At 47.5% G+C, this 136676-nt stretch overlaps 1 protein-coding gene across 1 annotated transcript; it reads right to left on the reverse strand.

The window, feature by feature from the left end:
* Positions 1-308: 308 nt before the first annotated feature.
* LOC136003220 (collagen alpha-1(VII) chain-like) lies at positions 309-110825 on the reverse strand. Its single transcript, XM_065658617.1, has 82 exons — positions 110756-110825; positions 106740-106920; positions 106123-106282; positions 105607-105700; positions 104359-104532; positions 102668-102828; positions 101213-101342; positions 99683-99799; positions 98972-99127; positions 98375-98491; positions 95091-95237; positions 94755-94874; positions 93961-94119; positions 90622-90741; positions 86627-86773; positions 86281-86484; positions 85807-85946; positions 84397-84520; positions 82876-83019; positions 82375-82547; positions 81789-81920; positions 80522-80596; positions 79902-79982; positions 79786-79812; positions 77708-77752; positions 76922-76990; positions 76721-76807; positions 76028-76054; positions 75809-75862; positions 74399-74470; positions 73948-73983; positions 72984-73019; positions 72669-72704; positions 71846-71878; positions 70528-70599; positions 69647-69706; positions 68783-68818; positions 67563-67643; positions 66879-66923; positions 66523-66594; positions 65944-65979; positions 65784-65819; positions 64361-64402; positions 64032-64085; positions 62650-62688; positions 62472-62507; positions 60791-60898; positions 59738-59854; positions 58187-58315; positions 57742-57858; positions 51050-51292; positions 49717-49752; positions 49551-49595; positions 48512-48556; positions 47829-47864; positions 47436-47471; positions 46813-46872; positions 46127-46252; positions 45266-45337; positions 45058-45093; positions 44691-44750; positions 41713-41757; positions 40351-40386; positions 39219-39254; positions 36460-36516; positions 36220-36291; positions 34124-34195; positions 33131-33166; positions 25697-25777; positions 24457-24510; positions 23756-23809; positions 22938-23000; positions 22438-22500; positions 20661-20777; positions 17586-17663; positions 16326-16379; positions 14934-14982; positions 13606-13644; positions 10996-11163; positions 8113-8184; positions 7024-7194; positions 309-553 (listed from the first exon to the last, which is right to left on the reverse strand). The coding sequence occupies exons 1-82, from the start codon at positions 110823-110825 to the stop codon at positions 309-311; spliced, it is 7185 nt and encodes a 2394-aa protein (XP_065514689.1).
* Between the last annotated feature and the right edge of the window lie 25851 nt (positions 110826-136676).

The raw sequence follows: 136676 nt of genomic DNA on the forward strand, positions 1-136676 counted from the left end.
GGTCCAGCCCTGCATTAACTCAGGGACATTTTCCTCCCAGGCGTCTCCAGAGCTTAAATTACTCCTGCTCTAAAAATATCGCGTAATTAATTAACCTAGCTGAGCGCAATTCAGGCTGATGACATGGCGATGAACTTTTTTGTTGCTTTTGGCTCGGGCAGGAGCAAAGACAGGAGATTTTGTCAGCTCCTTCCCAAACAGCCTGTCCGCTCCAATCTGCGCAGCCAGAGGACGCTGGATGATGCTCAGGGCTCAGCCGTCAGCGCTGGCAGCCGTTTCAGGGACTGTATCATTATCAAATTACTAAATTACGCCAGCCCAGCCTCTTCATCTCTCGCCATCCATTTTCTTTTGTCAGGGTTGCTAAGGAACTGCCCGCGGGCATCGGATGCCACGATGAGGCAAGTTTCTCCTCTCTGTGCCTCCTTGCAAGACTTTGCTGGCTGGATGCACAAGAAAGCTCCTCCTGCGAAGGAGCCGAGCATGTTCAAGCTATAGGTGCACGTATATCCATAGACACAGACCCAAGGGCTCAGCTCTGGAGCCGCGTGATCTGTGCAAAACGAGTGATGGGGTCACTCATGCTCCAAAATCACCTTCCACTTTGCAAAATCCACGAGGATTTGTGAAGCTGGTTTTATGTGCATTAAAGCCCCAGTTTTTCACATGCTCGTAGTGATGCTTTTTGCTTTTTAAGGCCATTCTCCAATGTGTGTTCAGGAATTTTCTGGCTTTGTCCTGTTTGGAGCAGCCCCAGGTCCCTGCGCCTGGAAAGCAGTCGGCTCACCAGCAAATCGTTCAGCTCTAAAAGTTTCCCCCCTCCTCCCGCAACCAAATAATTTCAAGAAACTCAATTAGTGTGACATGACATTTCCAAGGAAACACCGAGGATGCATTCCGGTAATATTTTGGCCCTGCCAAAGCGGTTCAGATGGCAAATCAATAGTAAACATTTAAGGCTAGACGTATTTAAAAAAATCAAGTTATCAATTTCCCATTACGCTTTCGCTCCCAGAGCACTGATGGGAAATTCAAGCTGCATTTAATACACCTAGCGGAGGACTGAAGAGCTTGATCTCATACACTTGCCCGCAATTTTGGTTTTCACTTCTCAACTCTTCCAGCTGCTTTGCAAATCTCAATTAAGTCACCTGGCTCCCTGGTGAGCTGCTGCCTTGGCCTGTGCCATGAGCATCATTTATGGTGAAGGATCTTGAGCCAAATCACACCCCTCCACACACCCCAAGAGACTCTGTCTCTCTTCTTTGGCTACACCTTGACCACGAAACCAGGTGGCCAAATTTGTCCCCCAGACTTGGCTTTGGAATACGCGTACTCGTCACCAAGCTCGGAGCCAAAAGCTGCCAAGAAATTCTGCACGCTGGGAGGTGAAGCCCTATTTTAAGTGATGGCACTGGTCTTAAAAGGAAAAAACAAAGGTATTGTCCCATTTGTTTGGTGTCTGGGAATAACAAGAGAAAAAGAGAAATCCATCATACCCTCAGGCAGGTCTCAGGTCCTCCAGCTCCATTTGCTCACCTACTGCTCCCTCACTGTGCTACTGATTCACAGCTATAAAAATGATCTTCATGTGATTACTGTTGCTTAATGTCTCCTCAGATTTGATGTCAACTCAACATTCCTGCCAAAGGGTTCACCAGCCCACAGTGATGTGCCTTCCTCTTCTCTAATGTCCTGGTGCACTTGATAGCTGGAGTAGATCAATGAAATGTGGGGCAGGACTCTCTTGGGGAGAAACCACAAGATGAAAGAAGGCTTTCTCCTCTTGATTTTGGTAAATAAATGCCACTTTGAGTTATTCATGAGCTGGCTGGTGGCAATGGTTGCTAAGAGGGGATGCTCTTGCATCCTGCATTGGAGAAAGGCTCCCGGGATCATCGCCATTGTCCTGGTGAAAACCCAACATTGCAGCACGCAGGGAGGGCAGAGACAGATGTCCAAGAGGAGATGTTCTGGGAGGGTTTGAGGAACTGAAGGAGGCAGGGGGAACATGCACTCTGTACAAATAGCAGGTCTGTAGGATGGAGATATGCCCCGTGCATCACCATATCACCAGAGATGGTGTAGCCATGGGTGGTTAAGGCGGTAATGAGCAGTCTGGCATTTCCTATGATGGTGAAACCAAAGCCTTTCTTCTTAAATCCTCCTCCTTGGGAAAACCTCCCTACTTTTCTGGACCAAAGCCCTGGGCAGGACCGGCCAAATGCTGGACCCTGGGTAACACACAGTCTTGGGCATCCCAAGAGGCACCAAGGACGAGGAGGCTGGTTTGTGGGGACATCCAGAACTGGGTCAGAATGGAGCTGGTCCAAAGTTACTGCAGCCCATAAATATAAATATTATTACTGAGCTTTTTCTGTATTAATTAAATAGTGAGAACTATGACACTGTTGAGGTGTTAATTGGGCTATCGGTAATTTCTTAGCACTGTGTTTACAGTGTGTCCCCTTTTGGCCATGCAGATATTTTTGTTCCAGTCCAGCTGTGGGCTGGTTTGCATCAGGAAGGATCATTTGGGGGCACAGAGGTTCACAAGCAGAGATGTCCCAAATCAAAACAATGTGAGTGAACCTTTCTGCAAGTGCATTCGCAGCCCCTCATATGACTAAATTCCTTTTCTCCTCCTCTTTTAAGGCTCTGAAATGCTGTTTGCTCTGCACAACTGTGGGAGTTCGACGACTTGTGCCCCTTGGCAAGGTCCCACCTAAATAAAGATTTTCATATGAGGGTGACAAATGAACTTGTGGGCTGTGCATTCCGTTGAGTTTCTGTTTCCTTGTGCACAGTGATTATTTTGTCAATGCAATTCTCCAGCCTTCCTCGCGAAGTGCCCACCATCGCTGTGATGCCAAGGAAATGTTAAAATACGGGGTGTTTCCCAGAAAAACACCTGTTTCTTGATGCTATGACCTCACCTGGAAATGCATAAATGCTCTCTTTTGGGTGATGCTGCACCCTCTGTTTTGCTCAGCCAGGGACATTTTGTTTCTTTTCCGAGGGAATATTTTTCTTGCCATGATACAACACCTGAATGTTTTTCTTGCCGAAGTACATTTTGATACACAACATCATTTCAGGAAGAGATGCTGGAAATGTTAGTCTGAAAATGGCATTTGCCTCATTGCCAACATTTACCAATTTTTTTATTTTATTTTATTTTTTTTTTTTTTTGGCAAAACAGTTTTTAGCTGTTGGGGGAATAAAAACAAAAAACCACCTCTGCTGGTCCTTCCTTGAAGCCTGGGACATAATGGGTAAGAGGAGTCCTTCTTCTACTTGTGCTACCAGTAGCAATGAAGCAACCCTGAAACCAGGGAGACATGAGCTCAACCTTACCAAATTGTGCAGAAAACATTAATTAACACCCACTGATTTCTTAACTAGCTCCACAGCAACTCTGCTCCACCATAAATGCCCATTTAGCCATTATGTTCCTATGAGGGGTGTTCAGAGAAAAGGCAATTCGCAGTGCAGTCCTTGAAGGCACAATGCAATGTGCATTCTTTAATGAAAATATTTTTTGTCTATATGGGGCAGAAGAGTGACTGTTTATAGAAGTTTTGGGCTTGTTTATTGGGGACCTGCAATGGTGAGAGGAATCATGGCTTGCACCCATGGGTGCTCACAGCAGGGCTCCCCAGGCTAAGGACTGAGAACCCAAAATTCTAGCACCAAAATTTTGGGGAGAGCTCTACCAAGCTGGTAATATGGGCAACAGTGACACGGCCAACTGAAAGGTGTCATTTTTAGACACCACGTTTTCTACCTGGTTGCAACCCAAAAACAATGTTCCTCACTCATGAGGAAGGTAGAGTACTTTGCTTTTGCTGTTTCTTTGGGAAATTGTAAATATTTCAAAAGCCAGGAGAGACTTTCGTGCCATCAGAGTTGTTGTGACCCTTCCCAGGGGCTGGCAGGCTGTCCCATGATGTGTGCTCGGAAGAGATGCTGTCAGATAGGATCCCTATCAGCTGGGTCCATGTGGCCACCAAAACCCAGAGGTTTAACCTCCCACTTGTTGGATTTCCACACCTCTCCAGGCACCAGCTCCAAACACCTCAAGGACCTGGGAGTGGCATTTTGCAGGGAGAAGCCTGGTTTTGAACTCTATTTTCTTCTTACCGTACAATTGGGAATGGCTCTTCTTCACCTGTCCGGCGAACCGTCAAGTGAAGAAGGTGAGACTTGCTAAAGGCCATGGGGAGTTCAGGGTCAAGCTGAGGGGCTGGAGCACAAGTGTGATGGGAGCGGCTGAGGGAGCTGGGGGTTCAGCTGGAGAACAGGAGCTGAGGGGAGACCTTCTGATCTCTGACCTGCCTGAAAGGAGCTTGGAGCCAGGGGGGGTCGGGCTCTGCTCCCCAGGAACAAGCGCCAGGAGCAGAGGAAACGGCCTCAAGTTGCGCCAGGGGAGGTTGAGGTTGGATCTGGGGACCAATTTCTTCCCCAAAGGGCTGTGGGGCATTGGAACAGGCTGCCCAGGGCAGTGCTGGAGTCACCATCCCTGGAGGGGTTGGACAGACGTGGAGATGAGGTTCTCCGGGACATGGTTTAGTGACACTGTTTGGTTAATGGTTGGACTCAGTGATCTTGAGGGTCTTTTCCAACCAAAATAATTCTATGATTCTATTCTATGAAAGGCCATGGGATGAGGCTCAACCTGCCCACCCAGTCTGACAGAGGGAAATAGAAATTCTCACCTTTCTCTCTGTCCTTCTCAAAGAGTTTCTGCTTCCCGGTGAATTATGAACTACAATCACGCATGTCAGCATTAACACACTTTTATTTTACAAAAATAAACTCAGAGGTATGTGTCGCCTGGTTTTGCACAGTAGTCCTACAGGTCAGGTGGTGCAGTTGTGAGTCTCTGGACATCTCTGCTTTCCTGAGCAATCGGATATTTTCCTGTCCTCATACCACTTTATTTCCTGTCCATAACTACCGTTTTACAACATCTTTTTTCAAACATCCCTTGCCTCTTCATTTTAAATGGTTCGTCTTGCTTGTCCAGTCTCTGAGGTGTCCTGGAGACACTTCACACAGCTCCATTTCTCTTTGATTTAAACAAGGCAATTGCAGCTGATCACGTCCCTCTGACTGGTTTTCGATAGCAAGGAAAGAGAAAAAAAGGGGATGTTGGAGTTTAGCTGCAGCTTTGGCTTCTTCTTGGACCTCACATGCTCACAGTGGCTTGGGAGGTCCCTCACATCATGATGTTGTCTATGCCAGGTCATGCCACAACATGTCAGACGTCCGTAAAGCAAGTGTTGTGATCCAGGCCAGCTCCTGGCACCATTTAGGGCTGGCCAGGAGAAATGAGAATGTAGAGAACACACGGACCTAGCTTGGTTTTGGATGACTCCCCGCAAAGGGAGTGCAGACACAGCGCTGGAGGTATCTACAGCTGCTTTGTGAAGTCTATGCTACCTCTTAATGCTTATGCCCTGGGTAAAGTGTTGGCTGGGAAGAGGTTCACTTATTACCTGGTGCTGCTGGGACTTGATTTCAAGCACTGAGAGTGGCTTCCCCTCACGCAGTACCTTGCAAAGAAGGAGGCCACCAAACGTGGGCACTTACCAGGCTAAATTGGCCAGTTGGTCTACCTTGACTGCCTTTATGGTCAACAAAGATGGGCTCCCCGTGGAGCCCAAGGAGCAATGCTAACCCTTGCAGTGGAGGGGGACAGAAGAGGACACCCAGTTTGGACTGGCTACACTGGGGCAGCAAATCCCTCCTTCCTGTCCAGAAAGTGCCTCTTCCTCTCCTTCAGCTCCCCATGATGGTGTCGCCTGTCCTAAACTGGATTTAGAGCAATGAATATTCACACTACCTTCTTCCTTGCAGAATGGGAAGCCCATTGCATATTGGAAAGTTCATTGCATATCAGAAAGACCCAAGTGGATAATAACAGCCTGTGCAATGGTCTTGATTTTATGCATAATAGGTGCTCGTCTGAAAACCAGCCAACAAAATCTTGTTGAAGATGTCCCTACTCATTGCAGAGGGGTGGGACTAGAGGACCTTTGAAGGTCACTTCCAACCCAAACTATTCTATGATTCTATAACATGATTCTATGAAATACAGATCACCTGAAAACTCTGAAATGAACCTGAAATTATAGATCTCCACCTTTAATTTCTTTCTCTTTTTTTAACATGCCTTCAAAAACAGAGGCAATGAACTTCAACAGTGTTTTTTAGTGTATTGTGGAGAACAAATGCATTTCACCTGATGCCCAGAGGGGTTGTCTCCATGCAAAGGAAAGGCTGAGAGTGGAGCATCTTTCTGGGAAGGCTGGTTTCAGCCACAGCTCGTGCACTGCTTGGCATCAGTAGTGTTTGCATTACTGTCAGGAGCTCATATTCCCTGTGGTGAGCTACCACATGCCTGGAGATGATGAAGAGCCACCCAAACTGATCCCACGAACCCTAGATCTGGCAATGGGACCCCAGTTGGGCTTCCAGGAGTCTTTTTTTCCCATTGAACCCCTGGATGAGGTGTGACCCCAGTGCAGGGGTCACAAGCTCATCTGGATTGGGGCAGCTCCACCAGCTTTAGGCTCTGCCCAGAGTCCTTGGTGGCTGGAGGTGCCAGAGAGGTGCTTGGATGGAGCAGTCCAGGACTCAGAGGGCACCAGCCCCCAAGTTCCTTCAAACCTCAGCCCTCAGAAGGCACGAGGTGACTGAGCTCGAGATGTGCAAACTATCAGGACTATCAGGACTGTCCTTGTCTCCTACAGGACCACCCACATCCCATCAGTGGATGTGACCAAAGAGAAGAGATGTCCAGGAGCACCTAGGAGGGGCTGGGGAGGACCAAAGTGAGCTGGGAGTGTGAGGGGAACAAGACCTTGCAAACTAGAGGCACACCTTCAAGTCCTCTCTTGGTCCTGGTGGGGCACCATAAGTCAATGGAGGTGGGCAGATCATGGGTGGGTTTTCCTGCTTTGACCTCACTCCTGGTTGGAGGAAGAAGAGGGTTGGAGGGCTCAGGGGCTGCCTTACCTGCTGAGGTTTTGCACCGCCACTCACATCTCCACTTGGTTTCGAAGCGGTTGCTGTTCCCTCGGCACCCTCCAAAGACGAAGGGCCGGCAGGTGTTTGCTTCTGCATGGTAGTACCAGAGCAGGACATAGTTCTGGCAGGAACCCTCGTCCATCGGCTGCAAGCAGGAGGCTGCAGAGAAACATCCCCCACACCCACTTGTGTATTGGACCCAGGTGGGAAGAGGCCACACTCTGCCACCTCCATCCCACCCTGGGCAAATGTATGGGGCTGGTCCAGGGACCCCCACTGCCCCACAGTCAGCAGTTCACCCCAAAGCGATGGGGTTGGCAGAGCAAAGTGGACAGCAAGGAACAAGGTGGGGCATCTGGCAGTGGATTGCCACAGTGGGATGAGCACAAGGCTCCTGGTTGCTCCGTGGCACTGTCCACCCCTGTGAGGCCCGTCATGGTGGTCTTCGACCTCTGCAAGGGGGTGATTAACCCCTGGGTCATAGAATCACAGGATGGTTTGGGTTGGAAAGGACATTCAAAGCTCATCCAGCTCCCCCCCCGCCATGAGCAGGGACATCTGCACCAGCTCAGGTTGCTCAGAGCCCCGTCCAGCCTGGCCTGGGATGTCTCCAGGGATGGTTCATCCACCACCTCTCCGGCCAACCTGGGCCAGGCTCTCACAACCCTCACTGTAAAAAATTTCTTCCTTATGTTTGGCCTGAATCTCCCTCTTTTAGTTTGAAACCATCACCCTTGTACTGTCGTAACAGGACCTGCTAAAAAGTCTGTTCTGGGGGGACTTCGCAGGGGTGGTTACATTTGGGGTGTTGCCTGGTGGGGCTCTCACCACATTTTCCTGGTGGAGCAGGACCACACTGGATGGGGTGAAAACACCCTCCATTTTGTTCACCACCAGCTCAATGCCCTGGGTCAAAAGTAGCTGATTTAAGCCAAGTCCAAAACTGAGTTTTGAGCCAATGTGTGCTGGCACATGTAACCCTTTCGGTGCCACGTCCCCTTGATCTCGACGCCAAAAAAGCACTTCCCACCTGGGGAAGTGACTTCCCCAAATGTCACTTAATTCAGTGCATTTCACCTGGTAATTGACTGTGGGCTTCTCGGCGCTTGTGCTGAGAGGGACTCGTTATCTGCTGTGCCCGGGGAGCCGCTGGGGAAGCAAATGGAAATCAAACATAACGAGGCCATGCAAACAAATTAGCCACCATTTAAATATAGATCATTGGAGCCTTACATGGCTTCCCGCCGGCTAACAAGTTCTCTTAATAAATGTCACGGAGCAATTGGTGAGGGGAGGGAGAAACCGGCGGCAATAAAATTCTTAATGGTGTTAAACAACTCAGTCAGAAAGGTTGGGTGTTAGTCAGAGAAACTGGAAGTATTTGTGGTTGTTTGCAGGAGATAAATGTCAGGCCAGAGTTTTGTAAGTCTGCGAGCTTTGAAAAGCCAGGAGTGATTGTAATCTGGCAGTAATAACCCTCCGATTGCAGAATTCTGTTAACATTTAGAGTCTCTCCTCACTCATCGCTTAGCAGGGCGATTTATGAGCCCTCCTACCTCAGAGCCGGGCTTTAATGGGATTGTCGGCTGGCGACGGCTGCAGCTGCGATTCAATAACATGTGGTGGGCCCCATCGATCTCAAACTGCCCAGATCCCAAGTGCTGCCTTGATATAAAGCGAGTTTAAACCCAGATGGTTGATGTCTTCAATGTGTGATACAGACACCAGGAGAGTGCTTGGGGGTGGTGAGGGTGAAGATGATGATGGTTGGAATCGGGTTCTAGACTTAGCTGGATTTGGGGCATTTGTTTGGTTCTTAGCAGATTACACAGGTCAACATAAATGGATTTGACTTAAAACTCTTACCAAAACTCTGGGAAAGGGCCATGATGGGTAATAAAGGTCAACACATATAAACTGTAGGTCAACAGCTTGTATAGGCTACAACTTGTTTTGGGGTGTAAAAGTATGTGACATTGAGGTGTCTTGCTTAGTATGAAAGTGCAATGTGACTTTTTTTTTTTTTTAATTGTTTCTAGAGTAGAAGTACAGGTTGGCCACTCCACGCGCTGGTTGACCAATCAGTGAGCTGCCTGGCCAGCTTTTGTGCTGCTTGGCCACTCAGCTGCTGCATGGTCAGTCTGCAGAAAGCTTTGTGCCGTAGATGCTGGGGGACCAGAGTTTGTGCAGGACCGATGTATGGATGTTGCATTTTAGACGGCTCCATTCTGCTGGGATGAATCTGATCCTCTGAGCATCTCTTTCTCTGAGATGAAGCACTGATGCTGTCCTCCTGCCTGTGTTAATGGCAGCTCCATCCATGCTACCCAACCCTCCTCCTCCTGGTGACAAAATCTGAGCATATCTTAATTTCCAACTTCATGAATTGCAGGAAATGAGTCTAAACTCTCTCTCCTTTTGAGTCCTGCCCTGTCTTGCAGTGTGTTTGGACTTCGAGCACCAAATGCAGAAAGCTCTCCACAAGCAAGCCCATAATCCCCTATTCCCGTCAAGATTTAAAGCCCAGCTCTGATGAGGTCAGAGAGTCCATGCGTGGCTGTGGCACGGATTTGAAGTTGTGCTGGACCTAGAGGAGGGCAGCTCACATGAATCTTTCTGGATGAAGGTCATTTCCGGGTTGCTGCTAAAATGTAGGGTAGAGATGCCCAGAAAACCCTCAAGCCAGTCACGTCAAAGGCTGCTTGTTGCCTCCATCAGCATCCCAGGGGATGGGCAGGACCACAGGGTCTGGAAAAGCCACCCATGAGCCATTATCCCAAAGAGACAGAAGGACGATAGCCAACTGGCAACTCTTCTTTGCCAAGGAGACCATAATGCTCATCGGGTCTGCATGAAGCTGGACCAAGCATTCCCTCATCGTAATGTTCCCTACAGTGGTTCATGGTCAGAAGAAAGGGTGGATGATCTGAACTGCAGCTAAAACTGCCCCATCCTGTCCTTTCCCTGGAAAGATGGCCATTCTCAGCTAGGTGTTAATGGGTTTCCCTGTGTCCATCGGGCTCACCTCTTGGTTTTTCCACCAGGACACTGTGTCCCAATTCATCCCAAGGTGGTCCTGGAGCCTCCTGAGGAACCACACCATCTGTGCTTACAGAATGGGCCACAAACCTCCCTCCAGCCCATGGGCAAGTAGCAGGACATAGTTCACCTCCCTATGGCTGAGCAGCTTTCATCCCCAAAAATGATGGTTGCGCCTCGTCTGTCTGGTGCTGCTCAAGATCCTATTAGGAGCTTGATAATACCTAAAAGCATGGTCAGTCTTGGATCATGCTCTTGTCCTGTCCCGTTGCCCGGTGTAGAGGTAAAAGCACTGTGAGGAGATGCCACAAAGTCACTGGTGTTTGTCTACAGGCACATCTGTATTGCACGTGTCTTCAGGGCAGGACCTTAGCCATTCTTTCTCCCTCAATCTCTTGGGCAACACAAATGGACAGAAATAGAGCCGGTTGTTTTCCCATTAGCTGTAATCAGTAGTTTTACCCATTAAAGGTTTTATGAGGCCCTGGACAGAAATAGTCTGTAATAGCTTGAGTGTTTGGTCTCAGAGATGTAATTTCTGGCTGGTAGGAAGTTTTACTAGAAGTTGCAAAGAACATGGTGGGGAGAGGGGGACAAAATCAGCCTGAAAACGGCTGCTTACTTCCAGCCTTTCAAAATGCATTCTTTTGAAGGTGGTCATCACTGAGGTCACACATATTTGACTTTTCCCTCACCTACCACCCCTTCCAGGGCCATCAGCTCACCTCGTGTCCACAGACCAGCCCTTTTCAGCACAGGAGCATCACAGCGTGGGAGCCCTCATTGGAAATCCCATCACTGCCTTATTTCTTCCCAGTCTCATGGTAGAGAATTTAGCACTGGGTTCATGGAGTACTCCAGAAGATACTGGATGTCATGGTTGGGAAGATGGGAAGCACGCAGCCTCACAGCTGCACTTACCTGCAATAAATGAAGGTGGCTCCATGAAGGGCTTCACTGAAGCCATCGATGTGGTCACACTCTGAGTTTTGCTAAGCATTTCTTCCTGGCTTTCGCCATCTCTTCTGGTGTGTTCCAGAGGCGGAAAATACCCCTGGAGTTGCCTGTTGATTTCAGCTGCCTCCAGACCTGCAGATTTAATTGCTGGGTCAGTGAGGATGAAATCTGGTGCCACAGTTTGAAAGTCAACATGCTTCGATAAATGATTGTAGCTCAACAAAATTACTGCCACTGCAAAATAACAATGTGGGAGACAAGTCACAACACAATTCCTCATTGGCCAAAGCCTACAGACCACTGGGGTATGTGGTCAGGGTAGGAAATCTGTTTCCAAATCACATGTACCCTAGGGGCAAACAATTAAGGAGAGATTGTACTGTCTACTGTCTTCTCAAGAAAGGGAGCAGGGCATACACTAAACTTATTCAGAATAGAGCTGTTTTTGAGGAAGTGGTTCCCAAGAAGTGTGCTGGGCTTTCTTGGGACCTCCATGACTGCACGGGCATGTTCCCAGTGTCAACTGGGATGGAGTCGTATTCAAACCTACGTGGAAAATTAAATGCTGCTGGATCAGCATCTCCATGGGATAGGTCCCCTGAAGTGCTGAGCACTGCCAGACTTCTCAGGTAAGACTTGTTAAGTTACACACATCCAGCTGTGTGTCTGAATGCATGTGAGGCTGTGGCTCCACCATCCTTCACACTGGGGATATGTGATGCCCAGTGCCTTGAGGGACAACTGTGATCTGGACCAGGCTGGCAGGCACGTTAGCAGAGGAGATATTTTAGGAGTTCTGGTTTTATGGTGGATGTACAGAGTTTGCAGGTAGAGGACAATAGATCTAGTGGTACCTGGCTGTGCAAAGTGAACCCAGAAACCTGTTTGGAAGCAATATGGACCAGCAGACTGAAGTAAACCCAGATTAATGCTCTGTGATGTGTCCACTGTGGTTTTGATCTGGCTTTGCTTTCCTTTGCTAACTTACTCTTTTAATTAATGATTCTCTGAGAATGAGGGATGGAAAGGACCACATGCTCTTGACTGAAGGACTGACCAGCCAGATAACAAGCAGGGCCCTTGGGTAACATCTGAGTCATGAAGGCAAAACACTTCAGCGAGGGTTGTCCTTTGCAGGAGTATGGAGGCCTCTGTGTTCAAGAGCATCCACTGCAGGATTCATTTGCTCTAATTTATTTGCATTACAGACTTATTTACATTTGAGGTATGGGTCCACAGATAGACATCAGGGAGAGGTGATGTCTACCCTGACAGATTTGCTTTCTAAACACAGAGCAGAAGGGGAAACAGAGCCCAGAAAGGACTATCTCATGTCTAGCATAACTGGGAATATCCCACACCAGGAGAGTTCTCAGCTACCCCAGGCACCTACAATTATACTGGATTCTTATACCCAGGACAAGGTTGGGGCTTCTTCGTCCACCTCTCTGTTAAAGTCCTGGCTTTGTAAAACGCTCCGCTTTTGTACACTATAAAACAATGTGTTATGAAGGCTAAAATATAGATATACAAACACATATATAATGTAAAAGTTATAAAGGAAAATTTAAAGCAAATCCATTCCTGGAAAATATGAGTTCACTGCAATTTAAAATCAAATTGCTGTCCTGGAGTTACTCCTTTGTCTATTCCTGTTTAAAACATTAAAAACACACTGTAGTGTGGGACCCTTTCCAGGTCTAATGGTGACCTTTCCTAGTAGGAAACACTCAGGTTAGATGAGATGTCTCAGGGCAACCAAGGTATCAAAGCCGGGTTGACAGATACGACACAGACCTATGAGACACCTGTGCCCCTGGAGAGGATCCAGCAGGATATGTAGTCTGGTTTATATATGGGCAGCTAGATCAACACCCAGGGGTGAGGATCAGATCCAGAGTTGGAAGCTTTCCTCTAGGTGCCTTCATGTGAACTGAGTGTCTTCAGAACCTGCTATGGCCAGCTGAGATCCAGAACCTGGTTCAGTGGAAAAACTAAGCCCTGAATCACTTGCTCACATGTAGGCAAAGACATGGAGGAACCAAGTCCTCCCTGAAGCACAGATGATGAGCCCCTGACTGAAGGTGGGTGTCTCTTTTGGGGTTGGCAGATAGGGCCTCCAGATTCCACGGACCATGTGGATTAGATCTCCACGACGGGAGCTTAAATGATGAATAGACACCCTGCACTGGAGCTTATCATGTTGATGGTTTGGGATGGTGGAGCAACAAGATCTGTTTCATGAGCAGGGAGAGGTATTCCCATGGGTGCAGCTTTTAAAGCTGTGTGTTAGGAACAGCTTTGATCCTGAGTGTGGAAGCAGGAGACCTCTCGTTGTCTCTCTCAACCCTGGTTTCTCAGATTCCTCTCAAGAAATACCCACCACCAGAGCCAGGGTCTGAAAGCAGTCAGGGATCCAGCATAATTTTCTGCACTGAATCGCAGAAAAAAACCACTTATGCTTAACAACATCTTTTCACTTGCAGTTTTAAGGCTGTTTTGAGGCAAGGGGAACATCCTTTATTCTACTGCATGAATTCACATGCATTTCTACGTAGATATTAGAAGCCTTACCACTTTCCATAAGCATCCTTCCCCACTCACCTCCACAATCTGCAAACATAAGACCAACAGGGCATAGTTTGTTTACTACATCTTTTTCACTATATAAACAACATTTCTCAACAAAATCATTATTTTTACAGGCAGCACACATTTTCCTGGACTATTTTTCATCCTTTTTTCCCTCTCTTCAAAGCGTTCAAATGCCACCTTAAATCTCTAGGTAGAAAGGAGTATGACTACATAGAACCACAGAATAGCTTGGGTTGGAAGGGACATTCAAAGCTCCCCCAGTGCCCCCCCTGCCATGAGCAGGGACATCTGCACCAGCTCAGGTTGCTCAGAGCCCCGAACAGCCTGGCCTGGGATGTCTCCAGGGATGGTTCATCCACCACCTCTCTGGCCAACCTGGGCCAGTGTTAAACCACGGTCATAATAAAAAGTGCCTTCCTTATATCTAGACTAAATCTCCCTTCTTTTAGTTTAAAGCTGTTATCCCTTGTCCTATCACAACAGGCCCTGCTAAAAAGTCTGCCCCCATCTTTCTTTTAAGTACAGAAAGGCTGCAATAAGGTCTCCCCAGATGCTTCTCCAGGCTGAACAACCCCAACTCTTTTTCTGCCCTCATAGGAGGGTGATCCATCCCTCTGATCATTTAACTTAACGTCTGAAGCATCTTGGCAAGTGTTCATGAACGAAAACCCCCCTTGGCCACAGGAAGACCCCAAGGAGTGGGCGGGAGTGGGGCAGCTTTCTACCAGACCCAAAATAGCCAGACTTCTACAGGGAAAGAAGAGAAAGATCTCAAAAGTCTGGTACTGTTACGATGTTGGAATTATGTGAATAAAAACATGCCCAAATGCTGTGCTTTTTGTTACTGTTGTGGTGCTGGTTGTCAGTTATTCACTGCCGGAGAGGAGAGGTCTGTGTGTCAAGAAGTGCCACAAGGTAGACAGAAATTAAAATGTTGTTATTAGTCAAAACGCAGCTTCAAATTTTACCCTGTGACCCAGCGCCTTTCATCAGTCAGCAGGGAAATGGAGATGACCAGGGAGGAAATCTTCGCTGAAAAAAATCTCGGGGGAAGAAATCAGAAGAGAGAAGGTTTGAAGGGAAAAAATTAAGAGTTTGAGGAGGAGGTCAGGACTATGGCAGAGGTCTTGCACCCCAGAAGACCATACTCATCTCCGAGCATGGAGAAGCGACGCATCCCAGCTTGCTGCTAATGGGATGGTATTTGCTCTGCCAAGTCAGCACATGCTGGAACTCAAATTGCTCCAATTTAGTGGCTGGCAGGTGTCAGATCGGTGGCCTTGAGCGTGGCTTGCTGGATGACTTACCGCATCTGCCTCTCATTTCACTCCTGACCACCTCCTTCACCTCTTCCTCCTGTGTCACGGGGGGAAAACAGAGGTTAGCAGTGATTTTCTGCTCTACCATCATCTCCCTCCACTTTCTGCCCCATTCCAACTCTGCTTGTCCCACCAGAGGTGGCCTCTGGTGAAACCACCTCAGCTTGGGTATGGCCAAGACAGGGACGTACATTTGGTGTCACAGGGACCTTGGTTCAAGATTTGTGGCTCATTGGGGAAATCATTCCCTTAGCAAATTCAAGGCTATCCTGTAGCCAGCTCCTCTTGCCATGAGCAGTTGGGATTCCCAGCCCAACATGAGGACCATGGCACACTTCAACCCCCGGCTGGCTTTCCAATGAGTCTCCCCACTCTTTTGCTACTGTCCCAGGAGCCATGGTCTCTCATATGTTCCTCAGCCCTGAGAAGCTTCATCAAGCCACCTGCATCTGTGCAAAAGGGCTGCTCAAATCATACTGCAGGCTTGACCCATGGAGATGGGCTGTAGCATTAGATTTAGATGAGGTGTAGGTGCACATCATTCGGTTCTTCTCCTCTGCCTCTCTACCAGCTCAAGCTATTCCCCACAGAGCAAGACATCTGGTCTAACGAATTTTGAGCCTATCCTTCAGCCCTGGGCCACTGTTTCAGTGGAGCATCTTCCATGCGTGATGGTTGGTGTCCTACTGCACTTCACATGGTCACTACCTCTTATCCCTTGTAGAGGTGACAAATTTGGGGGTACGTACTATATAGGGAGCTGGGCTTACTTCAGCATGGGATACCCTTGCCTGTAACACCCGTGGTAAAACTAATCCTGCCTGGCCTATGTGCACTGGAAAGATGCAAGTAGGTCATCGTGTTAGTCAAGTGGCACAAAGCACACTTGTTCAACAGAATGGAGACCCTAATATTAGGGGAGCTGCAACATGGACCTTGTCCTGACTCCTGTGGGTCAACTATTTCTTCAAAATTTATAAGCCTGCATCAGCAGCTTTTGCAGTAACACCAGCTCCCTAATTGTTTTGAAAATGGGGCATATTTCTCTCCCATGCTCTTTCTTTTTATTTGGTCAGCCCTGTGGCATTGGCACTGATCCTATGTACCGAGAAGAAGTTTAAAGCATCACAGGGAGGATGGGAGAGGGGGAATGTACCCTGGGCTCTGGGTGGTTGTTTGGGTTTGGCATCGTACAGCCCAGCACTGCTCCCACCTCGGCTTGTGCACATCTGACGTCTCTGGGTAATGGCCAACACTCTCATTTCCCAGATATTCTCTGAATGAATCTGTTTCTCAGCATTTCCCTCCTCCCCTACACCACTTAGGGGTAGTTTGCCCTATTTTCTGTAATAGGATGTGATCTTGGGCTAAAGTACTCACAGAAAGACCAGGATTTCCCTTTTCTCCTTTCTGGCCAGCTGGACCATTTTCACCCTGTTAAAAACATTTAAGTTATTACAAAAGCTCAGCGGATTGTCCATTAAATGCTCCAAGGATAAGTGGACCTTAGAGAGGAAACGATACGCCGGGAAGGGGCAGATGGGGAAAAAGACTCACTTGTTTTCCCATAAATTTTAGAGATATCTGCAAGTAGCTCACTGAGCAGAAAGGAACGGTCTCATCCATGTGCAAGAAAGCAAGAACAAAAGTGTGTATCAGAGAGCTGGGTGCAGGGTCCCAGATTTTTTGGGAGCTCTGCTCTGTCCAAACAGTAAAGATGTTAGCACCTACAATTTAAGTCAGGTTTCTTTGCAGTTTGTAAGGGACCACAAAGGCTGAGGTGGAAGCATGAAGAGGATCTGGCCTCCAGAGAACCTCTGGGAACCAGAACGTGCAGAAGATTGCAACTGGGATTGCAATCTTAGCCCTGAAAAGATGAAACAGAGTTTTGCCAAAAGAGATTTCTGCCTCCTGGGAGACAATACCTTAGACATTTCTCTGCTCAGAACTAGTGAAAACTGGATTTGTTGAATAAAAATACTTAAAAATATTAAAGGAAAAAGAGCAGAGGAATAATGATCTAAATTAAAGCTGCAATGGTCATTTTTCTCAATCCGCGCTCACTTACAGGGTCTGGAGCACGAGGAGAAATTGAATTACCTTTCTCCAATACAAGGAGCTAATGTAATGCCACCTTCTGATGCAAAAAGCCCTTGTGTCAGTGTTGGCAGGACCTGCAGTGTGTAGGGATGGACCCAGAATGTAGGTTGCAGCTTGGGATCTTGAGATTAAGGTCTGGTTTGTGTTCTCTGAAGTGCATTAAAAGGCTGAGCATCGCCCCTCTGTACTGAAGCACTGCACTGAGTATTGTTTTACTCCCGATCTGCCATGGCAAACACAGTTGAGGACGTGCTGGTCCAAAATATGATGTTTTCCCAAAGAAGTCTTCTATAAAACAGCTGGCAGCCCACAGGGCTCACAGCAGTTGTCCCAGCTGGAGATACCTTTGGGTAGAAGGCGCATATCCGATGCCCAGCATTTAGGTGTAAAATGCTCTCTGTGCCTTTGTTGCACAACTTGGAGAGCTGAGAAATGTAACCTGCAAAGTCAGTTCACCCAGGCCCAAAGCAGAGCTCTGCACAGCTGCAGGGTGGTGAAGAACCTCACTGGGAGGTGAGATGGACTCATCCCCATACTGACCATTTCTCCTTTTCGCCCGTCCGTGCCCGGGGGTCCCCTGAGGCAGAGCTGAGGTCTCCCTCTTTTCCCTCTTGGACCCTAGAGAGGAAGGAGAGAGCTCAGTTAGAAATGACCAAGCATCTTGCAGAGGTATCCCACACCACCGGTTGGGATTTTCCCCTGAAGCTCAACCTGGGCATCAGCAGGCGAAGATACTCAAAGCCCTCTGGATCTCAGATATTCCCCAGACAGATCAGACATAGAGAACTATAGAATAGTAGAACAACTTGGGTTGGAAAGGACCTTTAAAGCTCCCCCAGTGCCCCCCCTGCCATGAGCAGGGACATCTGCACCAGCTCAGGTTGCTCAGAGCCCCGTCCAGCCTGGCCTGGGATGTCTCCAGGGATGGGGCATCCACCACCTCTCTGGCCAACCTGGGACGGGGTCTCACCACCCTCACTGTAAAAAATTTCTTCCTCATGTCTGGCCTGAATCTCCCCTCCTTTAGTTTAAAACCATCGCCCCTTGTCCTGTTGCAACAGGCCCTGCTCAAAAGTCTGTCCCCATCTTTCTTATTTGCCCCTTTTAAGTACAGAAAGGTGCAATAAGGTCTCACTGGAGCCTTCTCTTCTCCAAGTGGAACACCCACAACTCAGGGCCCTGGGTCTTGCCCCCTCTGACCTGGACAAGCAGGAGATGTTTCCTATGGTCCCTCCCTGCAGAAAGGATGGATGCTGCAGGGGCAGAGGCAGGTTTGTCTCTCTAACACTCTATCTGTCCCAGCACTAATTCAAGAAATGGAGTCTCAGCAGGAGGAGAAGGACTTGCAGATGGAGATTCTACCCTCCCACGTTAGAAACGAGGGTGGCCTCGCTGCTGCAGTTCAGACCCAGGGACTTTCTCTTTTAATTTAGGGAAAAGACTAGTAACAGTGTGGGTGTAGAAAGTGGAATCTCATGGTCTCTCTTTAATCAGTGTCCAAACGAAAGCCATTTGTTATCTCATACAGGGCTTTCTGAGCATGCAGCGCTTGTAACTGTTAATATAAAAACTTTCAGCCTTTTTAAACATACATGAGGGGATCTCATATGTTCAGCTCCTTCCTCCTTTCTGTGATTCTTTTGATAAATTTTTCATTGCAAGAATAATGTTGCTGCTGTTGTCTAAAGCTGTATCTAGTCAATTTTTTATTGTTCTGGAAGGGTCTTTCTACACCAGCATCCCCTTAGGACAAGGCTTGTGGGGAGTCCTTCCTATAATCACCCTGTCAGTGGTGAAGCACTGGGTGGGATGCAGCTGTAGCTTTAGGCTGCTGACCAATGCAAGAGGCCCAGAGCATCCTCTGTGCCCTTGCACCATGGACCAGCTTGCTCTAGGTCAAGGCTTTATTTGATGGAGTCTCAGGACACAATACAGATGTTCAGTCTGACCATCTATGCAATGTGGTCCTTGCTGTGCCACCTGTATTTTCCCTTACTTAATCACTTCTTCCCTAAGATTTAAACCCCAGTGTTGAGTTTTTTTGTTGTTTGGTTGTTGTTGCTGTTTTTTGGGTTTTTTTGTTTTTTTTTTTTTTGCGGCTCCAAAGAGCAGGGTACAAACTTTCCCAATATAAGATGCTCTTCCTTTGTAAGGAGGAAAACCAGGTTAAGAATCAATAAAGCCTACATAGACATCTTTATACCACCCAAGTTAGAAGTTCTGCAGGGGGATGTAGGACAGGGAGACCTTTGAGACTCAGGAGAGCTGCTCGAAAGAAGTCCAGCCTCATTCAGACTTTCACATAAAATTGGGTCTGAATTGTCTTCAACTTCTATCCTCAAAAGCCAAAGCAATTTTCACTGGTGTATTTTATCAGCACCGTCCTGAACTGCCAGATGCAGCTACACATCAGCTAAATTCTCCATGCTACTGAATGTGCTTCTCACTTGGTGAAGGATAATCACTGGTGACTGGAGTTTGGATTATTTGGTTGCAATAATTCAGCAGGGCATAACAGATTAAAGAAGAAAATCCTGCCAGAGTTCTCTACCTCTTTTCCTTGTTTTCAAAGCAGCAGCACAATCTAATTGCTATTTATCAGAAAACTTAAGTATTTTACAAACCATATGTGTGTGTGTGTGTGTACATGCAGTCTCTATATACATATATATGTATATACACACATGAGGATTAAATCCTTACACATACTTATATAGGGATACATCAGTCAAGGGTGAAACACGGCACACCGAATATCTGCCACACTCACATGGTGGCAGGAGTTAAAACAGGGTTATCCCTTAGACATCTTATGGATAATAGTTGGTCTTTCAGGTAGACACTGAACTCCACCTTTTTTTATATTCTCAGTTCTTTCATGTTAATTTATGTATTCTCTTGTCCAAGCTTGAAACTCAGCACGACTGAGAAGGGTATTTTCATTTCCAGTCCTCTTTCACTTGAAAAGTTCTTTGTTACTTAATAGATGCTGTCTAAGGGTGAGTGATTAGCGTTAATCTCTAGCATCGTCCCTCCGCATTGTGTTGGCAGCAGCGAGACACTCTTCATTACCATAGAATCTGGGGGCAGCATGTTCCTGCTTATAAACAGTATTAGCATGTCTCATTTCCAAGTCTTTTTGTTACATTTCAAAAGGTGCCCAGCATGTCTTGCATGCAAAGACACTTATTAAGTATGGCCCACAAATGGGGTCTGAAAGCCACCAGCTCCTTCTGAAGCCTTGGCATCCTGCTCCCCAGATAATTAACAACGGGAGGGTCTCGCTTGATGCCCTGCTAACTTGAAATTATCAGCCTTCCTTTCTTCACTGAGAGATCACATCTTACACTGCAGATAGGGAAAGAAGAGAGGAAAGGGGGGAAAAAAATGTCTCTCGTGCTAAATGCACCAAGAGATGAAGTAAATTGATCAAGACCCCACAGAAATACAGCAGACTTTATACTCACCTCCATGTGGGAGATCTCAGATGTCAGCTTGTAAGGGGTGCGGAGATGTGCGTGAGACATGGTGACATATGGGGACACATGTGGGGTGCTATGTCACATGAGGATCTCACCAGGATTCAGGGCATGCTACAGAACACTTACTGCTCACCTGTGGCCCTGGTTCACCCTGTGGCCCTTGAGGTCCCTCTGGTCCAGCGACTCCAGTCTTCCCAGGCCATCCCATTTGTCCTTTGAAGCCCGCCAAGCCAGGAACTCCCTTGGCCCCCTGAGAATCACCAACAGAGCAGTTCAAGCACAGGTGATTTTAGAGATGGGCCAGTCAAACATCACCCGAATGCTTTCATGGCATTGGCAACAAGGGTAGACCATTAGTGTTAGGTTAGCAGTTGGACTTGAAGATCTTCTCCAACCAAAATTATTCGATGATTCTGCGATTTGTGTTCTGCTCTTTCTGCTGTTGTGCTATTAACAGACCATCAGTAGGACAGCAGAGATCACTTTAGCTTTGCTCTCCACATTTATCTCTCCAGAAGGCACCTGAGTGCTTGGTGACATGGACACGTGTCTCTCTGGGATGATGCCCAATAATTTCCAATGCCCAACTCTCCCTGCATATCTAAGTAGAGTCCTTTAGAATCATAGAAAAGTTTGGCTTGGAAAGGACATTCGAAGTCCATCCAGTGCCCCCCCTGCCATGAGCAGGGACATCTTCACCCAGCTCAGGTTGCCCAGAGCCCCATCCAGCCTGGCTTGGGTTGTCTCCAGGGATGGGGCATTTACCACCTCTCTGGGCAACTTGGGCCAGTATTTCGTCTGTAACACTGGGAAAACAGACTCCTGAGGAGGAGAAAGGGCATTACCAAGAGCTGACCTATCAAATTCCTACTCATTTGCACTGCTCCTAGAGCTGCTGTGAACAGAAAAGGCTTCCATTAAACACAGCGGACAGAAAGACCTCCAGTCAGCCCAACATCCAACCTTTAGTGGTGGCTGAAGCCACAGGTTTGTGGGAGATGAGAAGAACAGAAGAGGAAGGGAGTGATATTCCTCCAAAAATAACCTCCCGAACTCCAACCACTTACAACTCAGTGACTTAGTGAGACAGAGATGTTGCTTGACAAGAGAAGAACCGTTAGTGTTTGAAACAGATGACCATGAGTGGATGAGGACCAGGAGAGTTGTTACCAGTAAAAGTAACAAATTCTTCAAGATCCCAAATCAGCTGGAGACCAGATGGTGGAGCTGAACATGAGAAGGGCCTGAGGGGCTAGAAAATGCCAAAAGACTTTCTGGAGGCTCTGGGATTATTGTGTGTGGTTTTTTGTTTGTTTGTTTTTTCCAAACCAGTTACTATTTTAACTGAAACTCTGTTTTTTCACTCCACTGGAAGGTACAAATTTTAGATTTGTTCTTTTAGCGAAGAAAACAGAAAATGAAGCAATTCAGAGAAGGAAGATCAGTGGGGAGTGATCAAGGTGGGGAATCCTGAAGGAGCTGAGAGCAGAGCCCAGGATCAGGTCACCTTGGAGACCTTTCCTGCTCCCATGGCCAACGTGCCCAGGAGGCAATGGCATTACCTACTTTTTCTGCCCCACAGCATCCCAGGCACCCTTCACCCTGGGCCTGGTGGTGTTGAATAAACTCTGACAATTAATCCCACTTCAACGATTTGGATGACTTTTCCTCATCCTAAGCAGGGACCTTCCTGAGGTTTCATACATTATCAGAGTGTGAATTTAAGGAGACCTCCGTCTCCTGCCCTTTCCAACTGCAGTCCCAGCCTTAGTGCTCCAGACAGTTGACATTTGCCCACTGGAAAGGGTACCTATGATGCAGAAAGCGTATAATTTTGTTAACTTGACCTGATGGATGCGAGATTTATTCTTTAATAAATGGCAGCTCGATGCAGTCTGGTGACTACTAACCTTTTCTCCTTTCTCCCCAGGAATCCCTGAGGCACCATGGTCCCCTGATGCTCCTTGTTCACCCTGGAAGGAGCCAAGATAAAATCATGGCCAACGCAGACTTGGCAAGGTTGCAATTTGCTGAACAAACCAACTCTTTTTCAGATTACGGAATCATTTACTGAGTGCGACACAGCAGGACCTCTCCATTTGCACACTGGTGGTACTAAAGGAGAATTAAAGAAGTTTCACTGAAAAGCCCCGTTACTTGACACGTGCAATAGTGCCTGTGGAGCACCAGGGCTGGGTGAACCTAGTTGAGTCTTGCAGTGGCGAGTGAAGACATCTCTACCCCAGGTTGTCCAAGCATCTTCACCCAGATCTATGTTGGAATATATTCAGAATAATCCTATTTGTGCCCCTTGAAAGAAAGAATCATGTTGCTGGGGTGGATTTGCAGCATCTGCAAAGCTTTTAGGAAACCTCATACTTGTAGGCAGGTGCATAATTTAGATATTCACCTTTGGTCCACATGGTCCATCTGATCCTGGGATTCCTGGTTTTCCAGGACTGCCAATTTCTCCCTGTGGATGAAAAAGCAGTGGATGGTCTGTAAGCCCCCAGAACCTCTAAAATATTGGGAAAACTGGCTCCGGAATGGCAAGGTAGGTACTACTTGAGGGGGGAACATGTTGCCACTCCTGGTAACAGAAAGCCTAAGTATAGGCAAAGTCCTGCTTCAGACCAATATAAATTTTAGACTGTCCCAACTCCAAGCCCCCGTACATGAAAGCAGGTGGGAAATTCACTGAACAGTACTTCATTTACCCAATAGACTAGGCTGTTGAAATAAAATATTAATAACAACAACAACAATAAGAACATATCCCATTGGCTCAGCTATTAGCAGCTCCTTTACTTCTTATCAAGCTTCTCAAATACCTTTCATAAAAAGAACATTAAGGGCCGTTATCCCTGTTTATAGAGGAAGGACCAATGGTGCTGACAATCAGAGTGATGTGCCCAGCAGTAATTGCAAATTGAGTTCAGGCAGTTGCTAAGCCACAGACCAGGAGGGGATTTGGGCAGGGTCTGTTGATTTTTTTTTTTTTTTTCACCCCAGATTATCAAAAAGTTCCCTGCAAGATTTAAAACCTCCTTGTCCATGGCTCCCTGCTCTCCATGGTCACATCCCCCTGTGCTGCAGCCCCATGCCATCGAGAGGGACTTCTGGCAGAGTTAGGGTGTCTTCTTCAAGTGGCTTCTATCCGGGGGATGAATGGGAAAACTGCTGGAAATGGGGCAGCCAGAACAGGATGGAAGGCTGGGCTGAGCTCACCTTGATGCCCTCAACTCCGGGAGCACCGATGTGTCCTGGGAGCCCTCGTAAGCCCTGAGGATAAAGCAGATGATGGGCACTGAAGACAAATCAAGGTGAGGGCAGGAGGGAAGAATGCTGGTGTGCACAGGGCTAGTACTGATGTGGGGCTACAACTTCTTCCCTTGCTCATGGCAAGGAGGTGTTGGAGGGGCCTGGTCTCTTCTCCCAAGTAGGAAGTGATAGGACGAGAGGAAATGGCCTCAAGTTGTGCCAGGGGACGTTTGGATTGGATATTGGGAACAACTTCTTCCTGGAAAGGGCTGTGGGGCATTGGAACAGGCTGCCCAGGGCAGTGCTGGAGTCACCATCCCTGGAGGGGTTGAACAGACGCGGAGATGAGGTTCTCAGGGACATGGTTTAATGACAGTGTTGTGTTAACAGTTGGACTCAATGATCTTGAGGGTCTCTTCCAACCAAAATGATTCTATGATTCTGTGATTTTTACCCATCAGGCCCACTATGGTGTGGAACTTGAGGTCTCATCTCTGTCCTTTATTTCACAGAATCATGGAGTGTTTCAGGTAGGAAAGGAACTCTGGAGGTCATCTTGTCTGACTTCCCTGCTCAAGCAGGGCCACCTAAAGCTGGTTGAACATGTCCAGACAGCTTTTGAATACCTCCGAGGACAGACATTTCACAGGATCTCACCCATTTCCTACCTTTGCTCCTTTCTGCCCAATGTCACCGATGGTCCCGGGATCACCTTTCCCTCCCTACATAAAAATATAGACAAACATATCACACACAGCCTGAACGGTTAAGAATGCAGCTCTGGCAATAGCATTACTGTGCATTTATACTGTGCTTTTAACCACCAGAGGCTCCTTGAAAATTTGCAGGTCATGGTCACCTTGCTGCCAGAAATGCGGCCAACTCTGGGCTGGGACAGGGAACGACCTTGCAGAGGATGGGTGACTGTGACAGGACTGATAGTGAAGTAGGAAAAAATGCTGTGATGAGTCACCACAGGGCCTGTAGCTTCCACTGAGCAATGTTTAGGAAATGATCCTGGAGGACCCGGGTGTTGGAGTGAATGTTACTAAGGTTTGGGAGATAATGGAGTGGCAACAACCATGAGGACCTGCACTGTGGAGATGTTAGATCATCTCTCTCAGCTCTTGTGTTGGTCACTGCCCCTGGAAATTCCGTCTGTCATTCAAAGTCCAAATCCTTCAGGCACTAATTGAATGATCTAGAAGATGTTCATTAATTTCAGTGAGGACTTCCTTTCCTGTTCCCTCTCAATATATATATTTTTTTCTTCTCTCGTGGGAAAATGAAAAAAAAAAAAACCACCAGAAGATTTCAGGTTGTTTGCAGAAGGTAAAGTGAGGACATTTTCCCACCGAGCATCACTCTGGAGATGAGTTTTCAGTAATAAGGGGCCAAAGTCCCATCCACATGCAGGAAATTATTTGAGGGCACAGGAAACATCTTGTCATGACATAGAACCAGCTCATCCCAGAAAAGCGAGGTCCATAAGGGCTTTAGCAAATTATTGCTTTGCTCCCTGCTCTCTCCATCAGGCAGGGCAGCTTTGAGGAGAACTAGACTTGGTACATGAAGGAACTTGAAATTTGAGCCTTGGTAAAAGATAAAGGAAAGCATGCTGAAAAACATGCGAAAACTTAGAAGTCTGTGACTAGAGACAGGGACAGATTCTCTGCTAGCACCCAGAAAGTGGCCCTACTAAAAATCAGGCCAGGATGTGCTTTAGAGACTTCTCCAGGAGGTTTAGGGAGCAATTTCGTCTCTCTTTTGGAAAGGCTCATCCTGAACAAGAATCTGACTCCAGTAATGAGGCACATAGGGTGTGGGAAAAGAAATAAAATCAGGGTCGAAAAAGGCACAGAGCCTCTTTCTAACTGCCAAATGAGCCACGTCTTCCCCATTACTCACTGGCTTCCCCTTCTGTCCCTGAAGACCTCTGTCGCCTTTGGCTCCTTTGTTTCCATTCTTCCCATTGAGTCCTGCCGCACCCTGCCAGAAAGAGGAGAAAAATTAATTTCTGTGTCAGCTCTTGGAGGGAGGTGGCTGAGGACGCTCACGAGGATGGAAACTCAATAGTAAGAGCCTGGGTTGTGTGTTCCCGCAGCCAGAGGTCAGATGCTACCCTACTACTAGCACTAAGACCTGAGGCTGGGATTTACTCTTTCTCCCCAAAAGTAAGACTTATCACGAAAATAAGCCCTAGCATGATTTTTCAGGATTTTTGAGGATACTCGAAATAGAAGCCCTACTCCAAAAATAAGACCTAGTTACAGTTAATAAAAAAGTCAATTTGAATAGTGTCCAGACAGCTATACATGTAAGAATAGGCATCTTTCAGAGCAAAAATTAATACAAGACCCTGTCTTATTTTCAGGGAAAAAGGGTAGCACCTGTTCCTCATGGGGTTGTAAGCCACTAGCAAATTCAGCCTGTGAGTTGATTTGTTTATAATTACACCTTGGGAAACAGAGGCACATGGCAGCTAAGTCCTGGGCCAAGAATATTGAGGTGGTGATGACTGTGGTTGAAAATAGGAGCAAGGGCATTCATTAGAGCAGGCAGCATCACACTCTGAGGGACTTTGAGGGCTGCACACAACCCTGGGAAGAGGGTCTGCAGCTTCAGATTCGCTCAGATGAGAAAAGCAGCACCAGGTGGTGAAATTTGTTTTAGGGAATGAGTAGATCCAGGCATGGAACTGGTCACAGCTGCAATGGGAGGAGATCTCTCCTCTGGGGAGTTGAAAGGCAAAAGAGAGACACTCATCCATCCCAGACTTGTGGGCAATAATGGACAGAGGTGCTCCTCCAAGCAGACACCTTTTTGACCCCCTGTGGAGGATCTTAGTTTGTGGACCCACTTTGCAACTCAGCTCCGTGCGGAACATCAGAGTCACCTCCAGCATCAGGGCCTCTTGCATGGGGTCTACTACTGTTTCAGTAGGAAACTACAAGATACTAGAAATATCCTTTTTTTTTCCTCACAAGGTTGCCGTTTCTGCTACAGTCTACTGATCCATTCTGGCCAACTACAACTGCAGTTTTCAGAACCTGTATGTGAGATGAAATTGGATATATCCCAACTTGAGACACTGATCGCACACGGCTCACCTCACTCAGAGGAGAGTGAATTGGCTGTTTAAGCAGATTGGAAGATGAACAAATGGCTTTCTCCACTTGGAATTCATTTGCAGTAGGTTGTCAAAAGGAAACACATTTATCAAAAATTAAAAAAATTGAAAAATCAGCCACCAGATTTGTATGCCAAGTAGAACCATCACCTCTCCAATTACTCCTCTCAGTGATGATCAGACACTTCAAACACAATCACAGTGACAAGCAAACATGCCAGAGACACACAGGTGGGATGATGCTGTCCCTGATGGTGGGTCAGACTGTGAGGACAGACCCGTCACCTTTTCACTCCCAGAAATAAAAATTCAGCTCCGCCCCTGGGAAAAATGTTGCTTCTTCAAACTCCTCTCCAAGCCTCAACATATTTTACATCTCAGAGTGAAAGGAGTATTTGAGAGCTGACCAGGTGCTCCTCCATGGCTCTGCCAGTCATGTCTGGATCACATAAAGTCCACGTTCCTCAAGCACTGCCTACACTATCAGGCACGAACATCTTGTCCTAGCTCTTTATTTACTAGTAACTATTGACATGATCAATACAAAGTTCCGCCTGAGGCAGTAAATGGACTATAAACCCCCCAGCTAACTAGATGTTCTCTGTTTGCTTGGACGGGTTGATTACAGGGAGGGTAATAAACCTTTTGGTTTGATGGTCAAATCTCACAAGCCCAGGATACCTTTAAGTGCCTGGTGCTTTTGAGGTAGCTTTGAGCTGGGTACGGGTGCATCTGGCCAGGGATTTACACACCTGTATCCAAGGGGATGGGCTAAAAAGCTTATTCTTGAGCGCTGCCTGAGCCTGAAGGAACCTGAGACTAGTCAGAAATTTCCCAATTATCTTTAATATTTCCATCAGTTGTCCCTAGTATCTCCTGTGTCAAGGAGAGACCTTTCCTTGTTTTCCTGTGCTTTCCCACCAGCCTGTGTCCAACTCTCATCTGTTCTGTCTGTCTTAGATCATGCTGCACCAGGGGAGGGTTAGATTGGATATTGGGAAAATTTCTTCATGGAAAGGATTGTCAGGCTTTGGAACAGGCTGCCCAGGGCAGTGGTGGAATCACCATCCCTGGAGGGGTTGAACAAATGCAGAGATGAGGTTCTTAGGGACACGGTTTAGTGCCAGTGTTGGGTTAATGGCTGGACTCAATGATCTTGAGGGTCTCTTCTAACCAAAGTTATTCTATGATTCTATGAGATGCTTCTTGCCTGCTCTTGACCTGAAAGGGGCCCAAATGGCTTCAGGAAGAGTTAAGCTCACAATATGTGAGTGGGTTGAAAGGTAGCTGGGTCTAAGCCATGCCTAGTCAGTCCAGCAAACATAAGCAAATTTTTGATCCAGGTCTTTTCTCACTATAGGTGGACTCCCACTCATCATGGGCTGAAGAGACTTTGTCATATGGACTAGAAGGTTTATAATAAGGCTTAGACATGACAGCAGGTCTGTCCCTGCTTGAGCTGTGGGGGAAGCAGGTCAGGGAGGTGATGCTTTTCAAGGTCATCTGCACCCAGAACAAGAAAAAGGTGGAAGAGGAGGAAAAAGAGAAAATCAAAAAGAAAAACAAAAAGAAAATACAAAAAAAAATCAAAAAGAAAAACAAAAACAAAAACAAATGAACAAAAAAACAAATCAAAAAGAAAAACAGAAAAAAAAAGGAGAGGAATAGAAAAGCATTTGAGCACTAGGCAAGGGAAAGAAGTTGAATGTAAATTTGTTCCTTCAGATTTACATTCTGTGTTCTGCCAGGCAAACAAAGGCTGGGCAATAAAAGCTAGTAAAATGGCAGTTTAAAGGCAATTACTGGTAGAGTCCTGGAAATGGCTCTTGCTATTTGGTTCTCTTATTAAATTGTTGCTGGAACAAGCTTCATTTAACTGCAAAGACACCAGGTATCATGAAGGCACAGCAACGCAAAGGCTTAGTCATAAGTCCCAAGCACTGGCTGTGACGTAAAGATGTCTTTGAGCAGCCAAGGATCGCTGCTTCCAGGCACAAATTCCCACGAAGCTTTGGGCTGGAGCCAGGGAGGAGCCAACCTTGTCTCCAGGCTCATCGTTTCCACTCAGATGAACGAGCTGGGGAATTAGCTGGGTCACCCTGATGAAAGTGTGAAAACCATCAGCAAAAACGTTGCCCACACGGCACACCTTAAAAGGATCCATCTGAAGACACACATCAAAGGGCTCACGCATTTCCAAACCACGATGTAAGCTGCAATTTCTGCTAAAAGGCTTCCCACCTCCTGGGTTTCAGTGCTCAATATCTGATGGGATGATGCATATGAAGTAGCTGGGAGCCTCAACCTAAGAGATTCACCTCTGTTTTTATGTGTTTCCTGCTGTGTCTTGTGTCCAGACTGTCCTGTCCATAATTATTTGCTCTAGTCCCGAACATCGTCCATAAAAAGGCATTTTTTGGTGTGGGAGCTGCCCCTGGTCCTCACAGCTGTAATGAGCATTTTTCCACAGGCACTACATCTCAGAGGTGGGTCAGCCTGATATCCCACTGAAAAGCCTCCAAGGCATCCTGGGCAGAACTTTCCACCTGTGGCCAGAAGATCCGGCTGACTGATCTCCCTTTGACCAGCCTGGACTCATCAGAAGGGCTCAGGACACATCAGGACACCCTCCCAGGGCGATAACTTCTCAGAGACGGCTTTTTCCAATCTGAGTGGTCAGAGACACCTCTTGTCAAGCCCAGGAGAGAACCCTACACAGTGGCAAAAGAGTATCCTTCAGCTTTCCTTCAGCCTTCCTGGACTGGCCATATTTAGCATCTGATTGACCCAGTGTTAACCAGAATCCCCTAACTTGCTCTCACGTCTTGCTTGGTCTTCAGGTGTACAGCTTTGCTTTCTTGCCTTGAGAACTCCATCACTCTCAATGACTAGCGTGGATGGAAAAATCCTGGATTTCTCCCATCCTTCAGCTCAACCCCCATGCTTGTGGTTCTGCTCCAACCTAGCACTGCAGAATGTGCTCTGGCAGAGCTGAAGAATGAAGCCCATCAGAAATGGTTCTGAGAGCAAAGCAGAAGGTCCAGGGAGCTGATGGTTCTCCCACCCTCCAGGTAAGCTGAATCAGGATACTGTGGGGATAAGCGCATGGCTGTGTGGATGGTGTTACCATGCACACCCTGGCTTCCTCAGATATAGGGTAAGGACCCATGGGCTGCTGGCCAAATACAGAGCCCAGCTCACAAGAGGAGGTGAAGAACATCTCTGAGCTCCAACTTGTAGACCTAGTGAGGAGGACTGCAAACCAGGATGGAGACAACCAAGGCATGCTGGTAAATGTAGACCCTGGAAACCCAAAATAGGGCGTAATGCTAAGAGAGGGGTACTCAGGATAGAGTTTTAGGGAGTATAATGGGTTAATCTGCTAGGATATTAATGCAAAAAGCATTGGAAATAAAGAAGAAGAGCCAGAAGCCTTAATACATAATCAAGATTGCAATTTAACAGTCATAACAGACTGCAATATTACTATAAAAGGGTGAAGCATGGCAGGAATACCAATGTAAAAGAGCTCAGTGCTCTTAGAAAAGAGGAAAAAGGAGGAGGAGGTGTCTTGAATATCAAGAATATGCTCATTTGCCTTGATGTCCAGTTGTAAAGTCAACTAGATCCATTTAAATTCTCCAGGCAATGATTATAGGGAGAAGAAACAAATGCTGTCACTTGGGAACTCCTACAGATCACCAAATCAAAAGACTAAATGGATGAGGTTTTTTACAAGCTGGTTAAATTACTCTCAGCTCAGCAGAACAGAAAAGGACCAGCAAATTTTTACAGTGAGTTGGTGGCAATTTGTGGATATGAAAGATGGAATTAGAGGAAGTTGAAGGACAATGAGAACTGCTAGCCATTAACTTCGAGACTTTGCATAGGACAGATTTGGTACAGCTAGACTGGACCAAGTAGTGTCTGTCTTTAAGAAAAAGGGAGAAGAGAACTTGAGGAATGACATATCAAACAGCTGAGCCTAACTGTACAGAATGACTTGGGGAAAAAAATAATCGAAGTGTCTGTGAGCACTTTGAGGATAAAGTGAGACCTGGGCTTGTGGAGAACGAGTTACATCAGGATGTTGTGTCCTAATACAAGTTTCTGAAATAGATGATGTGAATCATGCTCTAAGAGTACCCTAAAGCTGCCAATAAAACAAGTCTGAGCACAGCTTGCTCAGATGTGGAAAGTGAACATAGCAGGCATCTAACCTGAGGTCAGATGAATTTCATCCCGGATGTCATATATCATGGCTCTTCCAAGAGTGCCCCAGACTTTTGCAATTTTAAAAATTTAATGAAGGACCAAAGCCAAGTACTGTTACTTCAGCTTAGCTCCAAGCGCAGCACAGATAACATTAACCCGCACCAGCAGAATCCCTAAATATTTCCAAAAGAAATATTACTTACTTTTCCTCAAATATTGATTGACAAGATGCCACTTTCTGGTAGTTAACTGTATTAGCCAGCAGGCCCGGGGCAGTGACCGTCCCCTGGACTGGGCACTGGGGAGGCCAAACCTTGAATCCTGGGGTCAGTTTTGGGCTCATCACACCAAGAAAGGCCTTGAGGTGCTGGAGTGAGTTCAGAGAATGGAACAGAAGTTGGAGCCAGGGGGGGTCGGGCTCTGCTCCCCAGGAACAAGCGCCAGGAGCAGAGGAAACGGCCTCAAGTTGAGCCAGGGGAGGCTGAGGTTGGATATTGGGAACAATTTCTTCCCCAAAGGGCTGTGGGGCATTGGAACAGGCTGCCCAGGGCAGTGCTGGAGTCGCCATCCCTGGAGGGGTTGGACAGACGGACATGAGGTTCTCAGGGACATGGGGCAGTGCCGGGGGTGGGTTAATGGTTCGACTCAATGATCTTGAGGGTCTCTTCCAACCAAAATAATTCTATGATTCTACAATTATGTGCTGATCTCTGTGGGTGCCCGTAGAATAAAGCGCGTCTTCCACCCATGCCTGGATGGTTACTGGCCAGGGTGGTGGAGTCTGTGCTTCCTTTGCACTCAGCAGCCTCAACAAACATCTTTGCTCTACTCCTGTTCTACTACTGGTTGTCACCTAGGGATTCGGGTGTTCACTACAAAGCAATTCCGAAAATGCCTACGTGTGGTGATCCCAGATGGACTTGCAGTGTGCTGAGGTCTTACAGCATGTTACAGCCTTGTCGCTTCGACAAAGTGCTCAGAAAGTTGTTTACAACTAGGCAGGGGTTGAAATCCTTAATTGGATGAGGACCTTTTTGTCAGTGAGTAATTACCAGTCTGGATTATGGGTTTGTAAATAGTTACACAGCTGTAACTGGTAATGAGTGGGCAGCGCTGAACAGCTGTGGAGCCTTCATAGCAACAGATAGTTGCTGAGAGTCACCCAGTCACACACAGAAAGGCATAATTGGGGAATAGGTTAAGAAAATACTGATATTTCTTATTGCAATAAAACAATGGAACACACTCCTGTTTCCACGACCTGAGAGAAATAGTCCCAGTCACCTTTTTGTTCCCTCCCCTCCTATTCCTTCCTTTCCCAGATGAAAATAAATGAGCGGGGACTTTTTTTTCACTTTGACCCACCTTGGAGACCATTTTTTTCACTTGAGGTTTCTTCCAGGTGAAATGCTGAAGTTCAAAGGCAAGTAAACACTTTTGCAAAGCATTGCAGTGAAACAAATATTGCCTTCCCCCTCCTCCCCTGCGCCTCCCCAACTGCAATTTGCCAGGAAAGCAGGTGAACTCAGAGATTATCCAGGTCCTCTAATATAACTGCTTTCCCTCTGGCCAGCAACATGCACCCACTGACCGCTGAAAACAGCCACTTGTAGTCCAGCGTCTTGATATATACGTTTCTCATGGGATATACAACCTGTAGTCACAATTCTTAAGCCATTTGAACAGGAAACATCATCTGTTCATGTCTGGCAATGCCCCCCAATACACTAAAGACATTAAAAATAATAAATAAATGCACATTTCATGTGTTCCTTGATGCAAAATGCAACACCGCATTAAAAAATACCTCTGCCTGCGGTCCCCTCTGCTCATGGCTGGTTTTCCAGCAAAGCCTCTTTCAACATGGGCTTTGTGGAGCAGCACTGAGTCAGCATCACCTATCCCAGTCCACAGCCCACACTTGTGGCTGTGGCAGCAGCACAAGCCCAACTCCACACCTGAAACTCTCAAAGGCAGAAAAACACGTTCCAACTCACAGCAGAGCCCGGCAAGCCTGGTTCTCCTGGCTCCCCCTGCAAGGAAAATGGTGATGGTTACCGTGGGGAAAATCTGCATTTCTTCTGGAAATGAGGATTGCTGTAGCAGATACCTACGGCTGTGGAAGAGACAAGGGGACCTTTGGGGACCTGTCTGTAACAGCAGCTGGAGGGGGCAGGTAGGAGCCCCCAAACATCTCAGCTGAGCAGCTGAATGGAGCCCTCAGGCCAAGAAAGGCCTTGAGACGCTGGAGTGAGTTGAGAGAAGGGAACGGAGCTGGGGAAGGGGCTGGAGCACAAGTGTGATGGGAGCGGCTGAGGGAGCTGGGGGTTCAGCTGAAGAACAGGAGCTGAGGGGACACCTTCTGATCTCTGAACCGCCTGAAAGGAGCTTGGAGCCAGGGGGGGGTCGGGTTCTGCTCCCCAGGAACAAGCACCAGGACCAGAAGAAACGGCCTCAAGTTGCGCCAGAGGAGGTTTAGATTGGATATTAGGAAAAATTTCTCCCCAGAAAGGGCTGTCGAGCATTGGAACGGGCTGCCCAGGGCAGTGGTGTAGTCTCCATCCCTGGAGGGTTTTAAAAGATGCGGAGATGAGGTTCTCAGGGACATGGTTTAGAGGTGGACTTGGCAGTGCTGGGTTTGTGGTTGGATTCAATGATCTTAAAGGTCTTTTCCAACCTAAATAGTTCTTCGATTTTATAACTGAACAGCAGTTCACTCCTCACATCTAAAAGCTGACGTTTCAGCATGTCATTATTGACCATTTTATCCCCAGAAAGGTGCCAGAGCTCCCTGCTACTTTACAAAATAGAAGTCTTTAGAAGTCTCCTGGACAAGCACAGCTACTTCTGCCCCTTGGTAGCCCCATAACATTTCAAGCAGCAATTTTGGAGAGGGAATGAAGGATTATACTCCATGAAAGAACTGTCAAGGCATTTTACACATCGGTTCCTGCTGGGGATGCCTTAACAGAGATGCCCACTGTACTCACCTTCTGTCCCACCGGTCCTCTTGTTCCAAAAAGCCCCATCACTCCCTTGGAACCAGCTTCACCTTTGAGTCCCTGAAATTTTAAAATCTCTGTCAAATATATTTTGAGTACCTACTGCTCTTCAAGGGATGTCCCCATGAGAAAGGTCCGTAGAAGAACCCATGGAGATGGTGGAGAGGATAACAAAAAGCACAATTTCTATAGCAGTTTTCAGCCCCAGGGACACCAGAGGTCTGTACGGCAGCCATCAGCTGCAGAACAGCTTGGCAGAAGCTTCAGCAAACTGTCCTGTGAAACAGTTGATGCCCAGTGATGGGGACTGAAGGAAAACAAGCAGAAAACGGTCTCAAAGCCTCTGGATGAGCCAACTTCTTGCAAATACTCAGGTACAAGACCCTGCTGGAGTTACTGGTGGTGGAGATACTACTTTGGGGCTCCATCCAAACTCACTCAGATATTCAGACAAGAGATATTCTTGCTCTAGGAGATGCTTACATATGATTTTTTAATTAGAGAGCAATCTGATAGATATTGTGTGTGGGCTTTCATCTGACTTAAGAAACAGGTATCACCCATGGGAGCATCTGCATGAGTTTCTGTTGCAGTCGCTGGGGACTTAATCAGTGCAAGCAGCCATGGTAAGGACAAGATCTGCCTCTTCGCAAGGAAGATGCCCACACTGGTTCAGGCAATTCCCATCCCGAACTACATTGATTATACATGTTCTCATGCAAAATAACAGGAGATGGGTGTCTAGCTCAGACAAGGACGCTGCTGTTGTAGGTACTTATATTTATTCAGCAGCATCCTCATCCTGGGTCAGACTTTTGGAGCAAAAAGCATTAACAGAATATGAAAACAGGGATGATTAGTACATGGAGATTTAAGCCATGACTCAGTCTGAGAGTGGGAGAGTTACGTGATTCCTCCCAGCAGAATGGTGATGGGTTGAGACCTGAGACCACCACAGGGTGCCCTCAAAGAGCAAAGGCAGGTGGAGGAGCAGGCGACTCGCTCTGTCACCGCCCAGGGGACAGCCCTGTGTGAAGAACACAAACAGAGGAGCCAACCAAGCCTTAACAAGAACATCACAAGGGCTGCAGGGTTTGAAGTAGCATGTCCAGCTCTTGGAGGGAGAGAGAGAGATGTGGGACTCTTACAGTGCTGCAGTAATTGAATAGTCACTTTTCCCAAAGTGATCCGGTACTTCATACACCAATTTTACATGGTTCCACAACCACAGACTTGACACTTGGTAAACTGGATGTCTACCACATTCCCAAGCCCCAGCCCAGCATCTTCCTCTGTCTTTCTGTGGTAAGAGCTGGACAAGTGTGTCCTGGCACAGCAGGGGCGTGGGAAGGGATGACGCAGCTCTGGAGCCTTCAGCACAGGACAGACATGGACCTATTGGAGAGTGGCCAGAGGTGGAGCACTGGAACAGGCTCCCCAGGGAGGTGTCACGGCCCCAAGCCTGACAGTGTTCAAGAAGAGACTGGACAACACCCTCAGACACATAGTGTGAACTGTGGGGTTGTCCTGTGCAGGGACAGGAGTTGGACTTGATGATCCTTGTGGGTCCCTTCCAACTCAGGACATCCTATGATTCTATGATCCTGCTGGGAGGGCGCGCTGAGAGAGTCGGGCTGTTCAGCTGGAGAACAGAAGCTCCGGGAAGACCTTAGTGTGGCCTTTCCGGACTTAAAAGGGGCCGATAAGAAAGACGGCGACAGACTTTTGAGTAGGGCCTGTTGCAACAGGGCAAGGGGTGACAGTTGCAAACTAAAGGAGGAGAGATTCAGGTTGGACATGGGTAAGAAATTGTTTCCGCTGAGGGTGGTGAGAGCCTGGTCCAGGTTGGCCAGAGAGGTGGTGGATGAACCATCCCTGGAGACATCCCAGGCCAGGCTGGACGGGGCTCTGAGCAACCTGAGCTGGTGCAGATGTCCCTGCTCATGGCAGTGGGGGCACTGGATGGGCTGTGAAGGTCCCTTCCAACCCAAAAAATTTTGTGAGTCTTGGAGATATATCAGTCCCTTCCACACACAACCAGTGACGTTTTGCTGTGTCTCTCAGTTGCATTGGGAGGTTCATACCTTTTCTCCTACAGGGCCATCCTCTCCCTTCTCTCCTTTGTCTCCATCAAAACCTGGCAGGCCCTGTTCACCCTGAAAGGTAAGACAGAAATCAGTGGATTGTTCTTCTCTCCTGGAAGGACCCAGCTCTCCGCCACTGACTCTGGACCAAAGTGCTGGTTTGGAATGCTTATCCCAAGCTGTGCCCAGTGCTGATGCCACCAACAGTGGACAAGAAACAGCTTAAAAAGTCAAACTTACGGGATCTCCTTTATTGCCTTTATAGCCCTGGGGTCCAAAAATAGTCATGGGATCACCCTAGAGAAAGGAGACACAGAAATGTAGACACTCGGTGATACATGAATTCAAGGATCTCACCAGATGGAACCACACTGGCTATGATGGGCAAAATGGTAATTAACACATCTGCAACAAAGATAAGCACTTCCCAAACTGTGGTCCATATGCCAGGGAAATCCTGTATGCTCCACAGCACAATGGGTTAGTCTGTCCTTAACTAAATGCTGGATGATGAATGTGAACAGAAAACTACAAGTCCTGAGGTTCGACAGTGACCTCTTACTCCAAAAAATATTGTGGCCCACTGGTTTTACATTAGTCTAGGCGTCATGGCTGGAAATGGAGCTGTGCATGTCATGACCCTGAGGTTCAATTCCTGATCCAAGGCTGTCAGTGGTGGGACTGGTTCATATCTGACATGATGGCTTGGCTCATTTGTCACCGTATATCACTCAGGATGTCAAGGTTTGCATTTCTTCCCAGGTGTGGGAGCTCACCATAGGCAGGATGGTGAATGGGTCTACTCTTGGTGTCCTGATTTATGGACACAGAGTTGGAGCTGAGGAAGGAAAGTGGCACTTAGTGCACCCCTCAGAGGTAGTTTTTTGAGGCTCAGACCCCCAAACTGTCAACCTGAAAGAGCCAGTAACCCCATGGACACATCCACGCCAAGTCTATTTACCAGCTCGGCAGCTGAGGAGGGACATTTTGGCCCCCAGAGACTGAAGAAGCTGCGACAAAGCTATTCCCATGCAAGAAATGGCTCTGCTCTGGCAAAGTGATGGTTGTGTCTCCAAAGCGGTGATCCTGTCCCAAGGAGGAGGCCTGAAGTCACCTTCTAATGGGCAACTGTAGCCCATGGGAAAAGGACTCCCTTGACACCAGGTCTCTCAAGTGTTGCAAATGTCACTGCTCAGGGTGACTGTGCCTTGCTGCTGGAGTCTTAACAACCACACATCAACCAACATTCCTCAAACTTTGGCAAACTTTTGCAGTTTAGACAACCATCACCATCAGACCCTGATCAAATTTTGCCTGAATACACCCTCCTACTCTGGAGGGTCTATAACGGAGATGGGATGGGGCTCAATCAGTTCTGGGGACAAAAGAGAGAATGAAGATCCTTTAGTTTGGTCCAGTACATAGCACAGGCCCTGGGGTTCACACCGTTACTCCCGTGTTGATCAAGGGAGAGTTAGAAAGAAAGTTAAGCTGCAATCATGTGGAACAAACCCAAGCCAATTATCCTCCCCTCCTGTTTTATCTCGCACTCCACCTTATATTTTATTAAGGTATTTTTTGGAAAAAACATTACACATTCCTTCAATTTGGAAAGCTTTTTTGGGGCCTCTTCACGAAGCAGATTAAGAATTGATTCGTTTCTGGAGCGAGTCCCCTTTGAAATTATATTCCCCAGAGACAAATCAGCCTTAATCATTTAATACTGCATGACTCAAAGGCAGAATTGTCATGTAGGTTTTCTAAAACTCATTTTCTGAAAAGCTGTTTCAGCCAGGAAGGAAGTTAACAAAACACTGGGCGAAAGTTCAGCATTTTCTGTGCATTTTCCAGAAGTGCTCGGGTAGTTATTTTCATATTGTCTGCTATGAGCCAGCTCGGGCTTTTTAAGATTGCGGTATGCTTTGGGGTGAGCTGCTTATCGCAAAATTAGTGGAAATTTTCTTCCTCCCTTAATTCACAGGAGGCATTTTTGTGCCTCAGCAAATAGTTGCCAAAGTAACTTTTTTTGGTTGTTGTTTTGTAGGATCCTGCCAAAACCACCACGCAAGCTCAACTTTGAGTGCTGTGTCCAGTGCAAGGATGGCATCAACAAGGTGGATGGCACCTTGTGGAGACGCCCAAGAAGAAGGTGAGCACCTATATGTTGTCTTCCACTACCTACATGGGTGTAAAATGTAGAGAGGATGTATCCAGGCTCTTCTTGGAGGCCAACAGTGGAAGGACAAGTCGCAACAAGGGAAACTACTATTAGACAGAAGGAAAACTTCTTCACCCTGAGGGCGCTGAGGCTGAGCAGGGACACAGAGAAGTACAGGAGGCCCCGAGCCTCAAATCCTGTAGATTTCATTGCTGATGGGATCTTGATCCAGGCACATGGGTGGCAGTGCACACAACACCACGGATCAAAGGTAGGATTTAAAGTTCTCTTTGATTAAAGGCATTTACACCCTACCATGTGGAATCCTTGCTCAGTGCAGGGCCTGTTGCAATAGGACAAGGGGTGATGGTTTTAAACTAAAAGAGTGGAGATTCAGGCCAGGCACGAGGAAGAAATTTTTTACAGTGAGGGTGGTGAGAGCCTGGCCCAGGTTGCCCAGAGAGGTGGTGGATGAACCATCCCTGGAGACATCCCAGGCCAGGCTGGACGGGGCTCTGAGCAACCTGAGCTGGTGCAGATGTCCCTGCTCATGGCAGGGGGGGCACTGGGGGAGCTGGGAAGGTCCCTTCCCACCCAAACTGTTCTATGATTCCATGCTGGGTGGGCTACATTCACCCACATGTAACAACACGAATCCTACAAACTCACTAAGACCCCAGATATTTGAAAACACATATAAATATTTTTTCACTATTTATGCCTCTATCTTGTAAGATCACTGACATTTAAATAACTGTACATCTCCTTACTGGTAATTATAAAATCCTGAAAGCCTTTTACCCCTTCTGCCCCAGAAAGTCACAATCTGTAATCTCCTTACTCTTTCTCCCTTGGGTCCCAGAAGTCCCCGATCACCCTAAACATGGGAAAGGAAAAAAAAAAAAAGACAGTGAGAAATTCCCTTTTTACTCACTGTTCTTGTGTTGCTCAGTCCATTGATTCACACTCCAAGCCACTAAGATCTATCACAGCTGGAAGTCAGTTCCTCTGGGCATTCTGCAAAATGATTAGCTTACCACAAGAGATTGTGTACAACTAGAATTTATTGCCTTTACAAAAAAATAAAGACCCAGAGGACTGAAGTGGTTTGTCTGATTTGATGCTCAGCACATCCGTGATGTGAGGCTATTGCTGAATTTTGACCTCTCAATGGGACGTAGCATCTTCAGGGATGGGTCTACACTACATCTAGGGTGGGAAGACATCCTATATAAGACAGGGTTTCCCAAATTTCAACCTCAAATCTACCATGCTTTACTGAGAGCGTATGAAATATTAGCTGTTCCTGGAAGTTTTTTATAATGGGCATGGGACATGAGGCTGAAGGGCAGGACTCATTCCTGGTGGCACTTCATAACCTTCTCCAGTGCTCAAGATGGGCGTGGTGGCAGCAGGAGAAGGGAGAGGCTGCAAGGACCAGGAGGGGACAGGAAAGTAGACACAGGCAGACCTGTGTGTGGATCCCACCCCTGGCATCCCATTGCACACCTCTGACATTTGGACAAAAATCTGTTCTTCTCATTATTGCATCTTCCAGCGGTTGCAGGTGGCATGTAGGAGGAAACCAAGGGGACTTCTGGTCACTTAGGCAAATGAAAGGGTATGTGTTTCCTGTTTAGTGATCCTCATCCTGCTGATGCTGTGGGACATCTGGTCCCTAGCCCTCTTCCCCCAACACTGCATATTTGGGGATCAAACAGAGCATACCAGGGGTCTCCTTCCATCCAAACTCCCATATTACCTTCTGAAAAGACCTAGGCATGCACAAAGACCGTATGCACCCTCATCCCAGCCCAGGCTTTACTGGGAGCTGCTAGTGCCACTTCACATTTCTACATCCTGATCAAGGTGCCCTCCCAGTCCACCCCCAGAAGATGCTGGGATTATCCCCACTGTTTCAACAGGAGCATCAGCAGTGTGGGATGCTGCAGAGAAAGATAACTGTTGCTTACTCTTTCACCTTTCACACCTGGGAAGCCTTTTAGACCCTGCAAGAACAGAAAACAAGATGTGAAGGTAAATACCAGTAGGGGAAGGTGTTAGGAAAGAGCAGCCTCTGCTTGAAGGCAGAGCTGACTCCAAGGATGGGCTCCGCCATGGAGAAGCTGCTGGTGGGACTGGCACAGGAGCCTCTACTCTCCTTTCCTTCCCCCCGAGATCAATTTGATAAGTGAATCACACTGCTGCAAAGAGAAAATTTAGCCTTAAGGTTCTGCACACCACTGGGTCTCAGGCAAAACTCAGGATCTCTTGGTGGATGTATAAATTTAGTCAATGTCCCCCCTTTTGCAAGGCACATACTGTGACTTTTGTAATTTAACAAGTGGCAGCCTCCACCTCTCAGAGATCATTGGGAATGGGTTGCTCCTGGAGGGCTCCTCATAGGTGGGGGTGACACGGATCCCCAGATGTCCCCCAGGGCAGGCCAGAGCCCTTGGAGACACAGCCAGGATGGGAACCACACCTGGAGAGCTGAAAAGCCATTGTGGTCACCCCAGGTGTAACCCATTTGCAAAACTGGGGGAGTGGTGACGTTCCATGAATACGCAGAGAGGTTGGACCTTCCACCTGCAGAACTGGCAGCTCATCACAGAGGTGGGCATGGACAGGGCAGATGGGGAGGAGATAAAGTACAGACATTTCCCAAAGGGCACAAAGCCTGGGCTTTGCCGTGCCCCCGTGCTGCTGCTCTGACCACTGGGACACATCATCTTGCAAGCCCTCGTGGTGTAAGGGCCAGTCTTGCTGAGAATCAGCCCTTCAGGGTTGAGATTCCAGAGTGAAACCTGGTTCTGCAACCACCCTTGGCCTTCTGAGGAACTTCATAAAGGCCCATCTTGCTCATAATAACAGATTAATTCTGTTAGAGACAACAGCCTAATAAATAAAAAGGTGTTTGTCGAAATGCCGTCTATGATCTGTGGCTCCCCTGACTCAGTCCCCTATCAGTGAAAATGGAATTTACAACAGAACAAGATCCTGAAATTCATGCAGGCAAGCAGACCTGGCAAAGAAGTACAGAGAGGGAGTGATGCTTTAGGAGGACTTCAAAAGCAGCCTGTAGGTGAGTCAGTCAAATGGACAAGAGCATAGAGCAACCGTGCTCAGCATGACAAATGATGTCTCACCACTGCCTACGAGATTTACACTGACACATCCCAACACGTCGCAATTCAGCTTCCCCAAATCTCTATTTCCCACTTGAAGGCATCAACCCATTTTAATTTTTTCTTTGCTCGTATGGATTTTGCTAACCCTCAGCCCACTGTTTCCCATGCTGTAAAATCAGCCCTCCGTGATATTTTAACACTCACCATCATGCCAGGGGGGCCCCGGACACCCACGATGCCCTTGTCACCCTGTGAAGAAGAAGGTAGAGGATGAAAGATTGGACATGAGCCGGCAATGTGTGCTTGCAGCTCAGAAAACCAGTCGTATCCAGTGTGGGCAGCAGGTGGACGGAGGGGATCCTGCCCCTCTGCCCTGCTCTGGTGAGACCCCCCTGCAGTGCTGGGCCAGCTCTGGGTCCTCAGCACGGGACACACATGGACCTGCTGGAGAGGGGCCAGAGGAGCCCCAGAAATTATCTGGGGCTGGAACAGCTCTGCTGGGAGGACAGGCTGGGAGAGCTGGGTGTTCAGCTGGAGAACAGAAGCTCCGGGGCGCCTTATTGCAGCCTTCCCAGACTTAAAAGGGGCTGATAAGATAGACAGGGACAGACTTTTGAGGAGAGCCTGTTGTGATAGGACAAGGGGTGATTATTGTAAACTAAAGGAGGGGAGATTCAGGTTGGACATGGGTAAGAAATTCTTTACTCTGAGGGTGGGGAGAGCCTGGCCCAGGTTGGCCAGAGAGGTGGTGGATGAACCATCCCTGGAGACATCCCAGGCCAGGCTGGACGGGGCTCTGAGCAACCTGAGCTGGTGCAGATGTCCCTGCTCATGGCTGGGGGGAGCACTGGATGAGCTCTAAGGTCCCTTCAACGCAAACTATTTTATGATTCTGTAATAGCATTATTGATGGCCACCAGCAAAGACAAATGCAACACATACAGTCTCAACTCTCTAAACCATCCCACTGGGGACAACAGGAATTAAGCATGCACAAGCACAGATCCTTGAGCAGTTATCCAACCTTGTTCACTTATACCTCCATCTGAATTAGGTGCCTTAATTCTCCTACTGACCTGGATCAAAGAGCCTAAAGTGCTTGAGACCATCCACATGTCAATGCAGGTGGACACTGCAGTGTTCAGAGAATTATGCTTTGGTCAGCTTGAAGCTTCAGCTTCTCCTCAGTCCTTGAGATAAACATGCATTTGTGAGATGATCTGCGCCTGATTTAGCATGACATTAATCACTCCAAAAAGGTGCCTCTTCCTCTCTGTTGGTATAGAGATGCCCTGGCAGGACTAGCTCAGAAGCCATCTGAGGCTGGATGACGTGGTGCATTCCTCTCCAAAAGCTACTTATGTCTGACAAAGTCATGTGAAACAAGGGACAGAGAGAGGTCTAAGATGTTCCTGGGACAGAGAGACTTCTTGAAACTGATTAGAAGGCTCAGTAGCTTTTCTGTATATTCGTAACTCATTACTGAACGTGATTTCAAGAGGGCTCACCACAATAAATAAGGCAGCCAAGAATTCACCTGGAACTCATACCATGGACTTGCAGAAGGAAGAGGCCACCAGTCAACCGCTCAACAGTAAGTTGTGCCTTTGGAGACCAATGTGAGGCTTATCTTCATGCCCAGCTGTGGTCTCCAGATGCTGCAGACTTTGTTCTGAGCCTCCCTTTAAGTGTGCTATTGGCTCCCCATAAACTTTGCTACAAGGGATAGCTGTGCTGGTGGGTCTATGAAATCCTTTTGTGACCTTCTGAGGTAGATCCTACAAGACTTACCTGTCTTTAAGATTCCTAGACCCAGGCATCGTCCTGTGAGGCCAAATTTAGATCTCTCATATAAAGCCAATGTAATCTGAGATTCTGTGATTCACTTTTAGAGTCAGAAGAGCAGAAACATTATTTCATAATTTCCTCCAGATAATGAAGCTTGAGCGAGGTTTACCCCAGACCTCTCACAGCTGTTGACATTCTCATTAAGTGCTTTGTCTCAGGGGCCTCATTGAACGGTTCTGCTGGCAGATGGGGGGTTTGTCTAAATGGATTGCAGCATAAAATCAGTTTATTCGTGGAACAGCCACAGAAGCAGCAAATTGAAACATGGCCTCTGATTACGACTCAAGAAGGTCTCCCTGGGGTCTTTGCCAGAAGGAGACCAAAACTTCTTAGAGACGTGAGAAAAAGTGAATGTTGCAGCCCCAAGGATGATGGGGGCTGGTTTCCCTTTGCCAGGACAACAGGATGGAAGAGGGGAAGTAGGATAAAAAAAAGCTGGAGGCAGATTTCTGAAGGAATGAGTATCATCCCCAAAGCATATAAAAATGAGGTTGGTCTTCACCGAACCGCTAGAATTAAGACATGCAGAGGTTGGGGTGTAGATATTGCCTTCAACACTCCCATCTAGCCCATGAGAGCACAGCCAACACAGTCAGCAGGGCAGGATTCACTTGGCCATGCAGTTGATCAGTGCATCTGCAATGCTTGAGGATGTCTAATTAAGCTAATTGCAACCTGAAGACAGAGTCTGGTCAGTGCCAGCTCCAAATCTGGCTGGTGAAAAATTAAGGAGGGCTCGGAAATCAGCCCTTTAGGCATCTGCTAAGATGAGTGAGTGGGAGGTGATGGTGTAAAGCTACCTCCAAACAAGGGTAGGCTGCAAGAAGCCAAGCCAGGAACTTTCATGGAGACACCCAGTTTAAGAAGGACAAGGAGACTGAAGAAAGTCCAGCAACGGGCTACAAAGGTGATTATGGGTCTGGAGCATCTTTCTTGTGAGAAAAGACTGAGAGAGCTGGGCCTATTCAGCCCGGAGAAGAGAAGCTGAGAGGGGATCTCTTCAATGGTTATAAATATCTCCAGGGTGGGTGTTAGAGGATGGACCAGACTCTGTTCAGTGGTGCCCAACGACAGGATGAGGGGCAACAGGCACAGACCAAAGCACAGGAGGTTGCACCTGAACATGAGGAGAAACTTCTTTCCTTTGAGATGCCAGAGCCTGGACCAGGCTGCCCAGAGAGGCTGTGGAGTCTCCTTCTCTGGAGACATTGAAACCCGCCTGGACACATTCCTGTGTGATCTGCTCTGGTGAACCTGCGTTAGCAGGTGGGTTGGACTGGGTGATCTCCAGAGGTCCCTTCCAACCCCAACCAGTCTGTGATTCTGTTACCTACCTGAGGGCCAGGCAGTCCGCGAGGACCTCTTGGGCCCACTGCTCCAATGCCGATTTCTCCCTGCAGAACAGAGAACTCCAGAGGTCTCATTCGGAGGAAGGACACTACATCACACAATTACTGATTAGTCTGGCCATGATTTAAAAGTCACAAAAAGAAAGAGTCAGAAGACACAATTCCATTGACTTTCTGCTGCTTTCTCTGGAGGATGCTCCAGCAGCCGAGGGGATGAAGGGCATGAGGGTGAAAGAGGGATGAAGTGGTTGGATGGGGTCAGGGCTAAGGAGCCAGGGGAGGGCAATGGACTGTCCCATTGCCACCCTGGGATCTCAGCTACTTGTGACCTGCCTGGCAGGTTGATACTCACCTTGTTGCCTTTGGGTCCGGGTGTCCCAGGAATCCCCTGTAGGGCAAGGAAAACAAAATAGAAGGGAGGTGTTTGCTTTGTGGTCCTTGATGCACTCCTGTCCCAGTACTCCAGGAAGGTGAAAGCACACCCAGCTTAGGTACTATGGCCTCAACCTCTCTTCTCAGCCATCCCTCTGCTGCTCTAAAGGGTGTTGTACAAAAGTCACCTCTTTTCCTGGGGATCCTGGTGGTCCCATGGGCCCAGCAAATCCATTCCGGCCTCTCTTCCCATGCTTCCCCTTGAAAACAAAACCCTTTAAGGAGTAGAACTCTTTGATGGAAGGATTGTGTTTTCCCCCATCCAGCCAGAAATCAGAAGCTGGTACCCCCATGTGTTCCTTGCACTGGCAGAAAGCAGGAGGAAGAGTCATTGGGGTGCTCCCCGTGTGAGCTTCTTGTCGTTGAGGAGAACAGACTCCAGTTCCACTGAGACCCTCAGTTTAGGCACATTATGGTCCCCCATAACACCTTCCACTAAGCCTCCATGTCCCTGCAATGAGACTTAACCCACTGCTCCCTCTGTTCCCAGGGGCTAATGACCCCGAGCCCCCTTGCTGACATCCCCTGTGCTATCGCCACCCCTGTTCTTCCCAGTTGTCTCACCAAGTCACAACACTGAATTTAAAAGAAGAAAACCAGGTCCCCACTATGCTTGGAGCCCCACTGATTTATATGTATTTATTTATCTATCTATTTATTTATTTATTTTAACTTGAAGGACATCCTGGAGCTGCACTGCTTTTGTTTGTTTGTTTGTTTTGAACTTGAAGGACACCCCCTGTGCCAAACCTTTTGGCACATTTTTTTCCCCCCCAGTTACATCAGTTGGTCTAATATATGCTATTACCTCTCCTTTTGCAACCAGGCTTTGTTCCCACTTCTCTTCACTGACAATGTATGGGCTCAGGGTCTGGAGACCTGGATGGGTGGGTGCTTGACCCACAGTGGACATCCAGTAGGACCATTGTTGTTTTCATCTTGAGGTGCCTAACACAACACATGCATTCCCTTCACTGCACACCACCTACCTTCTGGCCCGGCATCCCAGGCAGACCTGGAGCCCCTCTGTGCCCCTGTGAGCCAGGAGTGCCGGCATTGCCATGAATGCCCTGGATGCCCTGAGCTCCTGGAGGTCCTGGGGCTCCTGGCTCACCCTGTTGAGTGAATCACAAGGAATTTGGATCTCAGGTGAGATTAACTTCCCCCCACAAAGGTCTTGGAAGAAATCCTTGAATTCGTATGACCAGTACACAGAATTGGGGCCGCCTCCTCCAGCCGAGATCCATAAGAGAGGTCCTAGGGCTGGAGAAAGTGCTATACCATGGCTTGCTATGTGGGGAGCCCTTACCTGCAGACCCTCAGAGCTCTGCGGTGAATTCAAACCCTGTACACCTGTAATGTCCCAGGCGTTTGCAAAAGCGCGTCTCTGCTGAGACCACAATTCTCTGGATCTTTTTTCACAGACGTATTTATTCTCTGGACCCCACCTGCTTTGAAATGGCCCTTTGGAAGATACAGAACAATCCCTCTGTCCCAGACCCATGTGATGGTGTCCCTGCCTTCCCAGGCTGGGACTGGTTTTGGTGCTTGATCTTTGCAGTCCCAGCCAGCTCTGTGCTCCACACCCAGCAGTAGAAAGATCGGCAAGGACTAAAAAGAGCAAGACCCAGAAAAAAACAAATGAGATCCTATCTAAAAGAGAAGAAAGGCTTACCTTAAATCCAGGTGGCCCAGCCTGACCAACAGGACCTCTGAATCCAATTCCTGGTTCTCCCTGTGAAAAGAAGGTGGTCATGAAAAAGCAAGAACATTCCTTCCACTGTGGGCCCATCAAAATCAGAGCTTGCTTCATGGTGCTCCCTGGACACCCAGCTGAAGTCCCTCAGAGCTGATCCTACATTGAGGGTTTCTACAGAGCCCTCACTGACCATCACATTTCCTCTAGATGCTGGGAAGTCTTATGACCTGGAGAGATAAAGCTGCTGAAGAGCTTTTACACAGTTTTGGAGAAGAGAGAGATGAGTTGCAGGAATATTATGGTGCTAGAGGACTCCAGGTGAGACTTGTATCTTGTGGCACTACTCATAAGGTGGATGCCCTGTCTATGTGAGCCATCTGGGGTTCCTCCCTAGTGAACAGGGAGATGCTGGGTCCCCAGAGAGCAAGTTGTCCTGGCCACACTGAGCCCATATCTCAGGAGGTTACCTGGACACCTTCCTCTGAGATGGGAAGGTTAGGTATGGCAAAAGGAGAGAAGTCATGGAGGGAGAGCAGGAGACAAGTTCTCACAGTGTAAGAAGAGACACCCCTGACTTTAGTACCAACATCGTTCTTTACCTTTTGACCATTTTCACCTCTGTCTCCTTTCTTGCCCTGTGAAATGAAGAAAGAGTTACCAGGCCTGTGGGAGAGCTCACGTGAAGTACAACTTCAGTGCAACTCTGAGGAAAAGCAAAGGTTTCCTGTTGTGCTTATGGCCAATTGCAGCATGGAGCAACTGGCCCCTTTGACCTCCACCTCTTGTCCCCAGAGGAGGTGGGCAGTGGCTGCATGACCAGGGAAGAGCCAAATGCCCTAATGCAGAGCCACACTGCTCCCGGGAAGGAGACGGAGTACTGGGCTGACCCAGTAGATTTTGACTTTCCTATGGCAATCTCCAGTGATGGATTTGTGCCACTTATCTGGTAACGCCATCCTGCTCCAGCTGCTGACACCAGCTCCACAGCTCACCTTTTCTCCAGGTTCCCCCATCTCCCCAGGCTGCCCCTGCAAGACAAAAACCAGCCACCTTCCAGCCACCTCCCCTCCCTCCCTCCCTTCCTCCCTCCCTTCTCATCACTGTGTCCCCAGGATGCTGCACCACCCAGGTGTTGAAACAGTAGCCCGTGCGAAATACCCCTTCCTCATCAGTTCCTCTTCCCTTTTAACAACGACCCTGCCTTGTCTGCCTTTCTCCTGAATATCTGGGTCCCACAACCCCAGATCTGCAGTCTGGTCCCTATAAGTCTTTGCTGTGGACATTGTTAATGAAATGCTGTTTTGCATGGCACTTCTTCCACCCCTGTCCTCACGCCAGGGCCGGGTTTTGCTTGTCTGTCACCTGGTTTAGTTCACGGATAGAACAGAAAATGAACATGAGGAAAACCTCCTGAATTTTAGCATTTACTCCTGGGTGCATGGCAGGTGTGCGTGCGTTAGTGTTGCTGGAAGGGAGGGAATGGAAACACGCAGACAGGTTCAGGGATAAAGGTGGAACTGTGCGAATCCCAATTTACATGGGTACAGTCTTCCATGGACCCTGAATGTCCTCTCCATCACCACGTCCCCCACTGCCTCTCCCTTTCCAGACCCTCTTAGCACAGAGAGCTTTCTCCTGGTCTCAGAAGCTCAGACCAGAAAAACACTGTAGTTACCTTTTCTCCTTTGTCTCCACGGGCTCCTGGAGCTCCCGTTTCTCCCTGGAAAACAACACCTTCCATTGCAAAGATGCATTGCTATGTTTTCCCCTCCCTCTTTAGACCAGGCAGGTGCTGCTCTTGTTCCTGCATCAGCTTTTGGCAGATATCTGTGGGGGAACCCCTCATTTTCACAACTTGCATTCCCAGGCGAGACTGGAGATGTCCCTCACCCTCTCCTACTACCTATCCTGTGCAGTGGAAATGCAGAGAGAGAAAACATAAATTGCAGAGTAAAGGCCAGATATGAGTGGTAAGATGAGGGTCTCCCTGCCTCAGGCTTCTGCAGATCTTAAAATATGCCGTGAAGAAACGTCTTCTATGAGGAAAGGCTGAGAGAGTTGGGGGTGTTCAGCCTGGAGAAGAGAAGGCTCCAGGGACACCTTATTGCGGCCTTTCTGTACATAAAGGGGCCACTAAGAGAGATGGGGACAGACTTTTTAGCAGGCCTGTTGCAACAGGACAAGGGGTGATGGTTTTAAACTAAAAGAGGGGAGGTTCAGGCCGGACATGAGGAAGAAATTTATTACACTGAGGTGGTGAAACACTGGCCCAGGTTGGCTGGAGAGGTGGTGGCTGAACCATCCCTGGAGACATCCCAGGCCAGGCTGGACGGGGCTCTGAGCAACCTGAGCTGGTGAAGATGTCCCTGCTCAGGGGGGGAACTGGATGAGCTTTGAAGCTCCCTTCCAACCCAAACTATTCTATTCTATGAATCTATGAGTTTAAGTGAGATGGGAGAAGTTCACAGAGGAGAGATTAAGGATCCTCAAAACACAAACACCACATCTGGATCAGCTGTGAAAGGTTCAAGCCTGAGATCTCTGCTCATCATCAATGGCCAAAACTGTTGATTACTCCCCTTGAACCCACTGGTCTGGCCAATTTTCACCCATGATTCCTCAGCCTCCAAATGAGACTGGGAGATGGATCACCATCCCGGCTACACCCAGCACCATTTGATACCTGCATTAGAAGGTGAAACAAAAGCACTGACCTTTTGGCCACAGGAGGGTGGATCTGCTGGCCCAGTTTCCTCCTTCTATAAGAAAAAATAATACACATACAGAAAAAGGCTGGGATGCAGTGTGGTGGGAGAAAGGACCAGCTACATCCTCACCACATGCAGCTGTGATAAAAGGAGTACAACATGAATACCGTACCTTAATTCTCCTCAGGCGATGAGGGCCTGGGTATGCCTTGAATCAAAAAAGAAAAGAAGAAAGTGGGAGAGAAGTTCGAGAAATGTTTCACCCCTAAGCCATGGAAAAGACATCTCCAAGCAGTGAGATGTTAGGCAGCCAGTGGAGAGGATGGAGGCATCTCGCGGGCAAGTTTTGTGTCAGCAGGGCTCAGGAGACCCTCACCAAAGTGCCTCTGGATATGGGGTGGCCTCCAGGCTCTTTCTGATCTGGTCCAGATGTCTCAGATGGGACAACTCTTTACAGAGGACCATGAGAAGATGTGTTTGCTCATGGTGTGGATGAGCTCAGCTCAGTGTTGCTGTTCCTCCTGGGAACGCAGGGTGAGGGTCACTCACTGCTTTCAAAAAAACTCATTCAAACTTAGGGGAACACTGTTCAGAATTTTTCATCCTTAACTCCTGGAAATAGTTTTTTTCTCTAAATTTTGTAAAAAGCAACTCTTTGCACTTTCCATTTCTGGGATATCGTGTAATTTGGGGACAAACTTTTTAGTAGGGCCTGTGGTGATAGGATAAGGGGTAGCAATTTTAAACTAAAAGAGGGGAGATTCAGACTAGATATAAGGAAGAAAATTTTCACGATGAGGGTGGTGAGAGCCTGGCCCAGGTTGGCCAGAGAGGTGGTGGATGAACCATCCCTGGAGACATCCCAGGCCAGGCTGGACGGGGCTCTGAGCGACCTGAGCTGGTGCAGATGTCCCTGCTCGTGGCAGGGGGGGCACTGGGGGAGCTGGGAAGGGCCCTTCCAACTCGAACCATTCTATGATTCTATGATAATTGTGCAGGTGCATGTGTTTATAAACACACACATACATATTTACATGTTTACATGGGCATGTCTTCTAAACTCTCAAGACACAAAACACCCTTCAGTTATGCTGCTTTCCCCATGAACCAGGTTCTTATGTTCCCTCATTGATTAAGTTTCATTTTCCCCGCTTCTGTTTTCCGAGTATCATGTTTCCCTTGCCAGATACAGGGAGAACAATCTGCTCTGCCAAGAAAAACAGCTTCTTCTGCAGCTGTTTCTTGTTTTATTTATTCATATTTATTGCTAACCTTTCACCCCCCTCTACATTCATCATGACTTTGCACAAGTGGGCAACTGGGGTTCCCCTTGTGTCCATATGTTTGAAGACACCTTTCACAGAATCATAGAATAGTTTGGTTTGGAAGGGACCTTCAAAGCTCATCCAGTGCCCCCCCCTGCCATGAGCAAGGACATCTTCACCAGCTCAGGTTTTCTCTGGCCAACCTGGGCCAGTGTACCCTTGTATGGGGTTTTCACTCACCATGGATCCAGATGAAGATTTCCAAGCTCCTGGAGCACCAGGAGGATGAACCTGTGATGGATCCAATAAGGAATGGTCACCGCTTCCTCCTGGATCGTGCTGGTGGCTCTGCTCTTGCCCACAGGCCAGCCCAAAGTTGCCAGGTTGAAACGGGGTCTTTCCCACATGTCTCTCATGTTCGGCAGTTCTCCTGGCTCTAATGTGCCTTGGGAGCGCAGAGCCATCATCTAAATTCACATGTTCCTGTGGGAAGGGAAACAGCATCCTGCTAAGCACCTACTATAATTTATATTGTAATATTAATATATATTATGTAGCGCTGTTCAATTAATTCCTTGCTATTTCAAAGAAAGAAAAACCGCCTAAAATACTGCAACTTCGAATTTTAAATGCCTCCCCGCATTTAATGTACCCAGTATACCTGATAGCAATAACACAACCATTAATGTCTATTAATGGCTACACTTCAGCCTGCCACTTGGTGATATTTACAGCGCTCGTGATTTTGAGCAATATATATGTAAGGCACACACAGCAAAGTTTGTACAAATAGTTACTGCCCTGGATCACAAATTGTGTGTTCTTTTCCATATTTACAACAGGAAATTATCTGCTTGCTGTTGTAAAGATTATAATGTTTCTAGCTACTGGATATCTCAGTGTACAGCAATTATTCCCTGAACCACACAGTGGATGCACTACAGTGTAGCTTTGCTGAATATTTTGATATGAAAGCAAAAAAGCTCTGAATTTATTTATAATGAAAGAAGGCTGGGTACCTCCTTGCACCCAAACACCAACCCTGCCAGGAGCACACGAGGGAGAAGAAAAAATAAGACGGAGTGTAGTTACTTAGCGCTATTCCCACATTTTTTGGTGTAGAAACAAAGACCTGGATTAATCTAAAATTATTTCATCTAGAAGTATGTGTCGAGACTTTTAGAAGGTTAAAGTCAAGGGAAAGTAAATCCTAAATGTGAGACTTCAAAGAAATGCCGGTTAGTCCAGCCCTGGATACTATGCTGTCAGGTATGCAGGGATGATGTTCCTGTTTGGCTGGATTTTAGCTAGAGATGATAGTTTCACCTAGTGGCTAACGAACCCAGGAAGTTTCTGACTCACCGAAATAAGTAAGGAAAAAAAAATATTTTAGTCCAATTAAAATTTAAATTCTTTACTAAAAGATGGTGAGGGTGACAGCAGGAGGAATAAAAGAGAGGCCAGTGACGTGCTGGCACAGATTTCTGGGGGGAGCTGTAGAGTGCACATCTCGGGTGGTGTTTGTAGGACAAGCTAGAGAAACAGTATCATAGAATGATTTGCATTGGAAGAGACGCTCAAGATCATAGAGTCCAACCATTAACCCAACACGGTCACTACCCCATGTCCCTAAGAACCTCATCTCTGTGTCTGCCCAACCCCTCCAGGGATGGCGACTCCAGCACTGCCCTGGGCAGCCTGTTCCAATGCCCCACAGCCCTTCGGGGAAGAAATTGCTCCCAATATCCAACCTCAACCTCCCCTGGCGCAACTTGAGGCCGTTTCCTCTGGTCCTGGCGCTTGTTCCTGGGGAGCAGAGCCCGATCTCCCCCGGCTCCAAGCTCCTTTCAGGCAGTTCAGAGATCAGAAGGTCTCCCCTCAGCTCCTGTTCTCCAGCTGAACCCCCAGCTCCCTCAACCACTCCTCATAAGACTTGTGCTCCAGGTGCCACAATGTTGAGCCCTGAGGTGATTTTGGTGCCCCTGGTGCCGCCATTTTGTGCACTGAGGTGATCCCGCCACCCCTGGGGCCGCCATTTTGAGCCCTGAGCTGAGGGGCCCCAAACTGCCCCCAGGATGGGAGGTTTGGCCTCCCCAGTGCCCAGCACAGGCCGGTCACTGCCCTGGGCCTGCTGGCCACACCAGTGCTGGTACCAGCCAGGATGCTGGTGGCCTCTTGGCCACCTGGGCCCACGCTGGCTCATGTTCAGCCGCTGGCACCAACACCCCCAAGGCCTTTTCTGCCGGGCACTTTCCAGCCGCTCTTCCCCAGTGCCACTGCTCTTCAACACGGGCCCATGTTCAATTCACAGACATGCAAATAGCGTCACAAGGCAGCGGCGAGGAGAGCCCATGGGTTGCCAAGACCTCGCTGAGGTTTTGAAGGCGACTCGTATGCATGTGATCTCATAAAGCTGCCATTTACTGAGGTGGTGGGAAATTGCAGAGGGTAATAACTCCCCTTCATCCTGCAATTCCTTCGCAATTTTAGCAGTTTCCTACTCTGAGATGCCAGCAATAAGGCACCTCAAGAAAAGTAGACAGGTTGTAGCTAAAGGAATGATTTACTGATGGCAGCAGAAAAAAAGAAAGGAAAAGACAGAAGGAAGAAAAGGAGGAAAGGAACAGATAAAATTAGGACAGGAAGAGAAAAATGGAAATAAAAGGGGGAGTATAAAAAAAGTATTCTAGCAAAGAAAGAGTTACAGAAAAGACATAAATAGAAAAGGCCTAGAATATATCAGGTGGGAAAATTAAGTGACTATGGGTTTATCCACATGGAGACAATCAGGGGCATTTATCTGAATTAACTGTGAAAATGAGTAAGCTTAACTGCAGGAGATTTGGGAAACAGAGGAGGCAGGAATGGGCCAGTGTAGTCCTGTAATGCCAAAGAAGTGTCTCATCCACCAAAAAAGTAACTGGCCACTTCTCCTTACACAGGCACGTGTACCCGAGCTCATCCTGCCTCTTTATATCAGTTAATTTACTTCTCCCATTAACTCCTGCCAGGCAGAAATTGCACCTCCGAGATGAAGCTCTTCGGCTATTACGGACTGCTTCTCTCTAGGGCCTCATGAACCTTTTAACAGGTAAAATTCGTGATTATAGCTGCTGCTGACGGGAAAACAACCGGCTCTATTTTGCTCTCTTTGCATCGCCCTCTGCTGAGCTTGGTTTGGCTGCTGGAGCCACTGGGGATGAGAGGATGGAGGAGCTGCAGGGAGACAGGGGCTGCTCCTGTTTCCTCACCTTTGGACCACACTTTTCCCTCCTTCTGAGGATAAAGGGGCTTTTACACCAAAAGCAACTGAGGAAAGTGCCTTGGGGTGCAGATCCCATTGTGCTGGGGGGTTTGAAGTGCCCTAAAAAACTTGTGGCAGCTGTTCCACTTTTACAAATGCCATTACCAAAATGGGGATCACGGGACATGAGAGCAGGAAGGGTGATGCTATCAGGCCTGCTTTCAAACAGGTCTTCATTTGATGGGGAACCCTCTGGACTGGGATTCAGAATAAAGCATCTGGCAATACCGAGGACTACACCAATAATTATTGCTGAACACCTCGGTGCAGCATCGTTGTTGAATGGCACTGATATTGCATGCACTAATGCATAGGGCTCTTGCACATCAGCCCCAATGATGATCTTAAGGTCTTTTCCGAACAAAATTATTCCATGATTCTGTATAATCTTGACAAACCCAAAGTATAAACTTTCCCCCAGCCCCCTGTGCTCTGCTTCTGATATAAGAACTGGGTCAGTGACAGATGGGGAATCGCTGCCTTGTCCCATCTCCCCACAACCTGCTCCTGGGGTTAATCAGCTTGAGCTCTTATTTCCCGTTTGAATTATAAGTCTTCAGTTTCCTCCCTTCGGGTCTCCTTTCTTCCACCGCAAGGTTAAAGAGCCCTCTAACATTTGGTATCTCCTCCCTGTGAAAAGCTCTTTGATGCAGAAATCAAGTCATCTCAGGCACCCTGAGTCTGGCTAAAAAATGCCCAGTCTTGGGTCTCTTGTGATAAACGAGCCTGCAAGCCACCTACAAATCAGTTTTGTGGCTCTAATCTACATTACCCATTGGACTTGGAAAAAAAAAAAAAGTGTCATCCCAAAAAGGACACAGATGTCTGGTTTTGGTTCTTGAGATGCAGGGATTAAATCAATTCTTTATGCCCCTGATTACTCAGGACATGCTCCTTTTTGCCCAAAAATCACATTTCACATGGCCACATGATTCCATTTCCTTCCCAGTGCCATGGCCATGGTGTCTGGGCACAGGGATGCACTGAGCCCCCAGACACTGAACAAATATGGGTCATTTCCACTTCATCGAGGAAGAAGATGCTGTGTCTGCGATGTGTCTGATGTATTAAATGACTCCACACAGGGGCACATGTGAAGTCTTGAGGAGTTTGCTCACAAAGAGTATCCAGCACAGCTGAAGTCCACAGTTTCAATTGGAACCACAGACTTGGGACCCGCATAATTTCTTAGTCTCTGGGTACGAGTAACAGAATCATAGAACAGTTTGGGTGGGAGGGACCTTCAAAGCTCCCCCAGTGCCACCCCTGCCATGAGCAGGGACATCTGCAGCAGCTCAGGTTGCTCAGAGCCCCGTCCAGCCTGGCCTGGGATGTCTCCAGGGATGGTTCAGCCACCACCTTTCTGGCCAACCTGGATCAGGCTCTCACCACCCGCAGCATAACAAATTTCTTCCTCATGTCTGGTCTGAATCTCCCCTCTTCTAGTTTAAAACCATCACTCCTTGTCCTATCACAACAGGCTCTGCTCAAAAGTCTGTCCCATCTTTCTTATCAGCCCCTTTTAAGTATGGAAATGCCATAATAAGGTCTCTCCGGAGCCTTCTCTTCTCCAGGCTGAACACCCCCAGCTCTCTCAGCCTTTCCTCATGGGAGAGCTGTTCCAGCCCTCCGATCATTTTTGTGGCCTCCCCGGACCCCTCACCAAGGCCATCCAGTGCCACCCCTGCCATGAGCAGGGACATCTTCACCCAGCTCAGGTTGCTCAGAGCCCCGTCCAGCCTGGCCTGGGATGTCTCCAAGGATGGTACTGAGCTCTACCTGCTTTTGAGAGGAGGACACCATAAAGCTCCCACCTCAGCCAGGGTCCTGCAGCCCAATCCCAGAAAAAATGAGGGGTTTGAGGCTCCATCCTCTGTGCTTTCAGGTCTGTCTCCAGTTTAACCATGCCCAGCCAAGGGAAATGCTGCATCCAGGAGGAGAAATAAAGCTGATGGATGCTCATGTCACAGGCCACTGTCTCCAGAGCTGCAGTTTACACATTTACACACGTGTGTAGTGTGTGTGTGTTTTTGTGCTGGGAGCCCTCTCGTGGCTGCTGCATCCATGGTCCTTCCAGCTTCATGATTCAGAGTGGTGTTAATTTGCAGAGCCAGCCAGGAGACGGCTAAAGTGATGGGAGCAGAAGCAAATGTTCAGCAGACCACCTAAATCAGAGCAAGATTTCCTCTACCAGGGACTCCCCACTCTGAGCTACCTCCTCATTGCTATTCCTAGATATATCCTTGCTGATACTGTTCCTTGCAGTAACCAAGCCTGTAGCTGCAGTCGAACATCTGAGGGACTTTTCAGTTCACTTTTTAAGGCTGCGGGTATCTTGTCTCTGAGCATTTTCAAGAAGAGCATTCCCTCCATCACATAGGAGTACTTCAGTATGCAAAGGTATTAAACCAGCACTGGATTAATGCATTTTCCCTCTCTCCATCACTGGGGCTTGTGTCATGCAATGCACAGTGTTGGGGTAGGATCTCCCAGCTGGGCTGGACTGTGCAGTTATGGTGATGTCCAACCTCGAGGGTGCTGGGTTTAGTTCATGGCAGTGGAACATGGTTTGGGCTCTTAGAAGAAGATGCATGCCCAAGAGGGCACGAAAAAAAAAAAAAAGAGTGAAACGAGATGTTAAGGCTCCAACAACCACACTGCAGCAACTCCACAACTTATTGCCCAGAACCTGAGCTGTGATCGCTGCTGCTACCAGCCTGGATGCACCTTCCAACTTTGTTGAAAATGATGTAACGTGTTTTAGGGGGTGTGTACACATGCACTTGTAAAGCAGCTCTAGTTCCTAGCTATGGAAGAGACCTCTCTATTTGCTACCGTCCCTCAGCTGAAGTGCAGAAACAAACCGCTTCAACTTTTTAAGAGGCAAAAGTCTTACAGACCTTGAAGGAAGAGGTAAGGTGAGCTACCCTGCATCACATTTCCCCTGGGACAGTCACTTTGGCTCAGCTGACTCACAGAAGTTTGTTACGTTACAATTTGCTCATCTGCGAGTCCTTAAAAAGGATAAAGCCCCCAAATTCCTGCTCAGACCCTAAAATCCTCCTCTTTTAGGGAATCAGACCCTGCACTCCAGAGCTGGGCTCAGGATGGTGCATACCAGGGTCTAAAAGACTAATGCTGTTCAGGGAAACCTGGGGGTCTATGGACTATTCTGAGACATCTGTGACAAGTAAGAAAGAAAAGGAAATGTCACGTTGGGGGCACATCTTCAATTCACTGTCTGGGGTCTGATTTAAAAAAGTATTGTCAATCATCGACTATTCAATCAACCAAGCCCCAAAGAACAGGATGGATGCTGAGGCCAGCTGGATTCAGATTAGAAGGAGATTGTCCTTTTTTTTTTTCTCCAACGAAGTGGTAAATTAACCAACAAAACATTTGCCAAGGGCATTGGGGGGTTTCCGCTTCCCTGCTCATACGCAGAGGACAAGGTTGGCCATCAGCCTCCTGCCCAGGTCTCATATCTGAGCAGTGGTCTCCTCTGAGGTTGTGGGGGAGCCCTCCCAGGACTCAGAGCACTGGGTGAAAGATTTGCCTCCCAGTCCCTCACAGTTTATCACTTATCTCCACACTGGTCTACTGCCCAGCGCTGCTGGGGAAGACATACATGGCTGCTGTCCTGCTGTGGTTGTCCTTCCACCTTCTCCTCCAAGGACTCGAGAAGCTCCATTGACTGGTTTCCTTGCAGATCATCTTCTGGGGGCAGTGGGGGCACAGCCAAGCTCTGCAGAGGATGGTAGATGAGTGACAACACAATCTTACTAATTGCCAGAGTGGAAGATCCTTTTCTGGGCTCTGACACCAATTCATGCAGAGTTCCTTACCCTGTTTCTAACTTGGCTCTTCACATCCTTACCCTGTTTCTAACTTGGCTTTTCACTTCCTTACCCTTTCTCTAACTTAGCTTTTCACTTCAGTAAAATAGGAGCAAAACTTACAGAATTGCCAGGATTTGTCCAATCAAGCTTTGAGAAATGTAACTGCTTTGCATCTATTAAATCAGCACAAATTGAAAAGTAATTAAAAGTAACTTTTAAAAGGCATTTACATACACTGCTGAGATAAGTGTTTGTCCCTCTTGAGTCTCTCTCCTTCCTTCTTTCCTCAGATGTTTTCTCCAAGTACTCAGGAGGGTTTCCTGGGGGCTGGTACTCAGGTTCAGAACCACCAGCAGATGGACCCTGTGGAGACCAAAGAAAGTTACCACTTTTCATAAGTCAAGACATCACCCACAATATCCTACTTTATCAACACTGCCATTTATTCAATAGCATGCTCAGAGACAGCAGGACAAGGCTGGAGACCCAAGGTGCCAAGACCTCTCTTGCACCTTACTTGGGAAGTGCCAACAAGGATGGGCTGGGGCAGACTGCAAGGATCCCCGGTGGATCAGAGGGCTGTTTTGACCCATCCACTCCCAGCTCTCTGGTTGAAGACCAGCCGAGACAGACTGGCCCAGATGAGCAGACAGATCCTCGACTCTTTCTGCCAGATTGGGTTGGGCTCCCAAAGCCCAACAGAGGCAGTTTTGGTGTCTCCATACCCCAAATCCCAGCATTGCTGGCACACATCCAGTTCATGTCTCTTGGTGCAAACACATCTACTGACGAGCACTCCATCTCCTGTCAAGGTCCTAAAATGCTATCATCCAGGTTGCAATGATCCAGAAAAGCAATGTCTCACCTGAGATCACAGCAAGAGCCTGGAGCTGACGAACCTGTTTCACCTTATCTAAGTACCTGAGGAACTGGGTCATTGTTGAACCAACCACAGAGGAAGATAAAATCATCAAGAGCTGGCTCCAAACATCTCCACAGCTCTTGTGCTCCAGTTAGAGACAACATTTCCAACCAGTGACCAGTTTATGGAGAATGAGTCACTTCTTGGTTGTCATAAAAAGATGAAAGAGGATGAGAAAAGCCCCACCACAGCTGCAGGCACCATTTCCTTGACTATCCCTTATTAGGACAGTCTAGTATAGGCAAATTAAGATCTGTGACTCCTCCAGCAGCTATGAGAAGTGACCTAGATACAGCCCTTTGATGGTATTCCTGGAGGCGTGTTGTATCACATTGGAACTTGGGTCCAGCATGGAAATTAAGCCTTAACATTGCTAATAAATTCCTAATTCCCGTAACACAAGCTATCTGTTACTTGCAATTGCAAAGGATGCAAGTGACTAGGTTAGCAATTAGTGCGGTTAATCAAGCAAACAAGGGCTGTGGAGTCATGGCAGGGACTCCTCTGTTGGGCAGTCTCAACCCAATCTGACAACAGGATTGGATCCGTCTCTGCTGGAGCAGGAGAGATGCATCTACTTTACAGACTCAAAGTAAGAAGCTGCAGGGCAAGTTCAACAGATCACCAGCATGAGGATGGTTTGAAATCAGCCCAACCTGTGCTGGTTTTTGCTCAGAAGACAAGAAAGATGGAGAGCAAGGAAGGAGGATCAGCAGGAGGCATCACTGGAGCATGGACTGGGAGCTCACAGACAGCTGGTACACATCGGGTGAGCAAACTCTTAATATTGCTGCAGCAAACCAGATGGGCAGGAGCACAGATCTACATAAACACATTCCATCCATTCCGCTGTTTATTTTCACCTCAGGGAGTTCTCCAGACATCGGCACAAAATGAGCCTCCATCTCCAGGCCCTGTGCTTCTTTTGTCACCTCAGTGCTGGTCAGGGCATCACGAGAAGTATCAAACACCAATGAATCCTGCAACATCAAAACCATTGAGTTGATGTGGCTGAGACAAACCTGAGCTCCCAGGAACCACACATAAAAAGAGCTGGATCCTGATGGGTTATTTCTGCACATGGTTCCATCTCTCCAGCATGCTCTGTCCCACCTGGTGACCTTCCCAAACCAGAATGGAATGTCAACAATTCGCTGCTGGCCACCTCAAAGCCTTCCTTCCAAGCTAGTTCGGCTTCCCAGAGACCCCTCTTTGCTTTTGAGGCTGCCCTCATGATCGCTTAGAATCATAGAATCATTTTGGTTGTAAGAGACCCTTAAGATCATCAAGTCCAACCATAACCCAGCCCTGGCACTACCCCATGTCCCTGAGAACCTCATCTCCATTTGTTCAACCCCTCCAGGGACGGTGACTCCACCACTGCCCTGGGCAGCTGTTCCAATGCCCAATGACCCTTTCAATAAAGAAATTCTTCCTAATGTGCAAGCTAAATCATCTCATGCTTCTCATCTCAATAACTTTTTAAAAAATTTTCTCAATCTAAGCTTTTCATGCTTGCAGCTGCTTTGCTCCCCTTGTACACCCACCGCTCCAGCAACCCCCAGCCCTCAAAGAGCACAAAGAAGCTGATGGCTTTGGGGAACAGCTTCTAGCTACCCCCATCAACAACAGGGGTTGACTGATTCCTATTTCTACTGAAGAAAGCAAAAAAATGAGTGTTTTGCAGTCCCATCAGTTTAACCTGAATATCCAAGATCCTTGTGTGAGCCATTATCTTCTTCTAGCTTAATTGTTTCTTACAGTGGCTGCAAGTCACCGCAACCTGCTTGGCGACAGAGGTGACCCTGAAGCCTTCAATGACTCATTTCTGTCTCTCATTTCCTTCCAGGTCTGTCTGCCCTCCAAGGATGACAGATGACAACACACAGGCTGTGCTCAGTGGCATGCAGAGGTACCTGCTTTCTCCTGGAGGTCTTGCTTGCCCTGGAGCCACCCAGCTGCCAAACCAGCCTGTCCAGCCCGTCCCGCAGTAACGCGTTGGAGAGGTCCCTCAGCAGTGCCAGCTGCAACCAGTGGAGACCATTAAGGCAGAAGTCCAGTGCCAACCTCCTGTTCCTGACACACGACAGTGCAAGTGCAGCCACCCCTGAACAACGACCGATGCATTTCCAGTGGGGCTCACAGGGAACCTGGTGAAGTGATGTGTCACAACAGCCAAGGACTGTTTTAAATACAGGTGTCTATGGTTTGGGCATCTAGGAGCTGATTGGTGGTGCTTACATGGTGGGTCTCCCCATCCTGAGTAAAACCCCAACATTTGATCAGATCAGCCAGTCCCTCACCTCCCTTGGTTACATCTCCAGAGCTCAGAATAGTTTGGATTAGAAGGGACCTTCAAAGCTCCCCCAGTGCCCCCCCTGCCATGAGCAGGGACATCTGCACCAGCTCAGGTTGCTCAGAGCCCCGTCCGGCCTGGCCTGGGATGTCTCCAGGGATGGGGCATCCACCACCTCTCTGGCCAACCTGGGACGGGGTCTCACCACCCTCACTGTAAAAAATTTCTTACCCATGTCCAGCCTGAATCTCCCCTCCTTTACTTTACAACAATCACCCCTTGTCCTATCACAACAGGCCCTGCTCAAAAGTCTGTCCCCATCTTTCTCATCAGCCCCTTGTAAGTCTGGGAAGGCCACACTAAGGTCTCCCCGGAGCTTCTCTTCTCCAGCTGAACAGCCCAACTCTCTCAGCCTGTCCTCCCAGCAGAGCTGTTCCAGCCTCGGGTCATTGCTGGGGCTCCTCTGGCCCCTCTCCAGCAGGTCCATGTGTGTCCTGTGCTGAGGACCCAGAGCTGGCCCAGCACTGCAGGGGGGTCTCACCAGAGCGGGGCAGAGGGGCAGGATCCCCTCCATCCTCCTGCTGCCCATGCTGCTGGTCACACAGCCCAGGATACGGTTGGTTTCTGGACTGCAAGCACACGTTGCTGGCTCGTGTCCAATCTTTCATCCACCAGCTTACAGAACAGAGCTGAAGGTAACGAGCACAACTACACCTACCTGCCTGGCAGATACTACAAGCTGAGCCTCATCACACTTCCTGAGCTTGATGGCCACCTTGAGAGTGCAGAGGGAGGCCATCAGTCTATCAGTGCCGTATTGCACAGTGACTATTCACTATTACTTGTGTTATGAGCTGAGGATCAACCCAAACTGGACTTTGTGCTGAACAGGACACACAGCATGGTCAGAGCACCCAGGATTTTGTGTGGGTCTCCTCTTGCTGAGTGCGCAGACCCAGTGCTGGAGTACAAGCCAACCCAGGTGGTAGCACCAAGTTCTGAATGGGTATTTGCCAAGTCTCAATGTCACACAGGCCTCAAACCCACCGTCCCCCCCATAACATAGCAGCAGAAAAGCTGTCGAAGAAGCTTTTCAATATACATGGTAAGCTGTAAAAGGAAATCTGATAACCCTGCCTTCTATGGAGTGCTGGTTCTGGACCTGAGGGAGCACACATAGTTTCAAGAAGGCCAGAAGAAATAGATGAAAAAGCTTAATTACAAACACCTTGTCAGAAGGGATAGATGAAAAAGCTTAATTACAAACACCTTGTCAGAAGGAAAGTCAAAGCGTTACCTACCTTGATACCATTTGCTTCAAAAAGCCTCTCCAGATCCTGCAAGAGGAAAGAAGGGTCAGAACTTCTCCAGCCCAGGAAGCCTGGGGGCACACAGTGAGTCCCCTCTGCCATCCCAACCCCAGGCAGAGAGGGAAGTGTTTCCAACATAGATATGCTCTATAATTTTTATTTTATTTACCTTCATTTCCACTGCTTTGCCTGGTGGACCGGGTTCTCCCTTCAAATGAACAAGAATAACTCATTAATTAAGTCATTATCCTGATGAGCAGCAGGAAGAGGAGCTCTGAGGAGAGGCAAGAGTCACATATCTGGCCCTCAATTCTGCTACCAGCCCACTCAGTGACCCCAGACAAATCCCCATCAGCTCAGAGATGGGGGCTGAATCCCACCCTGCTCAACGGGCTTCTTCACTCCACCATCGGATTCAGTTGCTGGCTTCACTCTGTACAACAGGCCTGGATCAGAGCCAGACATGGCCACCATCAAAGTGGGATTTGGACCAGAGCTTTGCACCATCCCCTTCTCCATTTCTTGGCAATGTGCAAGGTGTAAAGAAGCAAAGGTTTCTGAGGGCCCCTCGATGCCACCAATGCCGTGGTGGCTGTGCAGAGGTAGCGGCAAGGAAAAGGATGGTCAAGGTGCCCCCATGGGTGGTGGTCCCTTCTGGAGGTGGCTGTGGACCTGGTGGTCCTTTGTACTGCCACACGTGGTCCCGGTCAAATATCTCCAATGGGTTGGACTCCCAACAACAAGTCCCATGGACAGGCTGTCTCTTCTTGCCCAGCATGGTGTGGCTCTCCAGGTCAGTGATCCTGGGCCACCATTGTGGATGAAATGATGGATGAGCTGCAATGGCTTGGGAAGTCCAGTCGCGGGGTGAAAAACATCTGCTGAGGTGGGGGATGATCTGCCTTTCTGACAGGCTTCATTTCACTGAAATCTGGTTTCTGTATAGACAGATTCCGGTGGAATGAAGGGTGCCAGGAAGGCCCTGAGGCTGCTGCATCTCCATGCCAAGGTGTGCCAGGGCAAAGGAACCCCTGCCTGAACAGGGTACATGGGCACAGCCCATGCATGTCACCTGAATGAGTCCTTGCCTTTGCAAAGACCTGGATCTTGTACCAATCAGGAGATCCACCTGTACCCACTGATGCTGCCTTCTGCAGTGCCTTTTTCTCCATTAGGTCGAGGAGCTGGTCTTACCTCGAAAAATCTCTAGATGTGTGTGGTATCAGAAATCTTTTCTCCTTCCATCACTTTCTGATGTGCTCTTCAACGTGCAAGGGGAAAAGAAAGGAAGGAAACTTCCCTGAACACTTTAGAAATCTATCCCATCTGGCTGCTGCACATCTTCCTCCCTAAATGTCATGCGTCTGCTTAATTAAGTTCTAGGACTACAACATCCCTGTGACCACAATTTTACAAGCCCAGCTCAGAAATTGCTTTGAAAATCCAATCTTTTGGGGGGTCAGAAGAGATCTGAGATGGGTACTCTGCCCCTCTGGCCAGGCCAACACAATGACACCAACACAAAGATTCCTCTTCGTATTTGGGACATACCTTTGGACCTGGAGGACCTCTTTCACCTTTCAAGCCATCCTTTCCGCGATCCCCCTGTAAGCCAGCAGGAACATGTTAGTTCTTCATCGCCTCTAAAATTCCCAGTGGAGATGTTGGTTTCATCATGCATCGTGTTATTTCTCACACACTGGCCCCAAACTAACAACATCTTTCCCACATGGACCAGCCAGCCTTTTCTTGTAACTATCTCATGGATTCAACATAATTAAGTTAAATCTGGAGCAGCTCTGCTCTTCACTTGAAACATGCTGCTTAAATAATCACATATTCAGCTTCAACACACATCTTCACCAGCAAGGAGATCGTACCTTGTCGCCTTTCAAGGTGATGGTGTTCTCCAGAGAAGACATCTGCAAAAAAATGGAAGAAACCTTGCTCACAAAGTGAATGATAATGTCTTTGATAAAAGCTCTCACCTCCATGTGTCTTTTGTCCCTGTTAGCCCTTATCCATCAGCACAGAGCCAGCAACCTAAACCTAAACCTGCCATAGAATCATAGATATAAACCTCATAGAGAATCATAGAATCATTTTAGTTGGAAGAAACCCTCAAGACCATTGAGTCCAACCATTAACTCAACACTGTCACTAAACCATGACCCTAAGAGCCTCATCTATGTGTCTTTTAAACCCCTCCAGGGATGGAGGATGTCCCACTGCCCTGGGCAGCCTGTTCCAATGCCCGATAGCCCTTTCTGGGAAGAAATTGTTCCCAATATCCAATCTAAACCTCCCCTGGAGCAACTTGAAGCCATTTCCTCTCATCCTATCTCTTGCTACTTGTGAGAAGAGACCAGCACCCTCCATGCTCCAACCTCCTTTCATGTAGTTGTAGAGAGTTTGGACTCAAACTGACAGGGAGCTGAGATATATGGAGAGAAGCATCCATCACCAGAAGGCAATGACTCCTTGTTCCTGCCTTCTTTTGAGTTCCAAAGTTGGTGGAAACCACTGTTTTGTACAGGAATAATACTGCTGAAGGTGGTCGGTAGCATTTTGCCCACTTAAAAGAAGCCTCTTACTCAGATCCTGCCAATGTCTCATCCCTAGGGATGGAAGATAAATTCTAGCACAGCTCTCACAAGAGGCTGTAGCTGCCAGTAGTTTGGTTTTGCACTGGGGTGGCTTTACCTCCACTGAAGCCAATGGGGTGAAAAAATGCCTCCTTGCACATTCATGTACCAGAACACCTTCCTGATGACCTCAATGGCCTTTCAAAATCTATTCCAGGCTTATTTTTGATGAACCTGGATTGAGTTGCTCGCTTTTCATCTGATGCAACTTGATGTTAGGCCTCTTAGCCAAAGGAAAACTCCATGCAAAGGCACAGGAGAGTCCTGAGCATCAGTCATCCCATCTAAGCACCTTTCCTAGAAGGCATCCATCTGTCTGTCTTGACTCCAGAAGGAGCCCAGATGCCTTGATTACACAACAGGTACTTGATTAAAGGTATCAGATGGGTTCATAGATAGCTTTTAGTCTTTCTTGTGTCACAATCTTTTTGCATCATCAATAACAAGCCATCTGGGGTGGGATTCATGCATATATCTGCTGCACTGCATTGCAACTTTGATAAGGTTAGGAGGGAAATCCACTCTACAACATGCATGGTTGCAAGCAATATGTTCTGGCAATGTGTCCTCCATAGCACCATGGATTCATGAAAGATCTCAATATATCCCTTCCCTCTGCCCAAAAATGTGTAAAACAACATAATTATGCATTACTCACAAAGCTTCCAGGAGTCCCAGGTAGCCCAGGCTCACCCTATGAAGATAAAACACCACCGCACCCCAACCCCCAAAAAATAGTTAGTGGTGCAATTCAACATTTTAGTCCCCAAACAGCCTCTCTCTCATGCAAGGTTATAGAGGGGAATGTGCAAACCTACAGATTCGCCCTTGTCTCCCTTCTCTCCAGTGTTTCCCTAGGAGGGGGAGAGAGAGGGAGGATGAGAACAAGCCATGGTAGGGGAGGGGATGTCAGCAGACTCCCCACTTCTTGCCAGCTCAGCATCTGATGGACTAACAAACCCATCTTCAAGCAGCTGAGCTAATGAAATCTGGATTTCAACATCTCTCCCATGGAGGAGTTCTCTGTTATTTAATAACAAAGCTATTGGAGGGAGAACAGGCAGAACATAAGCGCATCGCTCCCCTTCCTCACCAGACTGAGACAGTGTTAAACATTTTATTTCAAGCAGTGTGGAGCTGGGGAAGGTTTTGCACACTCAGAAACCCCCGGTGCACAGTTCTGCTATTTAACTTGTGCTCTAGCTAATCAAAAAAGAAGCGAGAAACAGCTCTAATCGTCCCTTTTGAAGAGGAGACCCCCTCCCCAGGAAAGAGGAAGGGAGCTTCCTATGCCTCCCAGACTGCAAGACAGAAAAATATACAATTTTTTTCTTTGACTGGGATTGCACTATCTCATGTCCTCCCTCTCTCAACTGCTTCTTTAGGGATTGCCTTACATCCTTTCCAGGTTGTCCTGTGTCGCCTTTTATCCCCTGCTCTCCAGGTCGTCCTGGGAGTCCTGGTGGACCCTGCAAGAGAGAATTCAGAGAAGCAATCAGAAATTATTTTTGATCACATCCAGCAGCTCAAAAAAGTAAAATAAACAAGAGAAATGCTACCCCTCTACCATTTTTCAGTAAGAAAATAAATATTTGCACATGGACATTTCTCAGTGGGGACTCTTGTTGGGCTGGAGAAGGAAGTTCTCCCCTCCTGCACTGACCAGGGATACCCGGGCAGCAGCAGAGCAGCCTCCCCTGATACCCCATCACTCACCTGGGCAGAAAATTATAATAATAACAACAATTATTACCCTGATTCCTCTCTCTCCTGGTTCTCCAGGGACACCAGCTTCTCCCTAAAAGAGAGGAGGAGGAACTTCTAAAACCTTTTTTGGCCTTTCTTTTTCAGCCTTTAGCTTTGGAAGATAAAACCAAAGCTAAAACAAGAGAAAGAAAAGTCAAGGGCAAGATGAAGAAGGTTCTTCATAGTCTTGTCTAACCTAAGGACAAGTAAACTGGAAAAAAAATGAGCAGGGGTCAGCTCTGGGCAACCTGGGCCAGTGTTTTACCACCCTCATTGTAAAAATTTCTTCCTCATATCTAGTGTGAATCTCCCTTCCTTTAGTTTAATACCATCACCCCTTGTCCTATTGCAACAGGCCCTGCTAAAAAGTCTGTCCCCATCTTTCTTATCAGCCTCTTTTAAGTACAGAAAGGCTGCAATAAGGTCTCCCTGGAGCTTCTCTTCTCCAGCTGAACACCCCAGCTCTCTCAGCCTGTGCTCCCAGCAGAGCTGTTCCAGCCCTCGGATCATTTTTGTGATATATATCCCTTAATGAGCAAATCGTCATGCCTAATTAAAGGTAATTTGTGCAGCCTTGTCTGTTGACCACTTCTTATTGCAAGGGCATAACCTGGAGTTGTTATCTTGGTACAGAGCAGTGTACCGAGAGGTTCAGCATGACCATCTGACTGGATCGTTAGCTTCTACTTACATCTTTACCTCTTAGTCCGGTCTCGCCTGGTTTCCCAGGGAATCCTGGTTCACCTTTCTCTCCCTTCAGACCTATCTCCCCCTAAAGAAAACAAGACTGTTGTTACATTCCTCTTTTGCATTTCATAGTCCTCAAATTTTAAACACTGCGGGGCATATTCAGACAGTGTGCCAGGCCCCATGGCCGTGCAATTGCTTCCTGGCTGAAGCTTGGGCTCAGAGCACCTACCCTGCTCTAGGAAGGGCTGTGCTTATAGTATTAGCTTAGCAGGCTAGGCTGGAGAGCATCCATCTCTACTGTAGTCCATCCATCTCTAATGTAGTCCAACCAGACTGCACCATCAGCCTTGGCAGACATTGCAGGACAGACTCTTCTGAGGTTCTCCCCCTCCAGGAAACTTTGCAATTCAAATAAGGTGGCCCATTAGTGGAGACCCAGGACATGGGTCTAGTCTTGAGAGAGAAGCGTGGACAGTGTGGACACAGCGTCGGTTTCCCCTCCATGTTTTAACGCCTGTTCCCATGTAAAATCAGTTGAGCTCTCACGCATGGGCACTTACGCATCTACTATGCTTGGGGTTTGTACAAAAGAGACCTTCCTCATCACTCAACCACCTTACCATGCCTTCTCCCAAACCAAAATACCTCTTGCTGCCTTCTCCACTTTGCAACTGCTTTAACACGTCTTGTTAACACATCCTGCCTTGGATGCATCTCATTTATCTCTTTTGACATCCAATTTCTCCATGCCCATGAAGTTTATCCAGCCTAAATATCCCATTCACTGGGCTCTGTATTGTGCTGTAACAATTCCCAAATCCATATGCTCCTTCAGCCAAGCCTGAGGAGCAACACTGAGCAATGTACACAGCAAGGCAGATTCTCTGAACAAACACCATGTTTGGCATGTTTTCCAGACCTCTCTTGACCAGTTTTGAACCTTTGCTAGGAGGAATCCTACAAGCCAGGATTTACAGATTTTTTGAAAGCCTCATTAAAGATGCAAAAGCTTTTTTTTTTCCTATGCAGGGCTCTGTGTGTCATACAGAGACTCCAGCAAAGCAGGATTTGTTCAGACCTGTCAGCTTTTGGACACTCCCTATGTTTTGACACTAAGCCCCATGGCAAAGATAAAACCCCACTGACTCAAGATGCTTTGGGTAACACAGAAATCAGTTGTGAGACATTGCTTTATGCCTTGCAATCACTGCATAGACTCACCTTTTGACCTGGTTTGCCAGACAAACCTACATTTCCCTGCAGAAATAAAGACGGTTAGTCACATGGCAAGAATGATACGTATAGAATAATCTCAGGTGAGAGTTCTCTGTTGTACCTAAAGGGTGTAAACCCCAGACTCAGTGCTCAAAAGCTGCTCTCCGATTGAAACGGTGTAGTAAAATGCAGAGAAGGGGAAAATAGATGGTGTCCTAGGAGAAGAGCACACACTGTCTGGATGCATCCAGCTTCCCCACTTCTGAAGCCATCAATACTTTGGTGACTAGCTTTGACAGAAGGGTAGGGACCTCGAAGTTGTTAGGATTTGCAAGTTTTTGCTGGTTTAAAATGAAAGGGACTTGTAATATCCCCATAGGAGGGAGCACCAAGGCATTAACCCAACCCTTACTAGAAATTGGTGAACTCATGTGGGAGCCACCAGAAGCTTGCACCTTCTGAGACATAAAAGTCAGGAAGATGAAGGTCAAGTCCATGTTCAGGTCACGAAGCCATTGGAAACGGGGCTTCTTTGGCTTTGCTGCTTGGAGAATTACCAGTTGAGCATTGACCATCTGTGTTTTCTCCAGACTCATGAGTGATCTTCTCTCTGCATTTTGGAGGAGCCCAACCCCTTTGCACCTGAGTGTGGAAGACAGTGCTAACTACCCCATCACACAAGACCACCATGGGATCTCCAACCGTAGGGTGACAGCCCAGCTCCTTACCACCACCCCAGGATTAATTTCCTCAGGGCTGAAGGCCAGAAAACTCACATGCATGGAGGTGACAGAGAGATTTTGTCTCTGAACCTCCTGATGTGTCTCCTTAGCCCTCCCCTTTCCACACCCAGCAGATTGCCCCACTCACCCTATCGCCTGGGTCTCCCTTTAGCCCAGGTTGACCAGGAATGCCGAAACCTGGACTTCCCTGCAAAAATCAATGATGATGCTTGTCTCAGTGTGACATCTGGGGAGATTTTCTTCTTTGCAACTTCACAGAGCCACAGCTAGGGCTAAACCCTGTGCTGGTACTACCTCTCAGTTTGTCCTTCATGGCCACCACATGGTCCCTCTCCCATCCTAACAACACTCCTTGCCACTTCTGAGAGATGCTATTGTGGAGAGACAACTTCCACTAGAGTGATATTTGGGAGACCCATGATATGCCTCAGTTTCCCCATCCCAATCTTGCAGATCTTGGCCACAATTCTTCCACTGCCGGGCACCAGCTGTGGTGGCATGACCCTGCTCCAGTCACTATCTCACTCTTGGGAACAGAGAATCATAGAATAGTTTGGGTTGAAGGGACCTTCAAAGCTCATCCAGTGCCACCCCCGCCATGAGCAGGGACATCTGCACCAGCTCAGGTTGCTCAGAGCCCCATCCAGCCTGGCCTGGGATGTCTCCAGGGATGGTTCACCCACCACCTCTCTGGCCAACCTGGGCCAGGCTCTCACCACCCTCAGTGTAACAAATTCCTTCCTCATGTCTAGATAGAGCAGATCTTAGGGATTTTCGTCAACCACGGGCAGGCGGGTGAGCTGGGAATCAGTGACTCTACATCTGTCACTGACTTCCTTTCAAGGAGGTTTTGACTTCTCAGTGTGACAAGTCTCCCCTTGGTGTACAGCACATGGGTGCTCCTTGTTAGCACGAGGAATTCCATCTACCTCAGAGCTTCCTTTGTGGATACAAACAAAACAAACCCTTTTACCCATAAAGGATGTGCCAAGAAAGCACGTACATTACCTTCTCTCCTTTGTCTCCTTGTATTCCTTTGTTTCCTTGTCGTCCCAGGGGCCCTGCTGGTCCAGTATCTCCCTGTGAATAAAGACATCCTCAGAACTAATAATATCATGCAGGAAAACAAGCCCTGTTCATGTGGCTGTCTAGAGCTGCATTTTGTACTTTTAATACACTATGAAAACCATTCCCTTGCAAAATCCACCCATCCATCCACCACTAGGTTTACACTTAAGCTTTCTCTGTGGTACCTGGTCTTCCACCATACAAAACCCATCACAGTAGTTCCACCCTCTCCAATGATGCGACTTGTATAAGGTAAAGCACCATGTGTGCATTTGTAGTAGTATAAGCAGGATACAATTCAGGTCCCAGGTCACTGCTTAAAGGCAGACAGCCCAAAAGAAGAGAGATGTTTTTGGTAATCAGTGTTAAGCTCTCTGGACAGTAAGACCAAGGAAGGATGTTGGCTCCAACATCCAAGCCCAGCGAAAAGGACAAACCTCATTGTCTCTAAAGTGTGAGGGAGGTATGAAGGACTGTAGGGTATTTTATGAATGCCAGCAGTCAAAAAGCTAAAAGCAGTAGTAAATATTCCTTACAAGGATAAGGGAGATCTTTTCTTTCTCTGCAAATTGGCAATAAACTATCAAGAATTTTAAAAAATTTGATATTCCAGACCACGTTCCACCATGAGGCCTGTGCAAGAGTGAACTATATCCACCTGCCTATAAAGCAGATGTACAATATGGGCGACATGGTCAAGGCACAGATCTGCCTCAGAAATTGCCCTGGTTTGAGAAATTCAACTTCCTTCAGTCACAGGGATGACAAACACTGGGTCAGGGACCCAGAGAAGTGGGGAATCTCCATCTGTGGGGATGTTAAGCACAAAAGATCTTGAGCAACCTGACCCAGCTTTGATGTTGGATCTGTTTTGAGAAGGAGGTGGGACTAGAGACCTTCAAAAGTCCCTTCTAGCCTCAGATGTGCTTTGATTTCACGTCAGTGCGTCCCTTGGATGGCAAGTAGCTTCTGTGCATTGGCTGGATCTGTGCTTCAGTGATCTCTACCTTCTGACACTAGTACATGGAAACCTCAAATTCCCCCATGGACTGGGGCTAGAAAGACAATGACAGGCATAAAATGCTAATAAAACCAAAAGAAATATCAGCAGGGCAAGCCTATTGCTACTTTTCCAACCTCTCCTCTCTAGTCAATCACAAGGGAGATATGATTTCAGATGGTGAAATATGCTCCAACTCTCACTTTTTCAGGCCGAGTTCTCATCCAAGTTTCAAGCAGTGTTAATTAATGGACTTACCCTGACACCTTTCTTGCCTGGAGGTCCCAAAACCTGAGGATAAAAAGAAATCACAAAAATGTTCTCTTATTTGGGGAAAAACCCTTTCAAAGGAAGATCTATTCATATCTCCTTTTCCAAAGCAAGAGAATCTCAGCCTTGTTATGGGATAGGAAACCTATCGCCTGCACCGGGTCATAAAACACCAGAAAGGGCTACAAGGCAAACCCCAAACCCAGTGAAGCTTGTGAAGGAATCCCATCAACTTTTTAAGTTTTAGCTCCGGGGATGGAACTGAACAACCAGTGGGTCTCAGTCCTTAATGCAACATCCAGCTGCTCCCACAGCCCTCGCAGCAATGCTATGGGGTACACAGAGATGGCCACCACCAAGGTTTCTCCTTAAAGCTGCCCTAGCATTTGGAAGGACATGAAGAGGAGGCTGTAGGAGCCCTGTTTCCACATGGGAATGAAGCAAAGGAGACTCATCAGCAGCTCCTCTTCAGCAAGGACCAGCACAACCCCATTGGGAATGGGGAGCTTGAGTGGGGGACAGGCCTAGAGCACAGGGCTTCAATGGTAGGAAGGCTTCAGCCTGATGTTTCCTGCACAGCAGTGAAGCTCCTTTGAGGAGCCAGTGGGCAACTGTGGTGCTGGGCTGGAAATACAAGAAGTGGAGCAAGGAAGCAGAGGACATAGTTGTCTGGAGGGTCAAGGAAAAGGTCCATTAATTCTTCCTGCAGCTCAGTGGGACACATCTCTCTTGGTCCTTGGTCTACTGGCACCACTGGTGGTGATGCTGCATAGCTATAGCACAAGAAGGACTATAATCCACTCCTAGTTACCCCCATAGCTGGAGCACCTGGAAATCCTGGGTTCCCCTGGCAAGGCAAGAGGACATAAAATGAACAATGAAAAACTTCTTCTCATTGCTCTTCCCATCCGTTCCTTAAATCAGCTCAAAACTCATTTCAGAAGCACAAGATGGAGAGGAGACGCTGAGCCCAAGTGCATTCCTGGGGGTTTCATCTCCGTGTCACCCTCCAACAAACACACTCAACTGCGCTTGCAAGAGTTGCACAGATAGAATAAGCCGGGGAAAGTGAGGACACCTTCACCTGAGCTAGCCAAACATGTTGTTCTCTTACTATTTGACTTACTTGGTCTCCCTTCTGCCCTGGAGGTCCTGGGAATCCCTGTAAGACATCAAAAGAGAATTTCCACTGGACTGAAAACAGACTTGGCACTTTCAGTCTGTGCTGTAGCGAGAAGATCCCAGCCAGAGGAAGCAAAGGAAGAAGCTTCTTCAGCCCAATTTTTCACTAACTACCAGACAGCTCTTCCAGACAGCTATGAGGGCTCTTGGGTGAGAGATGGAAATCCCCATGCCCATCTCCAGCACACCTGGTTGCCATCTACCAGGAGACCAAGCACAGGGCAGCAAGCTCTCATCTCAGGTCAAGCCTATCAAAGATGGGCCTTTGCAAGCAAGAAAAGGTATGAAGACAGCTGTGAGATGCATGGGACCTACCAGACCAGGTCAGTGTTTTGCCTAACCCAGCCCCAGGACTCTGCTCAGAGGTGGAACCTGTGAGTAAATGTACCCGCTGTGCTTGCAGGGCCTTGCTTCTGCAAGATCCACTGGCTGGAGGAAGACTAACAGTCTATTTCCACTCTTCATGACTCTAGCTGCTCTTAGGAAAAAATGCTGCCATTTCTTTTGACTTTTGAGGTTACAATCAAATATACGTGCGGAACAAGTGCAGCTGGGGGAGCTGTAAAAACAGCAAACCTGAAGCACGTCTCAATAAAACCAATGTGTGAATACTCAGTATGGACTGGCAAAGAATATTCAAGGTTTGTTTGTCAGTGTTTGGGGATTTACCATTGGTGCAAGGTCTACCCCATGCACTAGAGCTCCTCCAGCAGCAGTGAGCTCCCGAACCTTGTGGTTACGTGGCTTGTAGCTACAAGGTCCAGTTACAAGGTCCTTTGCGGGGCGGACTTCAAATTCCCTCCCTCTGGATCTCCAACCAGATACCTCAACTGCTCTGTTTTGAGGCCAAAAGCAGACCCAGTGATTCTTCCCCTCCAACTCAGCACTCCAGTGCCAGCCAGTCTCACCTTTTCCCCTTTAACACCACCTTGCCCTTTGTCACCCTGGAAAACAGAAGATGCTTTAGTCAAAACAAAGCTCCACTGGCAGAACAGGATGAGACTGGAGGTTCAGACACTGCAGAAGAACATGCTGAGCATGTTACCTTCACTGGACATTATGAAAGCAGGGGGAAAGCAAATTAAAAAAAAAAAAAATTACATACATGTCATATATATATAGTATATAGCATATGTTTTATGTAGTCCATGCACTTATATATTGCATATTAATTACCTGTATCGTGTCTATAATATATTAAGATACCTTATATAATAAAACGTATTACTATATAAACCTTATACATACTGCCTAATATTAAATTGCATGCCTGTTATGATATATGGCTACTATATAGTCATATCGTAATCATCCCCCTTGGGCTAATGGATCCTGCAAGCATCTGAAACAAATAATGACCTTTTCTCCCCTTGGTCCAGGCAGTCCGGGAGCACCATCTAGCCCTACAGCGCCTGGCAGGCCAGGTTTCCCCTGAAAAGGAGGATACATTATCAAATATTTTTATTCTAAACTCTTTGTTACCCATCACACTAAAGAAAAGGTTTATTATTTAATTCTGCAGAAACACAAGCAGAGAAATGTCTAGACTGATGTGCCTGGTTCCTTTGCCACTGAGGATTTCTAGAAATATTTATGTATTACCAGATTTCCTTTTTTTCCCCACAAATAAGCTATGGATCACAGGCTTTACTCGGTAAAGGAAAATAAAGATGTGTTTGCTTGTTACATGGGAAGACAGAGGCTGGGTACCTATGGTGATCTGGCAGCAGCTGCCTTCTCCAGTGGCTCTTCATGGCTGTGTTGCTGTGTGACCACAGTAATGCTGCTGATGCAGAAATGGTGAAGACTGACATATGGAAATGGCCGGTCTGTGGAATATAGCTCCACAATACGGCAAAGGTAACAAAAAAAGCTCCCATATATGATGACGGACAGTAATAGACACCTTGGGTAGGATGCAAGAACAGGATATACATATAGTCCCTGAGTAATCTTTCAGGTTTGAGTTATTTGTAATGCAGGGACTTCCCAAGACAAACGTGGTTTGTTTTATTCCTAGTAGTCCTCCATGGACTTTTTTCTTCACTCATCTCCCCTTGAACTCGAGCTTCCTATACCCAAAACCTCCTTGTGGGACTTCTGCAAAGAACCACCTCCTAATGTTTGTCTTGAATCTGCTGCCAGCTCAGTCTATTTGCTGTCCCACACCTTTGGTCCCCCTTCTTGCCACTCTCTGGACCTGCCCCAGTTCTTCTCTGTCCTCCTCAGACCAGGGAGTGGGATGTAGGAAGGAGCAGGGTTATAATCAGCTGCTCCATGGGTGGTAGAGACAGCGGGGGCTCAAGGGTGAATCACTGTCGCTTTGGAGCAGCCTTTATCAGGCGGCATTTGTTATCATCTACCAACATGATTGACTACACCACAGAGCTGATGATCATGGTGAGCACAGTGATGGATGCACTTCTCGCAGCTGTGCCACAAGGAAGATCTTGTCCTTGCTTTTGGCACAACAAAAGGCTGTTATCTCACGCCTTTACTGGGTTTCTAACATTTCCCTTTTGGCAGTTCCCGAGTGATGGGTCAACAGGATGAGGCTGACAAAGTGAAAAACGCTTAATTTGCCCTGCTTAATCTGCCAGCCCTCATCAGCGGAATGAAGCATCCCAAAGAGGCAGCTGATGAAAACTGGCAGTAGACATTGTCCCTCTACAGCCACCCCAGGTGGCAGACGTATCCCAAGGCCAACAGCCCTTTCCTACCGTGGCTGGCAGATCTTCCTTAGCTACTGACCGTGGGAGGACCACTCACCGGCTCTCCTGCACTTCCTCTGTCACCCTTGAGGCCATTCCTCCCACGAGGGCCCTGCATAAAGCACAGGACAGTCTTACTGCATGTCCCAGCAGTCCTTTTAGGTCTTGATGGACATCTGGTAAGTATGGAAATCAGACCCTTTCGGGCAGCTTAGAAATCATTTTTATAAAGGCTTCTCATCACGCACAGAAGTGAAAGCCAATTTCAGGTACTTACCCTGATACCTGAATCCCCTGGTTCACCCTGAAATATAAAAGACAAGGAGAATTACCATGGGGTGGTAATTTAGACTGGGAGTCTTCTCTAAACATAGTCCCAGCAAAAAGCTCCTACAGGCTAAGTCCAGAGACCAAAACCCCCAACCCCAAGGGAAGATGGAGCTTTAGCAGAGGTGTCTGCTAACCCCCATGCTCCAGACACCTCAACCTCCAAAATCTGATGACAACCCTTCCTTAGGGTAGAGGAGGGGAGTTTAGATCTCTTGATCTCTGCTGAGACTTTTTGACCCACAGTCAGTGCAAGCAGACTTTTGGTGACAACCATCAGCCTGGTTTTGGCTGTGCACAGCACAGGTGATCCTGGGTATTTCACTCCAGGATCACCAAACAACCTTCCCAGGGACCTGGAGCTGGAAAAGTCTTAGTTGGTCCACATCAGACCATGTTGACCATCATCTTTCCAAGCTCATCATTGATTCCCGCTGTGTTGAACAGCAGGGCCCTGATGATGGGAATGTTTTGCAGGGTTCCTCCTTTCATGCCTCAATGGGACAATCGCATGACGGAGAGAAGAAATGTGTGTTCCCAAGGCCCATGAGTGAACAGAGCATCCAGAGACCCTGGACTATGTCGGGTTCCCTCTTTCTGTGGTACAATATCACAGAACCATGCTTCAAACAACCACGCTCACCTTGATGGAGATCCCTGGTGGCCCCTGTGGCCCTGGTAAACCTGGTGGTCCTGCTACCCCAGGAACCCCTGGCTGCCCTTTCTGTCCCTGCAACAGCAAAAACAGGAGAAGGAGAGACACGGGCTCTCTCCCAACTCCTTCACTTCTCTGCCAGCCCTTGAGAGGCTGAAGGGTCCACCACACCTTGGGTATGATACTCACGGGGGGGCCAGGCTGACCATTTTGGCCAGGAATCACCTCCACTCCTCCCAGGACATAGCCTGGTTCACCCTGCATACAAAGGGAAGAAGACACGTGCTTAGCTACGTTGGGAAGTCCAGGTGCAATCGGTTATTTTCATAATTTAGGGGCAATTTCATGATCACTGTGACTCTAAAATGAAACAGCCCCTCCTTATGATGCAAACCCAAACCACGTGCTTGCAGCAACTCTTTGGCAGAGGTACCAGAAACCGCATGAGCTCTGTTTACTGGCGTGGCAGAAAAGTAATTCCAGGCAAAAAAAAAAGGAGGTTGGCTTTCAGCAGGACCTGCTCCCTGGTGTATAGCCAAACAGCTCAGGTGGATGCAAGGAAGGAGGAGGAATGTGCATTGGGGCATGGGGGAAGGACAGGATAGCTGCTCCTGGGATCTGCCCACAACTGATCTTCAAGTCCTACCTTTTTGTGTCCTAGATGTATTCAGACAGGCTGGTTCATAGTGGAAACTCAGGAAGGCAGAATGACCTAGCCAAGCAACACCTTGTTCTGCAAATAACCAACTGAAGTGTGCCTGTGATAAGGACTGCGCACTTTTCTCCATGAAGACGTCAGGTTCCTCCTAGCAAAGCCGAAGGACATCTCCCCAAGCTGAAGACTAGCAATGTAGGGCTGGTTACATACAGCTCCCAAGTTCATATTCAACACAGGTCACTATACAAATGCTTAAGAATTAGAGATCAGAGCAATACAATAGCTTTTGCCCAATGAAACACAGGAACAAAACTCACTCTGTCTCCTTTTGGTCCCGCTGGTCCAGGATAGCCAGGAGATCCCTGGAATTAAAAATAAATCCTGAAGCTTTAAACAGCAAAGCACCTGCAAAACCATCATTGTGGGATGTTCAAGTTACAGACCTGTCTCTAATAAAATTTCATTCACTTTCAGAATGGTCACAAAAATAGGTACCTAGAAGTGGATGTTGGTCCCAATATTGATGAGAAATATCTATGTGTCATCTATGGGTCCAAGCTCCTTTCAGGCAGGTCAGAGATCAGAAGGTCTCCCCTCAGCTCCTGTTCTCCAGCTGAACCCCCAGCTCCCTCAGCCGCTCCCATCACACTTGTGCTCCAGCCCCTTCCCCAGCTCCGTTCCCTTCTCCCAACTCACTCCAGCATCTCAAGGCCTTTCTTGGCGTGAGGGGCCCCAAACTGCCCCCAGGACTGGAGGTTTGGCCTCCCCAGTACCCAGCACAGGCCGGTCACTGCCCTGGGCCTGCTGGCCACACCAGTGCTGGTACCAGCCAGGGTGCTGGTGGCCTCTTGGCCACCTGGGCACACGCTGGCTCATCCAGAGCAGTGGATGTGGTCTACCTTGACTTCAGCAAAGCATTTGACACTGTCTCCCACAGCATCCTCACGGCAAAACTGAGGAAGTGTGGACTGGATGATCGGGTAGTGAGGTGGACTGCAAACTGGCTGAAGGAGAGAAGCCAGAGAGTCGTGGTCAATGGGGCAGAGTCTGGTTGGAGGCCTGTATCTAGTGGAGTGCCTCAAGGGTCAGTTCTGGGACCAATACTGTTCAATATATTCATCAACGACTTGGATGAGGGAATTGAGTGTACTATCAGCAAGTTTGCTGATGACACCAAGCTGGGAGGAGTGGCTGACATGCCAGAAGGCCGTGCTGCCATCCAGCGAGATCTGGACAGGCTAGAGAGTTGGGCAGAGAAAAATTTAATGAAATATAACAAGGGAAAATGTAGAGTCTTACATCTGGGCAGGAACAACCCCAGGGTCCAGTATAAGTTGGGGAATGAGCTGTTGGAGAGCAGTGTAGGGGAAAGGGACCTGGGGGTCCTGGGGACAGCAGGGTGACCATGAGCCAGCACTGTGCCCTTGTGGCCAGGAAGGCCAATGGGTCCTGGGGGGGATTAGAAGGGGGGTGGTCAGTAGGTCAGAGAGGTTCTCCTGCCCCTCTGCTCTGCCCCGGTGAGGCCGCATCTGGAATATTGTGTCCAGTTCTGGGCCCCTCAGTTCCAGCAGGACAGGGAACTGCTGGAGAGAGTCCAGCGCAGCCACAAAGATGCTGAAGGGAGTGGAGCATCTCCCGGGTGAGGAAAGGCTGAGGAGCTGGGGCGCTTGAGCTTGGAGAAGAGGAGACTGAGGGGTGACCTCATCGATGTTTATAAATATATGAAGGGTGGGTGTCACGAGGATGGAGCCAGGCTCTTCTCGGTGACAACCAACAGTAAGACAAGGGGTAATGGGTTCAAGCTGGAACACAGGAGGTTCCACTTAAATTTGAGAAGAAACTTCTTCTCAGTGAGGGTGACGGAACACTGGAACAGGATGCCCAGGGAGGTTCTGGATTCTCCTTCTCTGGAGACATTCAAAACCCGCCTGGACGCCTTCCTGTGTAACCTCACCTAGGTGTTCCTGCTCTGGCAGGGGGATTGGACTAGATAATCTTTTGAGGTCCCTTCCAATCCCTAACATTCTGTGATTCTGTGGTTCTGTGATTTCCAACTGGCTGTTGACCAATAGCCCCAGGTTCTTCCTGAGTATATACATATATATATTACTGAAGGCAGAGTTCATAGTCCTTGTCCTTCTCTTGGACAGCTCTGGTTCACTGAGGGTTACTTGCATAGAAATGTGGCCATGTTGTATTGCATTATTTGTCAAATCTCTGAACAGAAGGAAACCTACTCAGAGCTATTCAGTGACAGCAATAGCCTCTCATAAAGACAAAATGGGTCACTTGGTTCTCCTGTCCTGCTCAATGCAACCGGCCTTTGAAAGGCTTGAAAAGCAAAGTTTTAGGGTCCCACTGTATTGATGATCTTTGCTGCATTCAAAATACTTACAATACCACCTTGGATACCAGGGAGACCCTGCAAAACATAAGACAGAGATTTGAGAGACATGTTCCCTTTTTTTCTTAAATGGGAATTTGACAAGGTTTGTTAAAACGAATACTTACCATGAGCCCAGGGGGACCAGGAGGACCTGTCCGCCCCGGTCTGCCTGGCAGCCCAGGAATGCCATCCTTCCCAGGTAGACCCTAAACAGAGGGAAAATAACAGCATGCAGGTTATAGCTCAAGATCTGCAAACCCAAAGAGCTTCATGCAGCACCAGCCTTCTGTACCACTTGAGGGAATCTCCAATTTCCAGCACACACACGCCTCAGATCCCTTTTGCCTGATTTTCAAAGCTGGCAGAGAATCATAGAATCATTTTGGTTGGAAGAGACCCTCAAGATCATCGAGTCCAAACATTAACCCAATACTAAACCATGTCCCTAAGAACCTCATCTCCGCATCTTTTAAACCCCTCCAGGGATGGTGACTCCACCATTGCACCGGGCAGCCTGTTCCAATGCCTTACAACCCTTTCCAAGAAGAAATTTTTCCTAATTTCCAATCTAAACCTCCCCTGGCGCAACTTGAGGCCATTTACTCTCACCCTGCATGGAGCAGGATATATCAAAACACCAACATAAAAGATTTGAAGATGACTTTTTGCTAGATCTCTTCCTTGGTTCTAATAATTTAGTTGCACAGTAATTAACCGAGTGGATGGTTCATGCTGGTGGACTCACCCTCTCTCCTTTCTCTCCCTTTGGAATAAAGCTGTATGGGTCATAGCCTCCATGAGCTGGTGGTCCCCTGAAGCTCTTGAAAGGAAAAGGAAGATAGAACAAATGATAATGAAATTATTATCTGCCAAGAATGGCAAATAAACCCAAACTGAAGTGACCATGAAATTCAGACTAGCGCACCCCTTAGCTTATGCAACAGAAAAAAGAAGCAGGGCTGACCATTCAGGAGACCTGTTACTATCCTGAGACTATTTAAAGCCTCCTGGAGGTCATGTGTTATCTATCGTATCCCTGGCTTATGTCTTGAAATCGGGAGAACAGGATGGAGAACAGAGTTATGTGAGAACAAAATGCAGTCAGGGAGTGTATCGATGCCTCATGAAGTCTTGCCCCATGTTACATATACAGTTGAAGATCTGCTTTTTGGCTCAGAGAGACGCTAAATATTCTTGGTTACATATCTGCAAGACTTCAGGGTGGTGTCAATGCAATTCTTCTCCCCTATGGGAGCAACTGTGGAAAGGAGTTTTGCAGAGATTAAAAAAGACCATGATTCAGTCATCCATGGACAACATTCATCTTATCTAATTTTAGACTGCCATAGCATAAACATCACCATCTGAGCTATTCTGCCAGTGTGGACACCTGCCTATGAACTCCAGCATGACCAAAATTTGCTGACCACACTGACTAGTTGTCCACCAACTACTCTGGAGACTCTCATTTTCTCCAGGGAAGCTAACATAGACTGTTCAGACTAGCTGGCTACAGCCCACCAGTAAACACACTAGATGGGCACATGGGCTTTTGGGTTGTCCTCCTGTTCTTCATGTCTTCTGGCCTTCTGCTTGGTAGGAGAAGTGGTTAGATTTGCCTCCCAACATTTTTATTTCTGAAGTAAGAAGCAGTGGCAGCTTGGTGGTCTGTTCAGTGGCTTGTGTGGAGTCTAGAGCTATCTGAGAAGCCACAGAACATCTGGGACATCTGCATGGGGCTGACAGGTATGAAGCAGGAACTATGAAAGGCCTGCATTTCATTGGTTTGCTGGGAAGGGGCACAGGAGGCTGCTGCATTTCCCATGCTGAAATGTCAGCTTCTAGGATGACCTCCTCAAACATGGACATGGTTTCCAAAGTTAAAGGTCTTCACACTGATATAACTCCACTGCACACCACACAGGCATGAGAAGTGACCTGATCAGAGCGGTGGTCAATACGTTCCTTTGAAATATAATCCCCTGGACAGACACCAGCGAACTAATTCTTACCTTTAAACACCATGGACCACAAGACTTCTCTTCTTTTTGGGTAAGTGGTTCAGCTGGTGATGGATCAGGGACTTGCAGCTTGCTCTCTATCTCACCAAATGGCAATTGCTTATCAGCTTCATGCCTGGTAACCTACAGCATGGAGTTTGGTTTAGATTAGTGATCCTCCAGGTTTTGGAACCAGACATCAAACACCAGCCTTCAACAGGTTTCAAGAGGTCACTGCATTTTTATATCACCAACCTTTTCATTGAAACAGCTGTAAAATATCACTCTTGGAGATACTCTTCAGGTGAGCTCACATCTGCACCAATGACCCATCAACCAGCATTAGAAAGGGGCAATGAATTTATAATACATTCAAGCAGCCTTATGGAACAATACTTTCAAAGCCTTATTCTGGCTTCCGTAGTTCCGTTCCCTTGATTTCAAAGATTCATTATCTCTAGGGTTGGACAGTAAATGAGGTCAGGATTGGGTCCCAGTGTCCAAAATCTGTTCTGACTTTGCTCAAGGAAGATTGCCCTTGTGCATGACCAGGGCCAGGCAAGCTGGCTTATGTTCGAAGGGCTGTGAAGCAGCTCACCTCCTCGGATGGTTGAGGGTCAGAACAAATGACTTCTATCAGCTCTTGGAGGATCTGGGGGAAGTCGTCAAATGTGGTGACATAGAAAACGTTCTGGAGGTTCTGCTGCAGCAAGATGCTGTTGAGCTCAGCGGGGTCAGCTCCTGAGACACCCACGGCAATGATGCGGATCCCTGAAACACATCGCTCACTCAACGGAAGCAAAAATGTCTCAAATCAGAGTTTCCAAACCCTTCATCACAATCTTCCTGTTAATAACCTCTGCTGGGACTAGGTAACTCCAGTAGCCATGCGAGAACTCACCTGGAGAAACGTGTGTGAGTTATAGCAAACCAAGACACTCAAGCTGGGAACAGAGAGAAGGATAAAGGAGTGAAGAAAGGATGAAGGAGTGAAGAAAGCCAACTCAAAGTGCAGACATCACATAATGTACCACCCTCAACCCTCTGGAAATCATTGGAGAACCAAGGCCTCAGGGAAATGCAACAGGGCAACTCTTACCCAAAGCATGGGCTGCTCTGGCTGGTGGCAGCACATCATCCTGGGATCTCCCATCAGTCATGAGGACCAGGACATGAGGGAAATCTGGTCTCATCCCTCTGGAGGACTGAAATATCTCCTTTAGCATGTAGGTTAAACCACGACCTGGGTAAACATGGAGAGGGATGGTGTGAATCTGCCTGTTAGGTCTGCAGGTGGGGACTGTGGGTATCCTTCCACAGATGGAGAATAAAGAGCATTCAGTGAGGCCCCATAAATGGAGAGGAACCCCTAGCATGGGGCAATGTCTTTTGAGAGAAGACAGCAGCAAATCACGTTGGCTGAAATGGTCCAGGCTGAATTGAGCAGATCATTTTGGAAAAAAGAAAACCAAAACAAAAAACAACACCCCCCCCCACACACACACACAAAAACACAACAAAAAAACTTTCAGGAGATTTGAAGCATTTCGCTTGCATTTTAGGAAAAAAACCCTACAGAATTCTCATTTCCAAATTTCTTTAGAAAGACCAGGAAACTTTCACAAAGAACTCTCCCCCAATCTGAAATGGTTAAGAAGCCCCCAAACAGTATGGAAAGACTCCCATGAGGGGTAAAATGCCTCTTTTCACACAACCTCCATAAAAAGAAAGATTAGAGGCAAAATTACCTAGAAAATTGCAATCTGACCAGTTTCACATGTGCTTTCCCCAACCAGTCCCATCAAAATTATTGTATTTTGATCAGCCGCACTTTTCTGTGTTCCTGACCAATACCATTGAGTCAGGATGCGGTATATAAGCCTTTAATTAACACACCTCAAGGCTCCCCTTTATGTTGACTGACAGGAAGACATTTAGGTTGCATGTTTAAAAATTGTAAAGTTAAAATTAACTGTTAATACCGTCAGTTTAACATTACTGCTCATGTACCTTCAGAGAACCAGGTATACCCTGCTGGGAATGAGTAGGTGGAAAGTGCTGTCTGTCACGGAGCTTTCTAACTACATAAGAAAAGTATCTTAATTTCCAAGACACCAAGCTAATGAAGAGCGGTGTTATTTATACAACAGAGGTGAGCAAAGGACATTTACATGATGACACACCATGAAAATAGGACGGGGCACATTGTTTTGTTGTTAGGGTAACGCGGCAATAATTGTTGGAATTTGCTAATTAAAATGTGTATACAGTGGGCAATAAGGATGCTTCACCATCAACTATCCTTACCTAATGTTTATGAGCTTTTTCTCCAAGCCAGGTATAAAAAGCTCTCTCAGGTGCAGGCAAGGTTATAAAATAGTGAAGAGAAACCCAGTAGTAAAACTAGGACATAGATAAAGAACACCAGGCTAGTTGGAAAGACCATCCCTGGAAATAAAAAATAATTAAGTCCCCCATTTACAGTTTTGAAGAACTTTGGGCCATAACTTTCTAGCCAGGTAAATGGGTTTAAAATACTCAGGTAAATGCCATCCCTGGTCTCTGGCCTCTGTCTTGGTCTGGAAGATCCACCCCATGTGTGCAGCTCATCCATACACACCTGTTTTTGTGTTGCCTCCAGTATAGCCCAGTCCCTTGACGGCTTTCAGGACACTGTTGCGGTCCCGGTGCTGGCTGAAGTGGAAAGCTGCCCTGGGCTCCTCACTGTATTGAGCAACAGCAACCTGCCAAAAAAAAAAAGAGGTTAAAAACGTGTAGGGCTCAGGCACACAGCAAATGTGCCATCACACAATAAACTGCCTTGAGTTTGATAATTCGACTAGTTGTGGTGCAACAGGAGTGGAAAGAAGTTGTGTTTCTAGGCACAGAAATGGAAATGGCTGCTGGGTTGATAGGCACATAGGGCACAGTCCATATACTTAAGCATAGGCAAAGTGCTTTTTAAGACTTTCTAGGGCAGGGGTGTCAAACTCATTTTCACTGGGGGCCACATCAGCCTCGCAGTTGCCTGATGTAATTTTAGGACTGCAGAAATGTAACTACTCCTATATTTATACAGTCCTAAAATTACATTCAGCCCTTTGAAGGCAACCACAAGGTTTGAAGGCACCCCTGTTCTAGGGCATCAGAGGTTTCTGCACAGGACTGATGGGACACCTGTGCACTTCAGGCAGCTCATGGTTGGGTGGGACCATCTCCTGCTGCAGCAGCTCCCATGGCAGCACCCATCATCCCTCCTGAATTAAACCCTTGATCTCCATTGAGTGCAAAAGGAGGCGAGCTATTGAGTTCATACTATAGCCATCTAGATCGAAATGTCTCCATTTCTCCAGAATTGTTTGTTACCCCAGGGTAAAGTCGTCATGTGCCTACACCTTCAAGACTACCTGTAAGTAAAGAGTGCAAGAAGCTCCCTGTTCCCTGATCAACCGAAAGTAAGCTATGCAGGTCTCCCTTTCGAAGGGCTAATTCAGATATTACACTAATTAAACACAAATGACTGCCAAAAATTATCTACTGAGTCTTCCAGTTGGCTTTTCTGAGTCGTTGCTCAACGCTGTAGGCTTCATTTGCCCTTGAGGTGTTTCATAGCATGGTTTGGGGATCTGGTCCTCTGCTTGTCTGTGCTGGTGTGTGGTGGATCTCCCATCTCAGTCCCCACCTGGGTCTCCACTCATTAGCAGGCTGGATGTGGGCAGAAATGGGGTCTTAGAGGGGGACCCATACCTGGCATACCCCTGGGGTCCATAACCTAGACAGCATTTCAATAGGTCTGGGATTTGCTTTCTTCCTGATGACTCACTCTAGGAAAAATAACCATGAAATGGAAATATGTCCAAATGAGCAGGCTGAGATTTAGAAGACTTTTATTCATGTCTTTGTTGGACACACACGTCTTTAGGCAAAGCCTTTCTGAGCCACAACATGTGATTGTTGTCATCGCAGGAGTGACCAAAGGTGAACACTTGGAAGGAAAACACCTTTAGGAAATACAAAAACAAAATCTTGCCTGTGTCCCTTCAGGCCCAATCTTAGGGAAATAGGAAATGATCCGGAAGAGGAAATCCTTCACTTTATTGAAATTGCTCTGGCCAATACTCGAGGACTCGTCCACCAGGAACCCAATGTCTGCTTTGAACTTGCCACAGACTGCAGAGGGAAGAGAGAATCTCCATAAGCTGGGGGTTCCTAAAGCAGAAGCATGTTTCTTTGTGTTCAGAGCAACAAAACAAACCCGAGCACAAAAACCTCTTGCGATGCCAAGTGTCGGTGAGTGAGCAGGAAGCACCTTCATCCCACAGGGCAGTGGGACCGTCATTGCATTTGATGGGGTTTGTGTCTTCCCTTTCCCTGACATTGCCTGCTCTCACTACTCAATGAATAAAGACTAATTTGGGCTCCTGAGATCAGAGAAGACCATGGTCTCTGGTGGTTTTGACCTACTGCTACATCGTCATCGAATCACACATGGATACACACTCACTTGGATCGGGGAGAGCTGTCAGCAGTGCAGATGTGGCAGTGGTCAATAGTGGGGTCTCTGTGGTTGGCAGTAGCTTTGTGGTGATGGCCAGTGGAAGAGGAGTTTTCCCCGCATTCCTAGGAGGTACAGGTAGGGATCCCGTCATATCCAATTTTGCGGAAGTCACTGGAGCAATTGGCACAGCTGAGTCTCTGTGAGGTCTCACTGTAAGAGGCAAAAGAAAAAAGGTGTTGATTAAACTTATTTTAGTTATGACACTTAGCAAAGCATTGGAAGAATGCCAAGAAATTAGCCTCAGCAGCGGTCACCTAGGTAAAGCTGCAACATAAGTCTCCAGCCTTCGTACCTGTTTGCCCAAGGAGCGTTGTCTCTGCTCCCTCTGTATCTCCAAAGACCGGTCTTATAGAAAACAAATAAATTTCTTTGACGCTCAGTCCTGTCACTTGATATGATGTGGAAGCTGCTGGTAAGAGTTCCTGGGAAAGATCAGAAGCTGTGAAAAAGGAAGAAACTCAAAATAACTCTCATGTCTGAAGCATCCCATCTTCCAATGACACCAACTATGGCAAACAGGAGCTTGGGGATGAGACAAGTCCTGGGCTTTGGAGCTGAAGCTCTTGGTAAGACGTTTGCAAACTGCAACGGTCAGGTCCTAAACCAGATGAAATATGGTTATTTGTGTCTGACAAGGGAGTTCTTGAGTACGTGAATAGGAAATGAAAATGGGAATTCATACAAGTGTTTGGAGAGGGCATTTGGTCCAGGTGGTGTCCGAGGCTGAGCTCTGTGACAGACCAATGGTTTGCAGTGTTTAGCATGAAAAGAAACAGGATTCTTTTTTGTTAATGAATGGGAAGTTTGCTGAAAAGTAGAATCAAACTTACTTGAGAAATTTGATCGCATGCAATTGATAGTTTTGATCTAAAATAATGATGATAGGAAAAATCTGTGAAAATGCCACCATGATGTTTTGACATTTTATAAGTGTCTTATTACGGAAAAAAGGGATGATGAGTTTTGATGCTGTTCAAAGTGAAACTCACACCTTTTCATTCTGTAATATCATTTTCCCTTTAAAAGATAAAAAAAGCTTAATCAACTCGGAATCGGTGTAAATAATACTTCATTTTCACTAGATGTTCCCAATTACCCCAAAACAATTTTTGGAATGGAAGTCTTGCTCCTTTAAAAAAAAAAAAAAAAGAAAAAAATCCCTCTTGCAGTTTGACTCAAACTCTTCTACTCTCCTCCCTTTGGGTAGGCAGGTCAAAATAATAATAATAACTTGTTTAGATGCCATGGTACTTTGTCTGAAGAGATTCTCTGTGGAAAACACAAGCTGACAGATCTGCTGAAACACAGATCTATGGCAGCCCACCACCCACCCTGCCCGCCTAGACCCCTAAACGGGCAAGTCAAACTACTTTTCCTTTTGCATCTGTGCTGTTGTGTAGCAGCAAACTCCTTTGTTTTCCATAATGGATCTTTCACACTGTATGGTTACCACACTTATACTCTGGGACAGAAAGAAGTCTACAATGGTGGACTGAGGTAGGAGGTACCTGGATCATACCCAGGGAGGGATGCCCAACACAAGACTGGCAAGCACATGCAGGAAGAAATCTGCAACTTATGGGAAAGGAAGATGGTTTTTATGGGGACAAATTTCTACAATGAATGAAGTAGATGGTTTGCAAGGCACAAGGGACTGTAAAGCTCAAGGTGGTCAAGGCTGGGGAAGGGGCTGGAGCACAAGTGTGATGGGAGCGGCTGAGGGAGCTGGGGGTTCAGCTGGAGAACAGGAGCTGAGGGGAGACCTTCTGATCTCTGACCTGCCTGAAAGGAGCTTGGAGCCAGGGGGGGTCGGGCTCTGCTCCCCAGGAACAAGCACAAGGACCAGAGGAAATGGCCTCAAGCTGCCCCAGGGGAGGTTTAGATTGGATATTAGGAAATTTTTTTTCACAGAAAGGTTATCAGGCATTGGAACAGGCTACCCAGGGTAGTGGTGGAGTCACCAGCCCTGGAGGGGTTTAAAACCTGTGTAGATGAGGTTCTTAGGGACATGGCTTAGTGACAGCATTGGGTTAATGGCTGGACTCTATGATCTTGAGTGTCTCTTCCAACCTAAATGATTTTGTGATTTTATGAAGGTACAACATTAAACGAGATTCTGTTGATTAGATGGACAAGAAAACCATGACTTTCATGCTCCAGTAATAGTCAAGAGAATATACAAAGAAGAGAGAGGAGGGCAACGTCCAGCTGAACTTCACAGAATCACAGGATTGTTGGGGTTGGAAGGGGCATGTGGAGATCATGTAGTCCAACCCACCTGCTAAAGCAGGTTCACCTAGCGTAGGTTGCACAGGAATGTCTCCAGAGAAGGAGACTCCACAACCTCTCTGGGCAGCCTGGTCCAGGGCTCTGGTACCTCTAAGTAAAGAAGTTTCTCCTCATATTCAGTTGGACCCTCCTGTGCTTCAGTCTGTGCCCGTTGCCCCTCATCCTGTCGTTGGGCACCACTGAACAGAGTCTGGTCCATCCTCTTGACACCCACCCTGGAGATATTTATAACCGTTGATGAGATCCCCTCTCAGCTTCTCTTCTCCAGCTGAACAGCCCCAGCTCTCTCAGTCTCTTCTTCTCCAAGGTCCTTCCTGTTGCATGGGGGAGGAAGGCTGGCTCTGGATGGAGCCCCATTGACATACATGGGTTTGGTTTTTTGTAACACTGGACAAAGGAGGTCTACAGCTGGGAGGACCTCAAACTGCGTAGAAGGGGATCCAATCTTCTACAGGGCAGGCTGGCTAGAGTCAGCTGGCAGAGAGGAGACCATTAAATGAGCTTAAAAGGTGGGCAAGGGAAACAGCGAATGAGTATTCATTTAGAAAAAAATCAAATTTTGGAGAAGAAAATTAATCAAGGCACCAAGAGACAAAATTCTTAATTGCCTTTATACATTAATGCTGGCAGCCCGGGTAATTAAACAAGAGAAAATGGAATTACTCACTTTCAAGCATAAATTTGATCTCATTGGTACTATTGAAATGTGGTGGCAAGATTCATCTGATTGAAATGTTAAATCAATAGTTATAAACCTATTTCAGAAGGATCGATTGAGTGAGGCCACAGAGGGCCTGTCAAACATGGTACTATCCATTTCTGAGCCCCTGACAACTCTGAAACCAATGATTTTTGAATACTTACGGATCGATATCTTAACAGCATGGCACAGGAGGGGAACAGTTGCATTAGATCACTTAAATCACCCTAGAGAACTGAATGTTCAGTTCCCTAATCACTTATCCCTGATACGTAGAGTAAAAAACCGATGCTACCACAGGAGACTTCATCCTGAGTGACATATACTGCAAGCCTGAAGCTGCCAATACCAAAATGTCCTTGGAATTAAAAAATATTAAAGTTGATGACCTACTAACTCAAAAAGCACTGCAGGGAGAGCAAGGGAATTGTGTCAGGTCCTTTTTCTTTATTGACTTATGAAGATGAACAGATCACTAGCAAAAAGTTAGTGGCTGAAGCATCAATGACAGGAACCTTGCCATACTCAAAGAGGTTCAAGTCCACTCCAGGAAAAAATAATATAGCTGATGCTTTAAAAGGGCAAACCCCATAGGGCCAAATCAATTGGAAAAAGAAATACACACTAGAAACTGTGAGCAACTATTGCAAGAGTTTTAAAAGTTATTTAGTACATAGCAAAGCTTTTTAAAATATAAGAATTAAGGTTGTATGGATGACAAAACCCAACCTTTTTTGGTTCACTGCAACTATCCTTGATGGACAGGTAGTGACTTTAAATTAAGAGACACTGATAATACAAACCACCAGGCTTTTTTCTAAGCAATTTTCACGTCTCGTTTTTCTTCCCCTAAGGATTTTGCAATGGTCAAATGGGTCACCTTGTGAGCTTACTCAGTGGGCCAGCTTTCATTTTTTTCACCTCTTTTTCTCCCAAATGAAGAAGCTGAGATGAAGGGACATGATGTATGGAAGACCCCAGGGTCAATCCTTTGTTCTCCTGCAAAACAGGGTCCAGATGGGTTCTAAAGAAGGAGCAGAGCTGGTGTCATCATTGATGGCATCATTTACCCCAGGTCAAACTGGACATCACTTAGAGAAACGAGTCATGACACTTGAAGGAAACATCAGCCACTTAAGGCTGGTCATGCAAAGAAATTTTCCCTTTAAGACCGAATCAACAAGACCACATGTCCATGCTCCATCCTCAAATCTCCTTGAGTGACAGGGCAGCTCACACAGGAGGAGACCAAATCACAAACCATCCTTCCTTCCCCCACCAAAAAAAAAAAAAATTACCTGATGACAAGCGCCATGTTAATAGGTACATGGATGCTCCAGGAACAGCCGTCCAAGTCAGCAAAACACTTGTCTCTGCAGCCTCCTGCACTGTGAACTCGGTCACTTTGGGTAAATCCACTGTTAGAGATGAAAGAAATAAATCTTAGAGGGGGCAGAAGCTACCCCCAAGAGCTTGTCTGAGCTGGAAGAAAGATGCTGCATCCTTTGTGAGGCTCAAGGCCTGGCCCCACTGAAATCAAAGGCAAAAAGTCCAGATAGAAATGATGAAGATGAAGCATGTCTTGGCTACACTTGTCCACAGCTGGTGAATCTCTCAGATGGTATCTACCACAGGCTGCAAAGATGTGTGCCAGGAAACACAGCTTAGCCTGCAAACAGCTTCGGAGACATTCTGCCTCCCAAAACACCACGTTTCTGGTGAGAGGAAGGAGTCCCTACAGCACTTGAGGGGTTTTCCAGAAACCTGAATCAGCTCAGATCCTCAGCTGGTGGTAATTGGTGGAAATGTAACAAATAACTGTTGTCAGATCTCCAGCCTGGACTGCCAGGTATTCCTCTAAACTGATTGTGAAATTGGAGCTGTTGGGATAGGCAATAAAGCTTTTTCTTGCTCACTTGTGCCAGATGCTGGTGCTCCTCGAAACTACAGCACTGGCTCCGCACCCCAGACCTTCTCCACCATTTGATCTCCAAATTTGCCTATTCTGCAGCAGCAATCAAGTCTCATGATGCCACAGCATCATGAGTGCTGATGTTTGCCTTTATTTGCTGGAAATTGTCGAGATTTTGTAACTAAAGAGGTAGTTCCAAGATAACATGTCACAAAAAGAGCATCTCACGGTGATTATTGGCAGAACACAGGCAAAGTCCCAACATTTCTCAGTGACAAGAAGAAAGGACCAACGTATGATTTCTGGCATGCTGGCTGGGGGGATCCGAGAAGTAATAAGGTGTCTAACAGCCAATATTGCTCTTTTTCCATCCTCACATCCCATGATTGCCCCTAGGAAGAGACAGCCCCCAGCACTAATGTGGAGATGCTCTTGTCCCCATCCAGTGGTTCTGTACTCACAGGTTTTGGCTGTGAGGAGTGTGGGGCTTCCCTCCCGTCCCCCCATCATTGCAGACATGCAGATGGTGTAGGTGGTGCTCTCCTTCAGTTTGGGGATTGTGAAGGAGACTGTCTCTGCTGCAAGCACCTGGGAGGTTTCCAAGCCACCTAAGAGGAGTCATTCAAAAAAACCCCAGTGTTACATACAAAGGGCAGGGTAATTGCTATTAACAATTATTGTTACAGCAGTTTCTTCCCACATCTCTTATGGGACCTCACCAGCAAGGAGTGTTAGGTGCTCGTTTTGCATCTGGGGAAACTGAGGCACGGGCAGGTGAGAGATGTAGTCACAAAGACATCACATACACTGATGGAAGGGGACAACTTCTCTGACTTCCCAAATCCCAACTATGCTTATTGATATTTTTGTTAGCGACTAAAACCTGGCTCAGTTACAGGGCTTCAACCTGCTCCTGTAGACATTACTGTCCCCAGCTACCCTGATGATCTGTGGGAAAAGGAAAGAGCTGAGCTAAGCTCATGTTTTGTGAGGTTCCTTGTACTCTGTCCTCATAGAATCATTTTGCTTGGAAAAGACCCTCATGACCATCGAATCCAACCCTTAATCCAACACTGCCAAGTCCAGCACTAAACCATGTCCCCAAGAACCTCATCTACATGTCTGTCCAACCCCTCCAGGGATGGTGACTCCACCACTGCCCTGGGCAGCCTGTTCCAATGCCCCACACCCATTTCCACAAATAAATTGTTCCCCAGATCCAACCTCAACCTCCCCTGGTGCAACTTGGGGCCATTTCCTCTGCTCCTGGCGCTTGTTCCTGGGGAGCAGAGCCCGACCCCCCTGGCTCCAAGCTCCTTTCAGGCAGTTCAGAGATCAGAAGGTCTCCCCTCAGCTCCTGTTCTCCAGCTGAACCCCCAGCTCCCTCAGCCGCTCCCATCACCCTTGTGCTCCAGCCCCTTCCCCAGCTCCGTTCCCTTCTCTCAACTCGCTCCAGCACCTCAAGGCCTTTCTTGGCGTGAGGGCCCCAAACTTCCCCCAGGATTCGAGGTTTGGCCTCCCCAGTGCCCAGCACAGGGGGACAATCATACCACGCCTTGCTAAGAGAGCAGGATGCTCACCATTGAATGGCACCCAGGATATCTTATAATGAGTCACCCCAGGAAGCCTCCTCCAAGAGAGCTTCAAATTGTTAACACCAGTGTCAGTAACCCTCAGATCTTGAATGGTCTGGATGACGTGGGACTCTGCAGGAGACACTGCAAAAATTAACCAGGATGAGATGTCTGAAGTAACAGTCCAAGTTACGCAGAGTTCATGGCTCTAAGCTATGGCACTGAAGAAAGACTTGGATATTTATGCAATATCTACTTTCCAGACATTTCCAGGCTGCATTTTCTAATGACTTGATGGAGAAGCACTGTGCAGTTAAGCTGAGGAATCTCATCCACATTTCTTACCGCCTGCAACAAACTCTGGTGACACAACACAAGGATGTGAGGAAGCGGCCCAAGAGAGGACAGATCATCCAGATGCATCTTCAAACACTGGGGAACCGTGGTTCAGATGAACTCATGTGGAAAAGACACTCAAAGAACTCAAGACCCCAAGTTTGAAGAGACAGAGACACAAATGAAGGAATGACAAATCTCAAGAGTTCATGCTGATGAGTTGACTCTGAGCAGTGCCTGCGGAGAGGCTCCTACCTTCCTGAGATGCCTGTGGAGAAATAAGACTGGGGAGCATGTTAATATGTCCAGGGTTTCCTACCTATGCCAAGCCTGTTTAACATGCCAGGAGGACATGTCCACTCCTACCCATTTTTTCTCCCCTGTGGCTCCCTACGGTATAATTTACCCAGGTCTCATCTCTTTTCCAGCTGGACCGTTTGACAGTGTTGAAGACTTTGGCCACTGGTCTGGATTTTGGGATGCCTGGAAGGTTGGCAAGTGCAGACTGGGCAGTTCAGACCTGACAGTTGGCCCAAGCCCATGGTACATGAACAGATCGACTGCAGAGCACATCATCTCCAGTTTACATCTGGAAAATCCCAGGCAGAAACCCCAGAGCCTTTGGGATTTGGGTCTCAGCCATCAGGCACAGCTGGTCTGTAGGGCAAAGGACGACCACCACGGTGTCCCCAACATGATGGGAAGGTGATGGGGAGTGGGGTGTAGGAGGCACAGTGTAGGAATACACGAGGTTGAACCAGCCATGCAAGGGGTGTGTGGTGTGGTAGCTACTTGAATGCCCTGCCCATACTCACACGTCCTGGCTGAGGTTGTGATCCCCGGTCCCTCCACTGAGCCAAAAAGCACGTAGAGGGAAATCACGTACTCGGTGTCATGGGCCAGGTTGCGGAGCTGGTAGGATGTGATTGATCTGTTGAGGGCCAGCTGGCGAGGACGGTCTTTGCCAAAGAACTCTTTGGGAGAGAGAAAATAAAACAGAAGAGGATAAAGAGTGAAGAGTCTGGGGAGAAGCTCTGTTGCGTGTTGGGAAAGACACCATGTTTTCCCTGGCAGTACATCTCCAGCCCAGCCGAACCTCTCTTGTAGAACACCCATGTATGTGCTGGGGCAAGAGACAGTTTTCCTACGGTTATTTATCTGGGAATTTGAATGACTAAAGGATCCAAACCAGCTGAGAAGAACAAAAGGAACCAAACTAGTTCTCACATCCAGGGCACACAGTAATGTGGTGCAGTCCAAGGGCGGCTCCAACATGTGCTCTGCCCCTTCCCAGCATCTCCAGAGACTTGCAAAGCTCCTGTGCTGGATGACCTGCCCCAACTCTTCCCTGAAGACCAGGCAAAGTGGAGTAGGACTCTTGCTCTATGCATTGAATGTAGTTGCTGCAGAGACCCTGGCATTGCAGGTCAAGTCTGGGAATAATTTCTGGTTTCAGTTCATGCCCTGAAGTTGGGGGAGAGGCTGCTCAGACCAGTTAATGAGTTGAACGTGCCTCTACACCCACCATCCCTGAGGTTCCTAGTGCTTTATCTCCCATCCCACAGGAGAAGGTGGAGGTGCTAGAAGCTGGAAGAGGACAGGATCTTACCTGGTGTAGGACCCCAAGCCACTCGGTACCCAGTGGCCCCAGCAACTGAGTCCCAGGAGACCAGAGCGCTGTTGATGGATATCTCACTCACATTCAGCATCTGGACGGTACTCGATGCCACTGGAAAAGAGCAAAGTTGACCAACTGTAGTAAGGTCCAAACAGCTTCCAAGTAGCCCCCCGAAAGCTGCGATGACCCAGAGTGTTTTCTGCACCAGACGACAGGCAGGGTGGTGACTACAAATGACACCAGCTCTGTGCTGTCAGCACAGCTTCACCCATCATCCATGTCCTCTTGAGCTGGCTCCCACCCCACTCCCACCCACAGGGCACTCACCTGTCGTTGCTTTTCTGCTCACCACTGGCCCTTCAACATCCCCGAAGACGGGGTTGATGGTGACGTTGTACTCTGTGCCAGGCCGCAGCCCCTGGATCATGTAGTAGCTGTAGGTGTTGCTCAGGTTCACGTCCTGGATGCTGCCCTCTGCAAAAGGAAATGATGTCTGGATTCTCTTGGGTCTCCTTGGCTGGGAGGGCAGTGGGAAAGCATGAAAACAACCACTTGAGAAGTACACAGTTGCATGAGATTGAATGGAACTTCGTCCTCCTGGTTTGCACACTTGCCAGCAAGGTCCACAAGCTGAGGACAGTAGGGACACAGCTTAGTGCAATGAGCACATATCTTGGTTGAAGAGCAAATGTATATGCAGGTAGAAATAAACCACAGCCACTCGGGCAGACCTCAGTGACCAGCAATAGATCAGGGCTGGTGAGGGCCCACCTTGAATACTGCTCTCAGTTTTGGGTCCCTCACACCAAGAAAGGCCTTGAGGTGCTGGAGTGAGTTGAGAGAAGGGAACGGAGCTGGGGAAGGGGCTGGAGCACAAGTGTGATGGGAGCGGCTGAGGGAGCTGGGGGTTCAGCTGGAGAACAGGAGCTGAGGGGAGACCTTCTGATCTCTGACCTGCCTGAAAGGAGCTTGGAGCCAGGGGGGTCGGGCTCTGCTCCCCAGGAACAAGCGCCAGGAGCAGAGGAAATGGCCTCAAGTTGTGCCAGGGGAGGTTGAGGTTGGATCTGGGGACCAATTTCTTCCCCAAAGGGCTGTGGGGCATTGGAACAGGCTGCCCAGGGCAGTGCTGGAGTCACCATCCTGGAGGGGTTTAAAAGATGCATAGATGAGTTTCCTAGGGACATGGCATAGTGCTAGAGTTAGGTTACAGTTGGACTCAATGATCTTGAGGGTCTTTTCCAGCCAAAATGATTCTATGATTCAATGATTTTATAACTCAGGGCTTTGCAGGCCAAAGAAAATAAAAAAGGTGGCAATACACAAATGGCCACGTATGGGCCTGCGAGCAGACCCGTAAGAGGGCCACACTCTGCCCAGCCCTGGGGGACTCAGTGCTGGAGTCATCTTGCCTTCCATGCCGGATGCTGAAGCCAACTGATGCCACAAAAGACATTTTCTCATTTATGTATCCTTGTCGTGGACTGGCAACCACTCAGCTAAACCTCTCGGTATCGCTCTAGAGGGAGGCACGGCAGAAGAAGAGTTAAAACCCAATCCCTGGGGATCTCACCCCATTTTCAGAGGGGCAGAGAGGTGCAGGCAGCAGCAGGTTGGGGTTTGGAGGGGAGCAGGCTGCCGTTTGCAGTTTGGTCGCTGGAGGGTGCCATGTCCCCATCTTCTGCTCCACCAGCACCCTGAGCCCCATCCCCCTCCCTCTCCCACCCCTCATTCCATGGACCTTCTCTCCACATCAGCCGCTCGTTTATGTTTAACTGTTCTCTGTCTTAGAAGTCAGAGAAGAAAAACAAAACCCCTCCAGGGTCTGGGATGGCTGCATGGGGATGGGCAGAAGGCGTCTGGATCCCAACACCCATAACGCATGGACCCAGGGTGGGATGGAGTGTTGGAGAAGGACCCTGCAGTAGAGGGTGGGTTGCCCCTTGGGATTTTGCCACCCCTGCATTTGGGGTGAACCGGTACCGGGTGAAAGAGCGGCTCAGAAAGAGCAAACCTGGGGTGGAGGTGATGTGCCCTTGCCGCTTTGTCTGAGGATGACCCGCACTGTCCCCTCAAGATGTGTCCCCACTCCAACGACATGACAGGCTGAGGAGGTGCATGCTCCATTTCTAGCTGGGGTATGGAGCAAGGACTGTGTGAAGCTGAGTTTTGGGGTGTTCTGCAATTTTTTTCTGGAGAACCATTCATTACGAAGCAATAAAAACACTTCTTTCCCTGTAAAGAATTTTCCCTTCTGATGACCTTCAGAGCTGTTCTCCAAATAATCCCCCCCTCCCCTGGCGGGAGATGTCTCTTTATTTCATAACCAGGGGAACTGAGCCAGAGGAAAGTGTGCTATTTATTCAAAGCCTGTGATGGAGCCCAGGTGTTCTGACATCCCATCTCGTCTTTGAATGGCAAAAACATCCATCTCCCAAGGCCAAAATATGCCATCAAACCTGAATTTCTAACTTCTGCTCCCCCACACCAGCAATGAAAATACGTTTGGGTTCAGGGCAGGGGAGAGGCTCCAGCTGCAAATGAAGATCTGTCTTCAAACACCAAAGTTTGTCTGAGAATGAGGAGGCATTAGGGGATGCTGGGGGGACGAACCCAGGTCTTAGTGCTCCAGAGAGAAAAGCAACAAGTACAGGCATTTCCAGTCTGTAACATGGTACCTGTTGTCCCAAAAGGGGGTAACCCCAGCTGCTCGGGGCTCTGGGATCATAGAATAGTTTGGGTTGGAAAGGACCTTCCCAGCTCCCCCAGCTCCCCCCCTGCCATGAGCAGGGCCATCTGCACCAGCTCAGGTTGCTCAGAGCCCCGTCCAGCCTGGCCTGGGATGTCTCCAGGGATGGTTCATCCACCACCTCTCTGGCCAACCTGGGCCAGGCTCTCACCACCCTCAGTGTGAAGAATTTCTTACCCATGTCAGGCCTGACTCTCCCTCCTTTAGTTTAAAACCATCACCCCTTGTCCTGTTGCAACAGGCCCTGCCAAAAAGTCTGTCCCCATCTTTCTTTTAAGTCCAGAAAGGCCACACTAAACTCTCCTCGGAGCTTCTGTTCTCCAGCTGAACAGCCCAACTCCCCCAGCCTGTCCTCCCAGCAGAGCTGTTCCAGCCTCGGATCGTTTCTGGGGCTCCTCTGGCCCCTCTCCAGCAGGTCCATGTGTGTCCTGTGCTGGGGACCCAGAGCTGGACACTCTCAGTACGGATGGATGTTCAGCTCTGCATGGACAACTTTACCAGCTCCCCTCCAGCTATTAATCCCTTCCAGAGCTACTCGGGCCCAGGAAATCCAGCATTAATCCCATATCAACAAGGCTGGATAGCCATTATCCTGATTTATGCAGAGCCAGAGCAGGTATTTTTGCATCCATGGCGGAGTTTGGATACACCCACTGTACAGCTCTCTGTTGCAAGTTCCTGCTTTATCCCCAGGGGCATAAAACTCCACCATTCACAGAGCCCAAAAAACCTGTTTTCCCTCTGCTTCTTCTTGCACATCTGGACACAGAAGATGTCAATGCACCTAATGCCTTGGGGACCTCACGGCTCCTGTCTTTCCATGTCCCCACTCACTGATGCATTCACCCCAGTCCTGAGTCTCTACCTGCTGATGTCCAGGTGAGTCTGTACCCCGTTGCTCCCCGGACAGGGCTCCACCTTGCCTGGAGCGTGTTGGTGGTCCCATTCTGCAGCAAGATGTTTTTCACAGGCAGGAGCTTCACTAGAAGGACAAGGAACAAACCCTCAGAGAACCTACTTGCCAGCGGAGGACTTTGTTGGTTGCCCTCCCAGCATTTTTGTTTCTCCAGCCTGCCCGTCGCCAGGAGAGGGAGTTAAAAGGGTTCCTGCTGAAGGCACCTTATAAAAGCAGTGGTGACCACATCTGTGACCATTGCTTTCCAGGACCAGTGCCCCTAATGCTTTATGCAGTGTGGGTGCAGAACAGGAGGGCAAGTGAGGCTCTGGTACACCTCCCACCCTTCCTCCCAAGCAGCGTGATGGTGTTCAAGGGTGTCCGTGTCCATGCATGTGATGGAGGAGAGCAGGGTTCAAGGTTGGACTTAAGGATCTGTTGAACGCTGCTCCTTTGATGCACATCACCCTACAGCACCCACCAGCTGTGAGGTGCTTATCAACTGCAAAGGGTGTGAACAGAGCGCCCAGGGCAAGAAGGAACCAGCCACAGAGTCAAACCTCTTACATGTTCTCCCCACAGCAGCCACAGGCCGGCTCGGCCCCTGGGGGTACACAGCATAGATGCTGATGTTGTATTCTCTGTCCTCCTGCAAGTTATCCAGCACGTGGGAAGAGACATCACCGCGCAGAACCTGCTCATAGGTCATTCCTTGTCTGTTGGCTGCAAAATAGAGGAGAAGAGTGATAGTGAAGCCTTCCTGCCTATATCCCACGGTGATGTCTTCACAACATGGTGAAGAACGTGATAGGATCTGGTTCAAGTGCATGGTTGAAGTCCCCCAACCCATGTGATCTTGCTGAGAGTCATGTCTTTAGATAAGGCTTGACATTTCCACGCTGTCCTAGCTCTCCAGATCACACAGAGGTGAGTGTGAGACATACCAAAGGCTTGAACTCATCCCACATCCACACCAAAGCAGGCATTTGAGTATGAAAAATATCCACAGTAGGTCTGGATGTGACAATGCAAATGGACACAAGGTATCCACCGCACCATCCTCATCTTGTTCTTCAAAAGAAAGTCCTTCAAAGGACTCTCCTCCTCCATCCTGGAGGAGTCAAGCTGTCTGGAAGAGGCTAACCTGGCCTCCTTCCACAGTAATGCCAAGAGCTCCATGGTGCATTCTTCCTTGGACAAAATGGCACCTTTTCTGTCCTCAGGTCACTGCTCCTTTTAAAGCCAAGTCCAAGAAAAATTAATAAAATCTGAACTTACCTCTGGGGATGTAGATCTTGTAGCCCTCCAGCTTGCCCAGTGGAGGTGTCCAAGCCACCTTCAAGATAAAAGGCCCTTCTTCTGTCACACGGAAATTAGTGACTGGAGGCACAGGTGCTTTGGGGTACAAAAATATTGCAGAAATTGTTGTGCTATGGCAAAGACCCTTGGAAAATCTTTTTGTCTTCAAGAACAAAGAAACACAAAAGTGAGGAGCACGAGTTCTCCCTGTTCTCTCAGCTGAATACTCAAAAGCAACCACCTCCTCTCTATCAAACCCTCACCTGCTTGAAAAGTGAGCTGAAAACCCCCAAGGCAGAGAGCTTGTGGTCTTCCTCTTGGAATGGTGTTGGGAACTGTGAAATATCTACCGACATGGTATTTCCTCTTGAGCAGAGACAGTCTGCTGTGGTTTCATGGAGGCTGAGCAAGGACACATGAATCAAATGCTACTTGTGCCTATGGATGCAACTCTTACAAAGAAGAACCCATTTTGATCCAGCCAGCCATGGCAGACAGATTTATAGCTTCTGCCTCCAGCTTCATGTTGGGGATAATAAGAGAAGAGATCAAATTACTTTATTTCTACCCATAAAGACATTCCATCTTATTCCTGGCAAGCACATATGAGTCAACCTCATTGAGGCGCTTTATTTATTCATCCTGTTGGAGAACTTCCCTCAAGAAAACAAACAATTTAAGACATTGCAGGGGGTGGGGGAAGAAGCAAAAGACAAGGAAGAAAGGGATAATTCTTTTCAAAACCCCTTGGGCAAAGCAGACTTGTCACTTCTTGCAAAACAGGGAGAGAAACAGAATTAGTGCACCCCTTGAAAACCCTTAGAGTAGTGCAGAGGCTTCTGGGACAAAAATGTGCTCCATCCATCACATCTGACCCAGTGTCTAGCACTCCAGGGTCTGGTCAAGAGTCAATTTGCTCCTTTGTTTCCAGGAACCTTGTAATTACAGCCAGCCATGTGACAGCAAAGGAATTTGGCATGGCACATTGCAAACCAGAGGAAGCCTACATTGTTTCATGGGACATTTCCTGAAGGCCATGATCATACCACCTTGGTGTTCACCTTGAGTGAGAAACAAAGCCCTAAGTGCATGCATAGCGCCAACCCAAACCTTTTGGACCACCCACGTTTAAAACAAGATGTTCAGAATATACATCTCTCCATGAAACTCATATCTGTTTTTCTCAACCCATGGTCTCCAAAAGCTTTCTCATCCCAGGTAACAGGAGTATTCTATGAACTGAATCCCAGACTGGATTCATTAAATCCTGCTGGTTATTAAATCAGATGATGTGAGGTATCCAGGAGACTGCACCCTCTGCTTTCAAGTGGGTTAACTCCAAGGGTTACCCTGCACCCACTCACAACCCTGCACCTCACACCATGGGCATTTGCACAGATGTTCCTCCTACCCATTCCCACCTCTCCTCACATGTACAGTTTTGGGTGGTTTTTTTTTCCTGTACCCAGACAAGGAACACACAGGGATGACTATGAAAGAGCCACCTACTTGTTTTCCCCTTGACAGCTGCTGACTCCCCAGGAGCATCTGCATAGATGGCCCTCACCGTGAAGACATACTTGGTGTTGGGTTTCAAATCAGTCACCAGCACGGTACTTTTGTCACCATCCACCACAATCTGTCACAAAAGGGGACAAATGACACCATTACCTCTTCATGATAGCAGAAGACTCAGTATGTTTGCAACAGGTTGGAAACAAATGATAATTTGGATTCACACTGGACATAGCACCAACACAGGACAGTGTCAAGAGTGGATTTCATGAGGTAGCCCAGAAAAAACTCCATGAAAACAAGAATGTGCATAAGGGTGAGGGTGGTTCCCAATCCTCTTCAAAAAAATGGAGGAAAAGCAACCATCATTGGCAAAGAAGGTTTATTTTAATCTCATAGAAGGAGATTTCAGCGTAACCTGAGGGCAAGAGAGGTGGAGACAACTTCTGTGTTTTCACTGTGTTCTTATGAGATTCTGAAGCAGCCAAGGATGATAATTCTTGTTAAAGATGATCTTAATAATTAATACAATTAATAATCTTGACCTTAATAATTTATGCTTTCATAGCTTTGTTCTATGATTAGAAATCAATGCTTTTAGGCATACATCTTCTGGCCTTCTATCTTGCTCTCAAACTTTGTGCAATGACCAAGCTGAACCGGAGCGAGCTGGCACACATGGCCTCATCAAATCCAAAACATAAGCACATGGAGGTCTTACCAAGATGAACAATCTTAGCAGCAAGAGGAACAGGGTATGTTGCTTATTTGAGAGGAGGTATTCCAGAGACAAAGAGTGCTTCTCATTTACATGTTCTTATTATCCCAACAGAGTTTGTGCCAGTTCATGCCACATCCTTCTTCCTCCCTACATTCCCACCCATCATCCCCAGAAACTCCAACTTACCGCAACAGCAATGCCAAAACTAGCACGAGCAATCAACACGCCTGTGAATCTGATGGTTTATCTATAGACCTTCACTTCAAGCAGCAGCTTCAGGAATTTAGGCCAATGCACTGGGCTGTGGCCCGGTTAGCTGAGGTACATGGAGTAAAGATGGGGACAGACTTTTTGGCAGGGCCTGTTGCAACAGGACAAGGGGTGATGGTTTTAAACTAAAAGAGGGGAGATTCAGGCTGGACATGAGGAAGAAATTGTTGCCCCTGAGGGTGGTGAGAGCCTGGCCCAGGTTGGCCAGAGAGGTGGTGGCTGAACCATCCCTGGAGACATCCCAGGCCAGGCTGGACGGGGCTCTGAGCAACCTGAGCTGGTGCAGATGTCCCTGCTCATGGCAGGGGGGGCACTGGATGAGCTTTGAAGGTCCTTTCCAACCCAGACTATTCTATGATCTCCTAACTGGGCTGTGCCATCAGCAACCTCAGCAGAGGACCAAACCCTGACACTGGGGCCTGTAACTGGTGCTCTGCAAAACGGGGACTCAACTCTACCTGCCGCTGGTCATCGGAATCCGGCCGCCCCGAAGGCAGCAAGGGCTGCAGGTGGACACGGTACCCCGTCACCCTCCCTGTAGCTGGCATCCACGTGAGTCGCAGCGAGCTGTGGCTGTGCTCACTGACATACAGTTCCCGGGGACCGATGACCTTCTCAGCTGCAATTAAAAAAAAAAAAAATTAAAAAAATAAAAGGACCTTTGGTTTAGACTGTGATGGCACCGGTGCAAACACATGCAGGCTGTTCATTGATGGAGTCAATGTATTCAATACAGAGAAAGCCTTGGGTATAGATGGCACCCACTTAGATCAACAGCAGTGGAGCAGCTGAGATCTGTTTCCAGGCCAAAGTCACACCAGCGGGTTTTCTTTTGGCAAATTACATTTTCACCACAAGAAAGGAAAAGGGAAACCAAACAAACCAACCAACCAGCCTGGTTCTGGCTACATTTCCCCTGTGAATGCTTAATGCATAGGACATCAGCTCCTTCCTGCCCTTCTTCCTGCCACCAGAGAATATTCAGCCAGAAAGCTTGAACCTCACATAGACCATCATAGGAAGCCATGATGCTACAGAACCATAGAGGCAGGGAGGCAGGGAGGGAGGGAGGCAGGGAGGAAGGAAGGAAAAGAGAGAGAGAAAGAGCAAGAGAAAGAGAGAGAGAAAGAGTGAGAGAACGGAACAGGAACAGAAGAAGAAGAAGGAGGAGAAGGAGAAGGAGAAGAAGGAGGAAGAAGAAGAAGGAGGAAGGAAGAAGAAAGGAGAAAGGAGAAAGGAGAAGAAGGGAGAAGGGAGAAGGGAGAAGAAGAAAAAGAAGAAGAAGAAAAAGAAGAAGAAGAAAAAGAAGAAGAAGAAAAAGAAGAAGAAGAAAAAGAAGAAGAAGAAGAAGAAGAAGAAGAAGAAGAAGAAGAAAAAGAAGAAGAAGAAAAAGAAGAAGAAGAAAAAGAAGAAGAAGAAAAAGAAGAAGAAGAAAAAGAAGAAGAAGAAAAAGAAGAAGAAGAAGAAACACCCTCTAGTAACTTGGATGAAGTTCCTCCAAACTCTGCCCTAAGCTTTCAACTCATCTTTTCATGAGTTTGAGTGCCAAGAGTGGGGCAGAAATTCATTGCTGTCACCTCTGGATTTGCTGCAACATCAGTATCTGTTTGGGGAGAGACCCAGATGTCTTTGAAAAACTCTTTAGCTGTTCTTAGAATCTTCTGCAAGGAACAAAGTTCTTCCTGAGATGTGCTGCTGGAGTTCACAATGAGAAGCCCATCATGAAAGCCCCCAAGGGGCAGAAATGCTGCCACAGCCTATTGCTGCTCCTTTTGTTTGAACCAGCGGCAAGACTTTCAGTATCTGGTATCACCAGGCAAACCACAGAGATGCAGACACAAACGAAATGCACAGGACCATTGCCCCTAAGAAACAGATGTTCCATGAGCTAGATGAGGTTCTCAGGGACATGGTTTAGTGACAGTGTTGGGTCAACGGTTGGACTCAATGATCTTGAGGGTCTTTTCCAACCTAAATGATTCTATGAGCTGATTGCTCCTCCAGGGTCATCCAACCGCTAAAACTCCTTTGTGACGAGCAGAGGGGATGCAGAAGGTCCATCTCCATGGTGTAGATGGCTCATCCAGGGACTGGGAAGGGGCTGGTTTGAGCAGGTGGAAAGTAGGATAAAGGGAGAGCCCTGACGCACCTTGGACAGTCTGTTTGATGGGTCGTGGTGGCTCTGAGGCAGCGAAGCAGAGCCTTCGAGAGAGTTTGGGGGCCACTTTGGTGAGCAGGTGGAAATCTTCAACATAAAGCACATGTTCTGCAGTGGGCTCTGAAGCTATTTTCTTCAGTTCGTTCCTGTCAGCATCCTTAATTCCTAGAAGAAGAAAAGAAGAGGAAAGGAGGACATCAAACACCATCCCTGAGGCAGGCCAGGCCTCTGCAAGGGCTGTCAAGAGCAAGAAGGAGCAATGTGCTGGCCTTTGAGTTTTACACCAACTTTGCGGTCATGCTACCGTGGTGAAGGATGAAATGAGGAATGGACAGTCTAGCTGGATGGGCAGCGGTGAAGGAGATGAAGCCATAAAGGAAAAAAGGTCAAAGTTTTCTCCAGAGGCATGTTAGAGACTGATCCAGTGGACTTGGCTGCTAATGGGCCAAGAGGTGGAAAGCTCTCTTGGGGTGGAAAGTGAAAAGGAGCATGGTAGGATCTGGCCTCATCCTTACCATTTGATCCAGAGACATTTCTGCCCTTCTAATGGATGAGCAGACAATGGGACTTTGAGAGTTTGTGTGAAAATTGCAGGGTTTTCCTTGGGTTGAAATATAAAAAGGGGGAGGGACCCAATAAATCAACCCTCCCTAATTTTCACCTCACTTTTGTCCAAATTGACTTGGTTTCTCTCTATAAACACCACTGCCATCCCCTTTTATTCCCCTGAAATGTTTGGTGAAGGGAAGGATTTGATCTGTAATAAATGGCTGTATTTATCTCTTGGGGATGGGGGAGCAATTGAAACTCTTCCTTGCCAATGGAATTATTCTGATGGACATTTTTAAGATAGCTGAAGTCTGTCTTTAAACCCCATTAAAAGGAACCTTCAAAAGTAAAACCATTTCATTTTCGAAAATGTCACATCAAAACATTTTGACTTTTATGGAACTATTTATTGAACTCCTCCTGAATTCTCAAGTAGTTTTGACAGATGCAAAACCGCAGATTTCCACTGAATAAATCGGCTATTGACAACAACAAAAAAATACTCAAGCACAGCACAGATGTGTTTTTACTGTACTTGCAGCAGTTTTAGTGGCTGAGCCTGGGACAGGTACAGTTTTTAGAGGAGATGGGTGTCGTGCATCAGGAATATTCCCCAGTGCATAGCCTGTGTGCTGGCACACACAGTATTGCGTGGTGATGCTCCACGTAACTTAGCATGTCCATACGTACCTACAGCAAACACTGTCACCCCCCTGTCCTGCAGGACCCGGGCTTCGTCTTCAACTGAGTCGCTCGATTTCCCATCCGTGATCAAAACAACAACCTACAAGAATTGGCATAAGAGCCAGAGAATGGAAGAGAACAACATCCCAGAGACAGGTGCAAGATTTTAACACTGAGAAGCCAGACCTTGGATGGAGTCTCTCTCTCTAAAGGGATGGGCACTTGAAAATAAATCCTGCAATAACCCACACCTCTGGGGTAACTCAAATGAAATCAGCTTTCATGAGCATGAGCTGGGAAGGAGGCAGAACATAAATGTTGCAGGCGCCTGCCTCTTTCTATTAACCAATAAAGTGACCTGAAGCTGAGTGAGCTCCTAAACATGGTACCTCAACTCCAAACTAAAAATCAGATGGGATAAATAAAAACCAAATGGCTCATTCATGCCTTCTGGTGAAGAACTTAGAGGTCTGATCCCTACTGAGGATGACACCAGGGAAGCCATCACAGAAGGTCATTTACCTTTGCTGCATCCTCTCGCAGCGTGTCCAGGCGAGACATGGCGTGAGCTGCAAACACCAGGGCTGACCCTGTTTTTAAGCTGCTGCCTTTGAGGGAGAGACCCTGAATGGCCACCAGCATTTCTTCCATGGTCACATAATCTGTGAGCTCAATACTCATCCTGGGAATGAGAAATGGAGGAACATGGGTGAAAAAGGAGCAAGAAAACACTGCTGTCACAGCAAGGATGCATTGATAAGAGTAATGACCAGCAATAACGTTGAGATTTAGCTGGTCACACTACGCTTATATGTAGGCAAGGAGTCCTCTTCACAGTGGCCAATGGAGTCCAGGGTATGAACCCCAGAGCCCCATTACCATAAAACAATATGTAAAAATGGATGGTGGGGAATTTCTTGTGGCTGCATTAAATACCAGCCTCCTTACCTGGAAAGAGCTCCCCATGACCGAGCACCTCTAGACTCCGGTGACACTGCTTGGGGTTGAACTCCTGCTCTGCTCTTGCAGGAGTTCAGCAGAGCAGCAAGAGCTCTTTAACCATGTGGACATGATCGCCCATCTAGACCCACAGGGATATGAAAACCTGTGTGCTGGTGGTAGAGGATGGACTGACCCACCTTGCTTTCTCCCCATAGAGTGCCACCGCCAGCCGGATGCCTCCCTTGCCCATCACCATGTTCTCAAAGGAGCGGGCCATGCTGCTGATGAAGTCCTTGACCAGCCAAGAGCTCTCCTTCCTTGTGCCCTGTGACTGCCCCACAAGGAACAAAATGTCAGCTGCCTCCGCCGTCCTGCATGCTGAGGGAGAAGAGAGGTAGGAAGACTCATCCCATGTCATGCAATCAGCCAGCCAGGAGATCATAGAATCACAGAATGGTTTGGGTTGGAAAAAATTTCAAAGCTCATCCAGCCCAACCCCTGCCATGAGCAGGGCCATCTGCACCAGCTCAGGTTGCTCAGAGCCCCGTCCAGCCTGGCCTGGGATGTCTCCAGGGATGGTTTATCCACCACCTCTCTGGCCAACCTGGGCCAGGCTCTCACCACCCTCAGGGGCAACAATTTCTTCCTCATGTCTGGCCTGAATCTCCTCTCCTTCAGTTTAAAACCATCACCCCTTGTCCTATCATAACAGACCCTGCTCTAAAGTCTGTCCCCATCTTTCTTATGGGCCCCTTTTAAGTCCAGAAAGACCACAATAAGGTCTCCCCGGAGCCTTCTCTTCTCCAGGCTGAACAATCCCAACTTGCTCAGCCTGTCGAGATAAATGCCCCTGAGTCATGCAGAACTCCAAATGTTACAGATCAGGAAGAGACACTATGCTCAGGCCCAATGAAGTGGGTAATCATGGGCTTCCCAGAAGAACAGGCTCTGTAATTTCTTCCTAGTTCCCTGTTTTGCTGTTCCCACCTGGTTTCTCACCTGAAACACAAACCTTGAGACCCAGATCCATCAAGGCATGCAGGTCTATAGGACATGCTGGAAGCAAGAGGACACCAAGGGGTTTCATATGCCCAGAGGCAGATGCTGACACCTGAACCACACTAAACTGAAATTTGGGAACGTGGCTGCTCTGCCACTGCACCAACCACCCTGAGCTTCTTGCCATCAGTGTCTCCAGATTCATCATGAGACACTCACATAGACACAGGGCCACCCGGCCACCCATGCTTTGCCAACACTAAACCAACTAAGTCTTCCAGTCTTGCATGGAGAGGGCACAGGATGCTCCATGCATTCAGCTCTGCAATGCCATGTTGCCAGTATCTCCAAGCACGAAAAGTACCTTGTGCAAAGAACGAAAAATTTGAGCATTTTTTTCTGTACAAGCCAGAGCTATCTGATGACAGCTTGCAGGGAACGGACAGGTGTACAGGGAAATTTGTTAACAAACATCAAGGCATATTTCCCCTTTCAGTGTTCAGTCTCAATTTAATTTAATTTTCTTTAGGCATCCAATAAATATATTTCATGGACAGAAATCTGGTGACTTTCAGGGATGCTTAAATTAATGAAGGTTCTAGAAGGAATGTTCAAAATCTCTATTTTCTTTGGTGCTTCTCTCTCTTGCAGATAGATCATGAGTTACTACTGTAGGGTTGTTAAAAAGTAGACTGTGCTGACTGCTGGAGGAAGAATTTTTATGTCTTGCTCAGCAGGACTGGGCTCAAACTCTCCACACTTTTTTTTCAGTTTTATGTCACTACTCCTTTGGACCTTACCCAACCAGTGCATTGACTTTCAGTTGCAGGTCTGGAGACCCAGGTTGTTCCAGGTTGCTGGGAGAGATGCACTAGGTGGGTTTCTCATGTTTCTGCTGAAAATGGAAAGCTGTTTTAGCTCAGCCTCTTCAGTTTACCTGACTTTTACCCCATTCCTATAAGCATGCTCCCCAAAGGGCTTAGAAATACGCAGGTGTTGTGCTCCCTTTCATTGCTGTGTCCCTGATCAATCCCCTTTAGCCGCGCAACAGGACAGAGGGTCATTTGCTGGTTGTGGATGGGTGGCAGTCCAAGGGTCTTTGTTATCCAAGGCTTTTGGTTTCTTCTTCTTTCTTTGTACCTCCTGACACTGAGCTCTTCACGACTTAACAACTCCGTTAACTGCAGAAAAATAACTGGCTCTTTTTGTTGTTGTTGTTTTTGTTTTACTCATACATAGTCAGGAATATAAAGCACTTTCCCTTGACAAAAATGGGAGACAATTATTTCAATTTTCCTTGCTAGAGCTCTCTGTTGAGATCTCCCTTCCCTTCTCAATCTTCTGTAAGCTCTTTTTCCACCTGCCACTTCTATTTTGGATCCACTCCTTTTCCCTTGGTTGGGCTTCGATGTTCTACCTCCCCTAGAAGGACTTGGAGGGAAAGTAAAGCCAGTCCCTGGCTCCGACCTCAGAACTGGTGGAAATCTTTCAACAGCTTCTCAGGGTGACACAAGCTGTATTACCACAAGAAATCCCAACAAAGTTTCTACAAGATGGAGAAGACCATCCACCAGCCCTCTCCAAATCACCCACCTCTTGGAGCTACTCAAGGCAGTGCAGACAGCTTTTCCTGAGAGACCCGCATTTTTGGCCCTGATCTGGAAAACATGCTCAAAATGCCATTGGTATCAGAGGAACCTTTGCTACCGATTGTCTCCACATCCCAAATCCCCAGAAAGCCTCTTCCATCCATGCTTGGACCCTCGGAGTCTTGCTCACCTTGCATAATGCTCCTGCCTTCATTTGCATCCAAGGATAAAGAGGAGAGAGACAACAAATGCCCCATGGGATTATAAAGGGCAGGATGGTTCCACTTTCTTTATAAAGGGGCAACCAGAGCCCATTCTGTGAGATGCTGAGCCAGGAGCTCAGCACCTTTCCAGCTTGGCAATGAAACCCGAGAGTCTTTGCTGCTTGGATCAGGTACCTGAAGCTGTCATTGGAAACGTGTGATGTTAAGCATATTTGGATTGGTACCTTCTGGAGAAAATACCAACACAGACAGCTCTATTAATCACTGGGGGATATGATTTTATTTGAAATTTTCCATGCACCTCCAAAATTACCACATTTCATCAATCACAGGTTTGCCAGAGACATCTGTAAACGTTGATTTATTGCACTGTTCCCAGCTTAGAATTAAATAGCATTATAGTCAAGTATATTGGCTTAATTGATGGACAGGAACTTAATCAAGTTAATTTTGTAGCTGCTGCCAAAGCTCCATTAACTCCTTGTTGAATTTACTGAGTTTAGTCCAGGTGAATTTATACCTTCAAAGCCTGAGGGCTTGTTGCTGCAAGAACCATTTGAAGAGGGAAGAGCCACTGGATCATACCCAGCCCCATGACAGTCCTGAGTGCTTTGGATTAGCTCTGCAAGATGCTCACAAGGGTCCTTTGCGAAGGATCCTGAGGCTAAAGACATCGTGAAATTATGGAACAGTTTGGGTTGGAAGGGACCTTTCAAGGCCATCCAGTCCAAACCCCTGCCATGAGCAGGGACATCTTCACCCAGATCAGGTTGCTCAGAGCCCTGTCCATCCTGGCCTTGAATATTTCCAGGAATGAGGCATCTTCCACTTCTCTGGGCAACCTATTCCAGTATTTTGGACATGTCATGGATCATGCCATAACTCCATGAGGTTCTTCTCTGGAGTCCTTTTGTCTCCTGCCTTTTGGCTCCATTCCCTTGTCCCCAAAAGCTCTTCGTGGGCTTCAAGGCTTCCTTGAGATCTTTTCTCTCATATCTTCTGCATGGTGGCTTGTACCAAGTCTTGGAGATCAAATGAGGAATCAGGAGGGGACATGCTTTTCCCTTTCTCCCCACCTTCCTCTGGAGCAGCTGAGGTGGGACAGTATTAGAGGCAGGACACTGAGCAGAGCCCTGATTTCCTCATAAACCCTAGTGCAGCAAGTCAGGTCCTGCCTGCTTTTGGAGGCCATCTGAGATGCTCTGTTAGCCAGATGGTCCCAAACTAAAAGGACCCTATGCAGAAGTTAAAGGCATCAGCACTACAGCTCCAATGTGACAGCATCTGTGTGTCTATCCATGACATTAGTGGAAACAGCTGTTTGGAAAATGTTTTTTTCTCCCTGATGTGTCTCAGCATCACCCCCAGCTGCTGTATTCATGTAGCCCACTTGTCACGTACCTTCATGAACAACCACGACTTTGTACTGCACCACAGCCACTGCCAGCGCCAAGATCTGGGCATATAACATTTTCCTTTTCCTTGGGAAGAAGTTCCTTCTTGGTTCCTGGAGTCACCACACAGCCTGGAGAATCATTCATCTGCAGGAGAAAAGAGGCTTTAACACATGTCATCTGGGTATGATGCTCCTACCTGCCTACAGTGGCAAGGGAAGCTTTTCTCCAGCTACAAAGGCTCATATTGGCTTAGGCAGTTGGCATTAAAGTCCATAAATCCACTAATTCCTTCATCTCTTTGCTGATGCTACAGGAGAGAGCTCAGCTTTGCTCCCCCAGCACCTTTCCCTAACAACACCCTTTTCAGGCAATGACCACCTTAGGTAATTAAGCCTAAATGTGAATATTAGTGGTGTAATGAAAGAGAGAAGCGTTTGCTGCCCCAATTACACAGGAGGGAAAGATCACTAGAAGATCACTGCAGAGAGCAATCACCTGCACTCAAGTCTTTATTAGCCTGTTTTGTGACTAACTTTCAGGTTCCTAAATCCAGGATTAACTGCCTTGCATTTGCTGCCCTTGGAGATTCAGCCTACCATCGTGGGGCAGCCGAAGGGGGATGACAGTTCTGATTATTGCCTATAGATGGTTTAGTAACTCCCCAAAATTGCTGCAGAAGTGTCTCTCTGCGAAGCAGAGACTTCTCTCTACAAAGCAACGGAAGTGGAGCTTCCAGAAGAGGTTTTATTCTTTTTCACTGGCGGGGGGGAAATAAAAAAAAAGTTGTTCTCCCATTCTCAGTCTCATCTGCTTGTCTTGGGCTGAGGAGATTTCACAGGGAGACATGGACCACTTCCAGGGTGGAAATTAAAGATGAGGTGAAAAGACGAGCTCGATGACTTCACCCAGCCTAACTCTTTGCCAGGGCTGGATTGTTCCTTCCAGTTCACAACATGCAACCTCAAAAACCACACTGCATTATATTAATAGATGGGGTCCCTTTTGGGAAGCAAGGCTGAGTTCCTATGCATCGCCTGGAAAAATCCCACTTAAATGAACTCCCAAACAAGCAAGATGAAGGTCAAGTGCCTGGAGCAGCCTGGGTTGTGCCTAGACTGCAGGAGCATCAGGGTTGTGGTCACCTTGCCCATCACGTCACTCTGAGACCCTCAGGACTTAAGTTCCCCTAATGTGTTTTCCATTTCTTATTTTCCCCTCTCTCTTCTCCTAATTGCTGGGTGTACTTGGATGTAATGAAGATCTCTGCTGTGCAAGCAGATAACCCATGCTGTGTCCTTCTTTCCTAACTCCCATCAAAACCTCTGTGCGGTGCTGCCGTCAGTTGCTGTGGAGATGGCTTCAAAGGAAAAACACAGCATGACCCCTCAAAAAACAAAGCAAAACAGAAGAAGAAGAAAGAGGAAGGAAGAAGAAAGAGGAAGAGGGAAGAAGAGGGAAAAAATAAAAAAGGGGGAGAAAGGGGAAGAAAGGGGGAGAAAAATGAGGAAAAGGGGGAGAAAAGGAAAAAAGAAAAAAGGGGAAAAGGGGGGAAAAGGAAAAAAGAAAAAAGGGAAAAAGGAAAAGGCAAAAAAAGGGAAAAAGGGAAAGGCAAAAAAAAGAAAAAAGGAAAAGGCAAAAAAAAAAAGAAAAAAGGAAAAGGCAAAAAAAAAGAAAAAAGGAAAAGGCAAAAAAAAAGAAAAAAGGAAAGGGCAAAAAAAAAGAAAAAAGGAAAGGGCAAAAAAAAAAGAAAAAAGGAAAAGGCAAAAAAAAAGAAAAAAGGAAAAAAGGAAAAAGGATTAAAGAAAAAAGGAATAAGGAAAAAAGGGGGAAAAAGGAAAAGGGGGAAGAAAAAAGGGGAAAAGGGGGGAAAAGAAGAAAAAGGAGGGGGAAAAAAGGAGGGAAAAAAAGGAGGGGAAAAAAGGAGGGGGAAAAAGGAGGGGGGAAAAAAGGAGGGGGGAAAAAAGGAGGGGGGAAAAAAGGAGGGGGGAAAAAAGGAGGGGGGAAAAAAGGAGGTGGAAAAAGGAGAAAAAAGAGAGAGAGCAGGCTTTTCATCAACAGGAGTAAACGAGGTTCTAGAAAATCAAGTAACAGAGGAGAAATGTGGAGCTGAGACCCAAGAAAACCAGGTTTTACCCCCACCTCTTTTATGAAAGTTGCGTTGTGAGCTCTGGCAAGATCACGCCCCTCAGATCCCAGCATCCTTCTTGCACGGCCAACCTGGCAGCATCCCCTTTTCCCTTCTCATTTAATCCCGTACAATTTAATCACCTGTGCTCAAAATATTTCAACCTTCATATGTGCAGCTTGTGCACTTTAGAAAGAAAATTTAAATTATGGGCTAGTATTTCATAGTGCAGTTCCACTGACTTTGGTAGAGTTGCATATGGTAGAGCTGCACATACAAAGGTTAAAATATCTTGAGCAGAGGTGATTAAATTGTACAGCAGTGTTCCCAGCCAGTGAAATCTGTGGGCTCCAACCTGGCAGCGTCCCCTTTTCCCTTCTCGTTTAATCCTCAGCTCCGTAGGGCAGGGCCTGTCCTGGACCATAACTAACCCTTCATGGAGAAGGAAGGCAGCAAAGCCTTTCACTGGGTTTCTGAGCTCTATGTTAACATTATTAAAAACATATGTTCCTCCAGAAATGTTCCTGCACAGACCCTTATTTCAATGCTTTTTCCAAAAGTATCTCCTTCCATCCTCTCTTCTCCTCTTCCTCCCATCGTTCACATCTCTACACTTCCCCTTGCCCAAAATACAATTGAGGTGAGGGATAATTTAGCTTGTAAATACAACACACTGTTCTGAAAAAAATCCATATCTAAAAATAACACCAGAAATGCAATAGAATATGTACTGAGACAGCTAATGAGAGCACACGTCCATCACAACAGCTGGCACTGAAGCCTGTCCTAATGCTCTTACTGGTCTATACCAGGAAGGCTCCACAATTTCTGCAAATGGCACTGTGACCAGTTCACCCCAGTCCTGCTCCAAAAATACCAGCTGCCACATCGAGACAGAAAAAATCCTCCAAATTGCTGATTTTCCTAAATAACTCATGGATCCCTGGTGCTGTACCCAGGGCAAAGGAACCCGCATGTGTCACCCCATGGGGTGATCATCCCCAGAGGCCACCAGTGCTCATGGCCCTCATTGCCTTTAGCAGTCACCAACCCATCCCATCTAATTAAGAGAAGATCGACAGTAAATTAACAAGCTCCAAACTCATTGCCTTCAGAACAGGTTTGTAAGTAGTTTTACCGTCAGAGATGAGGGTTGATGTTGGACTCAAGTTGAATCATACCTCCTGCCTTTCCAAATGTGACGTTTTATCCTTTTCCACCTCATCCTCTCCATTCATGCCCTAAATCAAGGATGAAATTTCCTTGCTGCTTGACCCCTTGGGATAGAATGAGCCCAAAATTCATGGGAAAAAAAAATCACTCAGAAAAAGCTTAAATCCTAACAGAAACCTCCATTCCTCTTTGTAATTCCAAAGAAATATTGGTTTATTCTTAAAGAATAAGAGAGTCCATCTAAGATGCCTGTGTGATATGACAACATAATCCCACAGCAGGTCTTCTCCTGGTGATACCTTGGCAAGGATATGGAACCAGCAAGGGACAAAGGACAGAAAAAAAAAAAGAAAAGTACCTCTAAATCTTCAGCATTTGTCATCCAAGTTCACATATATGCAGGAAATAATAATAAAAAAGGCCTAAGCAATAAAAAATAAGTCTGAGTTTCTGCAGTCACTTCGGGCAGCTAAGCCAAAGCAGATAAAAATTTAACGTGTGATTCTTCTATTTTTTTTTTCCAGCTCTAGTATTGTTTAATGCTTCAGCACTGAACAAATGCAGTAAAAAATGCACATTAGCACAGTAGATAGGAAAATAGTCACATAAGGAATAAATCCTAGAAGACTGGGAGGTAAAGAAAAAGCACGGTTAGCCTCAGGCCCTCAGTGAGTAAATGTTAATATTCATAACATGCAAAGACTCTGTGGGTGTAGAAAGGCTCCTTGAATCCACACTGCAAAGGTGAGGAAAAGGATTCAAAAGTGTTTCGTAATCTGGATGCCACAAACTAAACCAATTTCCTAGCAGATATGAATTCATATATGCACGTGTGCATGCATGTTGCACTTGAACGTGTTCAGTTTTTGAATATATCGAACATTCCTAATTTTTATTACATACATTTTCAAAATTTTAGTTAAAGCTGTGCTCTGTGTTCTAGCAGTGAGTTGTAGATGTTGGTCCTTGATGGATAACAGCAGCACATCCAGATTACAGATGATCCCAAATTCAAGGGCGCTATTCTCTGACTTAGGAAGGGAAAATGAGTCATTTTCTCTCTTGTTTTTCCCCTTCCTGACTCCTTCCAAAATCTCGCTGCATTTAAAGGTTCACCTGGGTATGAAACACCAAGTCTAGGTGGGAAAAGGCAGCATGGGATGTGCATATCAGGGTGAAGAGCTTTCCTGCAGCTTCTAGACACTTGCTCCAACACCTCCCTCCATCCACAGCCAAGATCACACCTGGGCTTGCTCCTTCCACGTGCTCCATCTTTCCGGACCTATTTTGGGTGACGAGGCTGATGGAGAACTGCCATTTGCTCTACCATCATTGTCCAACTCAGGGCAGCTGAGTTCATTTAGAGTTCACCACGATTCTAATTTTTCTACATTTCATATTAGCAGGTCTTAGCTGATCTTTGCGGACACTGGCTGCCATCAGCCCCTGTTAAAGACCTCTTAAAACTGCTACAGAGATCTTTAGAAAAACCTGGTAGGGGCAAGGAAACGACCCCATAAACTTCAGGGTTTTGCAAGGAATCCCAGCAATTTCCTTGATCTTTTACTGCCCCTGGTAAATAATTTACAGGGGCAACTTCTCCAGGTTTTACAGTTCCTTGAACAAATTGCCTCCAAACCCCATTAAGTTGATGGACCAGGTTCTCCCTTTACCTCATCTGCATCAGATGACAGAGCTGTGGGATGCCTGGCAAGATGCAAGAGGGTAAGAGAACAGAAAATCAGGGTTTATGTAGTTGAAGTAGTGTCAGAGGCTGGGCTGTTCCCCTCCATTTATTCTTCCTATGTATATGTTTGCAATAAGCTCTTCCTCCTTTTTCTTTTTCCCAACAAATTTTGGGATAAATAAATAACCCCTGTCAGCAAGGTCTGTCTAAAAGAGATGAGACCCAGTGGATTTTCAGCCTCATCTGGCCAGCGCCTGCCTCCCATTTGCTTGTGGCTCCAGCTGGATCTCATGCATCTCCTGCCCCACGATCATCCACGCCAGATGCTGCTGACTCCATCCACCAAATATCTATCCCTGTTGCGCATAGACGCAAAAACTACATTATAGAGCTGCGTCTGGGCATGCATAGCCTTCTCAGAGGATCTATGCAGATCCACATGCCAAAACCCAACACTGTGCCATGGCACATATCACACAAGGAGAGACCCTCTGCCTCACAACCTAGCAAAATCTTGAGTTTCAGCCAAATCTGGCAAACGGAAGCAGGTCTCAAATGTTTTCCTACAGGTCTCCTGAAAACGGCCAGCTAGACAGAGGAGGGATACCCCATTTGTAGCTCTTTCTGAAAGACTGCAGGCTGAGCAAAACCTTATATTAGCCAGTGGAGAACCCACTGGGACTTCAGCTACATCTCAACTTACTAGAGATCACTGTACCCAACACAGCACCCCAGGGCTCCTGTTGATGGAGGCACATCACAAAATCCTATGGAGAGAGATTCCAGCAGCCCTCCGAAGAGATCACACTGAGATGTGTCATTGAAACATAGAGATTGGCCTGAACAGAGACTTAATAGGAACTTCAGGATGTGGAAGAACCACAGAGACTGGAAGGAGAAGGGTTCGGAGATACGCCAGCTATTGATAGCACCAACATTAACAGGTCACTGAGATCCCAGCACATCTACATGTAATTTTGCATTATATTTAGACGGGGAAAAACAAGGCCCAGACTGCACTGACTAAAGCAAATGGCAGATTTCAACCGTTGAATTTTGGTGGCAAGATGAAAAATAAAAAAAGGAGCTTGAGGCTTAAGACACCAGCAAAGAGGCCTGAAGAAGAGAAGGCTCCAGGGAGACCTTATTGTGGCCTTTCTGTACTTAAATGGGCCGATAAGAAAGATGAGGACAGACTTTTGAGCAGGGTCTGTTGCGATAGGACAAGGGGTGATGGTTTTAAACTAAAAGTGGGGAGATTCAGGCCAGACATAAGGAAGAAATTTTTTACACTGAGGTGATGAGAGCCTGGCCCAGGTTGGCCAGAGAGGTGGTGGATGAACCATCCCTGGAGACATCCCAGGCCAGGCTGGACGGGGCTCTGAGCAACCTGAGCTGGTGCAGATGCCCCTGTTCATGGCAGGGGTTGGGCTGGATGAGCTTGGAAAGTCCCTTCCAACCCAAACTATTCTATGATTCCATGAGGCAAAGGATGGAGTAAACCCTAATGGCTCACAGAGGTGGAAAGCAAAGTTCACAACCACTGTCAGCTCCAAAAAGGGACCAACAGCTCATACAAAAGCAGCACGTTGCCACCAACATAAGAAAAAGTCATGAGACAGGATGGAGATGCAATAGCTGGTGTCAATTAGAGGGTCTCTCCATTTTGCAAGCAACTGTGTTCGCAGTTCTCTGCTGGAGAAATGCTGATTCCCTCCTTGGGTCTGAAATATTCACATGGAAAAGCCTGTTTGGAGCATTTTTGCAGCCCCTCTCCTGGGATTAGGCACTGTTTGCTGCAGGAGAGTTAAATAACATTTTCAAACCTCAAGGAAAATGGTAGATTTGAATGGGGGGTAAAATCTGGTTAAACATGAGTTGTTACTTGCTTAACAGGAATAAGCCTCAGGGAATCAAAAGTTTACAGTTTCTTTTTTAACAGAGTTAATAGATTTTTATGGTAATTGATTTCTCTCTAAATCCCCTGAATACAGATTTTAAGGTGTTTTTGTAAATAAATATGAATGCATTGACTTGTTGGTAGCTGGAGGCACGCTCCCAAAATGCATGGGACTCTACAGGACCGCCTGGAGGGGATGATCTGTGGGGAGGAGATGCTCCCTTTGCAAGATAAGGTGCAAAGCAGTACCAAAAACTGAGATCTTGGGTACCAGACACCACGCGTGCCTTGATCGCCTTGATCCCAGCACTGGGCTTTCCAAGAAGTCAGGACAGGTGCATGTTTGGGTGGCTCTGGTTCCTGAGATCACTGACATCAGACCATCTAGTTGAAGGGGCTGCTGAGAAGTGATCTGATTGTTATTTGGCCCCCAAAACAACCTGCAAGCTCTGCAGCAATATATGTTAAATACTCAAGGCACCTCTGTCCACCAGGACCCCTCACATCCTTGCCCAGGACACAGAATCATAGAATCATTTTAGTTGGAAAAGACCCTCGAGGTCATAGAGTCCAACCGTTAATGCAACACTGCCATGTACTGGGTCTATCTCTAAGACATGTTCCTGAGAACCTCATCTCTGCATCTTTTAAACCCGTCCAAAGATGGTGACTCCACCACTGTCCTGGGCAGCCTGTTCCAGTGCCCAACAGCCCTTTCCAGGAAGAAATTTTTCCTAACATCTGGGCAACACACAGCCCTGTTCTGCACATTACCAGCTTGCCCAGGGCTAGTAGGTTGGGCAGAGGAGGGGAAGGAAGCTGAGCTCCCCAAAGAGCTATGCCAGGTCCCTGGCATTCAGCCATCATTCAGATTTGGCGAAGAAAGTGCAATGGCCCCTGCACAGCAAAGATGACCACAGGTCCTCATAGCCTTCTGGTTGCAGTGCTCTCCATGAGGGGCCAAATGTGATTTTGCCCATGTGACAATCATCCCCCCATGCTCCAGGTGGCTGAATTTGGCCACGTGCTTTTTAGACCACAGCCTGAATTCTGATCCAGCACCATCCCGGGTCAAGGTGCGCCAAAAGTGAACATCCCAGAAGGAAGCCAGAAGAGCATGGGTCATGGAGAAGAGAAGCTCCATGGAGACCCTATTGTGGCCTTTCCGTACTTAAAAGGAGCTGAGAAGAAAGATGGTGACAGACTTTTGAGCAGGGTCTGTTATGATAGAACAAGGGGTGATGGTTTTAAACTAAAAGAGGGGAAATTCAGGCTGGACATGAGAGTGGTAAAACACTGGCCCAGGTTGGCCAGAGAGGTGGCGGATGCCCCATCCCTGGAGACATCCCAGACCAGGCTGGATGGGGCTCTGAGCAACCTGAGCTGGTGAAGACGTCCCTGCTCACGGCGGGGGTGGGACTAGAAGAGCTTTGAAGGTCTCTTCCAACCCAAACCATTCTGTGATTCTATGGGTTAGGGTGTACCTCATGCAGACACCCACACAGCAGAAGCTGTTGGTGATGGTGCTATGATGGTATTAGAAGAAAGGGGTGACAGCTCTGGTGGCAAATGATCTCCTTGGAGGAGAAAACACCACATCCTCAGACTTGCAGCTCCACTATACTTCTAAAGGTGCAGTGATTCACCTTGTTCTCCTGGAAGACCTCCCTCTCAGCTCCAGGCAATTCTGCCGTGAAATGGAAGAATTTTAAAGCAAGAAACCGTTTTCCAAGGAGTGTTTTTACCCACACACTTCAGCGTGGAGCCTGTTCAAACAGCAGTGTCAGCAATCATGAGAAACTGCTGCTCCTTGCAGAATGGGTAAATAGTTCCCCTCCCTCTCTCAGAGCAAGAGCTTTGAGAAAGTGTTTTGTTGGGCCCTTTTTTTTTTTTTAATAAATACCATTGATTTCCTGATTTAAAGTGGTTGCACAGTGTAGTAATGTTTAACAGAGATGATGGGGAGAGGAAGGGGGTAAATCTTGTGAGGCTGCTCAATAAAAGAAGATGAAGTGAGAGCTGGAGGAAGCCTATTTTCTGCTTCGGCACCCACCTGAACGTGCCTGGCTTGTTCAAACACAGCGACCCACAAGGGCTACTGGCCGCCCAGTCCCACCAACTTGAGGTTTGGACCCCAGAGTTCTTGTTTCCCCAGGAAATGTGGTGGAGAGACAGGGGCCATGTATAAAAGGAGCTGGATTAACATCTCAGTAAGTCTCCTGAGAACATGGCAAGAGTTGGCTATGAGTTTCCTCTGGGGTGGGAGATGTGGCATTGGCAGGTTTCTACCCCATCTTTTCCACGTCCATCAGGCTCCAGCAGAGCTCCAATATCCTCCTCCGCAACTCTTGCAGTGGTTCACATGGGGGTAACACAACACAGAGCCAAGCACAGGCTAGGATTTGCTCAAATCTGATGGAAACAGCCAGTTAAGGGCAAAGCTTCATGGAGGAGAGACCTCCTTGGGTTTTTGGCCATTTCCCACCAGGGACAGGGCAGCAACACTGATGTAAATGTGACAAGTAGCTGGAGATAACTGGCAGGTGACACCTCTTCCTCTAGTATGGTACGACTTGCAGAGTCATGTCCAATTTGGGCCAGTTTTGCCATCTTCCACCTCCTGCAGAAACTACCCAAGCACCATCCAGGAGCATCGGATGGACCATTTCAGCTTAGAAGCACCAAGGAGAAAAGCAGAAAAATGCTTCACGAGTCCTGGAAACAAAAGATAGACCCTCCTCTCTTTTCCTCCACACCCTGGTGATTCCCCACACGTCAGGTTTTCACATTAACAGTAGTAAAAATACCTTCTTAGCTAAACTTAGAAACTTTTCCAAGCAGAAATTTACAGTTGGATGGTGGTTGTGAAGATCAGCTCCAGCCAGTCTCTTGCCTCCTCTCCAAGAGACCCAGTTTTGGGAGGATTGATGTTTTTTTCTTGCGTAACTGTTGCAAAAAGCAAAGGCGGGTTTGCTGCCCACCCCCAATCTCTCTTTCATTCAAAAAACACCAAAAGCACAGTGAAGGTGTGGGGTGGATAACTCTGAAGGAGGGTTTTGCTGGAAATCACTGCTCATAAGAGGTCTACATGAAATAAATGGGCTCTGCTTCAACCCCAGCCGCCTCCCCACTGGGTTTCTGATCCTAATACAGCCTTTGATAGCACCACCTGGGCACGCGCCAGCTGAGAAGCATCACAATGCGAATCCTATTTTTAAAAAAAATGAATAATACACTTGAAAGGGAAAAAGCTAAAAGAAGCAAGTAACAACCATCAAACAGTCAGTGGGTACAATCCCAGAAACAGGGAACACCTCGAAACCAACTTCAACATCTTTTTGCCACCTCTGTCCACTTTAATTCTGAGCTTTGAAATGAGCCACCCTGCAAGGCGAGGGGGGAACTCTTACCATGTGTGGCATGGAGACACCCACCAAACAGGTATCATAGTTTTAAGGATATCTGCAGTTTCTTCACCCTACTGTAATCTGGGGCATTCACAAGATGATGCTCGTTAATCCGTCTTCCCATAATGGAGGTGAAAGGTCTGTGCCATGGGATTATGTATTGGCAGAATCAAAGGCAATATTTCCAGGTGGATGTTACAGACAAGGAGAATCAATAGATGGTGTGGGGGTGGGGAAAAAAAAAAAAAAAAAAAAAAAGAGAAAGAAAAGAGGCTTAGGAAGTCAATTGATCAAGGGGTCGACTGCTCGGCTGGCAGCCGGGTCTGCATTTCTCAGGTTACTCACACTCAGGCTGGATCTTTTCCAAGAGGTTATTCACATTGCAAAGTGCTCCTTAGAATGACTGAGGGAGCTGGGACAAAGAAAACAAAAGACAACAGCCTGAAGTCCCGCATCCCCTGGGAGCCTCTTGGTTTCATGGCAGGATAAATTCTCCAAGCAGGTCCCTGTTGTCTGTGGGCCGATGCCATTTCACTACCTCCAGCTGATTTACTTCACTTTTGTGTGGAACAGGGACCATGGCTGAACATGGCAGGAGCAAGCAAGGGAAGGAAGGCTGGTGCATGGGAATTGCAAACCTCCATCCCCTGCTCAGAACCCTCTGTGGGCAGCCTGACCCTCGCCATCTGCTCCTCCAACCCCATGCAACCCCACAGAGATCCCCCAGGACCTACAGCCTATGTCCCCCACGCTGGTCGGGAGTCAACCTCAGTGAGGTACCACAAGCCCACCATCAAAGATGACCCCTAAGAGGTACATTTGTACAAAGCCTCCTATGATGACGATAGGCCCTAAATCTCCCCTGTAGTCTCCTGACATGATCCTGATCTTTCCTATGAGGACAGGCTGAGAGAGTTGGGGGTGTTCAGCCTGGAGAAGAGAAGGCTCTGGGGAGACCTCATTGCTGCCTTTCCAGACTTGAAAGGGGCCCATTAAGAAAGATGGGGACAGACTTTAGAGCAGGGTCTGTTGCAATAGGAAAAGCGTTCATGGTTTTAAACTAAAGGAGGGGAGATTCAGGCTGGACATGAGGAAGAAATTGTTGCCCCTGAGGGTGGTGAGAGCCTGGCCCAGGCTGGCCAGAGAGGTGGTGGGTGAACCATCCCTGGAGACATCCCAGGCCAGGCCGGACGGGGCTCTGAGCAACCTGAGCTGGTGCAGATGTCCCTGCTCATGGCAGGGGGGGCACTGGGGGAGCTGGGAAGGTCCCTTCAACCCAAACTGTTCTATGATTCTGTGATGCAAATTCCAGCTGTCTTCTTGTGCTGACAGTCCCCACTGAAAGGGTTGGAGCCACCATAAATCTCAGCCTTAGTTTCTATTGAACAAGTGAAACCCTTCTCAAACACACCTTCCCACCTTCCCCTGGCATTTGCAAGCTGCTGAGATGGTATAATTAGGTAAGCACCTTGATTTTTGACTCTTTTTGTCTCCCAGGCCTCATGTGCGGCACTTGGCTGAATTGCTGGGGTATTAATGCAAGTGTGTTATGACAGACAGACACCTCCCTAAACAGACAGCACTGCTATAATTTGCCATTTTTCTATATACCTTTTTTAAAAAACTCTCTACAAACTTGCCATCTGGTGCAATTGTATTTTATACCCACTATAAACTGCTGTTAATGGTTAAGGACAACAGAACTGGCTCCCTGTACCCATCCAGATGGGTTGGGCTTTTATGGACTGACTGTACAAACAAAACCAATTGACGAGATGCTGATGGGCAAGTTGTACAAACAGCAGTGAAACCTTCCCAGAAAGCACTTACCTGTGGCACAAGGTCACAACTTGGCCCCTGCCTCAGGATGTCTTGGTGACCCTGGCCCATTTCCATCACTCACTCTACCGGGGCACTGCAGGGTGCTCCCACGAAAGCTCCCATAGATGCAGCTAAACCTATTTTGGATGTTTCTCTCAATTTCTCGCACTCTCCCAGGAGTAACTGCTGGGTCTGTGCTCCCTCAAGACACAGGGGAAGGAGGATTTATGGGCAGATAATTGGAGAGGCTGAGTCAGAAGTACCCACTCCCCAGCCAAGGCAAGAGCATCTTCCCCCAGGCATGGCAAGAGCACCCGATCCCCAAGCTGGAGCCCTCGGCAGCCAATGGAGAGAGTCTGTGGGAGGATTTGAACCCAAATCTCTCACTTTTTACACAATTTTTTTTATTGCCTTCCTTCCACTCGAACGTGAGGCCTGAGATGAACACATCACCTGCCTTTCCCCATCACCTGCACTGCCTCCCAGGCACCACAGCAAGCTGGAAACGTCCCTCATCCCAGCAAACAGTTGCACGCTGCAACTACACTCATCCATCCTTCCCCTGCTCCCCCAACGGGCTTTCCCATTCACACAGACCTGTGCTGCCTCTTTGAGCAGCCCCGGTCCCTGCCAGCTACAGGAGAAGTCTTTTTTCCAAAGCACAGACCTGAAAAATCCCTGAATTATATCTTTGCTCTGGCTCCCTCCAGCACTGGTTCCAGTTCTGCTCCTCACCATGGCTGCAAAGCCTTGGGTGGTGACAAGGTGAACTTTTATACAGGCAAGGGGACATCGTGACCTGGGCCAGTGGTCCACATGGCCAGGCAAGGGACTTGGCGATGTCCTGCTGCATTTCTCCTATTTCCCTTGTCCTTCATTTGGAAAGAGCAGGGCCAGAGGAAGAAACCTGGCGGTGAGGCACTATTTGGGACAGAAAGACCTGAGAACAGCTGAAACCTGAGCTAAACCAAGCTTGGGAAAGCTAGGTGGAAAAAGACGATAAGCTTTTACGCAAATAAACCCTCTTTCAGTCGTGAGCCCCAATGCAACAATATTTAAGGCCAGGGAGAACTGACTGAGCTACTCCAGTGAGAAACCCCTGTGCAGCTGCTGTTCAGAGTCTGGAGAAGAAATATCACCCCAACCATTCCCAGTCCTGTACCATATAAACATTACACCCCCAGCCAGGCTGAGGACAGTGTCAGGACATGCAGGTGAGGACACGTCCCCACATTCATGTCCCAACCCTTGAAACACAACCACAGGCACCTCCTGACCCAACACATCTCCGCATGTACAACCTGACCCGATGCTACTTGGGGCACTGGAGATGTTTGCAGATGGGGCCACCACTGCAGAAGCACTGGGGACCCCAAACAGCATCAACCGTCCCCTTTCTGCTCCTCCTGACACATGTAATATCGCAATGTACAGGGCATTTTCTGCAGACTCCATCCTACAAACCAACCTCCTTGTTAGAGCCACAAAGACTTTTCAGCCACCCCATGAATCATCTGACTGGTGGCTAATTTTCTTATATCCCCAGGAGAAAGGCACTTCCTTGTAATTCTTGACTGCAAGCAGAAATTACAATGTTTTGAGCCTACGATGGATAGCAGCCAAACAAAATTGCTAAGCACCACTGTTAGCTGTGAGACATCATTTCAGCATCTACAAGGGTAAGAGCAATGGGTGGACTGATGCTGGAGGACCTCAATCACCATAACCACGGGTGCTACTGAGGCAGGAAAAACCTGGGCTGTGTGAATTGTTGCGGGGTCAGGAAAGGAGCAGATCCATAACTCGGAGCTGCACGTCTGCGGTCTGCACAGTCAACGCATTCATTGCAACGCTACGACCTTTGCAGATCCAGCCTGGCCCAGCAGAATCCAGCCCTGAATATGTAACTTTTCCCCTTGAAATAATTTGACTTCCCCAACCACGAATGGACACAGAGCAACTCTTTCTGCTGTTTCTCCCACAACCTACTGAAATATTCATTTTGTCTGGAGTTATAACCAGTTCTGGGAGGCGGGATCTGCTCCGTTGTTGTTATAGCTTTGATCCAAGAGTTGCTTTCAGCACTTGCTATTTTATAAGCATCCACCTCTCACAATCCAACTGAGATTAGAAGAAAACTATAAGTCCTTATTCCACCGGTGGGAAGTTTATTTGGGCCAGATTCTGCCTATTGCAATGCTTGAACCTCCTGGGTGTATCAAAGGAGGCAACAGGAACACATTTCCTCCCAGAAATCCTCCAAAACCCCCTAAAACAACCCACCACGTGCTGCACATCACAGTACTTCTTCAGCACCTCTCCCTGCCTCTGAGACCAGCTGACGCTCCTGAGCCACCTTCCAGCACGGGAAGCGTGAAGTCACCCCAAAAATTCAGGTTTCGGGGAGGTTCTGGGCATCTCAGGCACTTCTGAAGCAGCGGCAAGGGGTTTGCTTGTGCAAGGCACAGAGAAGCTGGGACGCAATTTGCAGCCCCAGGCGCTGCCCCCTCCTCATCCTCCCCAGCCTGTTTTTATATCTTTCGCACTGCCGTTCATTCAGCTGCAACCTGAGAATGGTGAGAGTGGGGAAGAAAACCCCCACACAACGGAACATACAAACCCCGATATCTGGACAGACAGACCGCTACAGACAGCCGGTGCTGCTTACCTGGGCGAAGCTACCGCATGTTGGCTTCTCTTTGCGGGGCAAGAAGGTCCGACGGCCCCAGAAACGGGTGGCCGTGTCAGCTGGGCTGCAGTAAAACTCCCGGAATGCTTGGAAGAAGAAGTTATGAGGCAGGAGGAGGGGCTGCTCCAGTCATCTCCCCCCCTTCCACCTCCAACTCCTTCTCCGCGGGCCAGCAGCTGGGACCGAGGCGGTGGAGGGGAGGCTGGGACGGGGATGCCACCCCACATGCTTTTGGTAGGAATGTGGGAGTGAAGAGGGAGGAGAAAAGGAAAAAATAATTAAAAAAACCCCCACACTTTACCTTGTGGGCATAAAATAATAATAAAATAACTGGGATGTTTGCAAAGGAAGGGGCCGGCTTGGGGTAAGGGTTGGGAGGGGGGAGAGAAAGTCTCTGTTTCCAGGGGGCCAAAAAGTTCAGGATGGTTATCAGCCCCTGGAGAGGAAGGGGAACGCCAGAAACAGGGTACAAAACTAATTTATGGTTCAAATACAGGGGCCTGACATCATTGTGTGGGTGCTGGAGGGTATGGAGGTGCATGAGTCAAGACATTTCAAACAAAAATGTGATTGCGCTTTATTTGTCTTATCTTACAACAGCAGAGAGCTTTCCAAGAGATGGTCTCTTAGATGGAGGACATCAGCATTGCTTAATGGCAATTAATTGCAGCAAGAAACTGAGGCACAGGGAAGGGAAGGCAGGTGCCATTGCTGTCCCATATCTGGGTTCAAACATCTGGGAAACGACCCTAAAAGGGACACAAGCGGCACACTTGTGTCCTTGGCATGGGGCTGGTGGGACAACCACAAGGTGAGATGGGTAGATTCTTTTTGCAGGGCTGGGAATGGGATGAGACCCCTTGCTACCAGGAGGAAGATCAGCCCCAAACGGGGTTGCAGGAGCACATCTGACATCCCACCCTCATGGGAGCATGGGGACCCCCAGCTCCAACCACCTCCTGCACCCATCAAAGCCAGAGGAGCTGCACCCTATGGCAGCCCAGCAGTGGGGTGAAACCCCCCTCCAGCCACCCCTAGAGCTTACATCATACAAACAGAGGAGATTTTGGTGCAGGAGACATTAAAGAGAAGAACCAGGGTCCCCATATCCCAAACTACAAATGGTTTTGCTGCTCAAAGTAGGGGATCACCTGGGTCGCCTCCCCACACCGATGGTTATTTTGCAGTGCCCGGGGTCCTGGGAACTCTCGACCAAACAAAGAGGAGGTCTCACCATGGTAGGTCCCAACCATCCCTGCAGCTTGTGATCCTCTGGCCAAGAGATAAACAGGCCATAAAGGTCAAAGACATAAAGGAAGAGTGGAAGACAGGAGGCCCCAGGGTGAACAAGGTGTCCTCCGGGCTCCATATTTCATTACAGCTTAAGGCACCATCACAGCCCCATGAATAAATACAAGTAGTCTCAAATGGCTGCTAAAAGATATTGAAATTATTAATCAGCCCCTGTTTCCAGGTGTTTAGGCACAGGTTTAAAGGTAAAGGATAGGTGCGGTGCAGCTCTTCCCATCGCTCTGCACCAGCTTGAGCCCGCAGGGAAAACGCTTACGCCGATGTTTCCCCACTCCAGCAAAACATCCCAGGAATTAACTGCTTCGTGCCCATAGGAACTTACATTTTTTCCCTCCATCACCCAAAGCTCTCCAGGATTACGCCGTGGTTTTAGGCAGTAGGATTGCCTGCAGATCAAAGACTTCAGAGGAGCACTCCATAAAGCTCAGGCTTAACAATTGAATCTAATTGAACCACATAAAACTCCTAAATCCCTCAATGCCTCGTTAGCAGGCTGAATAGGCTTAATTGCAATTGTATCTGCATTGAGCAATTAAATCTATTCACAACCCCAGGAGTGGGGCAATCAGGAGATGTTTGTGCCATGCAGCTCAGATGCATTTCCAGCACCAGCAGGGCTCTGATTGCCATTTGGAGGTGTCAAAATTGGTGTCAGACCACCAATTTGTGGTTTTCATCCAGGTCCATCAGGGTTTATCCTGGGCATATTTGGCTCCTTGCTGTTCAGTAGAAACGCAAGGAGAAACTCAGTGGGCTCTCTCGCCCTTTGTTGTCTCCAGGATCACTAAAGTTAAGGCAGCTTGCAGAGTGATGGAGGTCAGTCTTATCTACAACCTGTACCAAAAGTCATGGTGCCAATAAGGCTGGATGTCCTACGTGTCCAGACTTCACGATCGGCAGTTTGCTAGTAAAGAGCGAACACACAGTGCAATGCCATATTGCACCGTTCACAGCAGATTCCTCTTCAATCTGCAAAGTGTTGAGCTTTTCCTCAGGTACAGGATTTTTCTTCTCAAATTCGGTCAATTTATTCTCTCAAAATCATGCAAATACAAAGTTTCTAACGCAGAGATTTCCCCACACCAACTTGTTCGGATAGACCATGTTCCTTCGGGCAGCCAGAGATCTCTCAGCATAAATAACTCACCAGACTACGACAGCAGTGATCAAGGATGATGATGATGAAGTGGTGGGCAGACAAACTCCCAGTTTCTAAACTCGCATTTAATTATGACACCTCAAAAGAGACTTAGTTAAGTGCTTTGGATATACAAGTCTGCATTCAACACAGGAGCAGAGCCACGACACTCACATTGGCTTCAACTAGCCTTGGGGATTGTACCTGTAACGTGTTTTGTGTTCAAGCATGGCAAGGCTAAGGAAGGAGCTCCCAAACTTCTACCACCTGATTGATCTATGTGCAACATATAGATGCTGAGGCGGGTTAATAACCCCAGCGCTGTACCAGGGCAACTGAGTTTTCTCATTCTCAACCTTAATTTGCTTGGCACTAGCTCAGAGATCTCTGCAGGCACCTGCGCCATGCTCAGGTCCTCTGTCCTAACCCACAAAGAGGACCATGCTGAGAAATGAGAAGAAACTAAGGATGTCCAGCATCTCTGGCTCAGTCTTGGGGATGTTGAGATGAAGCCCATTTAGCCCATAACCTGTTCACGTGATGGGTGACCTTTCCCCAAGGAACGGGTCTCAGGACAAATGGTAGGTTCATGTTGGGTTGTTCAACAGTAGATGGGTGTGATGTGAACACCTGGAGCTGAACAGCGCCAATTGTTGTTACCAAACCATAGAGCTAAATGGCCTCCATCAAAAGGGTAGGGGTGAAGAATGAAATTGGTTCTTTAATTGTAAAAAAACAAACAAACAAAACAAAAAAAAAAACCCCAAAAACCCACCCAAACCCAGGCCAAATGCAAATCATAAAAATAAACTGCACTGAAGCTTACTTGGAAGATTTCCAAGAGAGGCTTCTCAGCAACTCGAGCAATCAGCAATATCTTAAAGCAATCGAGTGAGAGTAAGGGAAGGCAAACAAAGAGGATCATTCATGTGCAATCATCAGTTGCCTTGATGCCAACCATTTCTGGAGAGGAAAGACTTTCCATTTTCTAAAGTTCAGGCTTAATATTTAACAAAATGTCTTGGCATCCACACATAATTCATCAGATAAAAGCTGGGAAAGCTTCAGCAGTGTTTTCTTATCCCTGACCACCTCTTGCCTTGAAAAACCTACAGAAAGGAAACCGGCCTTTGTTTGTCATACCCTTGTCCTTCATTAGCCTGAGGCCTAGAAAGCAGCAATGGGGCCAGTGTAGACCCAGAAGTGTCCTCAGGGGACTGAGAGCCTGGACATGGTCCCTGTAGGCTATCAAGAGCTTGAATAAAGATGCTACGCGAGGTCTTATTCAGACCACTTGTGCCTCGAGGATCCACAGTTCCCTGAATGGTTCTTATCACTCCCATTTCAATATAAATGCTCTCATTTGATAAATCCAGCTCTAAAAATCACTGGAGTAGCGTTTCTTCTTAAGCAAAATTGGCCTCCCAGTTGTTTTCCTGGCTGACCTTTCCCACTTCACCATCACTCATTGGAGACCCCTCCTCTCATTCCTGTTTATCAGCCACTTCACTCTTCTTGCATGAAAGTCTTAAACAGCTTCATTTCTTTGGCCTCTCCATCTCTAACCACCTTTCCCCAGCTTCTTGGAGCACCTCAACATCTCCATCCAGCTGCACGGTCCTCCAGAAAGGTCCACCATAGTTTAACCTGACCCTGTGCCCATTGAACTCAGCAGGAATAGTTCTCCAGGACAAGGACACTGGTGGCATGTCATAGCTCCAGATGAGGAGCAAACCAGCTGCAAACATTGGGACTCATCACTGATTTCACCCATTTGAGAGTCATGCATGCTGAGCTTGATTCAAATGAAAGCACACTGGTATCTAATGATCCCTGAGATGCCTTCAGCTATCTAGGACATTGACTTGATCACTTTTTTCATGGTTCTTTACAACAAGGATGGTAAAATACTGGAACAGGATGCCCAGAGAAGTGGTAGATGCCCTATCCCTGGAGGCATTCAAGGCCAGGCTGGACAGGGCTCTGAGCAACCTGATCTGGGTGAAGATGTCCCTCTTCATGGCAGGGGTGGCACTGGATGAGCTTTCAAGGTCCCTTCCAACCCAAACTACTCTGTGGTTCTATGCACCTCCACATAACCAGACTTCTTAAGAAGCACCTGGACAGAAATAAACCTTTTTCTTATGCGATCCTCAACTTGAGCCAACAAAAACTTCACAAAGGGACATTGAAATGGAGAAAATCTGACCTTGCAGAGAACAAGTCCACTCCTTCCCAGATGAAGCCTAATGAGATGATCACCTCCAAAGTATGAGGTTGCACTGAGACATGAAGTGACCCAGGACTTTCGCAAGAGAAGCACTAGATTCCTCACACTCAGTACCCTCAACAAAGCTGGCAGGAGGGCTACAGCCCTTTTATATTGACCATGCCCAGGGCAGCTGCATCTCAGCTCCCATCTTCTTCCACCAGCACCTGGGAGAGCCATTACCTGGAATTGCTCCCAGCTGCTTTTAACCAGTCTTGAGTAAATTTTAACCCTTTCCAATCAAAGCCAGCAGGTTTAAAAAAAAATCCCCATTATTTAAGCTTACTAGAAGTGATGTTACTGGCTGGTATATCACAGGCAGCAGATGCCCACAGCTGAGCAGATGTGAGTGCTGGAGTTGGGACAACTCTACAGATCTTTGACAAATTGTGATGGTGGTGGCTTCCCTTAGCCTATGTACTTTTGGAAATGACCTAAGTGTTAACGCTAGAGTTTGTACCAAGGCTGAAAAAAAAGTGTACGAGAAGCCTGAGGAGCTGCCAGACCACACTGTGACTACACGGTGACCTCATAGTGAGCTCACAGTGACCTCACCAGGAGATGACACTGCAAGCATCCTGTCCCAGAACCCCTTGAAAATGCTGAGAGCCATGGGTTTCGTACCAGTTTGGTGCCTGCTCCACTGGTTCATAGGATGGGGATAGAGGGAAAGCACTGGGAAACAGCAGAGCTCAGCTTATCAGCTTGGACAAACCATCTTGTTTTGATGGACCTTGGTTTCCCCAGGGGTGGAACAAGGATGATTTAGCTTCCTTTGGATGCACACTAAGGTCTCTTAATGAAAAACACAGGAGTGAAACATGGAGCATTGCTTAGAGAGAACAAAAAACACACACAGAGGTATAAATGGGATTACATGAAGTGGATCATCCTTACCTCTGCAGTTTTAACTGGTTCTCCCTGCAGACACGTTTCACCCTTTCCTTTATTTATTACCATGCTAAGATTTGCTCATTTTGCAAAGAAAAATGCCAGTAGCAACACAAAAGATCAAACCAGTACCCAGGGAGAAAACAACAGCTACTCCTTAAAGTAGTGATGTGGTTTGGGAGAAGGGGATTGTTTCCATTCTTTGGAAAAGCAATTAAAGAATGAGAAGATATGACCAAACCTACTTCCCTCCAGTCGGTAGCAATGAGCCGCATTTGATCTCCAGTGTGAAACCGAGCACAGCCACTCACCACAGGATATCAGGGCAGGCGTGCACAGACAGATTAGTTAAAGGAGACAGAGGTTTGGTATGTGACACCGTTACTTATCAAAACATGACCCTCGTTCTGTGCCCTGCACAGGATCTACTGCAAACAACTTTAAATGTTCCCACTTTTATTATCCATCAACTTAAAAAAAATAAAAAACATGCAAACTGTCTGCTTTTGACCATTAGTACCTTTTAGGTCTTCTAAATTTAGGATGACATAAATCTCGCAGGAAAAGTGACTTTTCTTTGTAAAAAGCAGAAAGAGCTGTTGCTGTACTTTACTGGGGACCTTTAAATATGCATGTCCAGGAGAATAAAGGCAAATCTATACCACATCATGCAGAAATGGAGGGCAAATTTCCTCGTAGCTCTGACCATCACAGTGTAGCACCCAGAGACAGTGACTCCAGAAACAGGAGCAGCACATCTGCATCACTAATTGCCAGGTTGGGATGTGTTGCTGCCAGTCCCACAGCTAACTGGGGATACTGGTACAGACTTGCATTGCAATTCAGAAATACGGACCAAGTAGCCATGGTAGGAAGGTGGCAAAAAAAAAATTGCCAGAGATGGAAAAGCGACCTCATTTTGGTAACTGAGCACAGAAACAGACTGAGCTCCACATTTCCAACTCAACAATCACACCCCCTTTTCCCAACTACACAATGGTTTTTAGACCAAGAGGTCCTGGGCCCAGATACTCCCAGTGGAGTCTTCCTAGAAAAGATGGCAAGAAAAATGCCAAAAAAGAGGAGAAGTTCAAGAGAATTCAAGGGTGGGTGTCAAGAGGATGGACCAGACTCTGTTCGGTGGTGCCCAACGACAGGATGAGGGGCAACGGGCACAGACTGAAGCACAGGAGGGTCCATCTGAATATGAGGATAAACTCCTTTCCTTTGAGGTGCCAGAGCCTGGACCAGGCTGCCCAGAGAGGCTGTGGAGTCTCCTTCTCTGGAGACATTCAAACCCGCCTGGACACATTCCTGTGTGATCTGCTCTGGTGACCATGGATGAGCAGGTGGGTTGGACTGGGTGATCTCCAGAGGTCCCTTCCAACCCCAACCAGTCTGTGATTCTGTGATTCTGTGAATTTGTGCTCTTGAGACAGCTGTGCATCGTGGTTGCAGAAACCACTGGTGCTGCCAGACTGTGGCAGCAAGGTCTGGACTCATCCCATTTCAATGAGCAGCTCAGGTCAGAAGCTTTGTTGCTGTCAGGGCTGCTGTTGGGTCTGGGTCACTCCGTCCTGGAGGCAGGACAAACCTGGGCAAAATACTGCTGTTAAAAAAAAAAATTCTTTGGCTGGAGAAAAAATCAGAAGAGTTGAAATACATTAAGTTTTATTCCTGTGATACATTTTCACCTGCCATTTTAAAGCACATTTTTGAGCCCCGGGCAGGGAAATCCATCATTTGTAGATGTTCCCAGCAAGCTGCTCCATCCTGAAACCAACGGGAGACCATTCCCTGAAAACATCCTCCTGCAGCACAGCAACACCCAGCAGCGAAGCTGTTAATACATCACTATTTGCAAGCGGTACCTTTGCCCTGTGCTGTTGTATAAAGTTCTTCCTTGCAGAGTTAAGGAACTGAGGCTGATTACTTTCCCGCTCAGGTTGGAGATTAAGACCATTTTCCCTATCTCTTCTGAAAGCTGTTTTCTCAGGCTGCTTTGCTCTATGAGCTCATTCGAGTCTGGCACACAGAGCCAGATAGTATTACGCTCCAGGAACGGATATGATTTGCAATTCAGTGCATTAGGGACCACAGTAATTGCGGAGCAGGGTGACCCTTTACTTACAATTCAGCAGCAATTTTGCCTGTTCTGCTTTTGTAATAGAAGAAAGTCACGTGCGGCCGTTTACTTCGAGCCATTTGCAGCTAGTAAAAAACATGTTCAAAACTTGCCTCTTCCCTTTTTAACATTTGCTAAATAAAAGAGGAAATAAACCAAAGAAAAGCCTTCAAAGAACTCAACTGTGGTTAAGCCTATAAGTACCTATAAGTTAAGCCTGTAAGTGCTAGGCAGACAATGAAGCACAGAGATCTAGCCAAAAACTTCCCATTGACTCTGCCCATGTCTATGCAAGCACTGCAATACTGTCTGCTTTAAATATGCAGAAATGTTATGTATTTTAGGCAAAATAACATTAAATAGCTGTTATGTTTTGCAGATGGGGAGATTAAGGGCTCAGATCCACGAGCAAATTACCATGGTTTAAAGAAGCACAATGCACAAGCAGAAAGGGAGCTTTTCAGCAAGAAAATGCTCCTACACCAGTATATATGCAAGAGGAAAAATGTTATTTTTTAGGCAGAGAGGAAAAGGTATGAGCTCATCTGCTCTACACCACACTGGCCATGGGCAGTGCAGGATCATGCACACAGGAATACACACAGTTATTTAGGTTCGGCTGATGTCCAACTACTTGTTAAGACACAGTAGGTTTGGCATTTAGTGCCATAAGAGGAGCCACCAGGCACTGAGACATTCACTCAGCTTGCAGTTACGCCTCAGGAATTAGGGGAGACTTCCATGCTCCTGCAGAAGCTTTTGGAAGCCTGGAGAGATAATCCAGAACCTGAAAATACAGTAAATATTTACACGTTCAAGCCACTGATCCCATCCCCACATCTGACCCCTGCGATGCTCGGATTCTCCAGTCTGGCATTTCCTATGTCACCGTCACTGGATGGACCACAGGCATCCGTCATGTTGCCGTGGGCACTATTTCTCTTTAATTCATTAAAATTAAGACAGAGAAGCCCCTGTTTCCAAAAATTCCTTCCCACTGGATGTTGAATGTTAACGATGGAGCAGCAGCCACAAGGACCATCCCCAAAGATGTGGTTGCTGTGACATACGACAGGTCCTGCAGAAAGGAGCAAGGCACCAGTGGATCACTGGTGTTCCCACACGTGTACATGTGTCATGCAAGAGCAGTGTCCACAGCCTCTTTATCTAGTGGTATCCCACTCTTTTCCTTGGGAGAATTTCAAATTTTGAGCCATTTCAAAATGTCCCCACCTGCAAATCAGCATTTCCCAAAAAACACATGCGTACGGAGCCAAGCCTGCAACATCTCAGTTTTTCTTAAAGAAGAACATCATCCAGCAAATTCTCCTATCTGATAAAATAGTACAAACTTAGGTGATTTTAAAGCAAATAAATGAAAATCATCCTTTCAGAAAGCAGCCGCACAGCTCTCTCTCAATTTTCCCTTAGCAGCGTCTAAACTTCTGATCCTAATGCTTTGAGGTGTTACAGAGCCACTTTCATTTCTAAAAAAAGGCATGATTTTAAAGATAATCTCATCACCTCTGGCGGCCTGCGTTACAGTTTTGGATGGCTGGGAGCTGATAAGAGACTCAGGGGGCAGAGAAGTATGGCTCTCGCCCAGGACACTGGATATGCTGCGGGTCCTGTTATGCTCCATTAGCCAGCGTGTGCCCAGGTGGCCAAGAGGCCACCAGCATCCTGGCTGGTACCAGCACTGGTGTGGCCAGCAGGCCCAGGGCAGTGACCGGCCTGTGCTGGGCACTGGGGAGGCCAAACCTCCAATCCTGGGGGTAGTTTGGGGCCCCTCACACCAAGAAAGGCCTTGAGGTGCTGGAGCGAGTTGGGAGAAGGGAACGGAGCTGGGGAAGGGGCTGGAGCACAAGTGTGACGGGAGCGGCTGAGGGAGCTGGGGGTTCAGCTGGAGAACAGGAGCTGAGGGGAGACCTTCTGATCTCTGACCTGCCTGAAAGGAGCTTGGAGCCAGGGGGGGTCGGGCTCTGCTCCCCAGGAACAAGCGCCAGGAGCAGAGGAAACGGCCTCAAGTTGCGCCAGGGGAGGTTGAGGTTGGATCTGGGGAACAATTTCTTCCCCAAAGGGCTGTGGGGCATTGGAACAGGCTGCCCAGGGCAGTGCTGGAGTCACCATCCCTGGAGGGGTTGGACAGACGGACATGAGGTTCTCAGGGACATGGGGCAGTGCCAGGGCTGGGTTATGGTTGGACTCTATGATCTTGAGGGTCTCTTCCAACCAAGATGATTCTATGATTCTGTGATTCTGTGATTAGCACAAGTGGCCCAATGAGTCGGTGGCAGAGGAGACAGACACGCAGCTCATCTTCTGCATGGGGCCCTGCGAGCTCAGTGGTTGCTTTGATGGGCAATACAGCTGATGGACTGATCAGATGCTACCGAATCATAAAATCACAGTTTAGGCTGGGAAAGGAGCTCCAGAGGACCGACTGCCTGATCCCTTCTCCAAGCAGAACAGACTCAAATCTCCAAGCATCTCCTTGTACATCATGATCTCCATCCCCCGACCATCTCAGTGACCTCCACCGGGCTCGCTCCAGTATATCAATAACCTTCTCGTACTGGGGAGCCTGAAATTGGACATCGTGCTCCAAATGCCACCTCACAAGTGCCAGCCAGAGGGGAAGGATCTCTTCCCTGGCCTTGCTAGCTTCACTCTTACTAATGTGCCCAAGATGCAATTAGCCTTATTAGCTTCAAGGACACACTAAGCACAGCGTCCGCCCCTCTTCGCTCATTATGGAGGGTGTTTTTTTAACTTTTTAAAGTGTATTTCCTGGAAACAAGGCACATGCTGGTGTGTTATACCTCAGCCCAGGGCTCTCCATCCACAGAGAACACGTTTTACATCAGCTCCTTCCCCCTCAAGCAGCAGATGCTGCCGGTACTTAACCTCTCCATCCATACCTGTCCCAGGCCAGCTTAAAATTAGAGCTTTGAAACTCTATTTGAAGATGCGGGGAGAAACAGGGGAGCTCCTGGGCTTTTATATTTAATGTTGTTCAGCAAGTCAATTTATCTTCTCTGTCAAAGCACACATTTGAGCAGCAGGCAGCCACTGCCATTCCCATGCCCAAAAGGAAAGTATTAAACATCTGATCACTCCAAGACCCCAGAGCCTCCTCTTGATCTAGGACATATAGATGGAAGCAGTGGGAAGGGTCATACATCTCATTGTCTTCACATATACCCTGGAGAAGGGCTGGGAAGTGACTCACCAAGAAGCCAGTCCCTGTGGGATGGGGAGAGCAGCTGCATTTTCCCTCAAATTCACGCAATTAATGCATACTCCATCCAGCGCCCACAGCCTGGTGCATGTTGATTACAAACAACAGATGTAAAGTTTTCACCCGCTGAGGGTATGGTCCCCATTGG

Source organism: Caloenas nicobarica, chromosome 1 (assembly GCF_036013445.1).
Source record: "Caloenas nicobarica isolate bCalNic1 chromosome 1, bCalNic1.hap1, whole genome shotgun sequence".
Taxonomy (NCBI): Eukaryota; Metazoa; Chordata; class Aves; order Columbiformes; family Columbidae; genus Caloenas; species Caloenas nicobarica.

What these genes read in the sequence shown, in the direction of transcription:
- LOC136003220 (XM_065658617.1), bottom strand. Translation starts at nt 110,825, where the DNA reads ATGTTATATGCCCAGATCTTGGCGCTGGCAGTGGCTGTGGTGCAGTAC. An exon ending in CAGGCAAGAAAGGTGTCAGG is followed by an intron (nt 70,600 to 71,845) that starts GTAAGTCCATTA and finishes CTTTATTCACAG; the next exon opens with GGAGATACTGGACCAGCAGG. An exon ending in AGGGACAGAAGGGGAAGCCA is followed by an intron (nt 24,511 to 25,696) that starts GTGAGTAATGGG and finishes ATTTTTATGTAG; the next exon opens with GGAGGGAAAGGTGATCCCGG.